This window comes from Leptosomus discolor, chromosome 2 (genome assembly GCF_034619465.1).
Source record: "Leptosomus discolor isolate bLepDis1 chromosome 2, bLepDis1.hap2, whole genome shotgun sequence".
Classification (NCBI taxonomy): domain Eukaryota; kingdom Metazoa; phylum Chordata; class Aves; order Leptosomiformes; family Leptosomidae; genus Leptosomus; species Leptosomus discolor.
Window position 1 is genome coordinate 127,418,445 of NC_141392.1, and position 140,777 is coordinate 127,559,221.

At 54.8% G+C, this 140,777-nt stretch overlaps 1 protein-coding gene across 5 annotated transcripts; it reads right to left on the minus strand.

The window, feature by feature from the left end:
- Nucleotides 1-9,624: 9,624 nt before the first annotated feature.
- On the minus strand, nucleotides 9,625-119,039 carry OTOF (otoferlin). 5 transcript variants are annotated; one of them, XM_086461761.1, is made up of 51 exons: nucleotides 118,961-119,039; nucleotides 112,060-112,118; nucleotides 101,419-101,507; nucleotides 82,686-82,785; nucleotides 77,627-77,838; nucleotides 67,595-67,630; nucleotides 65,191-65,226; nucleotides 64,242-64,262; nucleotides 63,274-63,320; nucleotides 60,995-61,031; nucleotides 55,854-55,927; nucleotides 53,235-53,361; nucleotides 52,715-52,769; nucleotides 50,469-50,600; nucleotides 49,943-50,005; nucleotides 48,991-49,075; nucleotides 47,699-47,858; nucleotides 46,763-46,949; nucleotides 46,278-46,464; nucleotides 45,464-45,687; nucleotides 44,337-44,445; nucleotides 43,663-43,846; nucleotides 41,040-41,160; nucleotides 40,283-40,383; nucleotides 39,737-39,827; nucleotides 38,775-38,891; nucleotides 37,418-37,570; nucleotides 34,836-35,025; nucleotides 34,325-34,449; nucleotides 33,907-34,041; nucleotides 33,268-33,429; nucleotides 29,513-29,632; nucleotides 28,449-28,610; nucleotides 27,991-28,153; nucleotides 26,971-27,101; nucleotides 25,443-25,472; nucleotides 24,648-24,782; nucleotides 24,201-24,267; nucleotides 22,133-22,257; nucleotides 21,315-21,449; nucleotides 20,202-20,339; nucleotides 18,086-18,213; nucleotides 17,370-17,540; nucleotides 16,668-16,828; nucleotides 15,822-15,964; nucleotides 15,204-15,292; nucleotides 13,244-13,342; nucleotides 11,106-11,347; nucleotides 10,605-10,783; nucleotides 10,323-10,423; nucleotides 9,625-9,805 (listed from the first exon to the last, which is right to left on the minus strand). In XM_086461761.1, the coding sequence occupies exons 1-51, from the start codon at nucleotides 119,037-119,039 to the stop codon at nucleotides 9,625-9,627; spliced, it is 6,198 nt and encodes a 2,065-aa protein (XP_086317887.1). The 5 variants fall into 5 exon arrangements, with proteins under 5 accessions (XP_086317887.1, XP_086317888.1, XP_086317889.1 ...); XM_086461762.1 differs by lacking the exons at nucleotides 63,274-63,320; nucleotides 64,242-64,262; nucleotides 65,191-65,226; nucleotides 67,595-67,630 and having other exon boundaries at nucleotides 22,133-22,262; nucleotides 24,164-24,267; nucleotides 60,995-61,024; XM_086461763.1 differs by lacking the exons at nucleotides 60,995-61,031; nucleotides 63,274-63,320; nucleotides 64,242-64,262; nucleotides 65,191-65,226; nucleotides 67,595-67,630.
- Between the last annotated feature and the right edge of the window lie 21,738 nt (nucleotides 119,040-140,777).

Genomic DNA, 140,777 nt, shown 5'->3' on the forward strand with positions numbered 1-140,777 from the left:
TCACCACACCGGCCCCTCGCCTTCGCCTCCCGCTGCTGTGGCACAGGGCTTGCGGCAGGAGCGAGGGATGGCCGGGAGTGAGGGACGATGCCCAGGACCGGGGACGATGTCCAGGACGGGGGGACGATGTCCAGGATGGGGGGACGATGCCCAGGCCCGGGGACGATGTCCAGGACGGGGGGACGATGTCCAGGACGGGGGGATGATGCCCAGGACCGGGGGTGTCCGTCGGTGCCAGCCCCGGCAGCAGCAGCCGCCGAAGGGTTACGAAGCCGGGGGAGGAAGAGGAAGGACGGCGCCAAGCGCGGGCCGAGGTGGCTCCGGAGATGTCCCCTCCTCTGCCGCGGAGATGTCCCCTCGTCCGGGCGCGGGGGGCTGCGGGAGCAGAGCGGGGGGTGAGCCCTGGGCAAGGGGCGGCGGGGCTGGTGAGATGGGGCCGGGGCCGAGGCCGAGGGGAGAGACCCCCCGGGGAGGGCTGGGGGGAGCGCGGACCCCCCGGACCCCCGCTCCCCCCGGACCCCCCGCTCCCCCCGGCCCCGCGAGCACACGCCCCCCGTGTCCGCCATACAGTCGGGGGGAGTTTGCACCCCCCACCCTGCCCCCCCCCCGCCGCCCCCCCGCCCCCGTACCTTCTCCCGTCCCGATCGGCGCCGGGGCCGGGCTGGGGGCGCTCCGGGGCGGGGGGCGCCGCTCCGGCGGGGCCGTGGGCTGCCCCCTCCTCCCGGCCGGTCCCGCCCCCCGCTGGGCGCCGACCAGTTCCTCCAGTGCACGAGGCCGCGGTTTCGCACTGGGCCGCCCCCGGCAGCCGGGAAGTTGTTTATCGCCCCGGGGGGAGGGGCGGGGGGGCCGTGGCCGGGAGCGGGGGAGCCGTGCCTCAGTTTCCCCCGTGGGCGCGGGGGGTGTTGCAGCTGGGGGGGGGAGATGGGGGGGGTCCCATGCAGCCCCCGCTGGGGTCGCGGCCGCGGGTGGGAAGGGGATGCCCCGCTCGGACCGGCCCCCCCGCGGCCGCAGTGTTATAATCAGGTCTGAATTTTGAATAGATAATTACTTTTCATTGATAACTAATTGCTTTTAATGAACAACTTCATTGCTTTAATGAATAACTAACGTTTTGTATTAATTTCCTGATTCGATCAGTTTACATGAGGGTAAGAAATACCCAAACCCTCCCTGATGCTCAGAGGCAGCAGGTGCCTTAGGAAAATGGCCAAAGCCAGAGCTGCTGCGGGTGTGAAATTGTGCAGAACAGAACAGGGAGGCAGGAGGCAGGGACAGGGGGTGAAAGTGCGCGTTCTTGTTGTGTCTTCTTATCTTATGGGATGAAACCAGAGAAACTAAGGAATGTTGCTGTGGAGACCCTCACATCCTCCCCATCCTGATTTGTCTATCAGGGATTTCGATCAGTAAAATAACCCATGATTATATTAGTATAGGAATATTAATGAAGTTAGTTAATAGGGTGGAGCAATCAGTGTCAATGTCAACATTAATACTGGGCATAACATGCACGCTTATGTTAAAATATGTTAAAGACCATGACTTTGCAGAAAAAGGATATAAAAAATATTAACTTTTAATATAACTTTGAAGCCCGTCAGGAGGAGCCAAGCCCTGTGCTTCCCTGCCCTGCCGTACAGAAATGTCGGTGTCTGCTGAGGTGGAGATAAGTTTGTCGTGAGTGCAACCCTCTGCCAACAGCAGCATGCCATCCCCGGGGCGGGGGGTGGGATCAGGACCCCCGGGGAAGTGGGTGTTGGGGGGTGATAGAAATATGGAGGTGTATGACTGGATTATGAGAGTGTCTTTATAAAAACATAGCACCATTTACCGAGGCTGGTACAAGATCCCACAGACCTAAACAGGGACGAGACAAGGAGCAGAGGGTTTTTGCAAGTCCAGGGCACTGTTTATCCAGAGAAGCCGTGTGTTTAGTCAGTGATAAAACTAAGACAAGGGGATCTTCTCAGATATACACCAGGCCTTGTAAAAAGTGCTGTACATCTCAGTAACTAGAGGATCCCAACAGGAACCAAAGACAAGACCAAACCTCTGAACTTCTGGGGTGAGCCCGCATGCTTAATGAGCTGATGAATATTAACCAATCGATAGAAAATATAAATGTATGTGTCTGTGCAAATAAAGCCCACTATAATATAGATGTGTACGGCCTTGCTAGGAAGACATGTAACCAGACAGAGAGAATCAGGAGAACTCGCCAGACTACAAAGCTCTGTTAGATAAGATAAGATAACCCAAAGGAAATGATCAGGAGAACTGGCTAAACCACAAAAGCTCTGTTAGGGAAAGATAACCTGAAAATCATGAAAATTCCCTCAAAAAAGCCAAGGGGGAGTCTGAACTTTTCAACTTTAGGAATGAACGCACAGGCTTCATAGGCTTATTTACATTAACCTCTCCCCCCAGGAGGTGCATAATGACATGATAATGAAACACATGATGCATGATGCGAAGGAGGGTGCGTGTTAAGGGGTAAACATGTAGTACCTGTAGTAGGCGGGTCGGGAAGTCTGTGCCTTCCTGGTAGCTCAGCCCATGGGTGTAAGAATTAGGACCACTGAAATTTATGTTTGTCTCAAACTTTGTACCTTGTGGTTTTGGAGAGGAAGTAGAGACTTAAGTCGCTGTAACGACAGCGCGCTGTCTGAAGGCCCGAAGCGACTTCTTAGCAGAACACCTGTTTTGTACGGATGCGGTTAGGAGTTTCGGCCAGACGACATGGCTTCTTGGAAATATTTGCTTGTCGCTTCGTGGTAACAGCTAAAGGCGTGGATTTGTTCGGTTCGTGCCTGCAGCTTGCAAGCTGTGTGATGGAGGTTGCACGGACTGCCAGCTCGTGATCGGCGCGTGGAAGCCACGTGGCACGGCTGGGTTGGATCTTGCCGCCTAGACCGCAACACATCGCCATCGGATTGGCCTGGGACTGTGGTACAAAAAGGACCCTTGGCAGCCCCTCGGCGAAGAAGAAAAAAGCAGGAAGAAGAAAAAAGCGGGGGAGAAGCAAGAGGGGAGCAAGAAGACGGACCAAAGGGAGCGGAGCAGAGCTGAGAACCTGCCTGGACTGGACCGCCGCTGGACGGGAAAAACCACCAGATGCTACAGATCCCCCGTGGTGACTATTGCGGCGTGCTCTTCTTCTTCTCTTCCTCCCTTCCTCCCTTTCGTTCTCCCTTTCTCTCTCTCTCTCTAAATAAATAAAACTTTGTAGTGGTGTTGACAATATATAGCGTTGTTTGAGCCTTAATCTCTTGACGGGTATTTGAATCAGCAGCCCTGGTAAGAGTTCACCTCTTCAGGACTGTAACATTTCTAAGTGGTGTCAGAAGTGGGATGTCCATTCAGACTGTAACAATGGGGAATGGGAGAGGGTCCTCTGCAGCCGGGACATGAGGATAAAAAGGGGGCTGCGACCCTCCAGCAACTCTGAGAGACCCCACGGGATCTGCCCAGTGGACCCTCCCTTTATCCGAATAAAGTTTGTTTTTACATGACTCCTCTGTCTCCTTTGAGAACACTGACCGCTGGAGCCAGGATTTTCCGCACATACACGTCTTTACAAATAAATTTTGTTGTAACACGGGCGTGTGTTCGAGGAGATCAGTCGCTGGGCACGGCTGTGGGGGTCTCCAGGTTTGCTTTACTCACAGCTCAGGGCTGGGCCAACCCCCCAAGCGCGTGGCAACTGAATTCCAAGTCCTTGCAGGTTTTATACCTTTTCTTTATCAATACACAGAGCCCAAAGTCGTTGTAAATTTTCACTCAACCTTTTTCTTTATATTCACCACACAAGTCCACTCACAATCCCCTTATTCAGCTGGGTTCTTCTTTTCTGGTTCCAATACTTGTTTTCAGTTTTGAGTCATCGTCTACACAATTATCTTTTCTACCAGTCCTATACGGTTACAATTCTGAGAACTTCTTACATCAAGTGCTTACAAGGCACGAAGTTATTTAAGACTTAAGCAATAAGCAGAACTCAAACAATCCCAATTCTAACCTTATTTCCCCGTGCTCAGCACACCTGTTGCTAATCAATCACCGTTGTTTTCTTTTATTTTCCTACATGATCTGCACGACTGGTTTTTAAACCAGTCCTGGGAGGGTCTACACAACGGACAAGGCTGAGAACATTTTCTGGGCCTTTAGAGAAGGTTATTCAACTGTAAAAATTTGCTACAGCGTGTACAACTTTACCTCCTCAGAAAACTTTAGTCATGCCTTAATCTGCAATTTATCCTCGAACAGAAGAACATCTGTCACCAGATGTTATTGGGTCTTCACCTAGGAATCCTCACCCAGCCTCACCGAGCCTCCCACCTCGATGAGGGGTGTTAGAAGCAAGGGGGTTTGGAAACTCTGAATTTTGTATCAACCTTTACACACACACACCCACACCCACACCCACCCACCCCTGGTTTTGGGAGGGCAATGCCCATCCCTTGGTGTTGGGATGGGGGGCCAGCATGGGATGGGACAGGGTGCCAGCAGCCCCTGCAGCTTGGTGACCTCCTGGCCCAGCCGTCCCTGTCTGTGACGGACACACTCACCCCCCCCCTTAACCAAACCCGCACCATTTCGGTGCAGATTCTGCAGGAGGCGAAGGGCTGAGCTGCAGCTGAGCCAGGGGCCCCTCCAGGAGACCCCCGAAGGAGCAGAGCAAGCACAGATGCCTGCAGGTCCAAGGCGTCTTGTGCACCCTCTCCCGTCGCACGTGACGTGGCCACCAGCCACCCGCTTTGTCCCGCCAAGTCTGTGCGGCAGCCCAAGCGGGCCACCCTCGGGCACGTGGTGGCCATCTCCGGCCATGAGGTCTTTCGCCAGCGGCAGATCGGGGGGTGAGCCCAGTTTGAGCTCTCCTTGGTGGGCAACAGGACTGTGCGCCGGGCAACTCTCCCCTTGAGCAGGGGCGCCTCTCAGTGTGAAGGGGTATTGGTCATTTACCTTAAATAACCAAGTTTTAAACAGAACGGCTCGCTCCGAGTTATAATCCCGTGTGATTTAGTCAGCTGGGCTGACTCAGCAGGAGCAACTTTGCTGAAGCCTCGGGCCTCAAGCTGTAAATCTCCATGGAGGTTTACCGAACCTGAACCTGTTCAGTGAAAACAGGGCCCCCAGAGCCTGCGTAACTTAGAAGATAAGGAGGCTCCAAGGCTACAGCAGCTGCCACTAGACCAGATAACGCCCGGCTGGAGTCAGGGAAGGAATCCAACAAGGAGTCAGAAGATGTTGGGCCAGAAGCATTTTTCAGACCCAATGAGGAACAAGGAGACCCAAATATTACTGTTGGACCGAACTGCCACATGAGGGGTGGGTGAACGGTCTGTGAGGGTTTAATTGCCCAGGGATTTCTTTGTTCGCTTGGCTCCTCCTTCCTTTTTTTGAGATCCCTTTCCTGGGACCCCTTGCCAGAGGTGACCCTGCTGCTGTATCACTCTATTAAATTATTTAGTTTTATAAAATCCAGTGCCTGAGAGTCTGCTTCAGGGAAATTAGGATTCAGACTTCAGAGTGAACTACCACCGATCGCCTGGGCGGAATTGGGAATAACCATGATGAAACTTTGAAATCTTGGCTAAACGATAGAAAGGATTGAGTGAGCACATATAGTCCCTTCGCCCTGACCACATATAATCCTTTAGACATAAACCATTGACCAGGTGTGGGAGTCTGATGTCGGAAAATTCTGTCTCCACATCCTCCTCTCGGGGCATTTTGGATCTGTGTCTCAACATCATCCTTTCATGGAAGTTCTTCATTGTGAAGTCAAGCTCAAACCTCCAGTCGAAATCCCACGGCAACAGACTGCGGTTGGGCGGGATGAAAGTTGAATTGCCACAGCAGATAAGGGCTGTCCCCGGAGCTCCCCACCACGAATGAAGAAGATGGACACAGCGAGACGTCGCTGGAACTACGATGGTGACTATTCTCTGCTTAAACCAAATCTTTGCTTTCCTATTTTTCCTTTGTAAGGATCATGCAATAAAGTACAGATATCTCCTTGACTGATATCTGACCTCGGTTGTGTCCTAGTTCTGCCTCTAGTGATCCATAAAAGAACCCCAGAATTCCAGCTGGACCAGATTCTAACATTAATTGGCGTCACGGACAGGATCACTTGGGTTCGGGAGTATCGGTAAAGGAAACTGCATCTTTGGGAAAACAATTTGGTACCTCCCAGGAGATGTAGGGGTGGAAAAGTTAAAGTAGGTGCCTCTTGGGAAGCTCAGCCCTGTTGAGGTGTTAGCTAGGAGCTGAGTATCTCCTTTGAATTAAGGAAGATGAATGAGACCAGACCTACTGGTCCTGAAGCTCTTACTGCCCTTTTGGGAAAATGAAAAACGAAACCATCCCCACCCAGGCCCATCCAGTTTTGGCGGCTCTAGATGTGAGGGATGTGTTCCTCATGGTTCCCTTGCAGGAGCAGGATTGGGATTGTTTTGCTTTCACTTGGCAAGGGCAGCAATTCACGTTTACCCGCGTACCTCAAGGGTACGAACGGCCTCCCGCTCTAGCCCATCATGCCCAAGCACAAGAACTTGAACAGGTCCCTGTGCCCACAGGGGTCAAAGTTTACCAGCACGTTGATGATATTTTGATAGGAGGACATGAGGCCTCAATAGTCAAGGAGGTCATGGATCAAATCATAAGCCATCTAGAAAAATGTGGATTGCGAATTCCTGAAGGGAAACGACAGGGCCCCAGCCTCGAAGTAAAGTTTCTGGGTATCTGGTGGAAGGGAGGAACGGTATGTATTCCCCCTGACACCCTGAGCAACCCAGACCAAATTAAAACCCCAGATAATCGAAAGGAATTACAGCATGCTTTGGGTTTGCTAGTCTTTTGGAGGAAACACACGCCAGATAGCCATGGTAGCCATGATAGCCATGATAGCCATGATAGCCATGATAGCCATGATAGCCAGACTCCTGCATGACTTACTGGGGAAAGGGGCAAGATGGGATTGCACCTCCCCGCATGACGAAGCCCTACAATTACTCCCCTACGAGGCTGCTACCCATGAGGCCCTAGGTCCTATTCACCCCACTGATCTGGTACAGATAGAACGGGGGTTTGCTCACTCTGGGATGTCAATACACGTGTGGCAAAAAGGACCTGATGGTCCTGTCCACCCTTTGGGATTTTATTCCTGCAATTTTAAGGATGACAAAAATGATACTCGGCGTGGGAAGAGGGGCTGTTTGTACGAGTACTGCCCTAAGGGAAGCTGGAAGGACTATCCATAATCAACCAATTATGTTGTGAGGACCCTTAAAGGTTATTAAATCAGTTCTCTCGGGGACCCCACCATCTGATGGGGTGGCCCAACAAGCTACGGTGCCCAGATAGAACATTACAGCACGATCTTCTCGGTTATGGAGGGGGCTCAGAAGACCCTTCCGGTTCATGAAGGGGCACTGAGTCCTGCCAAGGATGGTGGCCCTCTGCCCCCAATTATCCAGGTCGCTCCTGTTTTTACTGAACAGCTAAAGAACATCTGGTTCACAGATGCATCAGCTGAACGTGGAAAAACAACGTGGAAATACCACGCTGTAGCCCTACATGTGGAAACAGGGAAGAGATGATCGCTGAGGGTGAAGGGAGCGCTCAGGTTGGGGAACTGGTAGCTGTATGGAGTGTTTTCAGCCACGTTAACCCCGATGACTCTCCAGTACCTATCTACACTGACTCTTAACCGTGTTCGAAGGATGTACCGGGTGGCTTCCTTTTGGGAGCAGAATCAGTGGGAGGTAAATCAAGTGCTCGTCTAGTAGCAGGAAAGGTGGCAAGCCGTCTTGGAAAAGGAGAAGGAAGGTGTTTTCTTTGGGGGGCAGGTGGCCTCCCACCAGTTAGGCAATGCCCCCTCAGCCAACTGGAACCATCAAGCTCTGTTAAGTCTCACTTTTACAAATGCTTTAAGTGATCTAAAACACTCATCCACGACACTGGGCAAGTGTGTGAAAACCACATCAGGGACGGGAGGAAAAGCAAACAAGCAGTTAGGAGTGGGGTGCTTCAGCATCACCCCAACCTCTCCTCCCCTCAGGGGATCTCGACAGGTTTCTTGCCCTCCCCAGTTGGCCCCTTTGCACACCCCCTCACCGTGCAGAACCCCTGGAGGACGTGCTGGTGCACCCTGTGCGAGATGGAGGAGTAGAAGCTGATGGTGCTTCTCTACATCCCAAGCCTGAGCATTTGAGCCCTCTGCATGCTCGTGCTCCTCTCCATCCCCAATTTGTTGGACATACTGGGTCTGGGCACCTTCATGGGCAGGGGGAGGAGCCCCTGGTCTGGGCTGTCTTGTGCAGCCATTGAAGCCATGTTGGTTCAGGAGGTGTTTCTGTGGGAGGAGACAGTGTGGTCTGAGAGTGTTGGGTTGACAGAGAGATGTGATGGCCTCCCGTTGTTTTTTGGTTTTGACACAGGGGGAACTGGGGAGAGGCAGTGGGAAAAGAGGTGGTGACTGGGAAGCAGCTGGGCAGATGAAGGGAAGGAGGAAAAGCAGCCAGCGACGAGCAGTCTCCCCACTGATATGAAACCGCGGTGGAGATCCCAGAAGTGAAAGCTGGTTTTTATTGACTGATTAAAACAGTAGAATCCTAAAAACATCCCCGAGATCTCCCCCATTGTTCAGTGAGAGTCTTGCACACTCGAAGCTGAGAAAGGTGGCTTTTCAACTGCTGAATATTGCAGCGAGCTGAGAAAAAAGCCCTTCCCTAACACACACGGCAAGAAAGACTCCAGCCGCAATACATATCAATCCAAACAAAATAAACCAAGAATGGAGAAGGCCACAGGGAGCTCACACTGTGCTGGAGAACCTGGCTCCCTGCGAGCCCCCGGGGATGTCCAACCACCACCACCTCTGGGTTGGTAACCTTTGGAAGATGTTTGAGCTGCAGGACACTTCCCTGCCTCCACCAGAGCTGGGGGAGGGAAGGGCAGGGCTTGCCCCTAGCATAGCCCCAGGGCTCTCTGCAGGGCCATGGTGGCTGCTGGGGTGTGATGCCTGGTGTCCCCCGTGGTGGGATGGGCCCCTGCACCGAGGGACAGTGACCCCCAGAGCTATGAGTGGAGCAGGGACGGTGCTGGCAGCAGGGACAGGCGTTGGGGCGGCTCGGTGCTGTCCCCACACCGGTGGGGCTGGCGTGTCCCTAGCTGTCCCAGATCCCTCCTTCATCCTTGTTCCGAGTGTCCCTCCAACGAGCCTTTTGGTAGTGCTCCCACGGCTCCAGCGACGCAGCCCCTGCTCTCCCTCCCCTTCCCCTGGGGCTGGGGGCTGAGCTCCCCGGGAGGGCACCAGCCATGGCCCCAGCGGGCTAAAGGGCTCTGAGATTCCCAGCCTGGGTTCCCTGCGGTAGCCAGCTGGGCACCTCTACCAGCCCCAGTGAGGGATGCACAGCCTCGGGATCAACGCCATCCTCCAGCCCCATTTCTCCAGGACTAAAGCCGCGAAAGGGACCCACAGAGGAGGGATGCAGAAGAAGAGGCCCAGCAGCAGGGAGGAGATGTCCCCCGAGGCTGCTGAGGGGCTGCGGGGGGGAGAAGGGCACGGAGCTGGGGAAGGCTGCGGCGCGGGGCGGGGGACGTGGGGGAGGCTCCCACGCTTCACGCTCCCAGCAGTTTCTTGACCATGTAGCCTGGCATGCTGTAGAGGAAGAGTGCGATCATGATGAGGAGCAACAGGGCCAGCACGATTTTGATGATGAGCCACTTGTAGCGCGTGCAGATGAGGTATTTGATGGACTTGAGCGGGTTCAGGAACCAGATGAAGGACGTGTCCGGGCGGCTGCGGGGGAAGCAAATACCCATCGTTAACGCCACGGCCACGGAGAATGGATGCCCGGCAGGCAGTGCAACAATGGATGTGATGGGCAAAGGGAGGTGCAGGATCCTCTTCTCTGGGTGAGCCTGCGCAGGGTGAGAAACCCAAGCAGGAGGATCAGGAGGGCGGACAAGGGGATGTGTGCCACATGGAGTAATGCACATTCATGAGAGAGCGTGAGGATTCCAGTCAAAGCTGGAATCTGGTGGTGAGGACCAGAGGGGAGCAGGAGGTGGTGGGAGGCCAAGGAAAGGGGATGGAGCCAAGGAGAGAGGCAGAGGAGGAACAGAGTAAGGAAAAGCAGCGGGGCAGGGAATAGCAGGCAATGAGGGGAACCGGTAGAGATGGTTCTGCCCACGACCCTCATTCCTGCATCCCCCAGTGCGACCCCTCCTCGCCTCTCCATGCCTGGCTTCCTCCCTGGGGACCACCCCACAGCATCTCCCAGGGTGCCTTCTGGGCAGTGGGTTTTCCTACTCACTTGGGTTTCTCCAGCGGATCAGGCTCGTTGCGAGCCAGCCCAGCGGGGGATTTCTCTGCCTCCTCTGCCGTCAGAAGGTGCAGTTCAGCCTCGACTTTCCCCTGCAGGGAGCAGAGAATTGTGCTGGAGACCTGGGCAATGCTCCCCACCTCAGCCCCCCAAGCCATGCTGACAGAGGGGACCTGAGGGATCAGAAGCAAGTGCAGGGGAGGGTGGAGGGGTAGAGGGTGTCTGCAAAGACTGTAGTCCCCAGGATGCAAAATCCCTTTCTCCCATCCTTACCGTGACCTCCAGCTCATCATTCTCGTCTCTGGCCACGAACGGCCACCAGCCCTTCACCCGCTTCTGCTTGAAGATGGAGACCATGGGCAGCTCTGCCTCGTTCGTCACCATCTCCAGGCTGCACTGTTTCGATGTCTTGGCTCCCCGGGGGAAGCGGTTCAGGTCCAGCTCAATGGCCCCTGGCAGGAGAAAGATGTTGGCACTCCCCAAAATGCTGAGTCCGTGGCCGGAGGTGGGTTGGGTCAACACCTCTTGCCCTGGAAGGCAACTTTGAACTAGCTCTGGGAACTAAAAAGCTGACATCTTTGCTGTGGGAGCAGCCTCTGAACAGCAGCATCTAAAGGGGTTTTGTAGGATGTTGTGGACTTGAGGAGTAGAGCTGCCCTTCCACGTTCTGTTCCTATATAGGCTTTGCCTCATCCCATACTGCTCCCTACTTGTCCAGCCATGGGCTCCCTCCTGGCTGCCCCGTTGCCCCAGCTCAGTGGACCCTCCACCTACCGAGGAAATCATCAGCTGAGAAGTGGTCAGCATCCCAGACCTGCAGGGTGAGGCGAGCTGGGATCTTGTACTCGGTCTCATCCCAGGAGAACATGGACTCCTTCTTGGAGATGACGATCTTCTCCTCCGCCATCAGGTAGTCAAAGGGGAAGATGTAGCGCCAGTTGAAGTTGCCTTCACCAGTAAGCGAGTGGTAATGGACATCCGTGTCTTGCTTGTCCTCCTGCTGACCCTTCAGCCACCTGCAGGGCCCAGAGGGGTGATAGGGATGGCACATGTTAAGGAGAGGGCACAGGACCATCCTGTCCGTGCAGCCAGGATGTCTCTAGGACAGACTGGAAGGACCTAAAAAGCACAAGCAATGGCCTGGGGCCACTCAATTCACTGCAGCAGCATCTCCAAGGGGTGGCATGGGCATGGATGGGGACAGGAGGGCCCTAGAAGGAACAGGGCGGGTTTGAGAGCAAGAAATGCAGGGGGGGTTTGTCCAAGGTCTTTCCCTGGGCAGGGAGATGTTAAAGAGGTAGACAGGAGCAAGGAGCGTTGTTGGGGAGCCTGGAGCAGAGCATGCTGGAAGGATATCCCCACTGGTGGAGTGGACAGGCCCAGGGGAGGCTGTAGAGACCTTTTGTATGTAGTTATGGCAGCCGTCTGTGCAGAGGCAGCTCGGTCACCGTGGGCTGCCTGTGTCAGGGCACCTCTTTCCGAGCCCATCAGAGGTATCCAGGGCCTGCTGCGGGCTCTGCTGGAGGGTGGGGTTGTCTCTGCTGACCCAGTCTCCAGCGAAGGGACCTCAAGTCCCCAGCTCAGATGGGCACCATATTGCTGGAGACAGTGGGGTCCCAGTCCTGCTGCCCTGGGAGATGGGGTCACCATGACGGCCCTGCCATTGCATGTGCTTGTGCCCCTAATATTCTGCCTCCAGTGAGCAGGATTCCCAGAGCAAAAGGGACATGGGTGATGGTCCACATCAGCAAGTCTGGGTCCAAGAAGAGCACAGCTTTGTCTTGAAGACTGTGAGTACCCCCAGCCCCTTTCTCTGACGAGCCAAGGCATCTCCATTCCCCAGTGTGCTCTCGGGCTTTTGTGCGTTTGTTTGCCCTGAGAGGCTGCAGCCATCGGGGACACGACTCCACGCCTGGGCATCCAGAGCAGGGTTGTTCTCTCAGGCTCTGAGCGTGCCGATGCCCTGCTCTGCCCCACAAAACACAAGGGCCAAGGCCAGGTTGGATGGGGCTTTGAGCAACCTGGTCTAGTGGAAGGTGTCCCTGCCCATGGAACCAAATAGTCTTTAAGGTCCCTTCCAACCCAAACCATTCTGTGATTCTACAATCCCCCCAGCACGCAGATGGGGAAGGGCTGGAGCATCTCGGATTCAGAGCCATTGAAGAAAAGCCACCGGGCTGATGGGACCCGAGATGCCAAAGCAGACCCAGTTTTCTGACAGCGGCATGAGGTGCAAGCAGAGGAGACCTATCCTGAGCTGGTGAGGCTGCAGGGGAAGCACCGAGCAGCTTAACAGCCTGGTGGGCAATCACCACATTGCATTGATTTGAGGTCTTGTAAAAAATTTGGCTGTGGGGGTGTGGGTCCCCTTGTGTCTGTACGGGTGAGTTTTGGAAGGGGCTTTCCCCTACTGCTGGGTGGGAGCGAAGCAGAGATGAGGACTAGCCACAAATCGGCTCCATACGCTGGAACTGGAGGTTGCGGGGCTGAAAAGCCAAGTGGGAGCATCAAGACAAGCTCAAAAAGGGGAAGAGGGGCGGATGGGACCAAGCAGCGAGGCCTCAGCCATTACCCCCTGACATAGATGTCAGACATCTTCTCTCCTGCCAGGAAAGCATCGTCTTCCAAAACCACCTCATCGGTGTTCCAGATAATAACCCGCAGCTCAAAGCTGGGCAGCCAGGCCAGGCACATGCGGCGGGTGGTGCAGCCAAGAGAGAGAGAGATGGAGAGGCAAGAAACACAGCACAGAAGATAACGGCAGCGTTGGCGCTCTCTGACCCTGCACCACAGTCCATGTCGTACCCCACCTCCCCACTCCAAAGCCACCCCAGGGACCCCAGCGAGCACTAGCGCACCCCCCACCGGGGAGAAGCAGAGGAGGTGGCACTGGCTTGCCACGCTGTACCTACCCCCTGACAAAAATGTCACTGGATTTCTCGCCAGTGAAGTAGTCATCGTCCTCCAGGATGACCTCGTCTGTGTTCCACACTATCACTCTAAGCTCATATCTGGCAGGAGGAAGGGAGACAAGGAGGTGAGGCACGGGGGTAGGGGAAGGAGCATGAGGGAATGGGGTGATGCTGCCAGGAACCAGGGTCAGACACAGAGATGCCAGGGAACTGCTCGCAGGGATCTTGTCTGAGGGATCACAAGGGCAAGAACAGGAGGGGGATCTCCACATGAGCTCAGGTCAGCCCAGGCAGGGTGAGCAGAGCAGCAAGGGGAGCTTTACCTCCCTCTGCTCTGAACCTCTGCAAAGCCCATGCCAGGGGCTCGATGGGACAGCCCAGGGCTGGTCTTTGGTAGATCTGTGGCTAAAATGGGATCTGCCAAACAGTCTTGAGTCCAGCTCTCCTTCTGGTTTCCCCGCCTTACTCAGCAGGGCTGTCCCCCCTTAGAAATGGGCATCACAGTCCTTCTTAGGACTCCAGCTGGTTCAGAGACTGTGAGATATTCCCAGCATCGCCTTTTGTGTGCACCAACCCGGGGTTTCCCAGTTGCATGTGGGCTGGTTGGGAATTGTGGTGACAGAGAAAGCAGCTCCGGTGGGAGCAGGCGGAGGAAGAGCAGGAGCCAGATTCCTCACGGGGTGCAGCTGCAACGTGGAAAGGCTGGAGGAAGGCTGGGGGACGGTGGCAGAGAAAGGCAGCCATGCTCCAACCAGCACAACACGTCGCTAGAAGTACCAGAGAGTCCCACAGATGAGGGGAAGGGGACTTACAGCTTCCTTAACCCACCTCCTCTGGTATCTCCCTCTGGCAGTGCCCTGGCTGAGCCCAGCTAGGGGAGTCCTGCCATCCATCTCCTCCAGCCCCAGCCCCTCCTGTCTGCACCCATGGGTGGGAGCTTGTCTCATGCTGTGCCTCTCCAGCACCTCGCACTTACAAAAGTAGGTGCTCCCAGCTAAGACAGAGGAGATGGATTAGCCCCCTGGGATGATAACCAGGCAGAACCTTGCTTGAAACAGGCTGTCTGCCTGCAAACCCTCTCTTCAGCCCATCAATAGGAGCGTCTCAGCTCCGGCTCATGGGGTCACTGCTGAGCACTGCTGTCCTGGGCTGCACTGTGGACAACCCTCTGCTTTTCCAGTCCACGCTGGTGTCTGGACCTTGTCCTTGGCCTCAGCTTTCCTGCAGCTGCCTGCCCTGCTGTTCAGAGCCCATCTGCAGCCCACTGGGATCAAGGGGTGGTCTCTCCATCCAAGGCATCGTCCGCTGGGCATGGGAGTGCAAGAGACTCCCACCAGGATGGCCAGTGCCGTCCCTGCATCCTGGCCCTGGGGGTGGGAAAAGGGACCCAACGACACAGTCTAGCAGGGTAAGGCAGGGTTAGAGGGATGTCGAGGGAAAGAAATGTCTGTCTTCTCTCTGAACGAGTTGGGAGAGCGTGGGGTGGGAAGAACTCTGTGGCACTGCCTGTTGCCTGCTCTGTCCTGCTTGGATTGACCAGCTCTTCCCAGCCCTGGGCTTTAGCCATCACCTCCTGGAAAGGGCCCGTCCAAACTGCCTGGGGATGCCTTGCCCTGAGCTAACCCTGCCCCTGAGGGGGTCAGGGCTGGGCACACCAGTCTGCCCCAGCCCTGTGCTGGGGACTGGGTAACAAATTAATTTCCTGGTCCACACAGATGAGAGAGATCGGGAGCTGCAGGGGGTGGAACAGGCGGGACACCACCCTTCAGGAGCAGCTCTGTAAGGGGAAGGCATCTCTTGATGCCTCCAGTCTTGGGATCTCTGGAAATGCCAGCATGGTCGAGGTACCCAGGCAGAGGGCTGGGCTGGGCCATGGAGCAGCAGCAGGAGAGGGGAGAAGCAGGGCTCCGTCCCCAGCCTTGAGTTTTCCGTGGGGCTGGTTGGCTGGGAGGTTCCTTACTTCTTTGGTTTCCTGGGGGAAATATCAGTGGCGGGGCCGGGCGCTGGCATGTCCATGGGGAACATGTCCACCCACATCTCCAGGCGACCCTGCAAGGTTGGAGAAGTACAGTCAGCTCCCCTTGTCCCTCCCTGCCCCCCCCCCTCCACCCAGCAGTGTCTGTCCCCCCTCCAGCTCCTCTTGCCCTTCAACATCACTCTGGCCATGCCAGATGTGGGGCAGGGCCTTGCAGGGCTGAACCCTGCCAGATGTGGAGCAGGGCAGTGTTCCCCTCTGCCACGAGTCCTTCTCCACCCCCTGCAGAGGCGTCTCATGGCATGACGTGTGCCGAGGCTCACGGACACGGGGAGTCAGGGGACTGAGGGACTTGGGGGTACGACATGGATGCAGGCTGGAGGAGAGGCACTGAAGATTTCGTCTGCTAGGGTCAACAGCTGACTGTTACGGGCTGTTGATGCCCAAGTGCCGCTCTCCGCAGGATGCCTCCCCCACCTCTGCTGCCCACGACAAGGCAGGTCATGGCTGGTCTGCCCAGCTGACAGCGCTGCTCCCTGCTTGGAGGCTCTGCAGGCCCTGCAGCGTGGGCTGCCTCCACTTCTGCTCGGGGACTTTGAGGACCTGCTCGATGCCCGGCTTGTCAGGGTTCAGCAGCGGCCGCGTCTCCACGTGCTCGGGGACCAGCTTGCAGCCTGCCCGCGGGATGTCCTCCCAGTGGCGCAGCACAGCCAGGGCTAGGTGTTCATCCGTCTGCTTCTTCTGACCTGTGTGGGCAAAAGGAGGGCTGAGCTCGGAGAACTGGGCAGAGAGACGCCAGGGACAGCAAACAACCCTGTTCCTCTATTCCCACTCCAAGGGAGCAGAACTTCCTACTAGCTACTCCTCTCCGTTTCCTTGTGTGCGCTTTGTCCTTCAGCCAACACTTCCTAACTCCTCCCTTTCTCCTCTCTCTAACCCTCGCCTTTCACAGAAGGTCCAGATCCCCTGCCAGTCTGCATTTTCTCAGGCTGAACAAGCTCTGTATCCATTGACCATGTTCGCCTCCTCTTCTGCACCCCTCCTGGCCTGCCTTCATCTTTCTTGAGCACACCTGATTGCTCTGGGACACCACCACTGTTTGGGGGTGCAGTTATACAGAGGATGGCTTCCTAAACACTGAAAAGGCCAGGTCTTCATTCCTCCTTGGGCATACACTGCCAGGAGGAGGTTTTCAAAGGCAGCTTTGGTGATGCTGTGCCATGGACACCCATGAGTGATTCTGTGAGCAACCCGCTGGCCTGGGTGGTCTATAAGACTCTGTCTATGTGGTCACATATTGGAAGGTCCATTTCAGGTGCTGGATGGAGAGTGATTGCAGTGCTGCTTTGGGGTGACAGGGCTACTACGTCTGTCCTCAAACCTGGATGACAAGTGGACACCCCAGACCCCCCACTCCCCTTGACAACCTTCACCCCGCAGGATAGGTACCATTTTCATCCTCAATCTCCGTGGGGCCGGTGAAGACCCTGTTGGCAACTTTCACTCTTCCTCCTGGCCCAAAGTGCGGCCCGTCCACCTTGCCCTCTTTGCACAGCTTGGACAGGATTTGGGAGGGCTTCATGGGGTCACGCCAGGTGTTATAACCATGTCTGTGAATAAGAGGGCAAGGTCAGTGAAGTAGTAGTAAGATTTGGAGGAAAAAGTGTTTTTGTTCCCCTCTGCCAGCAAAACAAATGCTGCTGCCATGAAGGACCCAGGATTCAAAGGGAAAGGACCTGAGGCAGCAGACGTGGAACTTCAGAGCAGGCCAGGTCCCTCTGTGCCCCCTCTCTAACACTCTTCCACCCCAGCCACTCTGTGCTGGCTCAGACCTGAAGCTCCTAGGACATCCCACTTGACTCCTGATGCTTCTTTGGCCGTGCTGCCACTCTAGCTCTGGCCTCACCCTTCTACCCAGTCCAACCAGTGCCCCTCAGTCCCTTCCTCCCTGCCCTGGTCTCCTTACAACCCGCTCCACTGATGCCCTGCTGTGCTGGTCACAAAACCTGGCTTAAGAGTGAGGGCACAGCACAGACTCCTCCACTAGCAGGCAACAAAGGAGGGAGATTCCTGCAGGAGTTCTAGGCTTGTGGAAGATGAGACAGGCATGGGTCCAGGCAGAAGGCTGGGCAGGGAAAGCTTTGCTCATACATGGAGTAAGTCTGTGACACCCCACAAGTAGCTCGGTGCTTGCTGTAGTAGCGGTTCTCCAGATCAATCTTGGTCTCTCCAATGAGGTCGTCAGTCCCCACCAAGTCCCAGTCGTACACCGCCACTGTCAGCATGGACTCCATGGGGAAAGTGGCCTCGATGTCAAAGGATCTAGGGCAGGGGAGAGAGAAAAGCTGTTGAAGGGTTTGGCTGCTGCTCCAGACAGACACATGGGCGAGGTGGGTCTGCTCCAGTCTGTGGATAGTGTTTAATTTGCATCTACCACTGCAGGACATTCGAGGCAGGGGTTTTAACTAAACCTCTGCAGGGGCTGCTTCAGATCCAGCAGCCCTAGACAGGAGGTGGCACAGGGTGATTGCTTGACCTGGGTGCCTCAATAGCCCTGAAAGTAAGTTTGTGTGTCACTGGAGAGCCAGGCCACTTTCACTTGAGTTCAGGCCTAATGATCCCTAAAGTAGGTTCTTAATCTTGACCAGATTTGGACATCTCTTAAACAGACATTACTGTACTGACCATACAGCTGGCAAAGAAGGACAGATGGCTGAAATGAGGATGCCTACACCACTTGCAAGGGAAGTTTTGTGTGCTAAGTCACATCTTTCGAGCTCAAGCATTGGATGAGGGAAGGCTAGGGTGCAGGTCCAAGGGCTGGCAAGCTTGGCTCAGGCTTAGCTCACCACTTCCAGGCAACTCACTTCCCGAAGACAGGGTTCAGCTGCTTGGAGATGTAGTTCTCCTTGTCTTTGATGTCCGTCTTCCCCAGCTTGATGGCAATATAGGGGTCGGCTTTCCCATTGATGTCAGCTGGGTGAAGGTCTGTGGCCTGTAGAGGACAGACGAGGTACATCAGTGCCATCCACAGTAGCACAGAATTCAGGGATGGCCCTGTTCCCCGTCCCTGAGATCGCCTGGCCTTGGCTGGCCATAGGCATGTGGCTAAGCTCTTTTGTCCTAAATGGAGTGGCTTGGTTTAAGCTGGAGATAAGTCCTGCCTTGAGTTAATCCCTGTCCTGGTTTGGGGAGGGGTTGGGGCTGGCTGTGTCCCCTCAGGGAGACATAATCACGGTCTCCTTTGGCATCTCTCTCATCATGGAGACAACTGGCTCCTCTAAAGAAAGACCCAGAGCAACAACCTGACCAAGATGTCACGAAGACTTCCCCCTTCCCCTCTTGTTCTCTTCACTCACTACATTAGGACCAAGGGCTTCAGGCTTCTCCCCATAAAGGGGTTGAGTATCCCCAAACCCTGCAGACCCAACCTCCACCATGGCACACAACAGAAGATGCCCATGCTAGGAGACATTCAGACAGTCCTGGATGTTGTTGGGGCTGACCAGGCTGGTGTCTACTAGCGTCAGTCCATTGGTGATGGCTGAAAGACTTGTCATCCCATTGGGTGAGGGGGTGCAGCACTGGATGGACAATCAGGCTAGCAGGAAATGTAGCCAAAAATAGGTTGCATTTGTGCACTGGGACAAGGCGGTGACAAAGAGCAGCCCAGGTGCTTCTAGCAGGATTGAGATCTCTCTCCAGTGTCTGGCTACAGCAGCTCTCTCATATGCTTGGGGGCACAAGGACGACCAGTTTAGGGGTCAGGAAAATACTTTTTCCAGAGCACACTCCACATATAAAGAAACGTTCATTAGCTGGATCAGATCAATAATCACTCAGCGCATGTTCAAGGAGGCACCATGCCCTCCAACCAGCCCCTACCAGCTCCCGTTCTCTTCTGCATGTGCTTTGCTGAGATGTTGTGGAGCTGGAAACTAAAGTAACCTTAAACCCAAATCTTTGGATCACGTGCTTTGGTCAGCACAGGTAGCTGACGTGCTTAGCATGAGTGGCCACATCGCTGGAGCCTTAGGCTGCAAGCTGTGACCTGGAGGTGGGTGGGCTTGGGCTGGACTCTTCCTTCGACACAAGAATGGCCAGAAGTAGTTTTGCACGACTGGTGCATTGTAGCTGAGCTAATGCAGTGAGATTGTACAAGTCACGTTAACAAAGACGGCCTGCTTAGCAACAGAAATGAGAGTGACCGTTATGACCAAAGGCAAGTTTACAAATTCAAGGAAATGAAGAGAGAGACTATTTTACCTGGGATCAGCAGGAGACAGAGGAGTTCCAGGGGCAGGTGGAACAAAAAGGTTGTGAAACCGCGTAAGGAGGTAAAGTTGCCCGCACCAAAACTCCAGTTATCGAGGAGGACAAGCAGCCACCAAACAATTTGACTGGACAAAAGACACACGCCTGTCTCCTGAACAGGCAGGTGAGCAGCTCATGTAATGGATTGTGAGGCTTTAAAAAGCACAGGGAAATAACCGAGGGGGGCCCTCTTCAGAGGCACCCGGCTCGAGCTGACCCTGAGGCTGTATCGTTGCATTCAATGATTTATTTTTATGAGATTTGATGCCTGAGACTCTGCTTTGGGAAACGGAGGGTTCAGACTAACAGCAGACACCTGGACCAGTCTGTGTTTGTTTAACGCGTGGCGATGTGAAGAACCAGTGCCCCATAGTCCGGGCTGATCCAGACCATTCACTTGAGTTCAGCTGATCTGTCCTACACACCAGGAGAAAGGTCTCGGGATCTGGCAGGAGCCTGCATCTGGCTGCCAGTGCTCGAGCGCACAGCTACAGAGGCACCATTCAAGCCCCCATCAATGAGCTGCTTCAGTTCTCGTGCTGTGTCCTGGGCTCTGGTGCACTGAGAGCCAAGCCCCAACGTCCCCACGGCTTTGGGGGCAGCTCCCGGGTGTGTGCCATGGAAGGGAGCGCAGGATGATGCCTTACCACACCACATGGTTGTACTCACCCGCACAATATAGACTCGGACCAGTACATTGATGGGGTCGTTGCTGGGGATCCCCTGGAACATGCCGAAATTGGGGTCGTATCCCGCCTCCTTGGTGATATCATCAGGGAGCGGCACTTTGTAGACACAGATGGAGCCCTAGTGCAAGGGAGGGCACAGCCCAATGAGAGTCCTGCTGCCCGGGGACTCAGGGTAAGCAGACCCCTCCCAAACCACCCTTCCTGAGGGCCCAGGCAATATCCTTGTTTCCAGCCACATGCTGCAGGAGACAGGACAGTTCTGGAAAATTCCTCCACTGCACAAACACATCACCAAGGGCTGCAACCATGAGCGGAGAAATTGGACAAAAGGCAGAAGCCCTGCAGAGAAATCAGGCTAACAAGGTGCTCGTGGACAGGGGCTTCCAGGAGTAAAACTGACAGGAGGACAATGGCAACAGGAATAAAAGGGTTGACACGGGATGAGCTGGAAAATCTGGCAACTACCATGTGGAACGCTGCTGATTTCTATGCTCCCTAAGCGTCTGATCCCAGGTAAGGTGGGGAACTGCCTGCTCATCTCTTCTGATAAGCAAATGAAGGCCAAAATTGGAATCAACAGGCTTCATCTGGCCAGGATCACACCCTCAAAAAGGTTCTTGTTCAAGAAACTTATAGTTGACAGATGGGCTCCTACAGTCATGTTGCACCATCGCCTCGGGACTGGCGATGGTGCAACATGGCCGTCAGCCCAGGTGACCTTGTATCGGTGAAAAACGGTTCACAGAGATAACCCAGGGCACAACTTAGTTCCGCAGGATAACCCAGGGCACAACTTATTTCCACAGAGGGCAAGAAAGAGGATCTGCTTTCCCCTTGGCCTTCTGTAAGAATCATCAAGGATCTGTTTGCCTGCAGACCACCACTTCTGTGGATGCACTCTTTGAAGCTATCTGACTTCTGGGGCTATCCTTGGAGGCTTTCCCTCCCTGCAAGGTGCCTGCAGCCGGGTCAATGCAAATGGGGTTCTGTTGCATCCAACCCCTTCCTCCTAAACCAGCTTCAGCAGAGAAACATGTTGGCAAGAGCTCCCCAAGCTGCCCCTGCCCTGGCCCAGCTCAGCAAGCAAGCTCACTTTGAACCTCCCCACGATCCGCTCCTCCTCTGTTGCATTGTCGTCGTTGTCCCCAATCTTCCCACGGAGCAGGTTGAAGGTGTGTAGCCAGTCCTCAAAGTTATCAAACTCTGTTTCCAGCTCTTTGTTGAAGACCTGAGATGAGAGAAAGTTAAAGGAGGGGAATTAGGTTTAAAAAAAAAAAAAAAGTGAGGAAAAGATATGGTGCCCACCCGAGTCAACTCAAAGGGAACATGGACACCTCGGCTCCCAGAACCCAATTCTCTAGGAAGGGAAAGGGTCATTGGGTTGCACCTTGCTTGCTACAAGCACCTCCCCAAACCGATAACGTGCAAGAGGGACACTTGGCTGAATGGGCGAGGTGGCTGTCCCCCCGCTCTGTGCAAGACCCAGATTCAAACCCCTGCTGCACCCCGGAATCACAGACTGAGTTAATCCTAACAAACACTATGGGCCACAGTACATGGAACCAGAACCCATCCCTGCCCCGAGTCCCGGCTGGGCCAGCCATGGCCAGGCTGGAACAATCTCCCCACCAGCCAGGGCGCATCCAAGCTGCCCCAAGGGTAACGACATCCCAGGGCAACCCCTTTTCTGTAAAGCTTGTTACCTCCGACTCCTTCAAACTATGGAGAGGAGCTGGCAGTCCCAAGGCACATCTCACCTAGGGTTAGGTACCCCTTGGAGAAGCAAGGTGCCTCAGGGCAGGGTTGATCTGTCCTGCCCTGATCTGCAGGTGTCTGGGACTGCCATCCCGCCAGACTTGTAGCCTGCCACTGAGCAGGCAGGGTCTCCTCCTCCCCTGCTGGCACACGCACCTTCAGTTCATCAATTTTCTGCTTGTTCTTCTTCTCGGGAAGCTCAGGGGCTGACTGTTGCTTCTTTTTCTTATCATCTTTGGGTGCCTTGGACTTCTCCTTGTTCTTCGCCTGACCCTTGGAGCCTTTCATGGGAGAGTCATCAAGTTTGATTTCTGAGTCCGAGGGGAAGCGGCAGAGAGGGAGGAGGTGGAAGCAAGGGTGAGGAGGGGTGGAGGAGACGGGGAGGGGGGGACTTGATCAAAGCCCTTCAAACAGGAGGAGCATGAAAGCTGACAGCTGCTACTGCTTGCAACTTCCATCCCTGCAACTCCCACCCCAGCCCTCTCCTGTCTTTCCTTGACTCTGGTCACTGCTGCCCAGGTCACAGCATCTCCAGGAGCCCAGAGGTCTCCCTGCAGGGAGCTTCCAGAGGTGACCTGTACAGGAGTCATCTGGAGGACTACAAAACATGGCCTGAGAGCGCTGGACTGTGGCTAGCTTCAATTGCAGCAAAAAGACCTGACCTTGCCCACAGCATCTCCTTTCCTTCCTTCTACTGGAGACTTTTCCTGCCGTATTGCAGCCTGGAGAACAAAACCCCGGCCCAGGTATCACAGAGGGGACAGTGCTTGATGCTCAGCACCAGAGCACAGGCCCTTAAAGAGGTGCTGCCCCTGGCCAGCTGCAACAACAGTTTGTTGGGGTCTCTATTCAGAGCAACCACCAGCCAGGAACATCAGCTACGCTGGGAACAGGCTGCCTGGGAAGGCCTGTTCAAAGAGCACTTCTCCTGCCCCGCTGCAGTCCCCAACCCTCACTGCCTCTGCCAGCTTTCATGACTGCTGGGACATGCGGATGGGGACAGACAGATGACAACAGCCAAAGACTTAACGTGGAAGAGGGAAGGAGGAAGGAATGGGAGCATCAAGGGGAAATGGATCCTTCTCAGAAGACAGAATGTGGGACATAAGCCACCCCCCAGCAGCCCTGCCATGACAGCGAGCCCAGGAACAAGCTGCTCAGAGTTGTCTCCAAGCTCAGCAAGACCCAGCCTCGTCTTCCTTGTGATATGAAGACTGGTCTTCTAAAAGAAACCAGGCTCTGTATTCTTCTCAGCTAATGGATTTTGCATTGCCTGAGCTCAACAGCAACCCGCTGTCATGGGGACAAGGAACGTATGGAGAATGTGGGTGAAAGTCCTCAGGGAAACCCCTCCAAGCCCCATTAGTGGGACTGGCAAGGAGCCTCCAGGCTGCAAATGAACAAAGTCACCCTCAACCCACTCACCGATATTCTTGGCCCACGTCACTTGTACAAAATCTGTCTCACCCAGCTTTAGCCATCTGCAATGGCCCATCTGAGCTACAGACCCCTGACCTCCTTCAGAGAGAAATTTCGGGCACATTTCATCGGGTCGTAACACAGTATTGAAAATAGGTCAGAGAACTTCACCTAAAAGTGTGTATTTTTCTTCACTGCCTGTGCTAGAACAGCAGACAAGGAGGCCTCTACAGGCAGGTAAAAGCAGTCAGATCAGATGAATCACCGACCTTTTGTCTGGTTGAATCTTCCCTTGCAAAACTGGAGCAAAATAAATAAAAATTTTCAAGCTTCCCACAAAACAAGGATGGAAAACCCCGTGAAGGTGATCTCAAAGTATCTGTAACTTGGTGTGCTCAACAGCCTTCAAGCACACAGCCCTATAGCTGACACATCCGCACAGCCAAAGCCACAGGACTGTCGATGACGTACTGACTTGTCGTTGGACAAAGATGTCCTCAGACAATAACACGGACCCTGGTCGCTACTCTGCGTCACGTGCACGTGGCCATCCTCCCAGCACGGATGGGTTGGAGGCTGCCACAGTACCACGGTCTGACTTGGATTCCTTTGGCTTTAGCATCTTAACCCCACACAGCCCGCACCAGGGCGGCGTTCACAAAAACTGATCCTGCACAGGGATGTATGACACGCTGTGAGAGTCTGGTTTGGCAGAAGACCAGCAGCAGGCTCCGAGAGGGATGCCCGACTGCCAGAAGGAGTCCTGGTCCTGCCATGCCCCTTCTCTCGTTTACAACCTGCTTACCCTCTGCAATCTCCATTTCTTCCTTCTCCTCCGCTTCTGCTGCGGCTGCTTCCTGCTGTCGGAGTTGCTGGGGGAGAAATGAAGCGAACAGGGAGTGGGTGCTTGTGCCGAGGTCTCTGTGCTTGCTGGAAATGCCTGACTCAGGGTCACAGCTCCCTCTTCCCATCTGAGCTGCGAGTGAGGTTCTGGCAGTGCTGGAGAAATCAAAGTGGCTCAGTGCAGGCTTCAGCACTGCTGCTGTTAAATGCCGTGCACTCGTGGAGAAGGAGTCCTACCTCTGCCAGGTAAAAAAACAAGAAGCCTTGCCCCCAGTCAGGCAAGGTTACCGAGGAAAGCAGCACAGCCCCAAGCCTTCGGAAGTAGCTGGAAACAAATGACGCCTCACAGGCAGGAAACAACATCTTCCTCTTCCCCCTGACCTACACCCCTCCTCTGCTCTGCACCCACCTCCTTCATCGTCTCGATTGAAGCAAAGTACTTGGACCACCAGTCCAGCATGCTCTCGTCCGGCTCCTCCTCTTCTATTTCCTCGCCTCCTCCTCCTTTCTTCTTCTTTTTCTTTTTCTCCTTCTCCTCCTCAGACTGCAGGGACAAGAGGAGCAAAGGGAGAAGAAGAGGGATCAGGTGAAAGTGAAATGTCTCTTGAAGCCCAGCGGTGGTGGGTGAAAGACCTGAGAAAGCAGAACCCTCCAGGCTGAGTGGCCTCATTAGCACTTTCCCCGAGTGAGCGCCGCAGACACTGAGGCACAGAGCAGCAAAGAAAGATGCCCAAGACTCCAGAGAGACACAGAGTCCCGAGACATCTCCTCCTTTCCGTCTTCGCTTTCATCCACGCGTTTTCCAGGCTACAGCACCTCAGTCTTATCTGGCAGCAGTCCTCCTTCTGCCCAGCAGAGCACCCTGCCTACTTTTAGTGGTGCCATAAAGCCTTTTGCAACTGGTATCTGGTTGTGGTGGGAATAACCAGCATCTCTCCCACAGGGTGCTGTCTGCCCTGCTCCTCCTGGGACAGCTGGGATGAGAAGTGCTGGCCCAGAAGAGCTTCCAGATCTGCAAGGACAAGGCCACTGCCATATCTATTGATGAGGCAGTGCTGCTCTGCCTCTGCCTTGGGACAAAAGGGTGCTGGTCCCCGCCTGTCTTGGGGTTGGGAGGATGCACAGTCCCTTGGAAGCGACACAGAAGGGTAGGATGGGGTGTGGAGGGTTGGGAGCAGGGATGAAGAGCAGATCCACCACTTACCACGTCCACCTTCACCACTGCGTCGGAGTTCTGCCGCCCGGGGTGGAAGGGAACAGGGAGAGGAAGAGCAGGTTAGCAGCGCAGCCTCAGCCCGGTACGAATACACACTGGCACACGCACGCGTGGGAAGCCACAGACAGCTCCCCGAGGATGATGGAACTGAACGCCTTGAATGAAGAGCCCTGGCTGGGAAAGCTCTGCAGATGGGGGAAGATGTCTGCTGTGACACACCAAACCCTCCTCCGCCTGGGAGACGTCTCTCTTGCAGAGAAGCACAGCCCTGGACAGTGAGTGACTGGGTCTGGGAAGACGCCTTGGCCGTCAGCATGGATAACACCTCTCTGCAAGCTACTGCGGTAGATTTCAGGATGGGTGCTGGGGTGCTCCAGCACATACCCTGTAGCTCCTGCTGCACGGAGCTGTGTGAGCAGACACACGCCGTACAGCTTCTTGTGCAGATCCAAGGGATTCTCCGTATAGGTGCACGTGTGAATGCACCAGGGACCTTGTGGGGGGTGTCTACATGTGTGTATCTGTACACGTGTGCCCACGAGGCCCTGTGCCGTAGCCTGTCTGTAAATGCACACATGTGAGGGGCCATGCGCGCTTGGAGCCCACAGCATGCCTGTAGGCACATGTGAGCACGTGTGCTGCTGGTCTCGGGGGGCTGCATGTGCATGTTGCTGCAAAGGGCCTCCTGCAAAAAGAAATCTGTTCCTTTTTGTGGAGGAAGCTCTGGAGCAGAAAGGCATGAGAAGGGGTTGGGATTCCTGCTCTGGGCAAGAAAATGGGCACAGGCACATTTCGTGTGTGAACGAAGCCTGATGCCTCCAGGACACATTGCCTGCCCAATGCATACAGCACCAAATTTTCAGGGCAAGCACAATAGTTCTAAAGAGCTTCGGGTGCCTCAGACTGACTCTGCGTGCCCGGATCAGCTCTACGCCCCGTAGAGCCCCAGGCTGTGCCACCGTGCTGACCGCCCACCCAGACTGCTGAATGGGCGGTTCCACGAGCTGATGCAGCCACCTGAACGTCTCAAAACTATTGTAAAAACCGAAAAAGCACCAGGGAAATCTGCGTGACCCTGGCTGCTGGCAGCGGCTGCGCGGTGTGCGGTGCTTTGGAAGGGCAGGATCGCCGCAGCCCTGCGGACGGGGAATTTCTGACAGGTCACTTGTGTCTGCGTTGGTCGCAGATAGGGACAGGGCTGTGCTTGTGGGTGCTTATTCCCATCCAACTGTTTTTGAAGGAAAACACGAAGCTGTCTAATTTTAATTAGACATTAATTCAGATTCATTAACCCAGGACAGCCCTCTTCTGAGAAGCAAGCAACAGCTAATTTCGGTGAGGACAGAAAAAGGGCAATTTGTAGGACTGGAGATGACCCAAAGCCCTTCATTCCAGGCATCAGCCCAACTCCATGTTCAGCAGGACAAGGCTGCCTCTGTTTGGGTGGAATCCCTCAGAGACTGGCAAGTCAGGGAGGAAAGAGGTGCTGAAGAGGTGCTGACATACGGATACTCACAGCTTCCAGCTTCACCATCGTCTCCATCTTCTTGATGGGAACCTCAGGTTCCATATTGACAACGATCTCCCCTGTGGGGCGAGAGCGATGGGCCCTGTTGGCCATTGCCAGATAGCCGTTGAGGTGTTTAGCTGGACAAGAGGGCAGAGAAAGAACAAGGGAGAAGGATAGTGTAGAGGAGAAACTGAGCTCAGGTGAGATCCTACAGGATTCATGCAGGGGTGATGTGTAACCTCCTTGTTCAGAGAAGAGCAGCAGAGGAAATGAGCACAGACCCTTACTGCATGGGAACCCCCTCCCCTTTCCATAGCAAAGGGAAGTAGATGATGAGAAAGGATTAGTTTTTTCACCTGCACCAGTGTCCAGAGGAGAAGAAGCAGAGAAGATGATTGCCCTGAAAGTGCAATCTGGCATGGACACAACCACGGATCCAGACTTCTGGCTGAAACCAGGGATGGCTCTTGGCAACCCTCCCTCCTGTCCCTGCCCAGCCAAGAGTGCCTCCACTTCCACCAAGGACTGGGAGGAGATGAGCAATTCCTGTGGCCCACCAGGCCCTCAGCTGATTTGCTGGGTGCAGGGAAGGTGGGTTTATGATGGCTTTTGCTGTGGGTAGTGGCTGCAATTGAGGGGGTGGCCTCAATCTCTAGCTTTCTAGTCTTTACTCAAATAACAGCAGCAGCAGGCACTGAGCAAGTTCACCTCCCAATCTTGAGGAACATTTGGGGAGTCTAGAAGTCATGAAGCTGCAGAGGTGTTAGAGGTGAACCGGCCTTTCTCAGCGAGAGCATGCCGTTGTCACAGTGAGACCCACAGATCAACAAATCAAAGGGGAATCATGGCCTCGCACCCTGTGGCTTCCCACCCTCTTGACCCAAGCCCAGAAGCACTGCTTCCTTGACCAACAAGCAGGCAATATTCCATAGTCCCTACAACCCTCTACCCATCTCCCTCTTCTCTGCATGCAATGCCTCACCGATGACCCATACCAGCCAGGTCCCCACGGCCCAAGCCTGGTACCTGTCATATTCCAGTGCTGGGCTTTCTTATCTGGTGGGCGGTAGATGAACTTTCGGAGGGAGCTGACGGCGTGGGACCCCACCAGGGTGTAACGCCCAAAAGCCCGGCAGTCCACTACCCGGATGTTGAGGGGTGGATGGAGCAGCTCATTCTCCGGGAGGTCCTGGGAAGCAAAGTTGTGCTGGTTACCAAGAGCTGGGGGTGGGCTGTGGGATGTCTGCTTTGGTAGCTGGAAAGGTCAGCAGGGACTAAAGCAAGGATTGCGTTGGAGGAAGAGGTCTAGAGCAGCTCCAGCAAAGCATGGCTTGGGAGCCGTAGAGAAAGGCCATCGCCAACTGGGATGAGCTCACGTCCTTCATTGCTGTGGGGAAACTGAAGCAAGGGCCTAGGAGCCATGGTTTGGGCTCCCGAAATTCCGGGTTCCAGTTCAGGGCTCAGGGGGAAGGGGGAACACTCACCACTTCGAACCACTTGACCAAAGTGCTGAAGTTGGGGTTTTTCTTGTAGTTCTGGATGAGGGCTGACTGGACCCCCTTCCCGGCACACTCAATGTCCACACGGGGCCGGTCCACCTGGGCCAGGTTCACTCTCTTCAGATCCCTGAGCCCCCAAAACAAGACCTAGGGCAGGAGGAGGAGAAGGAAGAACATGAATATGAGAAGGACTGCCCCTGGCTGGAGCCAGGCTGGAGTCAAAGGAGTTGGTTCTGAATGTCCCCCAGGAGCAGGGAGCCTCCTGCAAATGTCATTGCCTGGGCAGTGATATCAGGATCACTGGGGTAACTTGCTTCTCCCTTCTTAGGGTAACAGACCGCCACCGTGACCAAAAGCTTCCCTAAACTGAGATTTTTCCACGTCCTGATTCCCCATGGCTCTGTTCACTCTGCACATCACAGGAATACAATTTGTTTAACCAGATGCAAATGTCTGGAAGACCAGGAGCTAGGATCCCTCAGCTGAGCAGAGATACCTACAGCCATGGGTGAACTGTGCAATCCATGTCAGTGCTGTATTGCCTGGATCAGCACCAAGACAACCAAGGGAGAGGGACCCTGACTGGGTGCATCATCCTCTAGATTTCATAGAGTCATAAAATGGTTTGGGTTGGAAGAGACCTTTACAGGTCTTCTAGTCCAACCCACAAATATCCAAGAACATCCTGCCCTTGATGCCGGAGATTGGTGGGATGAGGCTCACCTGACCTATGGGACCGCTTCTGGCGGAGGTGCGTGACGTGTGTATCTCTGACGCGCCCTACATTGCATCTCAGCCCCCTGGAGGCCTCTAGACTGGCTATGGTGCCCACATGTAAGACAGCCAGGAGTCATCCAGATCCCTGTCCTTTTAGGGCTGCTGCAGCCTCTCTCCCTGTGCAGCCAGTACAGGCAGATCCTTGCAGGGCAGACATCTGGTCTTGGTCATCCAAGACTCAAAGACCCCTCCTGGCCTTCAACCACCCATGGACAGGCTCTCTTGCCCCACACAATGCCGAACATTAAAACTTGATGTTCCAAGGCAATTACCTCCACTCTGTATTTACTCAGCACCGGCCGGATCCCCAGTGGCACTGGCAGGATGGGGCCCCGGTCCATGTCTGTGGGGCCGTCAATTGGGGGCAGGTCTGACTTGCCCCCAGGGCCAATCTGGAAGAGATGCAGTGTAGATTAGAAACTGTTCCTCCGCACGCTCAGCTGATGGGAGGCAGTGTTTTTGTCAGTCTCAGCTTGTGGAGTAGTTGCTGGGGGGACTTGTTGAGACACCTTCCCCTGCACAGCAACGAGGGGGTTTCCAGGATGGAATGCAGGTGATGTGCAAAAAAATCTGCTCCCTGGGCGACTCAACCTGCGGCCACAGATGTTGGCCACACCAGGGGAGCTTGGTGTGTTGGCTCTGAGAGAAGTGACACGGAGGATGGAGCAGAGCGGAGACACCGCAGCCAGGCTCTGCAATACCATTGCTCAGACGGGAACTGGACGGTACGATGGAACTGGTAAGCTGCGTAGTGGCTCCCCCGGCCAGCAGTCTGTTGTCTTTTTTGACAAACTCGTCTCCTGAAGTGAACTCAGCTTGTTATAACCTCATTGTAATACCAAAACACACCTCCATCCCAAAAGCTACCTGCCTCCCCTCACTGAGTCTGTGCTCTGTATTTTCTCTAATCTATACCTTTAAAAGCAAAGCGAGGTGATTTTACCCCAAGGATAACAAAGGTATGTATGACCAGAGTCGCTCAAGCTCCCCCTGAAAATTAAAAAATAGTATAAAATAGCTTGAGAGAGTAGGATGTTAGGGAAGACACCATTGACGACGAGTCATGGACTATCTTGGACTTTTGGGGTCAGTCGGGGGGCTGAGCCTCTCTTCCCCCCATAGGGACACCTTTGGGTAAGACTCGAACACTTGGTTACACCACGTGCCCCCGGGAAACTTAGAAATCTCCTGAGAGCTGCTCTTACAACTCGGTGAGCCTTATAGCCAGGCTGTGTCATTCTTACCCAAACCTGCTCGTGCCCTGCAGCCCGGGAATTTATCAACCCAAAGGCCTCGTGTCCCTGTCGCTGCGCCAATAAGCCGCACTAGGATCAATCCAGCCGTGTGAGCTCTGTGAACGCGACCAACACACGTACGTACGGCCGTGCTGGTCTCGTTGAGCACCGCTGGGCTGATACTGGACGTCACCAGACTCCTAGAGCCAAACTGGGCATCACTCAGAACCCAAGCCCAGCTGTCCCCAGCCCCTCTGGTATCCAAGGAGAAGCTGGAACGTGAGGGGGGTATTTTCTGCCGAATTCCTTTGCCCTCTAACGCTACACAGCTGTCACTGGCACAGCCTGGTCTATTTTATCTCAGAGGGTGCAGGAGCCACAATGTCTGCTGAGCATCCAGCTGACTGCGCCGTGTGGGTACTTTGGGAAAAGGCATACACATGAGCAGAAGGTGCTGGGCAGTGCTGTGCTTCCACAGGACAGACCCAGCGGCGAAGCAAACTCCTCAGCCCACCAATGTACCCCAGCCCCAGTGCCTTTCCTTTTCCGCCTGCAAGGAGTTGCATCAGCTTGGGCCGAGTGCGGAGAGATACAGAAATGGTCTGAGAGCTCAGCCCAGGAGCAGGTTTCAGGTCCCATTTCCAATCCAGGCCATGAGGGAGATCAAATACCCTATGCGAGCTATTCCCCAGAGAAACCATCCCACTGCAAAGGAAGTTGAGGGGAAAGAAGGGCTTGGATGAGCACCTGCCCTGGGAGACAAGGAAACGGGAAAAGCACCTTGGGGAGCACAACACCAGGCTCAGCAGGAGCCCTCGAGGCTGCCCCAATCTCACCATCGTCGTCGAGCATCTGAGGACATCGCAGGTAGATGGGCATGTAAAGGAAAGCCTCCTCTGAGATAAAGGGGAGCCACAGAGGTGGAAGGATCATGTAGTCCCCAGGAGTCCACCATGAACTGCCCACTCCCGGCACGCACAGATGCGAGGCTGGCCACAGGACCACTGGCCATGGGACCACCGCCCCTGGCTGGTGCTCAGCTGCGCTGGAGGTGCCTGCAGCAGGTGGGTCCTTCCACATCCAAACCCACCAGCACTGCGCTGAGTTTGCTGGGGCCTCTCCCTTTTCAGCTGGGACATCTCATGCTCCCCAGGAGACTGCTGAGACACGTCCACACAAACACGGTGTGTATGGGAGAGGAGGCAGGAGAACGGGAGGGTTTAACTCTGCAATCCCCACAGACTATGAGGCTAAAATGTCACCTTATTCTTGGGATGCTGTCAGGAATTCACACCCCTTTGTCCTGAGACCTTCACATCAGCATCTTCAAGAACACCAGGACTCCCCTGGGCTCCTGTGGTATCCCAGTGATGACGCAGAGTTTGGGCTAACGTAACCATTTAGTGGGGTGTCCTGTTCAGCAGGGTGCCTGGGACTCACTGCACATCATCTTGACCAGCATAACTGGGCAGGAGCTGCCCTCTCACTGGGTGAGCAGCTGTGCTCAACCCTTCTAGCTTTTCTGGGGTGTAGGACCTGCCTGCTCTCTGCAGCACCTAAGATGTACGTAATGGGTTTGCGTGGTGAGGTTGTGGTAGCAGGGGGGGTTACAGGGGTGGCTTCTGTGAGAAGCTGCTAGAAGTTTCCCTATGTCAGATACAGCCAATGCCAGCCGGCTTTAAGAGGGCCCTGCCGCTGGCCAAGGCCGAGCCCACCAGCGACGGTGGTTGTTCCTCTGTGATAACGTGTTTAAGAGAGGAAAAAAAAGTGATTGCGCAGCAGGAATTGCAGTGAGAGAGAGGAGTGAGAACAGGGGAGAGAAACATCCTGCAGACACCCAGGGCAGTGAAGGAGGAGCAGGAGATGCTGCAGGCGCCGGAGCAGTGATTCCCCTGCGGCCTGTGGTGAAGACCCCGGTGAGGCAGGCTGTCCCCCTGCAGCCCATGGGCGGTGGAGCAGATGACTGCCTGCACCCCGTGGAGGACCCCACGCCGGAGGAGGTGGATGCCTGAAGGAAGCTGTGACCCCGTGGGAAGCCTGCACCAGAGCAGGCTCCTGGCAGGACCTGTGGCCCATGGAGAGAGAGCAGCCCAAGCTGGAGCAGGTTTGCTGCCAGAGACCCCGTGAGGGGGCTCACACTGGAGCAGTCGGTTCCTGAAGGACGGCACCCCATGGAGGAGACCCGCGCTGGAGCAGTTCATGGAGAACTGCAGCCCCTGGGAAGGACTCACACTGGAGAAGTCATGGAGTACTGTCTGTCATGAGAGGGGACCCCACACTGGAGCAGGGGAAGCTTGTGAGGAGCCCTCTCCCTAAGGAGGAAGGAGCAGCAGGAACAACAGTGTGATGAACTGACCCCAGTCCCCATTCCCTGTGCCCCTGCACCGCTTGGGGGGAGGAGGGAGAGAAATTGGGAACAAAGTTAAGCCTGGGAAGAAGGGAGAGGTGGGGGGAAGGTGTTTTAAAATTTGCTTTTATTTCTCATTGCTCCTCTCTGAGTTAATTGGTAACAAATAACATTTTTCCCAAGTTGAGTCTGTTTTGCCCATGACGGTAAATGCTGAGTGATCTCCCTGTCCTTATCTCAACCCCACAAGCCTGTTGTTATATTCTTTTTCTCCTCTGTCCAGCTGAGGTGGGGGAGAGTGATAGAGCAGCTTTGGTGGTCACCTGGCATTTGGCCAGGGACAAACCAGCACGATACCTAAGCATGGGTTAAGCCCTGGTCCCCTGCCACCCTCCATCCCATCCTTTCCCTCACTTGGTCTGGGGTGGCTTTGGCCAGCTGGTACCTGGAGCAGCTCGAAGGCAGCCAGCAGGTCACCTGCGGTGGAGTTGCCCCGGTAGATCTGGTAGTACTCCAGCTGCGGGGGGAAGCGCGGGGGGCAGTAGTGCTCATCTGACATCTTCACCACCGGCTTGGCAAAGGTGCGTCCCATGAAGTCAGCTTTGCCCTGGAGAGGCGAAGAGGGCACTTGGGTTTGCTGACCCAACGTGAGGTCTCCCAAGTTAGCCCCACAGCTCTCCCCATCGTGGCCAGAACAGGACCAGCTCACTCGGCCTGGGACACCAAAGCCCAGCAACAGCTTTCGCTTGTGGCTTCTTCAAAGAAGGCGAAGGAGGTGGCCTAGGGCTGGGACAGCAAGGAGGCCAGGGCTGAGCAGCTTTTCTAAAGGTAAGGTCTCCTTGCCTCCAGCCTTGCAAAAGCGCTTGCTTCACCCTCCAAAAATCAGATATCATTAAGTCGAGCCTGAGAGCTAATGAGCAGCAGAGGCTGCTCACGCCATGGGAGATGTGACGGGGGACCATCTTCCAAGGGTCAGGAGGAGAGCTGCTTCTCACATCCTCTGCACCACCTGCCTTGCCTCTGACTCAGGAGAGATTGCAGCATCTAAATCATAAGCACTTTCCTTTGCTGGGACTCATCTTACCACTGTGTCCTGGTCGTAGATCTCAATGACAATTATGGGAGGGTCATCCCGCATCTCGTGGGCTTCTCCGTACAGCTCCACATTGTCGAAGACCAGCAGCTGGTCCCAAGTTGGGCAAAGAGTCTCGTTGAGAACCTGGAAGAATGGGAGAGAGGCTTACTGCTCCAGAGAGGGGCTAAGGCCCTGTGCAAGGGCAGCAGACCAGGTGTTGGTCTCAGCTGGCTGATGCACATCGCTTTGGACCAGTGAGCTGTGGGGTATCTCCCAAGGAGTCTTCTGAGAAAAAAAAACAACTAACAGCATGCAAGCACACACAAATTATTCCCAGTGTCCACCAGGCTTGCTAAAGCTTGTCAGTCCTCAGCCTGGGAAGAGCAGACTCAGGAAATACTCCTCCAGGTCAGGAGATTGTGGTTACCTCAGTGCACTGGCTCTGGGAGATGAAGAACACTCGTGCAAAGGGGTCCGAAAGGCCACTGCTGTCGGCTGCAAATAAACTCCTGGCTTGGTACATGTGGGCTCGTAGCTGGAAAACCTGCTTCTCTGCAAGAGAGAGGGGAAGTGAGACAGCTTGATTCGCAACCCTGGAGCCCAGCCGTGGGGCTCAGCCTGCAGAGCGAGGTCTCAGGGGCCCCCTTTTGCTCAGGACCAGCACTGGTGAAGGATATAGGCTCAAAGCATGAGTCCCAAATGGATACAAGCTTCCTCAGCGTCCTTGATGACAGCTATGAATGGGGGCAGGGAGGACGACACGTAGTTCCCACACCCCAGCTCCTCATGGGAGCAGCGTGGGACCTCAGGCTGGGACAACTGGAATTATTTCCCCCTCTAGCTCCTGGAAGCCTTTGGTCCAAGTGGTGTCCAGCCAGGCTCCCTCCTTCCCTCTCCATATCCTGTCCCCAGACCCACTGCAGGCGGGAAGTCCTTACTGGTGTAAAGGAGGCTGATGGGTGGGAAGGATGGCAAGTTCTGGCCTCTGGCAGTCTTCTTCTCCTCAAAGCCACAGGGCAGACCACTCAAGAAATCTTTGCGCTGTTTGTTGAGGCCCAGCCACAAGTACATCTCCATCTTGGCCTGAACTGTCCAGCCAGCAGGTCCAAAGCCCCTCTTTCCAGGTAGCTGGGCACACGGGACAGAAGAGTTTACATGGTAAGGCCTTAGAGATGCACAGACCACCTCTTGCACCATTCAGCTCCTTCTGGTGCATCTCTTGTACCGCCGCCACTTAAAACCAGGGACCCAGCCCTCACCATTTTGGATCATGACATTACTCTGCCTCATCCATTATCTTCCCACCATGTTGGCTTCCTCTTGTCTAAGCCAGCATTCTCTTCTGTGGCCAGCTGGATCAAACATCTCGCTCCTTCCAAACATTTCTCACCTACTGGACTAGTTAAGATCAGCAGTTTGCACTTCCAGTGGACATACCTCCGCATGGGTTGGGGGGAACATAGAAATATTGTCAGAGTGTGCAGAGATGCAACGAGGAATGCTAAGGCCCGTTTGGAATTAAGTCTGGCTAGGGATGTCAAAGACAGTAAGAAGGGATTCTTCAAATACACCAGCAGCAAAAGGAAGACCAAAGAAAGTGTGGGCCTCCTGCTGAACGAGGCAGGTGCCCTGGTGACAGAGGATCTGGAGAAGGCAGAGATACTGAATGACTTCTCCACCTCAGTCTTTACTGCTAAGGTTGGTCCTCAGGAATCCCAGACCCTGGAGGTAGGGGACGACGTCTGGAGGAAGGAAGACTGCCCCTTGACCAAAGAGGATTGGGTTAAGGATCTCTTAGCCAGACTGGACACTCTCAAATCCGTGGGCCCTGATGGGATGCACCTGTGAGTGCTGAGGGAGCTGGCAGGCGTTATTGCTAAGCCACTCTCCATCATCTTTGACAGGTCAAGGAGGACAGGAGAGGTGACTGAGGACTGGAGGAAAGCCCATGTCACTCCAGTCTTCAAAAAGGGCAAGAAGGAGGATCCAGGGAACTACAGACCAGTCATCCTCACCTTCATCCCTGGAAAGGTGATGAAACAGCTCATTCTGGCTGTTATCTCTAAACAGGTGGAGGAAAAGAGGATTATCAGCAGTAGTCAGCATGGATTGACCAAGGGGAAATCATGCCTGACCAGACTGATGGCCTTCTATGATGGTATGACTGGCTGGATGGACGAGGGGAAAAGCAGTGGATGTTGTCTACCTTGACTTCAGCAAGGCTTTTGACACTGTCTCCCACCACATCCTCATAGGGAAGCTTAGAAAGTGTGGGATAGACGAGTGGACAGTGAGGTGGGTTGAGAACTGGCTGAAGGACAGAGCTCAGAGGGTTGTGGTCAGTGGCGCTGAGTCTAGTTGGAGGCCTGTGACTAGCGGTGTTCCCCAGGGGTCAGTGCTGGGTCTGGTCTTATTCAACATATTCATCAGCGACCTGGATGAGGGGACAGAGTGCACCCTCAGCCAGTTTGCTGATGATACTAAACTGGGAGGAGTGGCTGACACACCAGCAGGCTGTGCTGCCATTCAGTGAGAGCTGGACAGGCTGGAGAGCCGGGCAGGGAGAAATGTAATGAAATACAAGTGCAAGCGTAGGGTCCTGCCCCTGGGGAGGAACAACCCCCTGCACCAGCACAGGCTGGGGGTCGACCTGCTGCAGAGCAGCTCTGCAGAGAAGGAGCTGGGAGTGGTGGTGGGCAGAAAATTACCCATGAGCCAGCAATGTGCCCCTGTGGCCAAGAAGGCCAATGGTATCCTGGGGTGCATGAAGAAGAGTGTGGCCAGCAGGATGAGGGAGGTTCTCCTTCCCCTCTACTCTGCCCTGGTGAGGCCACATCTGGAGCGCTGTGTCCAGTTCTGGGCCCCCCAGTTCAAGAGGGACAGGGAACTACTGGAGAGAGGCCAGCAAGGGCTATGGAGATGATGAGGGGACTGGAGCATCTCTCCTATAAGGAAAGGCTGAGAGACCTGGGGCTCTTCAGCCTGGAGAAGAGAAGGCTGAGAGGGGGCCTTATCAATGCTTCTGAATATCTAAAGGGCGGGTGTCAAGAGGATGGGGCCAGGCTCTTCTCAGTGGTGCCCAGCGATAGGACAAGGGGTAACGGGCACAAACTGGGGCACATGCAGTTCCGCCTGAACATGAGGAGGAACTTCTTTACTCTGAGGGTGGCAGAGCCCTGGCACAGGCTGCCCAGGGAGGTTGTGGAGTCTCCTTCTCTGGAGACATTCAAAACCCGCCTGGATGCAGTCCTGTGTGACCTGCTCTGGGTGAACCTGCGCTGGCAGGGGGTTGGACCAGATGATCTCCAGAGGTGCCTTCCCACCCCGACCAGTCTGTGATTCTGTGATTCCTAGCAGCAGACTTCCACCCCTATCAGTGGAGTATGGGTCTGGTTTGCCTAGTATTCAAGCCCCAGCAGAACTGGATACACAGCTCTCATCATCTCCCATCCTCCCAGTCTGTCCTTCCTCCATCTCCCTCCTCTTCGCTGCAGTTCCCCCAGGAAAGACAGATTGTCACCTTGAGGAAGATGGTCTTCACTTTGGCGCAGTCCTTGCCCATCTCCTCATCCACAATGGAGTAGAGGATATCCTTGGAAGGGACACGGGCGTAGGCAATGCGCTTGTTGTTGCTCATCATCCAGATGAAGATGTCAGGAATAGTGTGCTGGGGCTGTGAACACCAACAAAGAGCCCTGTCAGTGTCTCAGCTCTTTCTGACCGCTGAGGCACCAGCGGGGTTGGAGACCTTCTGAAGGCAAATTCAACAGATGCCACTGAAGACGGATGTACCTATTGTCACATTAGGGCCATGGAAATGGTTTTGAGCCCCTCACTGCAGAAGCCTGTCTACTTAAGAAAAGCTGTTCAGAGTTAAGCTCAGGAGGGTGAAGAAACTGGGATTTACTTTTGTTCTAGTTTAAAAAAATAATTTTCAGTTAGAAGACTAAAGATTTTCTTTCCCTCTTTATTCAGTGGCCATGGGGACTGTAGGGCAGGGGCAGTACCTCCATTCCTCACTATGGAAGAGGTTCCCTGCCCAGACAGGTCCCTTCACAGATTGCAGTCCGGTTTATGTTCTGCTGTGGTGAGTCAAAGCCGAGGAAGGCCTTGCTGTGACCGAGGACATGCAGTCAAGGCTGGGAGCCTGCCATGGGCAATGGGAACAGGAGGTGCCACAACTACAGCTCCCGTGAGGGCAAATAACCCCCGAGGGCTGACCCAGTCCCAAACTGTAAAAATATCAGAGGAATGGTGTATTTTTCTGAAGAAAGTAAAAAAAATACTTTCCAGATACAGCACCCCTTTGGAAGTGCTGCGAGCAACTCTAAGGTATCGGGCTGTTTTCTCTTACCCGTGAGCTGGAGCGAAGCAAGAATATGCTGCAGCAAGAAAAATCAGGTGGTTGGAGTTCTGTGAGAGGACGGGGCTTTATCCCACAGCCCCTTGAAGAGCCACTTACTTTAGCAGCTCCCTACCTAGCCAGGATCAGAAACAGCTCCCTGCTGCTGCCTTGAACGCTGCGTGGACACATGCCACCTTCCGACGACTGTCCTCCTGGGGAACCTCACGGCCTGGCCATGGCTGAGGCTGGCAGAAATGCCCTCAGCTCAGCTGCAAGGGGATTCAGCTCTGTACCCGGCTGGGAAGGGCTCCAAAATTTGTGTTAGCACCGGCTCATTCCAGCTTAGCACTTCACAGGCAAGCCTGGGATGTGTGGGGCAGTGCATAGCCTTGGAATGGCCCCTTGCACAAGACCTGTGCTGCTGGGGACCTCTCCTGCCTACAGGGTCTGCAGAGAGGGCTCCATCCTTCCCAGGCTGCTGTGCCCACGCGCTGACCCAGCTAACACTGTCTCTGCGTGCGGAGGGACTCACCTCGTCCGCCAAGAACCGGAGTTTCTGCAGGAAGTTTTGCACCAGCTTCAGCTTGTCTTTCATGGTGTTTTTCTTCACCTGCGACCGCAGGGTCGCGGCTTGCTGCCCCATGTTCTCCTGTGGTTAAAGGAGAGCCCAGGACATCACTTGAGCAAGAGCAGAATGGAGCACAGAGAAGGGAGCAGCACCAGGCAGGTCACTGGTGTTTGGGAAGGGGCTGTGAGGAGGCAGATGCCCTTAATCCCACCACGTGCACCCTGGTGATGGTACTTCTGACACCCGTTCATCAGCCTTGGCAGGAGGCAGGGAGAGCCCCTGACAGTGCAGGGACCTCTGTCCCAGTGGAAGGTGTGCAGGACAGAGAGGTGTCAGCCGTACTTAGGGCAATTTGGGGTGGCTTCTAGCCTAGTGTAACAGGTAGCCTCTCCCCTTCTGCTGACCCTGCTGTAATTCAGGACCTGAGCGTTCAGAAAAGGGGACGTGGAGGCTTTCACGTGTTAAATCCATCGCTCTCTTGTATGCAGCTGGCTACTGAAGCCGGTGTCCTTGGCTGTGCCAGCTGGATAAGCCAGCTGCTCTTTGTACAGCTCTTTTGCACATCCAACTCCTTTGCAAGGAGCTGGGCTGCCAGCCCCACGCATCCAGGCCATATCTGTCCCTGGAGCAGCTGTGCTCTGCAGGATTCCCCTAAAATACTCCTTCCCAGTTTCCTCAGCAATGCAGCTCGATCCCTGTACTCCCGGATTTCTTTCGGAGGCAAAGCAGAGTGTGGCAGAGGGGAGGCAGCAGCATGGACCCAAGTTCCACCTGGGGCCCCTGCAAGACCCAAGTGCTCCTCTACTCAGAAATAAACCCCAAACCCTAGAAATCAGCATGCCTAAGGACCGAAGTTCCTTATTGCGTTGACAAGGTCCAGCCCTGGTTCATGAACCCCACTCCCTGCCTGGCTTAATCCCACTTACCAGCTCCCGCATGCAGGACTTGAGTCTCTCCCGGTCCAGCCTCGTGCGGGAAGAGTGGTGCTGGTCCTTGTCTGCCAACGTCACGAAGCGCCTGGTGGAAAAGGTCAGCAGCATGAATCCTGCGGGAGCCTGCGGGCTCTCCCCGAGGAGCCACGGCCAGACAAATCTCTGGCAGCAGGAAAGCACCTCGCTGGAGAAAGATGCCCTTGTTCCCCCCAGGCTGCAATGCAATCGTGGCTCGGTGGCCTGTCTGCGCCCAACACAGAGTGTCACGCACGGGGAATGGACACCGATCAGGTACAGCCTGTGGAGGCCAAAGACTGAGGCTTTGACCACTGTTTTGGGGTCTTTGGGGTGCAGATGTAAGCACCACCTCACCTTCGCTCCAAGCCAGAAGGCATCTGATACGGCATTGTGCCAATGCAGCTAAGTGCTGGTCCATCATCCAGAGGACAAAGCAAGGTCAGCTCGTGCTCATGACCTTGCCCATAGCCCCCCAGAGAGCAGGGGTCTGCAATGTGCCACCTTTGCCCGTCTTTTACTCACAAACACCCGCTGCTCAGCTCCTCCAGGACCCCTCGGAGCCGCCGCTCCGGGTGTGGCTTCTCCGTCTTGATCATTTCTTGCACGTCGTTGAGCCCTTCCTCCTGCAGCATCGAACGGGGGAAGCGGTGAGGAGGTGCTGGGGCACAGCCCTGCGGTGGGGCAAGGTCCCCCCCCGAGGTCCAACCCTGCATAGAGCAGCTAGTGGGAAACATCTGCTGCTTTTCCAGACCTGCCGGCCTCGGGGCTGAGGTCTGGCACACATTTGGCTGAGGGGACCTGGCTCTGGGTGACAGGAATGGCTCCACCGCCCTCCGTGAGACTAGTTGGCCAAGATCCACACTGTCTTGGCTGGACCTGCCAGGCTCTCCCTTTGCAGATCCTGCCGTGACCCCGCCAAGAGCTGTCACAAAGGCTCCTTGGGAATTAGCTGAGACTACTAACGAAGCTCTGCCACACAAGCGGTTCTCCCCTGCAGTCCAGCAGGACAAACACTCCCTGCTCCTGCTCCCTTCGGTGGAGACCCCTGGGTCTGACCCACAGAAAGTTGAACGAGCTCTGAGGATTTGGATGTTCAAATTGTGGAGCATTCAGGGCTGAGAAACTTCTCCCTTTCTGGCACAGATTTGCTAGTGGGTCCTTGCACTGTTTGTCCCCACTTTGTGACAAGCTGTAGCGATGCGTGGGGAGCCTGGATATGCCTCATGCCAGCCCCTTGCCCCATGCTGTCTCCTTCCCTCCCTTCCCAGCACGTACTGACCAGCTTGTCTGCAATCTTGTCCATGATGTTGGCGTTGTACAATCTGCGGCGCTGGTCCTGCCACCAGCTCTTGATGTAGATGCAGGGCTTCTTCTCAAAGTACGGCAGGTGGAAGTAGTTCCTGCAAGATGAGGCAGGAGAGATGCTCCATGGTGGTAACTCCCCTGGCCAGGAGCTGCCCCTGTCCCACACCTCTCCTGGGGAGGCAACGCTGCGGCGGGGTGGGTGGGTGTACAGGTCAGGAGTGGGAGAGAGGCAGCTGAGGTGAATTGCACCCTGAAGGACACAGGCTCCAGCTCTCCTAGCACCCTTCCCAACGCCAGACCTGGGGCGGATGGCTGCAGTGCCCAGGGATTGCAAATTTGCCATCTCAGACCTGGTGGCCCAGAGAGAAACCGGGGAAGCTCCCACTGCCACGGCCTCACCCACAGCCCAGCAGAGAGCAAACTTCTCCAGTGTGGCAGCAGCGTGAGCAGGGGCACGAGGGAAGCCGAAGCCTCAACACCTTTTTCTGAATGCTGGTGAGCATCTCCTACAGTCTCCTGGCCTTCACAGCAGGCAGAGACCTCTGCATTTTGCAGAGGTGCCAGGTCTCCACTTGATGGGATGGAGCGGTAACAGTCACGGTACAGTTAAAGGAAGGATGAGGCTGAAGCACAGGTTCGTGCTTCTTGGCTGCCTGAGCACTGGCCATGAGCTGGGATCCACCCAGGGTAAAGCCACTGCAGCCCTGCTGCACCTGGGATCACCCTTAGTTCAAAACCAGCTTCATCCTTCCAAAGCCATCGGGGTATTTCCAGCCAGAAGATGTCAGCAGAGCCGCATGGCTGAGCATGAGGTTCCCAGCACCCAGGGGCTGGAGATATCTGGGTAAACAGCCTGAGAGTCAGAGCCCAGAGGACAGGCTCAAAAAACACGGGTGCTTCTCATACCCTTTTGGCATTTACCTTGACAAGGAGCTGTTGAACAAGAGAGGAAACCCCAGGTAGGTACTTTTATCTGAAGTGCAAGTACCATAGATATTGATATGTTCTATGATACCCTCGGTGCAGTGTGGTTTGTTCCTCTTCCCAAATGAATTAAGTCAGCCGGTTAATTGTATTAACATCTATCTACTGGCATAACATGGTTAAAATCCACTTTAAGCATATCTCATCAGGTTAAATCCAATTAGCTCTCCTTAGTACTACTCCTTTGTATTCAAATCCAGGCTGTGGCTGAAGCCCAGCCCAGCCATCCCAAGACATGTGCGCTGATCCCATTCAGTTTGGGGCTTTCTGATCCAGCTGCTTGGGGTGGAAAGCACCCATGAGAATCAGACTTGTAACTGTCTGGATCTCGCCTGTATTTCAGGGTGGCTGCTACCTGCACATCACAAAGCAATTCGTAAAGCAGACAAAAAAAAAACAGACATAGTTTTGTAGCTGGAGAAACTGAGGCAGAGAAAACAGAAGTGGTTTGTCCACTGACAACCAGCTGTGCCTCTCTCCTCCCCAAGCAGGGACACCTCTTTGGTAAGACTCACACCTCCAACTCTGTCGGAAGTTACTTGGTAAAAAAACCCGCTGTATTACTAACTCAAGCTTGATTTTTGCAGCGAGTGCGTTTATCAATGGCAATTCCGACCTTGTTCTATCTGTGCGTAAATTACCCATCTTTGCAACTTCGTGCATCTGTCTCACTGAAAGTCCCAGGCAGGGCTGTGAAACAGGCAAATGTTGACCCTAATAAGTGGCTACGCACATACAACCCTTAGTCATAAACTGTTGACCAAGTCTGGGACGGAGGGTGGATCTAGCTGCACCTAGGGCTCTCTCTGAGGAGGAGCTTAGAGAGCAAGGGGCTCCACTCTGAACCTCGTGACTCTGCCGAAAGGTCTCCCCATTCTTTGTATGCTTAGACAGAAACGGCTGACCAGCTCAACAGGAGGGCCTCCCTCAGCCACGTACCAAACTCGTTACCCTTTTACGTGACCATCACAGATGTAAAGACCAGACCTCTCCTCCCTGATGTGCAGTGCTGGGTTGTGCTGCCAAAGGTGGCAGCGATCCTAAGGAAGGACCTGCCTATAGGCTGGTTTCCTAAATGAAAAGTAATAAACTTGTATGTACGGGAGTGAAGCTGGTTTTGATAATGCCCAGCAATGATTTTTTGAATCCACTGGTTAACTTCATCCCTAGTTGCCATAGAGGGAGAGCGCTAAACACGTCAGGTAGCCTGGAGTTTTGGGTGCACATCTGGCCAGGTGGATGAAGGATGTCCTTTGTAGGGTAGCCTGGGAGGTGAATTCAGCCTTTGCTGGACATCAGAGAATCCACAGGAATGTGCAGAACCGCAGGGAATGGGGTGGGGGTTCAGCTGGCAGACGGTAGTATCTAAGACAAGGTATCTACACGGGGTGTCTGATCTCCCTGAACAGGGCATGGAGATCTGGTTCCTGCTGCTGCTCCCAGATCCGTTTGGCCGAATGACTCCAGGCCCCATGACGGCACTGACTCCAGCTCTGCAGACGGCGCTGGGAGCTCGGACACCCAGTGCCTGTGGAAACACCTACAGACCATGCCTGGATTGAGAGCCACCTCTCTGCCCAGAGGCACTTCAGTGGCCAGGCGGGCATGCTTACCTGTCTGTGACCAGGGGCTTCATGGGCTGAGATGAAGAAACAGAGACCAGCTCTCCATCCTCATCACCTTCATCCTCACTTGAGTTCTGGAGCAGCTCAGACTCCTCCTCATCCCCATCCCCTCCCTCTTTCTTCCGCCGTGGGATGGGTTTGGTCATGCCATCGATCTGATTCCCATAGTTACCTCAAGAAAAAAAAAGTGAAATAAAGTCATTGGATTGTAACTCCAATCGGGCTCAATCTCTTGGATTTAGTTCAGATTGGGAAGAAGTTTTCTCTGCAGGAACAGTAGGGGATAGTGGAGTCCAACTCTCTGAAACCATGCCCAGCAACCATAAATTAGTGATGGTTGTATGACTCCGGCTCATGTCCTCTCTCAAGCCAGTAGGAACACATACCCTCCCTTTGGTGGTCAGCCCCAGGAGGCACAAAGCCTGGGTGAGAGAGGGAGCAGCTCCACTGGGCACGGCGCAGCGTGCAGACAATAGATGTTTTGGGGCCCCACATGGCTTGTGCCAATAAAGTAGCCACCAAGTTCTCCCTCAACTGAGAGCCCTGCATGCTCTAGCATGGGTTGGTATGGAAAATGGGGAAGAAACTCTATGCTCAGCCTTGGCTCCTGCATTCCCCACTAGGCACACTTCAAAACCACCCTCCCCGAACAAGCAGCCAACCTATTGTGACTTCAAAGTTGATGGGTTTGTCACCAATCTTCCTGTCGATCATGGTAGCTTCCAGGAAGGCTCCAAAGAGAAAGAACTCCTCCATCTTCCCAGTGCAGCTCTGCAGGAGAAATCATGCGGATCCAGGTTGAGGTCAGCCAGAGGGACACCGAAGAGGGCAGGTGCCCTTGGGTAGAGGGGTGCATCACCTGGCACCTCTAAGCACCCTCATGGGCTTTTTGAAGATCAGATGTCACTGCTCAGGCTTTCAAGGGGACCACGAGGGCTTTCTCTCCCCAAGCCAGAGCTGCCTCTAGGCTCATTGCAGAGATTTAGCCCAACTTTTAAACGTGTTGAGATCAGTCACCCCTTGCACGTGAGGGACTGTCTAAGGGACATTCAGGAGCATGACTCCGCATTTGCTCACATGCTGAATGACTTAAACCATCCCAAACCATCTGCCTGGATGCTCTTTCAGAACTGGAATGGCTTTATTTCCAGGTCGCTTCATTTCCCCTGGAGGTGAATTAAGGGCATTTTACTTCTGAAGGAGAGCTTTTCACACAGAGGGTGCACTGTCACCAGGCTTCTCCATTTCTACTTCACACTCTTGGCTCTTATGGATTGACATATGTAGGCATCCCCAGGTTCATGCAGAGCTCAGGCAGGAGCCTTGTGGGCTCTACATGTCAGGACTGAAGCTGGGGGGCTTCTCTTGTCAGGAAACAGCCGTTCTATTTCTCTGACCAGTTTCACTCTGCCAGAATTGGCTGGGAAATACGATTAGATTCTTGGCTTCTGTCTGAAACCCATCTTCAGGGTAGGAGCGAGACAGCTGGCATTAGGAGACGTCTCTCTTTATCCTTGTCTAACTCCCAACTGGAGAAACATCTCAAAAATTAGGATTCTCCCTCACTCAGGTGTTCCTTCTTTCCAGCACTCCTAAGAGAGGTGGGCGTTTGAATGATCATAAACACAAAATCCTTGCAAGACTTGCATTCATTCTGGATACCCCAGGATCCAGAACATTTAGGGCAACACTAAATGAAATCCTTGGTTTGTGAGACCAAAGACAACTAACCAAGAGGCCTGAGACCCAAGACTCACCACTGGCAGCTGTAGGGTTAGGGGTGACTTACGTCAGCAATTGATGTGGCTTGCTCGACTTGCACCTCGGTGGAGCTGTTGATCTCTGGGTTGCTGGTGTCCAAGATCTCCACAGCGAGACTCATCAAAAGCCTGGCCCGGAAGGAGACGCCTTCACCCAGACCCTCATTCAGCTCTTGGTGCTCATCCATCAGGGTGTAGTTCCGAGTGGAGCCGTACATGTTCACCCACGCGGGGCCAAAGGTGGGCAGGAAGCCTGCAGCAGATCAGACACGTGCGTAAGGAAGGGGGCGGGCAAGGAGAAGGGCATGCCTTTGCTTCAGGGTACAGATTCACTCATGGATTGGCATGACTTTCTTGGTCTGTGTATGGCAAAGCAGGCTTGAACGTGCACGTGTGTGGGCATGGAAATGCACAATTGCCACCATACACTGGGCAAGCTACCCAATGTGAGAGTCAAGAGAAAAGAAACACCCCTCTATTAGTCCCCTTCCTAGAGCCGCCTTTGGTTTCACATTGGTCCTGCCTACGTATGCTGGTGTGTTCATGTGGGAGTAAATGGGGGAGCCTGTCAGATACTCATCCATTCATGGCAATGCATTTTTTGTTCTTGGGTGTCTTTGCTTTCAAGTGGTACACTGGAGGCTTGTGACAGGGCTTGGTGGCAAAAAGCCCAGTGACCTCAGAAGAGCACTGCAGTGGATCAAGGTCTCTCCGGCTGGGCACCAAGAAGCAGCTGTCTCCAGGGGTGGGGAAGGAGCCTAGGCTATTTTGCTGACTCTCTGCCAAAGGATTATCTCTGTACCGTGAAGAAGGTAGCTCAGTCGGCCCCCACCTCTGCTTTACCTTTGTCTCCTTCATTAGAGATCTTCCGCAAATCAATGAAATGGGTACCAATGGCCACGTCATTGACTTTGTCCGAGTCTCGGATCTGGATCTTAATCCGCTTGCACAATGGGGGGAACATTTCTGTGAAGACTATTTGCTCGTTCCAGAGAGGCTCGTAGCTGCTTTTTTGTATGGATGTCTTACCCTGCCGAGTGGGAGGAGACAGATGTTAGACAAGGGTTTGAGGTCCCAGGCCATCCCTCACAGTCTGAGCTGCCCCCCTGCCAACGACCACTGAAATGTGCATTCTGCCTCACTCCCAAGTGACAAGATGAGGAGTGCTGCAAACCCATCATAGTCTGCACAAGAGAGGGAAAACGTAGCAGCCATCTCAGCACCTACATGCCAGGACAACTGAGGTCACCTCTGGCCACCTGTACAATGGCTGGTCCTGCTCACGTTACCTCCCAGGGTCACCCTGGTACCGCAAGCCATTTGCTCACCTTCTGCCCTGCAAAGACCACCTGCACGTAGGGGTCCACCAAGTCCTTGTTCTCCCCAATGAGGGCCTTTTTCACGTTGGCCATGATGCTGGTGTTCATACGGGGCAGTCCCTCCGCTCGATAGATCTTGATGTAGAAACGAGCCCACTGCCTCTCCGGAGGGACCCCATCCGGGAGGAGGAGGTTCCTGCAGCACCAACAGACAGGGTTGGAAACAGCCCCTGGGGCTGGCAGGTTTGTCAGGAGAGGCTGAATGCAGAGGGAGAAGCTGCCCCACTTTCTGAGCAGAGGCTCTGTGGAGGTGGGAAGATGACCATTTCTGCAGCCATACATCTTATCACTGTTCTGTTTCTGCCTCATCCTCCTGTTTTGGGGTGGGGAGTGGTGGTTTTGTAAGCAAAGTCTTAGAGGAGCCCCTTAAGGTGACCCTGGGACAAAGTGCATTCTGGTAAAGGGATAGAACTATTATTGTCAGTAGAGTTTAGGGGACAATTAAGCTCAGCCTAATTTAGACATCTAAAGCAGGCCAGACAAATGGGATGTTAGTAGAGCTTTTTTTCTTTATCAGGGTACAAGGGGAGCTCCACCAAATTTGTCTTCTTCTGCAGGAAGAAATGAGAGCCATGGGGGATGCTGTGGACAAAAGAATTTCTAGAGGGATTGCTGGTGCTGCTGAAAAAGTGGGATAGTATTACCATGACAGCATGGAACACTGGCCCAGCATAGTTCAGGTAGTGCCTTGAGCCCACTGGTTCTCAGCAAGTCAAGAAAGCTGCACTAGTATTTTGCTGCTAGGCTGGGTTCCTGACTCTGCAGCGAGAGGCTGAGAGGTAGACTTGAAAGCCTGTGGTTGCACTTGCAGATACCGGTGTCATTTCTACAACAAAAAGTCATTCCCAAGCAAGACTACGTGAAGCTGTCTCTGAAGACCCTTACCCTTCAATGTCATCCTCGTCCGTCTCATTGGCTTTGTGTGGTGTCTTGATGTTGTCTCCTTTCCCTACCACTGCGATGTCACACTTCAGGTAACCTTTCAGCCCGGCGGTGAGATCCTCAGGGTCAGAAAGGATGGCCCATTTGTGGTAGAACTGGTGCTCTGGAAGCCAAGGGACAAGACAGTCATTTATTAGAATGAGACACGGCAATTGCCACAAGGACTGGAAATGTCCTTCCGCTTGAGTGGGGGGACCTGCACGTATGTGTAAGAGACATCTTCAGGTGTGAGCAATTCAGTCACAAGCCCCTGAAAAATCCATTAGGAAGGTGTGTCTCATGCTGGAGACAGAGAAGCAGTGGGATAAACTGTCTGAAGGGGGGTGGAGTCTCCATCACTACAAGTCACCATCCCTGGGGATATTTAAAAGACACGTAGACAAGACGCTCAGGGACATGGTTTAAAGGTGGACTCAGTAGCGTTAAGTTAACGGTTGGACTCAGTGATCTTAAGCATCTTTTCCAACCTAAACGATTCTAAGTCTTTAAGGCCTCACATGCCTTTTGGATGGTGACAGAAAGACCTCATCATTCTGTGGAGCAGGGAACCAGACCAGACGCTCCCTTAAGGTCCCCCTCATCATCTGCTGACCAGCCCTGAAGTGCAGACTCTGGAGGCTTCATTTACATCTTAGCTCTCAGGATTACGTATAGAGGCAGAACGCTGCGCGACATAGGAGCAAGGTAAAAAAAACCCGCAGTGGTTTTGGAGGTATCTTCTCTGAAGGGGTGGTGTGTGTTCAGCTCTGGTACGCTGCGGGCGCCAGGCCCTCAAGTGGGCATCGCTGTTCTCTTTATTGTCAGCGAGTGACACAACAGCAGCTCTAATCAAGCTCGGTTTCCCACTGCACACCAGGCACCTTCCTATCTTGGTTTAAATGCCAGCCACAGAGGGCAAGATCCAGCCCGTGACCTTCAGCTATCTGGAAGGTTGATATCTCGCCCAAGCAGATCGCCTTGGGCTTCCTTGCTCAGCAGGTCGGTGGATAGAGACCAGCACAGCCAGAGGGCACCTCAGCCTCTGGCTGCAACATCGTATTTCAGGATGGGACACACAACCTTCTCCGTGCTCTTTCCTGACTGCAGAGCGTAGCCCAGGTGACTTGCTTACAGCTAGGATACTAAAATTAAGTTAGATGAGCATCACCCAAGGAAACTGTCACCTGCCCAGCTACCCTGCAGGGACATTTATACCATGGTGCACATAGGACTGGCTGCAAACAGCGTTTCCATACCAGGTTGGGTATAAACGGTTCCAACGTCCATCTTGAAGGAGCCTACCAAAGTCCCACTGCGCAAGAGGTTTTTTGAGTGGATCACCTGGAAATCAAGAGGGGAAAACGAGTCAGACTTTTTTTCCCTGCCCTGGGAGCCATCAGGCTCTTCCCAGAGGAGTTCGGCGTCAGACAGGAAAGGAGCTGATGCATTTTGCTTGGTCTGTGCAGGACCTTGGTCTGCATAAGGACACTAAGAGGCACGGCGGGGTTGGCAGCTCCTGCCTAGCAGTGTGGCAAGCAAGCATATACTTGGATTGAATAGAAAAAAACCACAAAGAAATTAATCTTTGGAACAAGGTTAAGCCACTAGGGCAACAAACACTGGGACATTTACCTGAAGGAAGGATCCTTAGCTCGAAATCTATGCTCTAATTCCCTTTGTGGGAGAAACCGTACAGCCGGTCCGTGCGTGGGATGGATATGGATACTGCTAATGAGCGTGCTTGGGTCAGTGAATCTGCACATCTTGTCATCGTCCTCCTCTGTGGCTGTGGGGAGGGCTGCAGTCTCTGCTTTGCTCTCAGCATCTGCAGTCCTCAGTTACCACAACAGCTCTGCCAGTCCCACGCCTCAGGAAATCCTCTGGCAGGCTCGGGAAGGTTTTTCTTCTCCCCGAGACTAAACACATCCCAAGACAGGTTTAGGTCTGCCTGGCTCTAAAATACCAGAGGTCAGCCACGGAGGGAGACAGCGAATGCAGGAGCGGAGCTGTGTGGCCCCAGCAATGAATGTCAGTGACAGAAAGAGGGAGCAGGGGTCTGCAGAAGAGGTGAGGCTCGTAGGACCGAACACCTCAGCTCCTGTTGGGGGTCTCACATCAAGGACTTCAATCCATCCCCGGCGCATGCACAAAACGGGCCAATTGCTTCCAAAGCCCCATGAAATAATAAAACCAACCATGCTCACTTACCGACAGCTTGATGATCTTGTCGAACATGACATCTGGGGGGACGTGGAAATCGAAGACAAAGTACTGAAAGGGAAAGAGCAGTCGTGAAGGCAGGAGAGCCGGGGTGGGCTCCTTCTGGGCTGAAAGGCAGTGCTACGGTGCACGATCCAGCTGGAGAAGCTGTGGCTGCCTGAAGGAGCATCCTGGAGCACACGTCACGGATCCGTGTGAGCCCCAGCACTGACAGCCTCTGCAGTCCGAGGAACTAGAAGGAAGCACTAACTTCTTGGGAAAAAAATGAGAATAGTTTAGCACCTATCAAGCAAGTGGGCTTTTTACCATTTTGCAAAATACCAGAGGGCAAAGGCTTCATTTCCCCTTCTCTGTGGTTTGAGATTTCATCTTATTCTGACAAGTGGTGACAGAAGAAAAAAAATTTAAAAACCCCAAGTGGCAAGAAATTACATTTAATTGACTAACAGCAATGTAGCCGTGAGCATCACCAGAGGAGCGGGCAGCCGTGAGCATCGCCGGAGCACAGACCCACCTCGTTGTAGTACGGGCAATTGGTCGATTCCTTCATGGACGTGTATTTCTTTTCCTCTCCAACCTCCACGCAGACCACGGGGTCCATGTTGAGCCCAACAAGCTGCCGGGCCTCGATGATGGTGATGCTGACCTGGGGAGAGGGATTTGTGGGCCTTCACCTCCTGAGAGCAGCATCAGATGCCACTCGCTGCCTCAACCCTTAAAGGGACGGTCATTGTAGGTCCCTTCCAACAGAACTGTTCTATTCTGCTCCATACTGCTCTACTCTTCACTATTTCTGGAGTATGCCCTACCATTTCGTGGTTCAGCCCTCCCATATGCATGCATACACACCTGCTGTTTTATTTCAATTAAGTACTTCTGTATGTAGCATATGAAAAATAAACTGCTTTCAATAGAATATGAGCAAATCATCCAGATGAAACGCATGTATTTATGATACAGAAGTTTGTTACTCACAATTCAACCCACCTTGTGACATTAAGTTACTATTAGGTATTGGGGTCGTATGTAAAATCCTTCCTTGCAGTGTTAAATTCACATTAGGAAATCCTGATTAGATTATACCCAAATTTCTTAACTTGAATAGGAACTATAAGGTGTAATTCCATGTAGGTAACAAATCTTTTCAATTTCCAGCAGCCATTTTTCTACAGTCATCTTTAAAATCCATCACAAGTTGCTGGTAGGGCAGGTAACTTCCAGGTTTCAAATCACAGTGAATTTGGGGGTCCTTTAAAAATATTATTTTAAATTAAGATAAACTCTCAGTCCTGGCTCCCTTGAAGCCCAACAGATGAGTTCATTTACACGTGCCTTCTCTAGCCATCATTAATTGTTTTTGTAACTTGAGCTCAGCTTTATCTTAAATCATATAACAATGGAAAATAGAAATCTATTAAAATTAATCTATTATCTTTATGGGTAAATTTGGGGAAATTTCATTTCTGTAACCTATTAAGAGGCTTGGGCTTCAATGAGATTTCTTTAAAAGAGGCTCAGGTTCCAGTCAAAAAAAAAAAAGAATGAAAACAAAAAAGAAAAGAAAAAACCACCAGGAGTTGCTGGGGTGCTGTGATAATTTAAGCTGAAATACTCTATTCTGAAGTGCTCCTAAAAGGCAGCTGCTAAAGGACAGCAGAGCCCCCTGATCCACATCAGCTCCTGGAGGTGACTCTGGTGGGCACGATCCTTCGTTAACGCTGTCCCAGCTTCCCATCCCCTCTGCTGCCACAGACCAAGGGGTTGTCCTGGGCTTTCCCGGGGATGGGGTCTGGAAGATCAAGTCCTTCCCTCTCAGCTCCCAGCTGTTCCACGGAAGCCAAAGCAAAGCAGACACACGGAGGTCGTCTGGGCACGCACCTCCTTCACCAACCAGCCTAGCGCTGCCAATCCCATTATCCTCCAGGAGTGAGCCGTTCCCCGTTAACGCCAACCAAACCTCCTGTTTGCAGAGGCCAAATAACCAGACCTGCTGTTCCTTCTGCCTCTTGGTTATAATTTGTTCTGCACCTTCCTCCTCCTCTTTATGTTCCCCCCTCCTGAACCAAGCGCACTCAATCCCTGTAAGCCTCACAATCTGGTCTGCAGCGGATGCTGCGAGTGTTCTGCAACAAATCTCTAACAAAAATAATTATTTGCATTGCTCCAATGGATGCTGCGGTGCTCAGAGGTGAGGACATCCAGCTAAACCGCTGCTGAATCAGCACGACCTGGCAGAAATGGGAAGAGGAGCCTATTTATGAATCACTCTGGCACCAGCTAGTAAAAGAAAAGGGAGCAGCATGGATTATCTGAGCCTTGGGCAATGAAACCTGTGGTTCTTCTAATTCTAGATAAAGTGGCAGGACCAGAGCATCACTGAACAGGAGCACAGCAGCCATGTACCAGCCTGCCCGAGGAAATCCAGTGAGCAATTTGCCGCCAGCCAGCGCTCACCAATCCTGAATACCAAACAGCATACTGAAAGCTCTGGGGGAGTAGGAGAAATGTTGGAGATAGCCCGTTTCAATCACAGATCAACTCGGGCTTTTCGGGCCTTCACACGATGGAGAGCAAAACCAATTAATTACTTAATCTCAAGCTTATCGCTTGACAATTTAAACGCCAGCTCTTGGGAAGCCATGCTTTGTGAGTGCAGCGTGTAGAAACCCAGCATGAACTTGTTCCCTGCAAAACAGTCCCTCCACCCCCTGGGCTGTGACCTCCGTGAGCTGAGGTTGGGGGCACAAACCTGTCACCTACCTGGTAATCCATTGGCCTCCCAGCACTCGGCTCCATTTTGATGTCAGGCTTGGACCTTTGGAGGGGCAGGAGAAACCCTCGGTCAAACCACAGGTGGACTTGCTGCAAGCTGTGACAGAGTATTCGCAGGGCCACCCCCCAAAGCTCCTGCCCTCTTTGAATCTGAGGAGTGTCAGAGCAGCCGTGGCTGCCCCCTCCCTGGCAGTGCTCCAGGCCATGCTGGATGGGGCTGGGAGCAACCTGGTCTGGCGGGAGGTGTCCCTGCCCATGGCACGGGGGTGGAACTGGATGGTCCTTAAGGTCCCTTCCCACTCAAACTACTCATTGAATATAATCCCAGGGAGCTGTGGAACACCACTGAACATTGATGCTTTTTGTAGCAGGTCAGGTATTTCCAAAAATCCACTGGCTGCATGGGGCAGTGTGATTTCCAGCACACCCCATCTCAGGGGACATAGGTGGGGCATCTGCCAGCGTGCCCTCACCTCCTGCCTTGCATAAGCTCACATCTGGACCTCACCTCTTATTTGAGACATTGGTGGTGACAGCTGTGACAGAGGCCAAGGAGATGGTGTCCGGCTCCAGTCCGCCTCCCTGCCTCATGGCTTTTCGGTCCAGGTCTTCTGCCTCCAAAACAGCGGGTTCATCTGCATAAAGGAGACAAAAGAATGGCTCTTGTGTTTTCCACTTGGTGAATAATTAAAGGCAAAGAGAAAGGTAACCAATACGTCCTATCAGCCTCCCCTGATAATCAAAAGAACAATGGAGGCCAGCTCAGGTCACAGACGACCTGGTCTAAAAAGGCATTAGAGCAGAGGTTTGCCTCCTGCGACACGTTATTCTGCCTGGGCAGCATGCCTGGATACAGTTTTGTGAAGACAAAAAGAAGACAGAAAACAACAAACACCCAGATTTCAAGGGGTGAAAGAGCATTTGACCAAGTGTTGCAGCTCTAACTATCAGAAGAGCAGTTGTAAAGACAGTCAACCACCTAGCTTTGGGGTAGAGAGGATTGAAAAAAACAGGAGAAAGGGGTCTTTGCCCAAGAAGCAAAATTGCTGCAGGGAGAGCCAAGACCCCGGATCCCACCAGCACCGAGACACAGCTGTGTTGTCCACCGGTTTGCATTCCTACTGGGAGAAGTTGCTGAGATACTCCTTTCTTGTGCACAACCGTGTGCATGTCACGCCTGCCCCTCCTGCCTTTGCTCTGGCCAAGAAATGACAACAAAGCAGCAACGATTTTTTTTCTTCTGTTGGGCCAAAAGCACAGTATAGCTGTTGGGTCACTGGTTTGCTTTGTTGGCACAGCTGTATGAGATCACCCTTACGGCACAGACACTGCTCCTGGGAAACTGGTTCCCTGTCTCTTTACTGACCTAGGCAAGCTCACAGCTTGCTCCAGGAGACTGGCATGGTCCAGGAGACCAGAAATCAGGTTTTTCACCACAGTCCAGCCTGGTTTTGTGAGATAATATGGGCTTCAGCTGAAGCAAGAGAGATCTAGGCTGGGCGTTGGGAAAAGTTCTCCATCAGGGAGCCACACTGCTGCAGGTTGGGTGGGGAAAGGGTGTCCTCAACTCAACTGAGAGTTTTTGAGATTAAGTCAGTGCCATACCAGCCGGGAAGGACCTAAGCAGGTTCGATCCTGCCATGTGCAGGTGGGTGGACAGACTTGCACCCTCCCAGCTTGGTTTTTGGTGATTCAGAGGGTCTGTTTGACCTGAGCAAGACCAACAGTCTGTTTGGGAGGAAAGCAGACCACGGCGCAAGAGGGATGCAGACGTGGCCAACAGTGCAACACATCCACTGTGTCCCATCACCAGCTGGCCAGACCAAGGGTAGGAATCACACTCGAGGCAGCACTGAGGCTGAGAGAGGAGGATGGCATCAAGTGAGCAGAGCCCTGATGAGGTGTGTGAAAGCCAGAGGTACCTGGGGAAGGTGGAAGAAGGAGCCCCATGGCTCCACCAACCACACTGTGCAGTACTGCAGCCAGGTAAATCCCCGTCTGTGAAGGCACTCTACTATCTGCCAGCACACCCCGCTCCTGCCTTCGTATCCTTTCCCCACGGTCTTGCGTGAAGCTTTAACCATGAGATGAACGCCCAGGCACGGGGGAGAGAGGGAGGCTGCCCAGGTTTCCGTGCTGGGCCTTCCCACAGGCTGCAAATGCCTCTCACCTGTGCTGGTGTCCCAGGCCAAATTCCCCATTTCCTATCCTCAAACCTGGCTGAAAAAAACAGTGGAGATTTACCCAGAAACACTCCCTAAAGTGTAAAACTCTTTGTCCTTGCCCACCCATTTCTTTCCTGCTGAAACACAATTCCTTGGTCCGAATGGAAACAACAAGGCATTCCCTATCACTGACCTTCTTGCACATTTCTAGAAAGGCACCTGACTTCGGCGGTGCCGAAATGGGGGACAGGCAGCCCCGCAGCAGCTGAGTCCTTCCTCTCATGGTGCTGCCACGCCATGCACCCAGCAAGGGACAAGGGTGAAACCCCACTTTGCGTTGTCACTTTTGCAAATCGTCCCTTCAATACAAGTCAGAAGCTGCCTGAGTGATGCCCACGTGGGATATCACAAGGTGGGTGATATCTGGCCAAGCCTTCAGCTGGAGACTCTCTCCATCAGTTCCCACTTCCCATTTCCCTGTGGAGCCCCTCTCTCCAGCTCTCCTCCCGAGCACCCAGTGCTCCCCACCTAATCCCTGATTTTCCAACTGGCTGTGCCCAACGTGAGCCACTTCGGGGGCAGACTATTTAGCAGGGCCTGTTGCGATAGGACAAGGGGTGATGGAGTTAACCTAAAAGCAGGGATATTCAGACTGGATACCAGGACAACATTTTTTCCCACAAGGGTGGTGAGGCACTGGCACAGGCTGCCCAGAGAGGTGGTAGATGCCCCATCCCTGAGAACATTCCAGGTCAGGCTGGACGGGGCTCTGAGCAACCTGATCTCCTTGAAGATGTCCCTGGCCATGGCAGGCGCTTGGACTAAGTGGCCTTCAGAGGTCCCTTCCCAATCCAAACCGTTCCGTGATTCTATGGGGTCTCTCAGATGCTTCCCTGGGATGTGGAGGATAGCCAAAAAATGGCACTGGAGCAGGGAACAGCCTCCTCCCAGGAACAACGTACCTTGTTTCCGATGGTCGTCCTTTGATGGACGCGTCTTGCCAAGCTTCATGGCTGAAAAAACTCCTTTCCCAGCTCTGGAAGAAGAGAGGGAGGGAAAAAAAACCCCAAACAACCCATCAGTTACTGTATTTTTAGTGCTGTTTCCTGTGACAGGGTTGGGAACAGGAGAAGCCTTTCACAGCTCAAAAGCAAGAGAGGGAATATCAGCTGAAAGACTGAGCAGGGGCTGCTGCAAACACACCACAGGGCGGAGTCAAGATCGCAGCTAAACGCACTGCCTTTGGGTCTTGGGGTTTTTTGCCTCAGGGAATGCCCCAACTTGGGATAAAACACAAGGCTAGCGCACAGCGTTAGGAGCAAACTGTTCCCTGCCTCCCGTGCCCCCCAGCTCTGCTGCTGGCCCTGGCTGCACACAGACTTCTCACCTCTCCTGACCCATTTGTGCAATTGCTCCCCAGTTACCCGAAACCGCCTACTAAACATTAGAACATCCGACCACCGCCTTGCTGTGAATAAATCGATCACCTCTTTGGCTAGGTCAGCAGCAACCCTCTGCAGACCCTAAGGTTTTTCAGCAGCCCATTGCAGCAACATGATTTTTCCCCTTCCAGCGTGGCAAACACCAGTACCAGGTCAGCCTTAGCTCCTCACCTGCAATCTAGCCTGGGGTCAAATTCACTCAGGGCAGTTTGGGCTGGGTTGGCTAAGACAACTGTTGGCCAATTGCTTGCCAGTTGCTTTCTAAAGGTATCCACCATTTCAAGGAAGGTTTAAGAAGTTGACTTCTAGCTCCAAGTGCTTCAGTGGGGCTCAGACCCGGACTCCAACTCAAAATCAGCCCATGCAACCACAAGCACATTGACAGTCTGGGCTCCTACGTTACCCCACACATGCAGCAAATCTGCACAAACACAGCGTTCAGTAAGTGACAGGATTTCTGCACTGCAACCTGGGCTGCTCTCAATGCAGATCTGGCAAACAGGCAGAGGTCGTTAAAGACAAGAGGAGCCTTGCAGATACTTTCAGGAGACTGTCTCCTCCTATTTGGAGGTTAAGTCCAAGCTGCTGTTGCAAAGAGGTGGGAGGTCCCAAGTTACCCTGGTGAAAGCGATGCAGTCTGGATGCAGGGTGGATTTTTAGCCTGAAGATTCAACTGAAAACCTCAGTAGGAAAAGACCTCCATAGTAAAACTGAAACCAGCAAGAAGCACAAGTCAGACCATGCGATAACCCTGTTCTAATATTAAAGAGCAAACAGCTGGTGAGAAACTCGAAGGCAATGGCCTGTGACTGTCCCAAAAGCAGAAGGTGGTAAAGCCAAAGGGGATTTTTTTTTTTAATTGGAAAATTCCCGTTACCTGGAAGTGTTGATCTGCAGAAAACTTGCAGGTTTGATGGACATATTCTTGGGCCAACTTGGAAGCAAGGGGGAACCTCGCCTCCAGCCTGGACCTCGCCTCCAAGCTGGCTGCCAGGGCAGGGGAGCCAGGGCTCAGCACCAGCCCTGGATGCAGCAGGATTGGGATGTGCTGCCCACGAGCCAGGTGACGGCACCGACACTGTGGGATCCCCACGTTCAGCTTTGATCACATCTGGCTGGGGCCAAAGGATGAAGTTGCTCCCTTTTTCCCTTTTTTTTTCCCCCCAAAAAACCAATGGAGTCCTGGCATTGCAGCCAGCCCGATGCATTTGTTGTCTTGATGACAACTGGAAGTTTGCAGGCTGCTGACAGAACCAAAGCAAATGAGAATTAAGGAAAATAGGAGGATAATATATTCGCCAAGAGAGGGGGAATTCAATCAGGGCAGAAGGCCAGCAGAAGTGACAGGAACGATTTATAGCCAAGGTTTAATTGGGACTAAAGCAACGCTCGGGCCTCAGGGCAGGCTCTGGTAGCTGTGATTAATTCATGGGCTCCTCAGTGAAAGGGCAGTTTCTCAATGGATAGCAGGAGGAAAGATGAGGGCTCGGTTCCCGTATCTGTAATCCTGCCAGGGAACATCTGCCTTGAGGTGCTATGAGGATAGTAACACTTTTAAGCTATTTGCAGGATATCCAGCCAACAGACAGCCCTTCAACAACTTCACACACCTCCAGGGTCAGTTCTTTCCAAATTATTTCTTAAAAATGGAGGGAAAAAAAAAATCCCACCAGCCCCAGAGCTGGCATGCAGGCAGTTTGCTTGCAGGTGGTTGTGACAAAATCGCTGTGTCTGTCCCAGGAATTTCTGAGGTTCCTAGGGAAGTAAAACGAAGCAGAAGAGCAACTGGTGATGGAGCCAGTAGGACTCTGCAGGGAAGACACTTGGCAGTGCTGGTCCTCTACCAGGACCAAAAGAACAATGTCCTTGCACGGGCACTGAGGATGCAGGGGGTCCTGGTTGGCACAGTGTCTGGCACCACTACCAGTAAAACGATGAAGCTGGGTTTGGGCCATGTGGAACCAGACTGGGATTAAGCCCCTGGTCCAAGGAGCGTGCACTGAGACCCATCCCAGCAGCACCAGCCCAACCCAGCCCCTTCCAGAGGGATGCACGTGGGAGCTGATGTCACCCCCATCCCCTCCCAGCACGATGGCCTCTCGCTGCCAGCTGAGCCTCAGTAAGTGTGCTGGGGACATCGGCTACAGGAGCCTCCCGTGTGTCCCCAAAGGCAGTTTTACTGCAGCAGAGGCCCCAGAAATGGGAATTAGCCTCCAGCACGTCCACAAGACGAGACTCAGCTCCGGCTGGTTCAGAGAGCAGAGCCCAGAGGGCACAAGGTCCCTTGGTGGCATAAAATTTCGGGTGCCATCCCCATGCCCACATCCCAGCCGCATCTCCCTGCTGCTCTTCGCAGCCCCCGTTACAACATCTGGCGCTGCCTCCTTCCTTCACCACTGCCCTTACTGGTATTGTTGCAGTGGACTGGAGTCCCAGGGAGGCAAATATCTAGGAAACAATGGAGTTTGGAGGTTCACCGAGGGGAAAAAAAAAAAAAAAAGAGAGAAAGGAAAAAAAAAGGCAGGAAAAACAGTGGATTTTTTAACATACTTGGTACATGCTAATGAGAAGGGAAGAAGCAAGCGAAGGATGAGGAAGGAACCATCACCCTCATCCCCAAGTCCCTTCCATCTGTCACCTTTTCCAAGCCAGGCGAGCACGGACCCATCCCATACCCCCCTCCTTCCCACCCCTTGGGGGTACTACCTTCACCCACCAGCCGTCCAGGACTTGGCTTCCCCCAGGAGGAGATGCTGGAAGAGCTCAGCCACGACAGGAGCACGGCCAGCGGCACGCCTAGGGTGGAGCAGCCATCCCGGTACGGAGCTGTGCCCCACGTGCAGGTTGGGACTGAGCAGGGATGGGGACCCCAGCCCAGCCTCCTCTCCGGACACAGCAGGGTCTTTGCAGTGCCAAACAAAGGTCGTGCCAACCCCTCCGCTGCTCCTGCCAGGCACCCGACGGCGCGGGTGGGAAGCCGGTGCTGGCAGAGAGCTGACACCGTCCCCAACATGAATATTACATGAGGACCCAAGAACCTGAGACGCCGACACAGGCGGCGTGGTGGCACCGAGAGCCCCCCTCTGCCAAAGCCTGGTTTAGCCTTTTTTCCTTAAGAACCGAGACGCCAGAGAGGAGAGGCTGCTGCCTCCCTGCCGGCTCCCCTCCAAAACAGTGCAAGCTGCTGGCCCTTTGCAAACCCATTTGGCAAGACCGGGGTTCTGCATGTTTGAGGGTGTAGGACTGAACACCTCAATTCTATTCCCAAGCAGGGACAAACCTCCAAACAGGCTTAAACCTGTATTAGACACCAGGGTCTCCACCCCGCCTGCTGCAGCACTCTCCCCTTGGATTTTCTAGTGTCTAATATGGGACTGAGCAGATCAATTATCCTGATGGCGAGGCACACGTCCTCCGTTTAGTTTGCTGCTCCCAGAAACTCTTGGCTTTGTCCTTCAGAGTTTCACCCGTGTGGCTCTCCAGGAGGGGAGCATGGAGGGACAGGCAGATTTTGAGGCATGGGCAGGGAGGTGGAAGCAGTCTCGCTCACAGCCAGTTTCTAGTTAAATATATGGTTGCAGGTTCCTGGTTAATTATTCATGGCTAAAAATGACATTTTAATCATTGCTTTTTACTGGGGAGCCAGAAGCAGGGAACAGGGTTTCCACGGCTCATACCTTTGCAGGAATTTTGCCTGTCAGGTAGGTGCTGCCTCCATCGCCCCCGTGCGTCCCTCAGACCCACTCTGTCTCTCCCCCACCCCTGCACAGCCAAACTGGGGAGGGGAGCCAGCAAGGACCAGGCTGCTTGGGGCAGGGAGATCTCTTCCCATTTGCCCTCTCCTTGATGACTGCTGGAAGACATTTCTCTCCTTTCCCCACCTCATCTCTGCCTCCTCACTTTGCACAATTATTTAGGAGGATCCCTCAGTAAGATGCTGACACAAGCTGGTCCTTAAGCTGCAGTGCAATAAATATGAGCCAGGAGAGACCTCACTGATTGGGAAGTGCCCGGGGTGGCTGCAGGGATCATCCCCTGGACAGCAGGATATTAGCTTGTGCTTGCAGGAGACTCGAGCTTAAGTTTCAGCAGATCTGCTAAGCCAGAGGATGCTGCTATTGGGAGAGAGCTCAGACACAGCCTGGTCTGGTATCAACACCACCAGCTGGGGATAAAAGAAAGGCAGGGGCTGAAGATACTTGTCTCCATGGCTGGTGTGGCAGCCTGAGCTGTGGGCACTGGAGCTGTAAAGCTGGTGCTAAGTTCCCTTTGCCCATCCCTGTGCTGATGACCCGTGCCCAGACCCTCTCCTGCCCCGAGCCCTGGCTGGGCACTCCATACCCAAGCTGGGAAACTCTCCTCGGAGCCTGGACACGTCCAAACCTGGAGGGAGGCAGCTTCTCTCAAGACCTCACAATTCCCTTCCAGTGCTACCAGGGACCTCTCCAAGCCTGTCTTTTACATGGGGTTTTGCAGTAGATAAATATTCTCTGCAGGCTCCAAGGCCTTGGGCCACACACCCGAGGGACCCCAGCTCCTCCAGGGCTGACAGGCTCAGCTTCAGAGAAAGGGAGAGTTCACCACGTAGGGGTTCGGCCACAACATGAGCTAAGAAAGCTGGAAGCAAGAAGGAGGAGAAAGAGCAAGGAGAGCAAACCTACTTGTGCTCCTTCGTCTTCTCTTTGCCTTTGCTGGAGCCGGCAGCCACACGTCAAGGGAACAAAAGGCAAACAAGCTTCAGTGCCTTCGAGTGCCTCAGACCAGCCCATAGCATCAGAAGAGGCTGCTCTTCCCTGCTCCTCACGAGGGCTCCAAGTGCCCCAGGCTGCCATTGTGGGCAACCTTCCCCAGCAGGGCTGGCCCCAACGCCCCCCCCCCCCCCCCATCCTGCCCACATCTGTAATTTGGGTGGATAACACCTCTGCGTTACCCTCTGCTAGGCTAGAGGGGCTGGGGAGGGCCACGACTCCCTGTGTTAGGAGCTGGGGGTGACGGGCGTTCACTGGATGCACGTGTGGGGCCAGTAAAGCAGGTACAGCTGTGCAGGCACGCACCTGAGTGGGTATGGGCACAGATTTGGGATGCTGCCGGGGCAGGAGACAAGGCTTATCCTCCTTTTTTAGTAGAGGGCAGCAGTCTTCCTTATCCTCCCACAAAGGTGTATTCATACCCCCCCTCCAGAGAGGGCTCAGCTGGAGGAGACGGGCCGGATCTGGGGGTCCTTGTCCCTGCCCAGGGACACTGCGTCCTCCTGCCCTGACACCATGCAGGAGATGCCAGCTCCTCATCTCCCTGCATTGCTCTGCAGAACCCTGCTCTATCTCTGCTTTCCAGCCTTTCAAACCCCTTTTCCTTCTCTCATGGCTCCCACATTTCTCTCTTTGGGTCCTGCCTCCCTGTTTTCCTCCCCAGTCACTCTTCCCTGGCTAATCTCCCCCACTGTGTATCAGCAAAGAGGGGAGGAGAAAGCAATTAACCAGCTTTAGAAAGTAATTAGGAGGGCTGTGTTTTAATTACAGCTTGTTACTCCACTTTGCCCCGTGGCCATGGCTGTGCTGGGTACACAGGGCAGGAGAGTGGCTTCAGAGCATAAAGCTCCAGCTCCCTGTGCACTGAGCTGCTGGAAAACCACCCAGAAAAAAAAAAAAAAAAAAAACCCAACAGCAACCAACACTTTTTGTTTGGTGTGTTGCTGGATGGGTTTTTAGGGCGGTGAAGTCCAGAAGACCAGCTGCAGCACAGGAGAGGGGGCAGGACCCAGTGCTGGGTGGGAGTCTGGGAAGAGCAGGGCCCTCCTGTTCAGCCCAGCATGGGCAAGGATCAGCTTGGAGCCTGGGTCAGAAAACAGCCAAGGAAACCCATCCAGAAGCTGCCTCTGAAACAAGCAGTCCTGCTCTCTCTGTGCACTGACACTCGCTGTGGGAGCAAACCAGCAGAAATCATTCCCTTGCCAGCTGAGCTTGTCATGGGAGCAAGCAAAAACCAGTGTCAGCAGCTCAGCTGGTTCATCTGCATTGTAAAAATCTGCCCTAGTACCCCTGCCCAGTGCAGGGAGAGGGTTTAAATCACTCCATACTTTCTCCTGCAGCTTCTGGAGGTGGTCTGAACTCCCTGCAAAGCCGTGGCTTGTCACCATCTCACCCTGAGCGTGGCTGGTTTGGCTGGGTCTGAACACACGAGCCCTTTGCATCACTGTAGGGATGAGCATCTGCATCTCCCTTGGTGACACTGGTGCAAGACCCTTCCCTGCCACAGCCCGGCTGGGAAAGTCTCCCTCCCCACCAGTGTCCATCCAAACTGCCCTGGGGGTGCCGGACTGTCTGGTGTGTCCCCCCCATGTCAGGATGGAGAGCAACATCCTTGGGGGGGTGGGACAGGGCAGCGCCTGAGCCTGCATCCTTCCCCTGCTGATTCCACTGGTGTGAACATGGCCAGGATGAGGGGTGCAAGCGCTCAGCTGTGGCTGCCCTCTTGTTCTAAGCATCTCCCTCTGCTCTCCTGGCTCCCACATGCAGCAACGCTGGTCCTGGGCACTCGGATCATAAGTGTCTGGGTGAACAAGCCGATTACACTATGTGAGAGGTCCAGAGATCCTTTTCTGAGGGCCCGGCGGAGCAGCTAACACCAGATTACTCTTTCTCCCTCCCCTCCTTGCCTCTTCCACTCCAACCCTCACTGTAAAAGGTGCCTCTCGGGCTCCAGACAGCCAGGGTTTGGGCTTCGGGCGCCTGAAAAAGGCACAGATTTCCCATCAGTGGCACCACCAGAGAATTCTCATGCCTTCAAGCAACTTGGTCTGAAGCACTGTCACTAGCACAGGTGAACTTGTGCTGCCCTGCAGCTGCGTCTGGGGGATGCAACAAAGCTGCTGCGAAGGGCGAGAGATTGGAGCTGGAAAGTGAGCCCAGGCACAAGCAGGGACGGGGAGAGTCGGGGTACCTGAACGGTAACGTGAGGTGTCTTTTCTCTTTCCCCTTAGCCTTCGCTCTGCAATCACAAAGAGCGATCCATTCAGGTGCGGTTCATCCTGCTGCGATGACGAAGACCCTTGCCCGCCTTCTCCCCTCAAAGCCCCCATCAGCAACATGCACCAAGCAATCCACTCAACCCAACTCGTGAGCATGCCGGGGGGGAGATCTTGCAGCAACAGAGGACTTCCTAACCCACTGGCATCCAGGGAATTGGGTACAGCGATAGTGACAGTACTGGTGGTGCTGGAATGCCGAGGGAGGAGAGAGATAGATCAATGGACAGAAAAAGAGCGTGGATGGATAAACCATATGGCACTGGGCTGGCTGGTGTTAAACATAGAGGGATGGACAGATAGTACCAGACAGTAGGATGGATGCACCGAGTGGCACTGGCATGAATGGACAGATAGAAAGACCTGTACTGGGATGGATGGATGGATGGATGGATGGATGGATGGACGGACGAATGGATGGATGGATGGATGGTGAGGATTGCAGTGATGGATGGAAAGAAATGCAATGAGGCAGATGAATGCATAGGATGGTATTGAGATGGACTGAAGGACAGATCAGTGGATGGTGGTAACTGCACTGGGATGAATGGATGGATGGGTGGATGGATGGGTGGATAACTAGGCAGACAGACAAATATTATCCTCAAAGCTCCTTTGGAAGGCCCCTGAGTAGAAGGAAATGTGTCCTTGCTGGGCACAGGGGAGAACAGACTGAATACAGAGAAGCCCTACTCTTTGCAGAGGAAGGGATGGGATGAATACAAGAAAGCCCTGCCCCCCATTAAGAAGAGGGCAGGAAGCAATCAGGACCTTTCCCTGGGTCCAAACACCATGCAGGGACTGGTACTCCAACACGCACGTCACATACATGCACACACCACGCCCAAAGGGCCTGAGCGAAGCAGGGTTACCGTGGCCAGTACCTGGGATCTTCAGGGTCTTCACTGTTTGGAAGAGACAGAGCCACGAGGATGAACGCGAGGAAGAACAAACCCACCCAAACAGACGTACCCTCCCACAGCCCATGGGAGCCGGCCGGGACAGGGGCGCCACCACTCCCTGGGAGGATCCTCCCGGGCTGATACTGAGAAGGTTCCTTCAGGGCAACGCACACCGGAGGGCAAGGTGGCAAGGTAGCGAGGAGACACTGTCCCACAGCCCTTTGCAGCCACCCAGGTCCTGCCTGCCAGAGGCAGGACAGCACTCTTCTGCAGGTTTGTTCTGCATCTTCTCCACCTCCCCCCAAACACTGGGCCACAGCAATGAAGAACAGACATACAGGGGTGGGTGGGGGCTGGGCTCATTGTCCTGGACTCAGCCAAGCCAGATAAATTTACTTGTACCGATGTGTTCTTACTGCTGGCGCCTTTGGGAGTCCACTAGCCCTACAGACGGGGTGATCATCATCATATTACGTGGGACACGGCTGTAGAGGGACCACAGGACCTGCCTCTCCTTTGCCACGTGACATGGAGGAGGTTTGCAGGTACATCTGGGTCGCACAGAAAAGCTCCTGGAGCACAGGACTCCTGTGCTACCGTACAGCTCTTCTCCCTTGCAGGCTTGAGCTCTAGCTTCAGAACACTCATGTGCTGTCCCGCACTTGCAGAGAAGCTGTGATGCTGATGCATGAAGCATTGGCTTCACCCAGGTCTGGACCACACACCCTGCTCTCCTGGCTTAAGGTTTGGGAATTCATTTGAAATGTGGAAGATTTGGAGCTTAAACTAGATCGACCTGTATTCCAGATCCTTGGCGTATTTCTGCCTGGACAGCCAGATATTTGTGGGACGTGGAGTGACTGGGATGGGCTGGGATAAGAGCAACCCCCCCAAAAAAGCCAAGATCCCAGCAGTCATGACATTTTGGTACCTTGCTACTGACTCGTATCCGTCGTTAAACTTAATCCTGAGTGAGGCACCAAAAAGAAAGAGAGAAAAACAAAACCATGTCAGGGGCTCCTTGAAGCAGCCCAGCATCAGCAAGGGAAGCATCAACCTGGTGAGCGCAGGGGCATCCCTTCCAGGGAGGGGGGGTGGTGTGTCCAAGCCACAGTTCCCTGCCACAGGGTGCTCCAAAACAGCGACACGAGCTGCACTTCTGGCACAGGGCACAAGAGCCGTCACCACCTTTGCACAGCCAGCATCACCCATTGCTCCTGATAGATCTGGAAGATCTCCTGCGCTGGAACAGTTTGGGGTCAATTTAGATCTCAGGTGCTAAACAGCTTCCAGGAAATATCTCAAGCTGCTGGAGGCTCAGCCTTGGGACTCACAGCAGCACCCAGTCCTTTGCTTGGAACACTCATGCTTCCCCAGCCCTTTTCCTGCTTTTCAGCATCCTCAGGACGCCTTTTTTCCTAGCAATTTAATGGTACATCAGAGGGGTTGCACAAAGGGTGGGGGAAAACTTGACAGGGACTGATAGTCTTTGGGAGATCATTTCACTTTTTTTTGCTGGATGAAAAGGACCCCAGACTTGCCTGGTTATGCTGGTGGAGGCACTGGTCCGGTGTGTGACACCCCTAAGATGTGTGCCTAAGTGCCTCGCTTGAGCGCACACAATTTCAGACCCTCCATATAGGGTTCCACAGGGTGACGAAGCTGGTGAGGGGTCTGGAAAACAGGTCTTATGAGGAGCTCCTGAGGGAACTGGGATTGTTTAGCCTAGTGAAGAGGAGGCTGAGAGGAGACCTTATCGCTCTCTACAGCTACCTAAAAGGGAGCTGTAGTGAGGTCAGTGTTGGTCTCTTCTCCCAAGTAACTAATGACAAGACAAGAGGAAATGGCCTCAAGCTGCACCAGGGGAGATTTAGATTGGATATTAGGAAGAATTTCTTTACCGAAAGAGTGGTTAGGCATTGGAACAGGCTGCCCAGGGAGGTGGTGGAGTCACCATCCCTGGAGGTGTTCAAAAGACGTATAGATGTGATGCTTAGGGATGGGTTTTAGTGGTGGGCTTGGTCATGTTAGGTTAATGATTGGACCTGATGATCTTAAAGATCTTTTCCAACCCAAATGATTCTGTGATTCTATGATATCTCCTTCGGCATGCAGGCTATGAACTGTCCACACCAGTCTTCCACAACACTCAAGGATGGAGACACACACATCCAAAGGCTGAGTCAGACCCTATGTGGGTAAACATCCCTTGGGAGACTCCTCTTTCCTTTGACTGTAGGGGCAACCTGGGAAGACTGGGATCATAGCAAGAACCTTGCTGAGCTTCCTAGGGCTGTGCAGGTTGGGATGCACTTCACAGCACTATCCAATTTCTACCTCTCTATAGCCCCAGCAGCTCTGGAAAGCCACCGTGAGGACCCAGAAAATGCGTTTGCACCATTGACCAGCACAGGCTGACCAGCAAGGTGCCCAGGCCTGACAGAAGAGGGGAGCCTTGCCTCTCCCAGACTCCTCTCATGGGTGTTTTCATCACTGAGTTCAACTCTAGTGCTTGGCAACGACCCCAGCTTTGGAGCAAGTGACCCGCGGGGATAACTCGTGGCCCGTGGAGGGCTGAACCCAGTCAGACATATCTTGGATCCACTGGCTACACACAAGAAAAGACACCATCAATAATTCACCATGACCAGATTGCCTTCGGCTGCAGAGCTCTGTCCCGCCCATGAATATTTCAAGGTCAACAGCTATCAGGTGATGCGTCCTGGGGTCTCAGTTTCAAGGTGGTCAGGAGCCATGACGTGCACAGCCCTGTCCCGTCCAAATTTTGGCAGTCCAGCGGGGTGTCCGCTCTCCCTGAACCACCTCTAGAAGTGCCCATCTCTCTTTACAGGCCACAGAGGGAATCTAAGGGTATGTCTATATTGGGACATAGATGGACCAGGGCTCATTTTCTGACCATGACACAGCTTGTGTGAAATCCCTTCCCTCCACAAAGTGTCTCCAGGCTGCCTGTTGGGGGTGGTCCTGGTCTACGGTATCGTAGTCCCTGCACTATCATAAACCATCCCAGACATATCCTGAGTCAAAGCCGTGCCAGGGACCACGCTAACGACCTGAGAGATGGGAAGGTGCTGCCCCCTGCGCCCTGGCTTGCTTCATCAAATGGGTGCTGTGCAAGGTGAGCGGGCTCCTGACCCGTGAGCCCCCGTGAAACACCTAAGTCTGGACCTAACAGATCTGGGCCTCTGGGTTTTGGCATTTAAGCCTGGATTTAAGGAAGCATTCTCTGGAGAGCAAGACTTTGAACGTGTCTCAGCCCTGCAGAGGCAGGATTTCAGGGCCACCGCCTGAGCAGGGCTATTGTGGGTATTTACCTAGTGTGCTGCTCTTCTTCTGCATCCTCTCCAAGGCTAGGGCGTTTACAGAGAGAGAGGAAAAAACACCACTGTGATATGAAGACAGAGGGCTCTTCTATGGTGGCAGAGTTTTAAAAATCAGGACAATTTGCTTCAGAATTGCTACAGGAAGAATTTCAGAACACACCAGCACAGCAAACCACTCCATGCACGTCTGAAAACCCACAACCACCCTGCGTTGGACTGGTCCTCCCTCTGCCATCCACACCACCGCCATCTGTGCCTGCAGGGTCCCTGCATGACCCGGACCAGTTTCCTGAGAGTATTTGGCTGGCCGAGCTCCACGCTAGGGTGGAAGCGAACTGGTCCCCTCCACCCTGACCTCCTACCTCCCCTCCTCCCTTCTGCTTGAGGTGGATTTGCTCAAAGAGAAAAACTCCCTACGCTGGAAAAAGCGATGTTGGGTTGGTGCTGCGTCCTCTGCCAGGCTGCCCGGATGGGGGTAAGATGGATTACCAGCTGCCTTGGAGAGTCCTGCCCTCACCCCGTGCTGGCTGACCGTACCCCTGCGGATGAGCAGTGGGCATCAAGGTAGGTTTTGGCACATCAGCTCCCTCCCCAGCAGAAACATGAGGCCAATATAAAACAAACAATTATCACAGCTTGCAAACTCAGGCCTCATCCTGCAGACACCTGCGCAGCACCCTCGGGGGGGTCCAGCACCACTCTAAGGGGTGTGAGAATGAAGCTCTGATGGCTTTAGCAGCGCTGGTCCAAGGCATTTCTGCTCCCAGCTCTGCCGGAGCTGCCTCCCCGCCCAGAGCAGCCCCTGAAGGTGTTGGGAAATGGGGCAGGGCTCCTGCACATCATGATGTGTGCTTGGCAAACTGCAGGACTGCTCTCAGGTGGCTGCTTCAAGTGAAGCACAGGGGTCTGGTTTATATCAATGACTAAAGCCCTGTGCTTAGCGTCCAGCAGAGATGCCTGGGTCTGCAGGACTGCAGACACGTGAGGGTAAAACACACACAGACACCCTGCAAAGCATGGAGAGATGAGGATGCCTTGTGTGACCAGAGCAAGGGATCATCCAGGACCCAGCACTGGCCAAGGAGCACGTCTTAAACGTGTAAGAAATTAAAAATCAAAGGAAAAACAAGTCCTTTTGTCCCAAGTCCTTGTGTTCCCAGCACATCACCTGCCTTCCTGCGTGCTCAGCTGCATTGGCAGAGACCAGATTGCTGCTGAGTGGTAGGAGCCAGAGCCCAGCGCAGGGTGTCTGCAGTTAAGGCTGTTTCTCCCCAAACCATGTCGCTTTAACGCACTTTGGTGTGTGAGACCATCTCGCTGGGCCTTTTCAGCTGGGGTGCTAACAGCTTTCTTCCTCCTCACTTGTACCAGCCTGGTTTGTGTCCAGACGGCTGCCAGCTTCCCCGGCCACCCAAAATCCCTCAGCAAAACGCAGAGGCAGCACAGGTGGGAAAAGATGAGCCGTCAGAACCGTTCAGCAGAGAATTACTGCTGGGTTTCAGCTTCGGTAGGACTTTGGTCTGCTGGTAGCACCAAAGCCCAGTCACCTGTGTGGTGGGAACCTGGTGAAGAGACCTCCAAGTGGCTCTGCAGGAGCTGGATGGAATGCAGCTTGCGGACCCTTTGCTGATGCAGATGGGTCTCTTTCCCCTGGTACCGGCAGCCCAAGGTGAAGCCCCAGAGCACAATCCCCAGAACCCTTGATGAAGATGTTCAGGCCAGGGCACTGCTCTGCTCCACAGGAAGGTCACAGGACCTCCCCGGACCATTCTGGGGCCAGAGAGGACTGTACCTCTGCTAGCAGACCTGCCAAAGCCATTTGATCTCTGGGCCGAACCATCTCGGTGATGTCCACGTCCGAGTCCCAGTGGTCCGACCGGGAGGAAAAGGAGAGCACGGGGTCTCAAAGCTGGGAGTGGGGTGAAAGAAAGGCAGAGCCGGCAAGGAAGATGGCTGTGATCGTAGGAAAGGTTGTTTGCAACGATGGGAATTTAACCTGGTCCTCGTGTCTGGGGACAGACTTTTAGCAGGGCCTGTTGTGGTAGGACAAGGGGTGGTAGTTTTAAACTAAAAGAGGGCAGATTCAGACTAGATATCAGGAAGAACTTGTTTACACTGAGGGTGGTGAGACACTGGCTGCCAGTGAGGTGGTAGAAGCCCCATCAGTGGGAACATTCCAGGCCAGGTTGCCCTGAGCAACCTGATCCAGCTAAAGATGTCCCCGCTCACGGCAGGGGGGTTGGATTAGGTGGCCTTCAAAGGCCCCTTCCCACCCAAACCGTTCCATGATTCTGTGATTCTGTGTCTCCAGGGCTGCAGACTGGCTTGGACCACGATCCCTTAGGCTGTGACATCCAGAGGACAGAAAGGGCCATGCCTTGTGAACCCCTCTTCTCTTTCCTTTCCCTCCCTGCTCCTCTGCCTGCTCCTGAGCCCGGATCCAGCTGTCTGCACCCTGGTCCAGCTGCCCTGGTGCAAACTGTCCATCTCCTGTGCAGGAGGGATGGTCCAGGGCATTCCTCAGGCTGGAGGAAAGGCATCCCGGGGCACGCTGGGGTCTGTGATGCTCTCAGCACAGCCACAGGGAAGGGGACGGGGGGATGACAATGAGGATGGCCGGGAAAGGATCTAGTGGGAGCTCTCCCCAGCCACACTGAAACCTGTTTTTCGAAATGCAGATCTGGCAGCACCAAAATTTTATCTTCCTTTTTATTCTTTTGGTGCCATTTTGTCTTAGGTCTGGGACCCATAGCTGATGGAAAGGAAGGACCTTCCGAAGGAGCCAGGACATTGTTGTTCATACGAACAAAAACATTTTAAACAAAATGAGTCCTTTTCTTTGCTTCAAAAGGACGGTTCACACCAAAGTGCCCTTTGATCCTTGTCAAAAGCCTGAATGCCAAATGTATTTGCTTTCAGTGTTTTCCTCCCTGTTTGACTCACAGCGAACTCCAGCACAGGTCTGCTACTGCCTGAGCCAGGCTCAGCTTCGCACGATGCCCCAGATGTTCCTCAGAGTGTGTCCTCCTGTGCAAAATCCTCCTGGCACCGGGGGGGCTCAGTGAAGCTTTAATGCCAATAACGATGCTGACCCTGCGCGAAAGCACCGCGCGTGCGACCAGGGGATGAGCCCAGGCTCCCAAGGGGTGCGTCAGCAGGCAAGGGTCAAGCCGTGAGGAAGCACGGCTGTGTCTTCAGAAGAATATTTCCAGTGAGGCAGCAGCCTCCAGCAAACTGCTTCCTGCAGGCCTATTGACCGCAGCCTCGTTTCTCCGTGTGCTCTTTGTCTCTGCCTGAATCATTAATGGGGAGCCGGGGAGGTGCTCCAGGCCCTTGGGTACTTTCCTTGTTGTGGAGGAAAAACAGCAAAAAGAGCTTTTGCATCTGCGTTTCCTTGCCAGGAATCCTGCTGCGGCTTCACGGGGAGCAAATGTCCGTTACTTTGGGATTTGCTCCTCCTGCTGAGGGCAGGGTGAGCCCTGCGCAGCAGGCGTCGGGGCACGGCTTTCAGGTCTTGCTTTGCTAAGGGAGATAAGAGGTTGGAGTGCCTCTTCTGTGAGGACAGGCTGAGAGAGCTGGGGCTGTTCGTTCTGGGGAAGAGAAGGCTCCGGGGAGACCTTAGAGTGTTCTTTCCACTATGAGGAATATATAAATACAATAATAAATATAAAGATGTCCCTGCCCATGGCAGGGGGGTTGGACTAGATGGCCTTTAAAGGTCCTTTCCCACCCAAACCATTCCATGGTTCTGTGATTCTATGGTAAAGCACAGACTGGTGGCAAATCTGGCATCCCTTGCTCACTGCTGCGTAACAGCGCCTTCACATCCCAAACATCCCCACCAGCCTTCCCCAGAGCACTGGGTACCTCTTTGGGCAGCCCGGGCAGCCCCGGGATGTAAGGACCTCCCCACCTCTAAGCCACAGGAGGGAGGTGACCCTGGCTAGTAACCCAGCCAGACCTCCGCATCTGCCTGCACGCAGGTCTGAGCTTCTGGGCATGGGTCAACAGCAAAAGCGGTGCAGGGTTTGGAGCCAGCTCCTTTGGCGGCCAGCAAGTGGTCCCACTGTGAACTGGGAGGGACCCAGTTTTGAAAAACAAATAAAGAAAAGCCCAGGGTGGTTATTTATTTAATGCTTGACTCTTTTTTGCCAGGTGGATCCATGCCGTGTCCTGGCCGTTGGCTTGGCCGGGCAAACGGAGGTGTTGGCTGAAGAGGGGCAGTGGGAGCGATGAGGGATGCTGGCGGCGGTGGGACCTCGCTTGACCTCTCTGCCCCGCAGCATCCAGCCACAGCGATGCTCAGGGGCCTCTCCTCCACCCCTGCCAGCAGGGACCGGGGTCTGGGCTCCTCTTTGACTGAAACAGCGAATCATGACTGCGCTTAGTTTTTTCTGCCTTTTACTGTCTCAGAGCCCAGCCTTCACCTGTGATCCCTTTGGACCACTTACTCACCCCGTACAAACTTGTGTCTCCCCCGCCTCATTCCTTCACCCTGGAATTTGTCCAGAAAACAAGCAAATTCACCTTGTGCAAACATCTTCTGTGAACTGAAGCCATTGCTCTGGGCACAGAGGAGTAACAAGAGCAAACGCAGTATTTCTCTCCAAGGCCTGTGTCTCCTCCTGACAGCACAGGGACTGAGCCTGGCTCTAAATAACCCTGACATAATCCCCACGGCCAGCACAGGTTTCCACCACGCGTCTCGCCAGCATCGCTGGCACCTCCGTTAGCCTGCAAGCGAACGGCTGAGCAGTGCTTGGCAAGCCCAGCGCTGTTTATGTATTCCTCGTTGTTGCTGCTGCTTTTCCTATTTCAAGGTCTGTTTGTTTCCCCCCTTTCTGCACACCCCCCGCCCCCGGAAAGGGAATCAGCTGGATAACAAAATAACTTCCCTAATGAGGCAGGGGAGGAGGTAAACAGCTTTGTGATGGAGGCTGCAGTGACAGAAAGCCTGTGGAAATCCAGGGAGATCTTTCCACTGCCTTCATTTGGATTCAAAGTCCCCCCAGGGGGGACACAGACAAAGGAAACAGACTGTGAAGACACACAGAATTACAGGCAAAGAGGCTGTCAAGAAGATTTCATGTCCAGCTTCTTCCCCAAGGGGGATCAGCTCAGCCCAAGCCATTCCTCAGATGCGTATCCAGCTTGTACTTAAGCATCTCAAGGGACGGGAGCTGGACGGTGTTTCTCTCCCCTTATCCCTACAAAACATCTCACTGCCACCTTGCAGAAATTTGATTTTTGGCTGTCCTGTGACAGAATGATGAGCATCTCACCCCGAACCCAACCCAATCCTTGAAGGCAAGGCAAGAGCCGGACCTGGCTTTGACCTCAGCTTCCCTGGTTTGGCCAGGTCTGAAGGTTGGTGTGGCACAGCGGGGCTGCCCATCTCCGTCCCCGCACCGTGCGGTGGTACCCACGGGAAGCTGAAGGCATTGCACAGCCATGCCCCATCCAACGCACGGATCCTTGGCCCAAGTGGCGTTTGAGCTTTTGGGGGACTCCCGGGCATCCCGCACCCTTTGTCAGAGCACTTCGACTGTCTCTCCATCTCCAGGCACCCAGATGTCCCAGATGCATCTACAGCCTGTGGCACATGCAGGAACAGACGTGCTTCTGGCGTGTCCTGCTCGCTGGGCACATGCCACAGCCACGTACCTCTACGCCACGACATTAGAAGCTCCAGGGCACACTCCTGGTCTTTGCAGGCAACCTGCCTGGCACTCATCGCACCCGTGCTAGTGCTTCCCATCCGAAGAAAGGGTTTGGCTGGGCAGTTCCTAATCTGCCCTTTGGGACTGGCCCATGGCTGTTGTACCTCCTGACCCTCCCTGGGGACTGTTTGGGTCAGTGCCAGCTAGCCGAAACCTTCTCAGAGATGGTCCTAATAATGTACTAAGGTTATGGGCACTTCAGATGCTTGGCCCGGCACCGTCTAATTAATGAGACTTGACAGAGGTGTTTACCAGTAGAGATGTGGCCATAAATTCCCATGACAGAGCGTCAATATCTTCGTGCTAGTGAAGCTTGAGGCACTCGGCGGCAGGCTGCGTGGGGAGCTGCTATGAGAAATGAGCTCCCCATAAGAGCTGTGTTCAGGAAGAACCACCCTCATGTGCTTTCTGCCACCACTGGGCGCACACGAGTTAAGGATTCACCCCCAAAATGCTCCTTCCTTTGGCGAGCTGCTCCCAGAGGCATTGGGTTGGCCCCTGGATTTCTCCTGAACTTCTCTTTGCTGCAGCTCCTCCCCAAACTCTTTCTGGCACGCAGTGGGGAATAACCCACAGCACCGCACGGCAAGAAAAGCCACTGCAAACAGGAATCAGATCTTCATGCACATCACAACAAGCATCTCCCCACACAGTGGACACGGCTGCTCTCGGGTTCTGGGGACAGCTGTGCCTCATGTGTGGTGGGACCTGGAGAAGGAAGGAGGCCTCAAAGGCGAGGCCGTACCCCACCCTGGGATCTCCAGCCTGGATCCCAGCACCCCTCCTGAGCAAGGATGCTTTTCTAGCTGCTCCATCGCTTCTCCCCAGCAGCTCTCTTGCAGCCAAGAAAGGGGAATCCAGGGGCAATGCTTGTGGGACATCCGGAGGGACAAGGCAGGAGCAACACAGCACTGCAAACCCCACTGCCGCCAGCACGAGTGGGTGCTGACCGGCTCCCTACCTCGTGTTGAGGGATCCCTGGCTAAGGGTATCCCCCTCTCCCAGAAGCTCATCTTCACTGTGGTAATACATCTCGTCCTCTTCCATCCTGTGTGGGTGGTGACACAGAAAACATCAGCCCTCATGTTTGTAACAGCAGTGGTGGCCCTTGGGGCTGGCAGAGGTGAGTGCAGGGCAGGAGGGCACAGCCAAGCCTGGCAGCCCCCTGCGCTCAGAATGACCCCTGCCGTGGCACAAGACTCCAAACCGGAGGACATGGGGAAGCTCCTTGGGACAAAAGCAGCAGGAGAAGCCAGTTTTAGCGCAGTTGTCCACACACAAAGTGATGTGGGACAGTGGGACCAGCGCGCTGTGGCTTTTGGCAAGTCTGCTGAGGGGTTCTCCTCCCTCTCCTCCTTTAAAACGGTTTGTCTGTGAGCTGTGCCTGATGGCACAGCCTGCTCCTGTGAGCCAGGGCTGTGAAGAGACGGGCAGGGCCTACCACGGCTCCCTTGGCAGCAGCGCTGGGGCCGGCAGGCCACCTGCAGCACTCGGCCTCGCCCGGCCTGAGCCCCGTGTACAAAGGTGGTTTTTTCTCCAAAGAATCACGGATCTGGAGGAGAAACTGAAGCCAAATATCAAGGGATTTTCACCAGACTGTGGCCACTGGGAGCCACTCTCCCACCAGCCAAGAGACGCTGAGCTGTGGGGGAAACGCAGGACAAGGATCATCACTGCAGCACCATTTGCAGGTGCCACAGCAGCATGTAGCCTGCATAGGTCCTGCTGCCTGTTCAGAAACTTGCCTTTATTTCAGCTCTCCCACAGAAAGGATTTTTCACCAACCACGCACAGACCAGCCCCAAGCAAAGTCCTTCTGCTCCGCACCGCCTGCGTGCAGCCAGCACCGCTCAGCAGCCTTCAGCCCCGACGCAGCTCAGCAAACCACGTGCCCCCAGGTGGGATCTGTCGGGCTAAACGTGGCTGTCCTCACCCTCCAGCTGAGCTGGGCATCTGAGACTGAAGTCCCTGGAGACCTCATCCAGAGCCTCTACGCGCAGCTCATCTGGCTGCCTGCTGCGGGCCATGCGCCTGCCACGCAGCGGTCCTGACCTCTCCGGTGAGAGTAAAGTCACGTCCACATCACGCTGCGCCTCCGAAGCCCACGTGGCGCAGGCAGGATGCTCGTTTCTCAACACAGGGGGCTGACAGACAGACTGAAACCCACCCTGCAAGCCAGGCTATGCCTCGCACGCCGCCCTGCCATACCCCTTCTAAATCCTTCAGCTTCTTCCCTGCTCATCAACATCACGGTCCGCTGAGCTGGGAAACGAAACTGCACTTTCAATTTGCTTGAAAATTCACAGGTTTCAGCCCAATTCACACGGTTAATTAGCTGCCTGGGAGTGATGAGAGCAACTGCAGATATCTTCCCTCAGCCTCACACTGTGGGGAGAAAGAAATTTTGCTCTTATATGGCCACAATAAAGTGCTAAACCCAGAGAGAAAGCGAACGCTACTGAAGCACACAGTGGCATGAACCCAGCGTGGGGGATGCAGGGCTGCAGCAGCATCTGAGGTGTAAATGCCATTAAACAGGCAGCCGATCCCTAGGGGTCTGGTTGGATTGACACCTCCAGGCTGGGCTCCCATGGAAACACAAGGTCTGTCCTTTGATCCACCAGCACTTTGCAGCCCTCGGAGAAGGGCTGTGCTCACCCCAGGAGGGCGGTGGGTGACCTGAGGATCCAGCTCTGCCTGGGCTGCTTGCACTCTCTGCCTGTCCCATAGAGTCTCCAGTTCATCTCTTTCCACAAGACTTTTAGCGACTTCAGGACTCTTCCAACTGAAAGAAGCCAATGGGTTCAAGAGCTACAGGAGTAGAGACCAACAGACCAAGTCACTGCCATGGACAACTACATAAACTGTGTAAAGCTGCCTGAAAAGCCAGCTTAGCAGCCCATGAACCCAAAATATTTATACACAAGTGGGTTCACACTTGCAAAATTCTATTTTCTGATGAGCTGGGTAAGGATTTGAGCACAAAGTTCAGAGCGCCCATGGTGGGGTGTCCTGAATCTGGCCCAGCATCACCGGGGCCTCAGTGTCCCTCCATGCCTTGGCCTCATGGGTGCGTATGAGGTGGTACAGGGGCTGTTCCTCCCAGCCAGGACTAAGCCCTGAGCACCCGTAAGCCCCAGCTCATGGCAGATCTGGTCCCACCTCGCATTCCGTCCCAATGGACAGCCAACTTCAGCGTCCCCAGTCCGGAGCCCTCTCCTCCCGTCCCAGTCACTCAGCTGGGTTTGTAGCTGGTTACAGCAGCTCTGTGTCAAGGATGGAACGATACAGTCCCTGGGCTTGTTTTCATCCAGTGCCAGGTCCCATGAGCTTAGAAAGACAACGGGGTGATGCTAAGGACTCTTAAACAAATAGAAAGCAGCTTATAGCATCCCTTAGAAGAACTGGGGGGGGTCCTCACCAGCCATCACAGGGTGAAGTGTCCCTCGGACAGTTCAAACAGGGCTCCCTTGCCCAGGCAGTGCCTTCAGTATGGGATTTCATTCAGGCCTGGCGAGGTACCGAGGTCCTGACAGTCTGCCACGGAGGGAGCTTTGACAAGGTCTCTGAGAAGTTACGTGCTTGTCTGTTGGGGGGTTAGTGCTGCCAGGGAGGTGCCAGGGCTCACTGCCTCTGCCCGTGCCACTTCATCCCTACCTTTTCCTCCAGCCTCTGCTGTGCCAACTGCCTTGCCATGGGATGTGCGTGCTCATGACGCCCCCCAGCACAGGGACACGGGTCAGAGGCACTGTCTCTGTCACCTTCCACCCCAGAAGCAACCACCCTGGTGTGGTTTTGCGGCTGACATGCCCTTCTCCCCCTGCCCCTGGCTGCAGCTGCATTCACCCCTCAGCACACCTCCACCTCCTGCCCCAAAGGCAGCTCAGTCCTGGGGGCACCAAGAGCTCCATCAAGACACAAGACCCCACACGTGACCCTACACCCCATGCATGGCTCTAATCCCACCCAATATGAGGTCTGATCAACAGCCAGACCCTTAACCCTCTCTGGATCTGTACTTTTGCACTCCGGCATGTGCCGTGTGCTACAAACCTCAGTGCCTGCTGGAAGACTCAGCTTTGTGCTGGGCAAGTGTGGAGGAGGAGCAGGGACCTGCTGGCACTGGTGGGGGGGCACTTACAGCCCATCTTCACCTTGAGCTGTGATAATGGGTCTTCCAGTGGCCAGGAGATGCGATGCGCCTTAAAGGAGCACTGGGGCAAAGCTATTCCTTCATGATAAGCCAGACCCTCCCCACCCCTGCTGCCATCACACATCTCCAAGTGCTTGAGCTTCACGTTACCTTCTGAAGCTCCTCTCTGCGGACTGCTGGTTGGATTTGCCCGGAGAGATGTCCGAGCTCTGCCGGTGTCCGGAGAGAAGACTGTCAGTCTCTAAGGGGCACCTGCCATCCCCCTCTGAGTGGACGCTGGGTGTCTCCAGGAACTCCTTGTCATTCCACGCACCCACTGTCCCATCCAGAGCCTGGTACCTGATCTCTATGGAGATGCTGGTCTGCAACACACAAGGAAGACACCATCAGCCCCCAAGGGCAGCACAGGGAGGAAGGAAAGTCCTGCAAAATCTGAAAGGCAGGAGCCCAAAGCCTCTTCTTTCCTAATGCGTGACACACTTGGAGAGCAGGTCTTTGGCTTCAGGAGGTGGCCCAACCCAGCTCCAGTGTGGCGCTGCAGCCTCCTTCCCATGTAGGGACCTGATCCACTTGGATTTGCTGGCGCATCCCAGACCAGCTACATCAGATATGAGAGACACCAAAGGCCCTGAACAGCCCACAAACCCTTCGAGCAGCTGAAGGCACCATGAGCAGCTGAAGCCATGCCATGTTGGTGGGTTATTCTCTGTGGTGCATCACCTTGCTAAGAATTTGTGAAGGGCTGGGCCACCAAGCCCCATGGATGCGTGGTGCCTTGCTCCTGCCTGGCCCCATCCCATCGTGAGGCAGGGCAGGGTTTGACAAGGAACAGGCATCCCTGGGGAGGTTTGGATAGATCCTGGTTTGGGGAGGGGGTCTCCCAGCCTGGCCATGACCAGCCTGGTGGGGGCTTGGGGGTGTGAAAGGACTTGGCACTGGGTCTGTCCAAGCTTGATCTAAGCTTGCTCTGGATGAACCAAGCAAGAGTAAGGTCCTCTTCCTCTTCTACGTGGTCACTCCCCACTTACCCACCCAAGATTGCACCTTGCTGCTGCAGCAAATTCAGGGTTGAAGCTCCCAAACATTTTCCCCCCAAAAAAATCATTCTCTGGATTTAAAAGCCAATCAAGTATGTGAGAGTTCATCTTGCTGCAAAGAGCCTCTGGCACTGCCTTTGCCCTGATGCCCAAAGATATCCAAACCCACTGCTTTGGATAAAGCAGACAAAAAAATATTTCTCCTGAAAACATTTATTTTGAAAAGTAAACAGCTCCTGCAAAGATCAAAGCAAAAGCAAAAACCGTTCTCCACCTCCACACAGCTTCCATGGGGAAACGATAAGTTATATTTGAGGCAAAAGCAATTGATTTTAGACACAAGGACAAAATGGAAAGGCTAACAAACCGGGAGCAGGAAAATTTGCTACAAAATCTTCCTTTTTTCCTCTACATGTTTAAGAGGAGGTACAGCACCCTGACCTGCTCCGGCCGCAGCTTGTCAAAGGGATGATGAAAGACTGGAAAATGCAAGATACGGCCTGGAAGGATTCTGTGCATTTAGCAAGTGACAGCTACAGGGTGACTCAAACCCAGCTGGAAACAGAGCTTTGCGGAAGGTTTTGACTGATTTTATTCTTCCTATGGCAAAACACAAATTTGAGTCAATCAAAATGATTTGCCACACTGTGCTGACCTCACCAAGCTCTTTCAGATTGTTTTAAGAAGCAAATGCAGAGAAGAGACAAAGATCCATGTTGAAACATTAATTTTTCACATTTTCCAAACCACCTCAACGCTTTTGTGAAATGTTTGATTTTGAAATCTCATTTTTAAACTGTATTTAAAAATTTTAAAAAACCTTTTAAAGAAGTGAAAGATGATGGGTGTAATAAACTGGTTTGGGCTGAATAAAATCGTCACTTGTTTGAAGGGAAATTAGTAGGTGTAACCTAAAACCAAGAGAAATTCACACCAGAAAAAAACCCCTCTCAATTTAACGATAAAGAAAATTAGCGAGCAGAACAATTCACTGAAGGGCTGCTGGATTGCTCTGTCACTGGACATTTTAAAATCTTTTCTTTTTTCTCACCACTTGAGATAATAAAAAGTTGTGAGATGTCTCAGAGCCTCTCTCGCAGGAGGCCAGGCAACACGATCGTGATGACTTCACAACTCTTGGCTCTTTTAATCCCTTCGCTAAGGCAAGTCAATAACATTGCTAGGGCCGGCTGGAAGCTGACGTTCTGCAGCCAGCCCAGAAAAAGAAAAAGCATTTTCAACCCTTCCTTTGCACATGGTTGCAGCACGACGAAGGCACGCCCGGGCACTGCTTTCCAAGAAACGACGGCAGTGAAGACGCACCTCTCCCTCCACCCAGGGCTGGGGGGGCCGATGTCCAGAGCTGGACATGCTTCACACCGACGTGCCCGCAGCGTGGCCACCCCCGGGTGGGTTTGGAGGTGGGACGGTTTCACTGGGGTAGGACTTTGGTGAGCACAGTCTGCGGGAGGGGTCCCTGGTGCCGGCTCGGCGTCTTGCAGAAACGGAGCTGGGCTGCACCCCGGCACCTCGAGCCCCTGCGCCGGGCTGGCCAGCCGCCCACCCGGAGACAGCGCGATGCCAGACCTTGCTCAGGTGCCTTCGCAGAGGAAACAGGCCTTTAAAACCACAGGGTTTAAGGAGCTGAGGGAGGCGAGGTTTGCAGAGAGGGGAGAGGTGGAGATTGCCTTCTTTCCTGGTTCTGCAGGTTCTTGCAAGCCTTGAGCACGATACGTCCTCGAGTTTGCTCAGTGCAAGGAACACGTTGCTTCCAAGCACAACCTTTTTCTTTGCATCTCCAGGCACGAGGGTTGCAGACGGCCAGTTATTCCATCTCAGCTGATGGGCAGTGGCTTTCCATACCTGCCCACAGCCTCCTCGATATGTCTGATCATTTTTCAGTCCCTCTCTCCTCCTGCAACAACCGTGATCTGCTCCAATGCCTACTGAAAAAAATCAGCCTCAAGTCCGGGAGAAAGTGGGTCACCTCTCCAGGAGGGTGGACTTCGCTGCCCATCAGGAGCTATTCCAGATTTATATTTCCACTAACATCTCTCCATGCAAAACATCCCAGGCGTTGCACTCTGGTTTCTCTCTTCTCAAGGCTCCCTCAGTGCGAATTCATCCTCATGCTGAAGCAAAGGCCAGGAGCGGGTGGTTTGGAGAGGGAATTTATGAAGCTGAGTTGTCTCTGCACCCCTGAATTTGTAACGGATCCTGCGTGGGAGAAGGGATCCGAAATCCCGCTGAGAGCCCAACATGCAAACACACACCCTCACCTCCCCGCTCCAAGGGTGACCTGGGGCTAAGACGGTGCCACAGGAATGCAGGACAAATGGAGGGACGTGGCATTTCTGCTCACAGCAGGCACTAGAAACGCGGGGTTTGTGCGTGTGCATGCATACGGTTTGGGGGCGTGCAGAACACGGGGGGATTTATTGTCTTCCCCAAGGGAGCTCTGTGCTCCCGTGAAGCCTGCCTTGCCCAGGTGGCCCCGATTTTGTGGCGAGAGACAACAGTCAGTATTTTTGTTTCCCAGAGCACTCTGCAGGTACCAACGGGAACAACTCCAGCAGAGCTGCCACGACACAGAGGAGGAGTAGGCGTGAGGTCCTCAGAGGGGAGGTGATGAGCACAGGTTATCCAGCACAGCAAGCACGGGCTGGGGAAGGTCGTTTCTCCTCCAGGTGCCTCCAGACAGAAGCACCCGGCTTATAAAGAGGCGAAGGGCGGCAGCCCATCTGCTTTAAACTACGACACAGCTATGCCAAGCTCCTGCACAGGCTGCAAGGCACCAGGCAATGCAGGTGCCTCCTCAGTCCTAGGTCAGTTCACTCTAAAAATGTCGTCATTTTTTGACATCAAGAAGTCGCACGTATTTAATTTTCATCCGTTGATTTTCCTGTCTCCCCCTGTGATAATGAAGGGTCTTAAAAACATAGGGTTTTTTTCCTTTGGAGGGTCCCATGGACTTTAATCAGGCAATTTCTCAGTCTGACAAACCAAGAGAACAGCCTGAGCTATTTTTTCCAACCCTGGTATTACTGTTGCACCCTGAGTCTACACCCCCTCCATTTTTAATCCCTCCTCAGGACTGTATCCCTTGTACTTTTATCGGTTTCATTCCCCCTACCCGCACAGGAGAAGTCACCTCCTGTCCTCCCAGTGAAACCACGCGTCTTTCCATCGCCAGCCGCTTGTTCCAGCACTTTGCCTTTATGCTGAGTGTAGCAAGCAGCTTATAAAGGAATAAGAAAAGGGGGGAGAGGGGAGGCTGAGTTTTTATTTTTTAATCAAAACACCAGGGTTCTGATACCCAAGAAGATCAGAAGTAGCTGTTTTTCCGAGCGCGTTATCAAACTCAGTCTCCATGGGAAACAGCTCCCATGAGATGCGTTAACCAGATTGAAATGCACCGAGTTACACAGCAGCTGCTCTGTAGACAGGGAGCCTTTCCCTTGGCATCAGGGGCTCTGGGTGAGGGGTGCAGACCCAGACTGGGTGGTATTTCTTACCCTGATTTTCCCCAGAGGGATGTAAAGAATAGGACTTCAGGGGAGCTGCTGCCCGAGGTGTTTCTCACGCGCTACGGGGGTCAGACGAAAGCAGTGCTGAGGTCAGAGACCAAGGCTGTAAATGTGGAGCGTGGCAAACAACCGCTGCCACTGGCGTGCGCTAAAGCTGCTGTACTAACAGTGGGGGCAGAGCCAGCGCGGGGTCGCCCGGGCGCAGCAGGGCGCGGGGAGCAGAGCTCAGCCTGCCGCTGTGGCCAAAGCAGCTGCTCAGCATCTCTGCGGGGATCTGGGGACCACGGCGTTCCCTGAGCTGCCGCGGGTCTCCAGCGGCAGGACACTCGCGGGATATTTCTGAGCTGTGGTGCATCAGCAACTGCACCGTGTCTGCCCGCAGACTAAACCTGGTCCGACCCTGCGTTGTCCCCATCCTACACGTCTCGCGGCATGCAGAGTAGCCAGCCTTTGCTGCGCGCCCTCAGGACAGCCCTGGCTGCCTTAGTCCTTCAGACCAAGAGCAATGGGATGAAGGAAGGGGGGAGGAATCAGGGATTCAGGTGCTTAACACAGACTTCTCTGTTCCCACGGAGTCAGCAGAAATACGGACAGACAGACCAATGACCGAACGGCAGCGGTGGCTGCTTGTTCCTTGTGACCCACCTGAATGGCTGAATTATTGTCGTCTATGAGCGTGTCCGTCACCTCCACCTGCCCTTCCTCCACCACCTTTTGCAGGACCATCCGGAAAGTGCCAATGAGCCTATGGAGCAAAGAAGAGAAAAGTCAGGCGAGCTGTGACAGGCACCCGCCAGCATCCATTTGTAATGAGAAAGGGCTTTGCTGGCCGAGCCGCCCAAGCGCACGTGGCTGGTTTTGCTTCGTCTGCCTTAAGAGCAGGTAGACGTGAGATGCGGGATCGGAGCATGGCCAAGGACTCTGGCAGCTGCAGCCACTGACCCTAGATCAGTGGAGATGGTGGGGAAAGGAGAAGCCAGGAGAGAAGCCATTTCAAGGTAACACTGTTGGAATAGGAAGAGGATGAGACTTTGGGAACGTCAGTATTTAATTACTGGGGTGCATCTAAGGGAACCCAAAATGGCCTTTTCCATCCTGAATGTCTGCAGTTATGTCTGCACTGGTAAACTGAACAAGGCAAGAACCAGGGCACTGTCCCTCACCCGTATGCACCAGGACGTCATCAGCACAGAACATCACATGGGAGGTCCCAGGTCAACATGCCCAACCCCAATCCGCCCCCGCCCCGGGAGGGTGGGTATCCTGGGGTAGGGCATCCCTGGATGTGCCTGGATGTGTGTGGGATGAGTCGAACAGCCCAGCCCGGCTGGGTTGGAGAACAGGGCTCACGTTGGTCAGTTTACTTGGATGGACACAGCCTGAAGGTGCTGCCTGTGCATCTGAAAGCTGCTCAGAGGAGAAGACTGAGTCCCTTGTTCTAAGGGAGGTCTAATCATATCTGATGCCTGAAGGCTCGTGTCCTTGCCCCAGCCCCCTCCTAGCCTGCTAGGTATCTTCAAGAGACACAGCAGGGACCCAGGGAGGTTAGGCTGTCTGCGTCCAGGGGGCTTTCATAGACTCATTTATGTTGGAAAGGACCTTTAAGATCATCGAGTCCAACTGTTAATTTCAAGACCCAACTGGAAAAAGCCAAGAGCCACGTGGTGCGAGGTCAGGCTGACCCAGCTTTGAGCACGAGGCTGGACTAGAGACCTCCTGAAACACCTTCCAGTCTGAATTACCCTGTGATCCTCTGATGTGACCCTATGACCCTTAATCCCATGATTATTGCTGTGATCTGCAGCATGTGGGGCAAGAAACTTCAGTCCCAGTGCATCTGTCACACCTCACGGAGCTGGTGACAGGACCACGCGTCCCAGAGCCACAAGGGCTTGATGTGGCCGAAGGGAAGCGTTTCCAATAGGCATGGAGCCACGGTTTAACGCATTATTTCTTCCTCCCCAGGTTGTCCTCATGTTTGCTCTTCTGTGGGATGCTACTGGTCTGCCAGCAGAGCACTCCCCTCTTTCCTTCCCAGCTGGTGTCCCCAACCCCACGGCTGCACCAAGCAGCCCGCCTGATTCTGCACAGGAGCAGGCGAGGAGGACTCACCTCTCCCACCCGACCTGCACGTGCTGACTCCCACGGCGGGCTGAGGCGAATGCTGAGGGGAGGGTATAGAACGCCTTCCAACCACAGTGGCCGTGTCTCCCCCGAGCATCTGATCACCACCTAAACCCCCCCAAGATGAACAGGGTGACGGCATCCCATTGCTCATCGTGGCCCTTGCCTGGGCTCGCCGCAGCCTGCTGCTCTCACGGCCGGGCAGGGCAGCACTGTGTGCGCTAAGAGCAGCCACGTCTGTTAAATTACAGGTCCAAACAGGCACTGCAGAGAGTGGAGAAGCCTGGCGGCTCTCTAATAGAAGTAATTACTTATTTGCCAGCTCATGGCTTGTCAAGGAGCTGTGGCTTTATGTTCTTCATGTTCTGCTGCAGCACCGGAGGGACCTTCCCAGCCTGAGAAGAGCCAGCTATGAATCCACATGTGGCTCCCAACACGGAAAAAGCCCTGAGACAGCAAATGCGGCGCTGCCTTCCCCCGTCCGCCTTGTGTGTCATCTCCAGCGCTGCGATCCCAGCTGACAGTGAAGATATTACACGGCACACCAGGAAGATGCCCGCGGTGCTCTGCCGGCTGGAGCCAGTGAGAAAGCTGCTGCTGATTAAACGACTTCCTCGCAAACCTTAAGGCATCGCTGACTGCGATGCTGATTTATCGAGACGTGACTTCAGAGAGGGAGGCAATAACTCCCTGTGCCGCACGGTGGGATATTGAGGGCTCCTCTCCTGCCCCTGTGTAACCCAAGCACCCGAGGCTCTGCCTGCACCGGCAGCCTGGAGACCCAAGGTAAAACCAGGGTTAGCAGATTTGCCCCGGGTCAGTCTGTGGCAGAGCTGAGGACGGGGTTTGTCTTTCCCAGCTCTCAAACCACCCCTTTGAAGCCCCCTCTGAAAGGCAGCACAGCGCTGGATGGAAGAGCAGGGTCTGCTCAGCCCTGCTCAGCTCCCTGGGGTCTTCACTGGCTTTGGGGCTTGATCTGCCCAGGTCCTGCTTCTGCCAACCCTCTTTTTTCCCTTCCCCCCCCCCAAATGGCCTTTCCCTGCACAGGTCCCTGCGTCGCCTTGCCCACACAAGTGGGGATCAGACAGGATTGCCGTAGGCATTTCTCTGACCAAAGAAATCAAACTGTGCTGTGTAGTTATCCCACTGCACACCACTCATTTATAATAATAAGCTACCTGATCAAATTAATAAACTACCTGAGGAAAACAGAAAAATGACCTTACTCATCCTCTTATCTAGCTCTGTCTGGCTCACAGCAGCAGGGAGGTCCTGCTTCCTAGCAAAACACTGATGGGTCCTGCTGTAGCTTGCTGGTGGTGCTTGGTGCTCCGGGGGCAAAGGAGAGCGGTGGCAGACCTGCCCCGGTGGGCTGTGCAGGATGGGGCCCTTCCCTGCAGGACCTTCACCTCCCTCCTCAGCTCCCACATGCTCCACATGGCTGGATCCCATCACTGAGCTCCTTTAGCTCTGTCTCCAAGGTGCCACGCAGGGTGTTGAACATGGGTTCACCTGCTCTTGGTGTGCTTCATGTCACTTCATGCACGACGAATACTGCATTGTCGCCTCCCCTGGAGACCTGCTTCTTCTCAGAGATGGGCTTATCAGGGGAGGAGGCTGCTGTGTCAGCCTGGATTTCTGGGGTGGTGAAATAACGTTGTTTGCTGTTTGCGGGAGCAGCAGCTCTCTTGTTCTGGAAAGGCTTCCGTGAGAGAAGCCTGCGCTTTATTTCTCAGGCTTTGAGCACAGACTCTGTCACGGGGCTCTGGAGAGTTGTCCTCTGCTCTTGGCTGGGCTCAATTTCAGCAGGTCACTTTGGAGGGATGCTCTTGTGGCTTGAGCTCTAAAATCAAGTTGTTTAGTGCAGTTGCTTATGAGTTAGATTTGTCTGTGAAGGTCGGCAGGCTCAGCCAGTAACGCACTATGCAGTTCTCGCTCTTACGCGTGTTTGTAGGTGTTGGTGTTATTTAACCTGTTTGCTGACGGCACATCACAAAAATGCAGCCCCTTGGAAGTGCCACACAGCCGAGGGTTCATTTATGGTGGTGGTTTCAGCTGATGGCTGGTGGTGCTGACCCCACCGAGGGAGTCTTAAAGGAGTCATGATAAGACTTGGCGATGAATTGGTGCCTCCAGGGAACTCCATTCCATGGGAAATACCTACAGATATCCCAGAGGATATGCTGGGGGAGTGAGGAGCTCTTCTGGTTCCTCTGGACCCCCTTGCTGGTGGTGGTGGGGCAGGGCACAGGGGAGGCTGGTCTGAAAGAGCGTGGCTCTGCTTGGTAGCAGAAGCAATGCACGTGCATTTCCCCGGTGCTTAACGAAGTTAAGGAAGTGCCCCCAAGGCTGGCAGCTCCAGCCACCATTCAGTCACGTCTTAACACTGAGGCCACCTTAGAAACAGGAGTAACTGGGGGGTTTCTCCCACGTGGCTTTGCCAGGAGGGGTGTGAGAGCTGTGGCAGTTCGTGTGCTCAAGGCTTTATGGCGTGGCAGCAGCCACACGCCTGCATGGTGGTTCTGCCTGAGAGCGTCTGGCTCTGTCCCTGGCAAAGCAAATAGCAAAAAGAGGGGGAAAAAAAAAACAGGAGCCAAAGAGGTGCAAAATGTCCAAAAGGCATTTTGTGCACAAGCCCTCCCGTGCTTGCTCAGGAGCCTGGTTGTGGGGTGGGAGGAGCTGAGGCTGATGGGGGAGACCCCAGGGTCGGGCAACATCTCAGCACGAGAACAGGACAGCGGGGACGTCCCAGGCAGAGGGGCCAGGGGCCCCTCCTGACCCCCCCCAAACTGTCTTCACAGACACCTCCTGCTTCTGTGACCCGCTGTGGTGCAGCCTCTGGCTGGGAGAAGGTCACCTCAGAGCAGCCCAGAGGCTGCAGCAGCATCACGTCCACCTCCAGCATGTCGATGCTCTCCCCAGCTGAGCTGCAATCGAACGCTCACGCTGCCCGTGCGTGCTCGGAATGGCTGCTGCTGCTGCAGGAGCAGATGGAAGCAGGTATGCCGGCGCCAGTCCTAGCCCCGCGGCAGCTTCTCCCCTGCCACTACATCTGGAAGGTGGCAACAGGCAAAGAGCAGACGATCCCATCTCCTGAGAAGATGATGAGACCCCAGGGCCCTTTCACCACCCTCTCAGCATGTCTTTGCAACCCTTTCAGCTCAACTTAGGTGTTTCTGCAGCCCCCAGCTCACTTGCAGACCTCAGGCCAGCGCGTCTGCGGGCGTGTGAGTTGTTGGGAAGATGCATCTGTGCTTGCTGGGCTCGGGACAACACGCTCCTTCCTCGGACCCCTCCCAGACTGCTTCCCCTGGCAGGCAAGAGCCAAGCAAGAGGGAATGAAATATTCAGCACTTGTCTACGTGGCCTTTCATTTCCAAGTGTTTCATAATTCATCGAGTGCCCTGCTCTCTTCCCTGGCATTTCTGCTGATGGAAAAAGAGGGAGTTTTTCTGGGTCACTCGTAATTTTATCAGACTGTAGGAACATCTCTCGCTTCAAACCCAGACTGGCTGCTTCGGTGCTTAGAGCTTGCGCGAAGCCTTGGATCTGGGACTGTTGCACGCCCCACGACGCGCCACGTCTGTGTGCTTGGTGCAGTTCAGGAGAGGCAGTGGCCGGGGGGGACAGAGAACCCCACCAGGCAGTGCCAGCACTGAACTGCCTGTTCTGGCTGAGCAAGCGCTCTGAGACCAAGAGGCGCATCTTGGTCTGGCTTTGCTAAGAGCACCCTCCAGCCCGTGAAGTCCTGTCCCCTCTTCTCTGCTTGTGTCCCTTGGATGCTGTTTGCTCCCGGGGCTGCTGCAGCCAGGGAGGGCCTCTGGTGGAGGAGCGGGGGGGTAGCATCTCCATCCATCCATCCATCATGAGCGCCTGGGAAGTGACAAAAGGCAAATCGTGGCATCTCTGGTTGGTCCCTACCTCCAGGCACCCTTTGCAAGGTAGAGTGGGAAAGCAGGGAGGGATGGTACTGGTTTTAACCCAGGCCTGAAAGAGCCCCAGAGATTGAAATGAAGGCTTGGCTGCTCAAGGGAGGATCCAACTCGCAATTACAGTGATGAACCTCAAGGATAGCCGGTCTCCTGCTCCTGAACTGCTTGGAGTTGTTGGCTCCATCTCAATTAGGGAATTCAGTGCTGCCTGGGCACAGTCCCTCACCCATCCACACTAGGATGCTGCCTGCCAGGGATGGCCAGGCCGATGCAGCACCCCTGACCCATCGCAGGGATGCAAGGGCAAGGGTTAGCCCAGGGCTGGGGAGAGGAGAGGAGAGGAGAGGAGAGGAGAGGAGAGGAGAGGAGAGGAGAGGAGAGGAGAGGAGAGGAGAGGAGAGGAGAGGAGAGGAGAGGAGAGGAGAGGAGAGGAGAGGAGAGGAGAGGAGAGGAGAGGAGAGGAGAGGAGAGGAGAGGAGAGGAGAGGAGAGGAGAGGAGAGGAGAGGAGAGGAGAGGAGAGGAGAGGAGAGGAGAGGAGAGGAGAGGAGAGGAGAGGAGAGGAGAGGAGAGGAGAGCTTCCCCGCCTGGCCCTGGCCAACCTAGCTGGGGGCTTGGGACAGAAGAGGACCCTGGTGATGTCTGCACTAGGGTGGACGGAGAAACTGGGTCAGACCCCTGCCAGGACGCCTTCCCGTCCCCTGGCACTGCAGCCTGTGACCACCACAGGATTTGGTTACACCCCCCAACCCAAAGCTGCATCTCTGAACCCCTGCACCCCGGCTACAACACGGATCACACACCGAGCGCTGCCTTCCCCAACCTGCAAAGAGGGCTGAGGGGGTCTGAGGGGGGGTTCCTGGTCCTTGGGGACAGCCGGGGGACACAGCCTCCAACCTGGAGGCGTGGCGGGGAGGGAGAGCTTCTCCCAAATGCCTGCCTGGTGCACAGTCTGCCCTGAATTAATGAGCCTCTGCAAGGCAAAGCAGGCAGCATGGGGACATCACCAATGCCTGGGCGACTCAGAGAAGTGACCGCAGGAGACGCTAACTTTTTGGACCATCAGTGGGGCTGAGAGGACCACGCAGCTCAGCCCTGCTCAGCTAAAATCTGCTGAGGTGCTGAGCCCCTGTGGATTTGTCAGCTCCCAGAGTGATGGCCACCAAATTCCCACTTCTTGCTCCCTGCTCAGGCCACCTCTTCCTCTCCTTAGCAGTAAGCCAAACAGATAGAGCTGCTGACGACTTCAGGGTAGGCAGGTCTGCTGAGGTTTGAAGGACTCTGGCTGCTCCACTCTAACCAACCCCACCTTTCCAGCACCTTTCTGAAGTGCTGGGCTCTGAAACTAGCCTTTTTCTTTTTTTTTTCCCCAGACCTCACTGAAGCACATAACGCTGTTATTCCCGGGCTGCCGAGCAAACGCAGCAGCTCCCTCCCAGCTTCCCTAGACATGGTGTCCCCACACTCAGCATCCCTGCCCGTGCTGCCAGCCCCAACCGCTCCCTGCACACAGGGAAACGCAAACTGCTGCCCGACAAGGTCTGGTCCCCGCAGGGCTCCGCCGGCTGCCAGCATCCTCGGTGACAAACCCCTGCCTGCAGTCGCTCCCGAGCGCGGCTCGCGTGCGTGACACCTTCAGCGCCCGCCGCGTCAAATTTTCGCAGAATTTTTCATTTCTTAATCAAAATATTGCGTGACACCGAGTCAAACACCGTGCGAAAGTCTAAGTATACCCAAATTACCACTTCAGCAACCAGATCTGTAATCTCATCCCGAATTAGTTGCCTGACAGGATATATTTCAGTACAACGAGGCTGACTGGCACTCATTATGCTATTCCGCTTGTCTTCCAGGGTGAAAAGAGAATCCATTTATATTTAATGAGAATTTTTGCAAGAGTTTGCTGAAAAAAAAAGTTAATTCACCGAAGCAACTTTTAGTATCTGGAGGCTGCTGAGCTGGAACAGCTTTGTGCCCTACATTTCACCAGGTTACCCAAGCGATGACAAAACAATAATAATTACGTGCACTGGCAAGTGTAAGCTCTGACTTGCCTATCGCACAGGCTGGGTGCAAAGCGGGTAATTAGGAGGGAAGCAATTTAGGAAGCTTTAACTGAAGGAGTCAGATGATTACAGACAAAGCTGCAATTTGGCTAGACAGCGAGAAAGGCTCTTCATTTCGGCTCAAGCTCCAGGGCACTCATCGCATGAGCCGCGAGAGGAAACAGTTTGCACTTATCAGTAGTGCACAAACCCTGGTTCGTACACAAATGCAACCACCGCAGCTTCCAAACCTACCGCCAGCCCCCCCGGCGTCCCACAGCAACCCCCTTTCAGCTCAGTTCCTTTCTGCCTTTCCAGCCTGAGTTCCCAGAGAGCCACTGCCTCTCCCCCCAGGCACCCCAATATGCTTCACAGGCCCACCCAGCTGCTCATCAGAGCAGCTCCCTAGTTTCTCATCACCCATTTTTGGACCTGTCCCACCCCTCCAGTCTCCCAGACAGTCCTGCCTGGTGGCAAGGCATCACAGAGCCGAAGGACAGTCGCGGCTGCGGGTTCCTGGTGCAAAGTAAGAGGGTCTCACAGCAAAGAAACGTTTCCTGGAGGCAAGCCACCCACAGCTTAGCCTGTGGAGCATGTCCCAGCACATGCATCCTCACGTGCTGGGAGACAGAGACATTATAATGCTGGAAAATGCTACAACAGCTAGAAGAAAGATCACTGTTTTCAACTTGTCAGCCCAGTTTTGGCAAAGGAGGGCTTGGGTTTTCGGTTGCACGAATCTAGAGTCTGTACAGAAATGCCTGTAACCCACGGAGGGTCATTGTACCAACCCGGGTCTGAAGAAGCAGGGAAGGCTTTGAGGCAAAACGCTGGGCACACGTGAGCTCTGCAAGGGGAGAGGGATGGGACATGCCAGGGCAAAGAGGAGAAGCGCAGCCGACCTCCACGTGACCAGCTGAGCTGTTTGACACGCTGCTGTTGGGCTGCGACCAGGGCTGGGGCAGGATAAGCCCAGGGCTCTGCTGCACAAGCCTTCTCCATGCCCATCTCCTGCCTGGCAGGGCTTTGCTCCGCCCTGGAGGCAGCTATCTCTGAATGTCTCGGGCTGCCTCCAGGGAGGACTTTGGGCTCAAAACCCCACCCAGGGCTCATTTTAAAGCTACCCTAGGTGTTATAAAAAAAAATAAACCATGTCAGGTCAGGTGTATTTGTGTCTTTGCGCAAAGAATAGCAGAATCACTCCCTTCTTTTCCTTTTTTCCCTCTTCCAGGCACCCAGGTTGCCCAGAGGTATCAGACCTGGCCTTTGCAGAGGTTTGTGGGAAGCCCACCTATGCCCTGTGTGCTTTTAAAACTTAAATATGAGGCTGAGGAATCTTCCAAGACTCCCTTTCTCCAAAATGGACTTTCCTCAATGACCAAAAATCCTGTTAAACTAAAACAAACAAAATCCCCAAAGGCGAAAAGCCCTGATGCAGCTCAAAATCATTTAAAATGCTCTGATAGTCGCTCGTTTTCCTCTCTCCCTGGGGAAGGGCCCACCCCAGCTACTTGTAGCTGTCCTGCAGTTCACCACTAGCCCCCGAGCTCCCCGTGCTCAAATGGAGGGACTGTCCCAGCTCAAGGGAAATCAGCGATAGATGCCTCAGATGTACCTGAGCTTGGAAGAAAACGCTTGTGGGAGGTTCTGTTCTTTCTCTGCTGATCTATTGGACCTAAACCCCATGTGTGGGTTACAGGCAGGCAAAGCTGGGTGGTGGGAATCGTCCTGTTGCTGCAGGACATCTCCATGAAGTGTGCTTTCCTGGTGATGCAAAATGAGTTTGGTGGGGACCAGTCCAGAGAAGGAAGGTCTCCTCCCGAAAGCACCCAAGCACAAACCCCTCCAGGCAGGGGATCTGAATTTCTAGCGTTACAAAAAGCAAGCGGTTTGAAAGCCAGCAAAGTACAATTTCCCTTGGGAGCCAAACATCCAGCCTGCCTCAGGAGGTAGCAAACAACGAAAGGAAGGGCTCAGCCCGCTTCCTCTGCACAGCCTGCGCTACCCAAGCCCCATCATCACTTGCTGGCCATGCCCAGCTCGAGCTGAGCCAGCCATCCCAGCTGCCTTCTGCCCGGCTCGCTTTCCTGGGGCTCTTGGTGAGCCAAGAGGATTTGCAGCTCCTCCTGGGAGGAAGGCTGGGCTCTGTTCATCTCTGCTCGTCTCTGCTCGTCTCTGCTCGTCTCTGTCTCTGCGGCTTCCCTCCTCCACGGGGCTCAGCGTTTCAGCTCCCTTCTCACGTGCCAGCCTTGCCTGCAACACTGGACAAGTTGTATGACACGCTATCGCTCGCAGAAAGGCTGAGCTGATACCTCAGCCGACGAGCTTCCACCCCTGACACGCTGTGGAAACTTCTGCCTTTCCAGGTCCCTGCCCCTGGTGACATCAGTCCTCTCAGGTCATAACCACGCACGCCCTGCCCATCTACCTTCTGCCACCCGTGAAAGCTGACGTGACAAAGTCCTAATGAGACTTCAGACCAACTCGCTGCAGCCACACCACTGCGAGGGGCTTTGTGTGGGAGAAAGGGTTCAGGCAGATGACGCTGGTGGTGTGCCACAGACACCGGCCCTAAGGGCTGGGAAGCTCAGCTGGGCGTTATGGGCCTCAGGCTCGGGAGCACTTGCCGCCCACCCTGCTTTGTGAGAGGAGACCCCGCTCGCTGGGCTGATCCCCACCATGCCTGTTTTGCATCAGCTGGAGAAGTTGGACTGGGACCTTCTTCTGAGGTGAGTAATGCCACAGCTCAAGAAGTGTAATGGAAAACAGAGAAGAAAAAAAAAAGTGTTGATTTAAGAAAAAACATGAAAAGAAAGAGGGCAGCCGATGGATCAGGAGGATGGGGGAGCTCTCAGGAGGACAAATCCTTTTGTCATGATAACCCAGACACATCAGGAAGGATCACAGCTCATCAAACCTTGTCATTCAGAGTAGAGTCTTCTGGCCTACGTGAGATGTCCCCCTTAGGACTCCTGGGGCCAGAGGGGATGTCTTTGTGTTCAACAAACCCACGCAGATTTGTCTTCTGTGAAGACGTCAGATTCGGCTGTGAACATGTGAACTTCCAGTATCCACCAGATCTCGTGGCGGGGCCCTCCACAGCCCACCCAGCATCATCTGAAGACTCATTTCATCCTGAGCCTGCTCCCGCTATCTTCATTTTCGTGTCTTCTAAGGTTTTCTACAGAAACGGATGATGAATAACTGCTTCCTCCCCAGCTTCACCTTGCAGCTATTCATTATGTCCTCTTTTGAATTGAATTGGACTAATTTAATTTATAGTTCCTTATATAAAATCTGTTCCAGAGATTTTTTTCTGTTCCTTTGGATCCTTTTTGCTCCTGCACAGTTAATAACACAAAACCAAAGGACTCCTAAAACCAACCGTTTGTTGCAAAGACAGCCTCTAACAGCATTGGAGGGCAACTTTCTGTGTTCCCACTGCTGAAAGCATTAGCGGGAAAAGTTGTTTCAGTGATGTTTGGATAATCAAGGTTACTGGGTTGTTCCCAACTACTAAGACAGGCGTGAGATTCCTTCCAAGGGACCTGCCTGGTCTGGACTTCACGTAATAAATTTTAGGGATCCAAATCACATACAAAACTGACAAACATAAACCCTAAGTTGTGCAGGCGGCCCTCAAGTCCCCTAAGATCTTCCTATTTTTTTTTTTTTTTTCTGTTTTACTGGTGAAATTAGGAAAGAACTCTAAAAAAGTTGTTTTGGACGGAGACAAGGGCGAACCAAGCACACGGCCGGCGTGCCACGATCTTGCGTAAACATTTTGTCTGGGTTACAAACACGCTCAGCTTCATTCTTGGAGATGTAGTCAGTTATTTTCTGCCTTTTAGCAGTTCCCTAGACAAAAAAAGACACCTTGACGTATGCACCGGAGGCATCGCTTGTCCCGTCCTCTGGTGGGTCAGACACAGACCCCTGGGTGCGACCTCAGGGGTGTCTCTGGGACCTTCCGCACCGCGGAAGAAGAAACTGGGGAGAACTCAGTCTCCTGCACCCCTGGTGATGCTCCAAGGGCTGCGGCTCAGCCCTCTGCAGCCTTGAAGCAAGACGGGCAGCAGCAAGGCTTGCCCAGCTGCGGTCTAAGCACTGCCTCAAGGAAGCCGTGGCACCTTCGGGCCTGCACAACGCAGCTCCTGCAGTGTCCCACCTGCCCAAAGTCCGTTCTCCAAGCACTGCTCTGCACAGGGAGGGCAGTCAGACGAGAGGGGAAACCTACCGCACCAGAGTTAATGGGTTTTTTTCCTTTATACTCTTTCTAGAGTGATTCTGCAGCGGATTATTTTCCACAGATGAGACGGTGAGCACGCTGGTTTCTGCAAGTTGCAGGCAGTTTCGTACAAAAGACTTGAATTCTGCAAAGATCTTAATCACCGGAGTACAAAGGACAAAACAAAGCTCTATTTTTATCCCGGAGAGCACAGCGCTGTATTAAAAGCCTTTGGTATTAATGTCCCTGTCTCTCTGTCAGGTAAGGAGAGTCAGCTCCCACCTCTTCCCCGGGGGTATCAGTTTTCTGCAGGGGGGCGTTATCTGTGCCCCGACCCCTGCACCGCCCGTCAGGCGGGTTTGTAACGTGGCTTTCAGCCTTCGGCCAGATCCAGTTACTGCTTCTCGCCCCGGAGAGGAAAACAATGACACAGAGGAAAACAACCCCCCTCTGCAGCAAAAGCTCTTAGTTTTTATGCAGCCTTCCTCATCCCAAAGGGACGTGGTCTTTGACTGCTGCTGCCCTTGTTTTACACACCAGGAAAACACGTGGCCCAGAAGAGGCTTGTCCAGGCTGTCCCAGCAGGTCAGGAATGGGAGCAGCAGCAGGGACCAGACCTCCCGCCTTCGGGATGATGCTCTGTGGCCACTGGACCAAACAGCCGTCCTCTCTGATGTCTCACCAGCACAGCACGCTGCCCTGGCTGCTGCCTCCACTTGGTTCTTGCCCCTCTGCCCTCTCCTGTGCATATGGTCCTCCACCCCACGTCAGCCGTATGTGTCCCACAGTGTCTTGGCTTGCTCAGACACACTCAAATCCACACCCAGGACCTCACATCGTGCACCTCTCTCCTGCTCATGCCTTCTCCCAGGGCCTTTCACTGTGGGACCACGTGCTACGAATTTTCACCCGTCTTGAAGGTATTTCATAGGTCTCTCCAGGGGACCAGAAGAGAAAGGACAGAGATGAACAAGTTCCAGCAGGAACTCGGTATTCCCACCCAGGCCATCCCACCGTGCAGCAGTTATTTGGCTTCACAATTCGGGATATGTGGCATCAGACGAAGCATCTCATGTCTGCAGGGCGGGTGGGTGGGACCCATCATTACTGAACCTTCTCTCACATGGAGCATTTTCAGTCTGCACCTACACTGGTCAGTTAGCCACGGGCAGGATGCGGCACTGCCCCTCCTCCACCCACACTGGGACAGGACGTCCCTGGCAAGATTTGGATGGGTCTTGGCTGGAGGGGAGAGTTTCCCAGCCTGGGGATGCCCTGCTGGGCCACGGGCTGGAGGCAGGTTTCTGGGCTGGTGGCACTGCTGGTCTGGCCCCTTTGACCTGCCCTCATGAACTCTCTCCCCACCTCCACGCTCTTCCCCTTTCTTTGGCACTCAGGCATGCAGCGCCCTGGGGAACGTCTCCCAGGGACAGCCACCATCCCAGAGCCAAGACCCACCGGAGCCCACAGCCCCTCCGAGGAGCCAGCAGGCAATCTGCTGCTGTAAGGAGGAGGCTGAGGCACGGGGACAGGGCCAGGGAAGGATTATCTTACCAGCTAATTAGCTGCATGCTGATGGCCACCGAGGAAGGAAACAACAGCAACTCAATGAGCCACATAGCCACGTCTCAGCACCGGCCCCCTCCATTATTCAGGGTGGACCTGCGTCAGGTGTCGTGCCTTTATCTGGGGCTTTGATAAACAGCGCTGATCAGCTGCCTGTGAATTATTCACAGAGACGGCGGCTCACCTTTCCAAACCCTAGCGCCAGGGCTCTGCTTCTCCCCACTCCTCTCCCCCCTCTCCAAGATTTGCCTCTGTCTGTCCTCCTCCTGCAACTCGTTTCTGTGCAAGAAGGACGGGCTGCAGTTACAGCACTGGCTCGTGACCCTGGGCTTTAATGGGTTTTTTGTACCACACATTCCCTGCATTCACTTGAGGGAGGTGCTCAGCACCAGGCGGGATGGGGCCAGGTTCATCGGCTGTGCCTTGGCACTAATATCCTGGCGTAGACGTTTCTTGGCCAGCGGGAGAAAGACTGTGAGTCTGAACAGAAGTCCCTGGATAATCTCCTTATATCTATGACCTGCAGTGGTCTGTTCTGCAGTTTGATTCCTGCCACCGATGCTCGGATCTGAAACTCAGTCCTTCCTCCACCACAAGGAAGCTTACAGGGTTGCAATAAGGCTCTCCTGTTGTTGCCTCCTTTGGGCTCCTGCTTGTCTTCTGCTTCAGGGAACTTCAGCCTTTTCAGCCCATCCTTCAGCCACAGCCAGTTCTCAGCTCCTTGTGCCCAAAGCCCGTCACCCTCGGGCAGGCCATGCCCTGCTGCTCCTGGCTTTCCCAGACCCTTCTCCAGACGCTGGTGGTTCATCTCCATCACCTAAACATGAGTACCTGCTGCCAGGCAGATGTCCTGAGATCCCCGAATCACAGAATCACAGGTTGGAAGGGACCTCGAGGATCACCTGATCCAACCTTTCTTGGAGAAAGCACGGTCTACACCGGACGGCCCAGCACCCCGTCCAGCTGAACCTTACAAGTGTCCAGTGTTAGGGGATCCACCACTTCCCTGGGGAGATTATTCCAACGGCTGATTGTTCTTGTTGTGAAAAAAATTCCTCTTGGTTTCTTGCAGCTGGTCTTTGGAAAGGGGCTCAGATCCGAATTCTGCTGCAGATCCCCTGAATTTGGCTAAATTGTTAAAGACAGAATGAGGATGGTCTCAGTTTGGGGCTTAAAAATCAGGGTTGGAATTCCTCCACCCTGACTGAGATGCTTAGAGGTTACCTACCTACACCAACACCCCTCCTCTGGTCTCTCCTTCACTGGGGAAACTCCAGCATATCCTGGGTACAAACCAAGCCATGGCTCACCTTTGGGGGGGGGCATTCAATACTTAATGAGGGCTTATAAGAAAGATGAGGACAGACTTTTTAGCAGGGCCTGTAGTGACATGAGAAGGGGCAACGGCTTTAAACTAAAAGAGGTGAGATTCAGAGGAAATATAAGGAAGAATTTTTTTATGCTGAGGGTTCTGAGGCCCTGGCACAGGCTGCCCAGAAAGGGGGTAGATGCCCCATCCCTGGGAACTTTCCAGGTCAGGTTGGAGGGAGCAACCTGGTCCAGCTAAGGATGTCCCTGCACATCACAGGGGGTTGGACTAGATGAGCTTTAAATGTCCCTTCCAGCCCAAACTGTTCTGTGATTTGGCAATTCCAGGATTTCAGGGCAAATGCACAGCAGAAACAGGAGCAGCAGCTCCTGTTCCAGCCCATAGCGATGCAAAGCAAGCAAACGTGCTGGATAAACATTTCTGTTGGTGGTTGCAGGCCAGGGGTAGTTTGTGGGTAATCATCACAGGAGAACCAGCAGCCTCTGATCCACCGATATCAATTTTTAATGAAGTTGGAATTATTAGAGAAATCCCAGCACAGCAGAGAGTTCATACAGGGTGAACGAAGAGAGCCAGGCTAACCTGGCAGCCATCTCGGGAAAGAACAGGAAAGCTTGTACAGGATTCAATTAATGAGCAATTAAATAGTGGAGTGTGATCAATGACATTCAGGGTAGGTTTATGACAAGACAGAGCCTGTCAAAACAAGCTTGGTTTGCTGCTTTGGGGTCGGTTTGTTTGGTAACTGCAAGAAAGCAGCAGGTTCTTACAAAACGTTTGGCCGAGCGCTGCCTGCTACCAGTGCTACACACTGACAAGAGCAAATTAATGGAGAAACTCTAAAAATAGGACATCAGCTGAGAATCATCTTTGAATGACAGTGCTACGGTGCAATTTTGCTACTAAGCCCATGACTACTACATCAGCGGCTGGGATGTAAAAATAACAGTCAAATTTTCAAATAACGTGAAGACTGACAGAGCAGTCACCCAGGAGAGAGTGGAGGCAGCCACGCCGAGCAGCGGGGACCTCAGGATGTGCCCGAGCCAAACAGAAAGGACGTGCACATGCCAAAAGCACCGTGAAGCAGCAGCCTCTGCACCTCATGCTGGCAGAAAATGGACCCGACTTCCTTGAAGGCAGCAGCTCCGGAGAGTGCCGTGCACCAGCAGCGCAGCACGGTGAATAAACAATCGATTAATCCATAACCGCACAAGCAGAGGAGGCATGGGGGAGAAGAGAGAGGTGTTTCATCCTCAGTCTGCAGAGCCGGGGAGAGGCAGCGGCTGCACCCAGCCTGTGCCTGTACTTCAGGGGGAGGAAGTTGGAAGTTGAACATTTGCGGGATAAAGAGCTGCAAAGATGGTCTGAGATGGTAAAAACCTCTGTGCAACAAGAGGGGCCAAGGACAGCCTTCCCAAAACCAAGACTGAGACTACAGATGTGCAAGAGCTTCCGAGGGCAGGAAACAGCCGGTGAGCAACGGGCAGAGACGCTCCCGGTTTCATGTGCTCTAGACACCACGATGGGGGAGCCCCGGCTGCCTCAGCTCAGGCCCCTGGGTCCCTGGGACAAGAAATAGAGCACGTGGGCGTCGCTTTGCACCGAGGGTGGACTAAATTGATGGAAGAAGCCAATTCTCACAGGGCGTTGGAACCAGATTCCTGCTCGGCGCAGATCTGGCCATCCCGTAACGGTGAGGAATGGAGGGAATGGCGCTGCTCAGTTCGTGTCAAAGGCGGAGCTGCAGCATGCAAGCACCACTTGAGCTAGCTGAGATCACGGCGGAAGAGAAAGAGATGCAGGCTTTGTCCTGAGCCCTGCGAGCCCAGCCCAGGGCACTGGGGCACGGCCGCAGCCTGCTCCCCTGCGGCATCAGCAATGGCTGCTCAAAGGTAAGGCTGCTCCTCTGCAGCAGCCCAGGCGCTCACGAGTCAAAGATGAACTGAGGGAAACGTCCAGGCTGATGAAAGCAGAAGGTCATCGTGGAAGCAGAAGTGGCTCCCGGCTGGCTGATGCAGCCAACCCCTTTGCGTGTGCAGCTCATCAGTGGAAAAAAAAAAAAGACACTTTTAAGCAATCTGGCTGAACTAGCTGGATATTGCTTTTGCGTTGGGTATTTGGAAATTTCTAAGAGACTTTGGTCACCTTGGAAGTGCAAGAAATTACCTGAGTGACCACTTCCTCAGCCTCTAATCAGTGCAACCCACCGGCATGCCCTGGCCTTTCCAGTTTCCAGTTCCCAGTTCCGTGGAGGAACAGTGACTGTTCTTCATTTCCGGACACAGAAACACCACTTTCTGCCTTTTATTGCATCTTTCAAGTGGTTTGGGTTTTTTTTACCCAGCTTTTAGGACAGAGAGAGAAGAGATTGCTTCTTTGTGTGCAGAGCACGCAGGATTGCTGTCCAGGAGGTAAATTGGGTACATCCTGACTTGCGGTTTGTTAGAAAAGCACCAGATTCAGTTGGCCTGTTCTCATTCCCTTCTGCTAGGTAACGAAGACATGAAGCTCCCTCATCATGGAGGGAGGGATGCTCCCATCGTCCGGCTGCCGGCTGCGCTAAGCCTGTGCAAACGCATGGCGGTATCCAGGCTGCTTGCTCGCAGCTGGGGAGCAGAAGGTGAAGAAAGGCGATGAAGGAGCATCCAGGCAGAGAAAAACCCACTGCTCTCATGGGTGCAACGCGAAGCGCAGGATCCAGAGGCTGGAGCTGATGCTGGCTGGGGAAGGCAGTGGATCTCCGGGTCTGCATCTGCCCACCTCGGGCTCCCATCGCCCGTCTACTGCCCAGAGCCCCTGAGGAGTCCCTTCTCACACGGACCCTGGGGCAGCTCGGGGCTGCAGAAGTGATTCAGCTTTCCTACGCCACGAACTCAGTGGCTACCACAACGGCACCATCTCAGTGCGGGTGCCCGTAGGAGGTGAACTAAACACGGCTCAAAGCGGCTTGCACGACGTCTGGCTCCCGTGGCAGAGCTGAGATCTTCCCACGAGCCCTGGGCCACTCTTCTGCTTGTATCTGCCCTCCGTTCCCCACCCAGCTCACCCACCTGGGCTGGGACCCTCTGGGGGCTCCTCGCCTTGCTCCTCCCAGAGAGCATCTGAATAAAACAAGTTTCTTCAACTCCCCTTCTGCTACTCAGGCTCCTACTTAAAAGCAAGACAAAGGCAGGTAATTTTTTTTCTCCGTTTGTTGTTTGGGTTTGGGGGGGGGGGGGGGGGGGTGTTGGTGTTTTTGTGGGTTTTTTTGGTGTTTTTGTGGTTTTTTTAAATCATGTATATTCAGCATGCCTGCCCTGCATGCCATCTGTCTGTCTCCTCGGTTCTTTGGCTCTGAAGCAAGCTTTTGCATGAGCATGTGCCTGGGAGATGTTCAGGAGCTGAGCTCCAGCTGGGGAAGACACTGGATTTCAGGGCAGAAATGCCAGAGCAACACCCAAGCGCAAGCAAGAGCCCTTCCTCAGCTCTTTTTTCCCTTTCCTCTCTTTAGTGCCAGTGTAAATGTTCTCTTGGATAGTTCACATACGCCACTCATGTTTTTGTGGAAAGCTCCCATATTTTTGCAATGACAGCATGGACAAACATTGGAAATGCACTAAGGCCGACAGAAGGGGCAGACAAACTTTCCTTCTCTCATTTTCATTATTAACACGGGGGCAAAAGTTACACTTAAGAAACCTTAAAAAATGTTCATAACCTTGCACACAACACATAAGGCAGGACAACCACCATGGTATCGATGTGAGAAAAAATGAGAAGAATAAGATAAATAAACAGGTGCAGAACTAGTAAAAACTGGGGAACTACATTTAGGTATCAGCTTCTGCCTTGATTGACCAAAAGATTCCGGTTTCTCTTAAACACACTCAAATCATATCAAACCAAATGGCACCACCTTGGGAAAATCATGTCATGGACATGGCACTGACCCACCACCTAGTTGCTGGCGGTTAGCCACCTCACTCGCTGAGCTGTGCCCGTTGCATCTGAGCTTCCCTGCCCTTCCCAGGAGACATCCATCGCCAACGTCTTCCTCACCCTTGACTCTCCACGCCAAACAGGGATGTGGCTCCAGCTCAAGCAGGAGCTCCCTCTTCCCACCGGAGCGTACCCTGGGGGTCGGTGGGAGGGAAGGACAGACCACGCTCTTACCTGTTGGTGAAGACTTTGCTGTAGTTGAACACCTGGATCTCCAGGATCTCATTCCCGTCGATGTTGCTTGCCACCGGCCAGCGGAAAGTCTGCGGAGAAAGGACAAGAGGGAGATGTCAGGCGTGTTTCATGGAGCTGCTGCAGAGGAGATGAGGGTGGAGCAGAGATGACCACGGAAAAAGCCTAACTAGCCTAACTAGCCAGATGGTGATGGGTGGGGCTGGGAGCAACCTGGTCTGGTGGGAGGTGTCCCTGCCATGGCCCTGGCACGTAGTTGGAACTAGACAGTCTTCAAAGGTCCCTTCCAAGCCAAACCATTCTATTCTATGATTCTATGACCACAAAAAAAGGCTAACTAGCCTTACTTTCCCAGCAAACAGGGCTGTTTTGCAGGGGTCTCACAAAGAATGTGCCCCAGTGCCAAATATTTTATATGTATAGTAGGAATATTAATACACATTATATAAATGTGTATATATGTACACGTTTTATGTTTTTACATCTATACATATACAAATACACATATACATATATGTGTATATATATAAAAATCACTTTTATTTGTGGGGTTTTTACTTCCCACAGCAAGAAGCCAGTCTGCCAGGCTAATCCACCTGAGCCGCCTTCAGTTTCCCAAGCCACAGGTCTCTTGTGGCCTCCCAAAGCCAAGCCCACCCCCTCGCCGGGCTGCTCTCGGTGCACTGTGGGATGGGAACGTGACGCCCCAGCTGCGGAGGCGGCGGGGTTGAGCCCTGCGCCGCTCACGGGAGTGGCAGGACCACATTCAGAGCCTTGAAAGGAAAGTGCTTCTCAAGCAGCTTCACAGGAAGGAATTAGTGACTCTTCAGAAATGTGCCAACACTCATTTTTAAGCTATTTTTTCCCCCCTTAAAGATTTCTGCAATGAGTCAAGGAAGCAAATGAAAAAAATCCTGAAATATAAGAGAAAACTAGAAATGGCCCCATGGCAGTGATATCATTTTGCTGATGGTCCAGCCTCACTCCTCATTCTGCAGCTGGATTTACCCTGGGCTCTCGCAGCGTATGCACTGCTCTCTGCTTGCTCCTTCCCGCTGCTTTTGTGCTCCATTAGCCGGTCCTGACGAGGCTGATGAGGGCAACCAGCAACCACAAGATTAATTACGAGCTGCCTGTTCCCTCCTGCCGTCACCATGCCTCTCTGGCCTGAGAAGTTGTCCTGCCCCAACTGCTCAGGGCTCTTCAACACATGCAGGTGGAGATTCATCAGCCTGGTGCTCCTGCCCCCAGGTTCTCCTCTCCATCATGGCCGGTGAAGGGAAAAGAGGCCACCGTGTCACGAGCACAGGAGCAGCCCATCAACCTCCCACAATGTTCTGGATGTTAAACTCATCCCATCTATTATCCGCGGTTTCAGGAGGGATAAGCTGCTCTTCCAGGATGAGGACTTCTGGTTGCTTCTCAGATGGAGACAGAAAGCCCCAGCATGAGGGACATGATTTCTGCCTGGGTACTCCTGGTCCCTCCTGATACCTGGTGTCTATGCATCCTTTCCACCTCAACAGAGCCTCAGCTTTGATCCCTTTGTCCAGAGCCTCGGACAGTACAAGACAAGTCCAAACCCATCTGCTGTCTCCGTAGAAGACTAAACCATGGTCCAGGAACAGGCTCTGTTCTGCTCACACACACCTGACTTGGAGCAGGAGTTCAGAGAAGACTGGAAGCGTCTCCTGAAGGCCCAGCAGAGCTCTGTTCCTGGACACAGACAGGTCCTGGGGTTTTTCTTCCTTCCTTAGAAATACCATTCTCTGTTTTTCCACAGACCAGATTTTGGGGAGGAACTGGAATGAGCAGACTACAAACACACATGGGCGGATAGGTCTCTGTTCCCCATCCTTGGGCTGCAGGGCGGAGGATAGAGGCTGTCTCCTGCTCTCCGGGTACGCAGAGCACCGAGCACCCAGCTCTGCATCTAGGTCCCCTCCGATGAGCAGATCCCCGAGCTCAGGTGTGGCTACCTAGGAAGAACCACATGTAGGCAATTCTCCCCTCGGTTAGGGGTTGTCAGGAAGCAAAACAACGAACACAGCCCTGTGGGAGCACGGTGGCCTAGAAAGGCTCGCAGGATCCCTGCAGGACAGCCCTGCTGGCAGCTTTCCGCACCAAGAGGCTCGTCCGGGGATGTTCACGGCGCAGCCCATCCGCTGCTGCTGCAGCAAACCCCGGGGGGTCAGCGAGCGATGCACGGGGCGGAGGAGCACGCTCCCATCTGCTGGGCTCTGCGACACGCCGTACCATCCCAGGAGCCCGTCTCGCACACATGCCTGCACACGTGCTTGCACGCTTCCAGTCCCAGAAGGACCCACCTGTCTAGTGCCACTAACGCAATTTAACCTGGAGCTTTGCCTAAAATCCAGGGGAATGCGACCCAGGGTACTGTCTTCTGCCATCAGAAATCATCCCTCCATGGTGTAGTCCCTGGTTTCACAGAATCCCAGAATCACAGAATCACAGGTTGGAAGGGACCTCGAGGATCCCCTGATCCAACTCTTCTTGGCGAAAGCACGGTCTACACCGGACGGCCCAGCACCCCGTCCAGCTGAACCTTACAAGTGTCCAGTGTTGGGGGATCCACCACTTCCCTGGGGAGATTATTCTAACAGCTGATTGTTCTTGTTGTGAAAAAAATTCCTCTTGGTTTCTTGCAGCTGGGCTTTGGAAAGGGGCTCAGATCCAAATTCTGCTGCAGATCCCCTGAATCTGGCTAAATTGTTAAAGACAGAATGCAGATGGTCTCAGTTTGGGGCTTAAAAATCAGGGTTGGGATTCCTCCACTCTGACTGAGATGCTTAGAGGTTACCTACCTACACCAACACCCCTCGTCTGGGCTCTCCTTCACTGGGGAAACTCCAGCACATCCTGGGTACAAACCAAGCCATGGCTCACCTTTGGGGGGATCACACTCTTTCTGGACAGACTATCCAGCCATGACTACATGCCTCAGATTAAAGGAGGCCACCCTGTTCTGGACACTGTCCAAAATGCCCCCCCAAACCACATACAGGACAAGGAATGGGCACCCAGACCACGAAAAACTTCTGCACGGTGCTTCCCAACCCATGACCCAAGCTCTGCCGCTCTGCCCAGTCACCCTCAGCCTCCTCTTGATTTTATCCCACTGCACAGAAGTCCACTCAAATCGACCTGTGGCACCCAACCACGAGTTTTGCAAACTTATTTTTCCCCCCTCTTCATTTTACAAACGTGCTGTCCCGTGCGCTAGTGAATCCCTGGGCATTGCTCCCCCCAAGGCTGCTGTCAGCTTCTCCAACCGCTGTCCGGTTGTGAGTGTTTTGCAGAGGTGGGTGGCAGATCTGGAGCACCCAGACCACGTCCAGCACCTTGTGGGTGGAGGTCTGACAGTGCTAAGTCAGCCCAGCTGCAAAACGAAAAGGCAAGCCTCTGTGCCTTATCTCTCTGAGTTACAGTCACTTCACCCTCGGCAGAAAAAACATAGCTCAAAGGAACTGGGTGATACGCTTTCCCTCCTAAGATAGGTATTTTTTATTATTATTATCTTTTAAGCCTGGGAAGGTTTATCACAGTCGCTCAGCCTGACCTCTTAAACGACCCAGACCACAGCTCGCCGGGTTTCACTCAAAGGCTCCCGTACCAAACGCAGATACACCTGGCAGCTCAGTCAGAACGTATTTTTAACAGGGAGAAAGGAGAACAAGACACCCCGGAATCCAAGCAACAACATTTAGTTACAGTTTCAGAGAAGTGGTTCCCGCAGCCGATCACCTTCAGCGATCCACATTGGCACCATATTTCTGCTTTGAACTGGATTTATGGGCGGCAGCTCCCCAGCCTTTGCCCTGCGTCCTCCCACCAAGCTGAGGGGCTGCCTAAACTCTTCCATTTGGCTTTTTAGATTTCATTCCTCGCTGCCTGCGGGAGAGGCACCAAGGGAATTGCCCTTGGCTTTGCGACACGGAGAAGCAAAGCAATGCCACCAGCCCAGACTACCCACCTCCAGGAGGGAGATGGGAGACAGGCACCCTGCTAAAAGCACCCAGCGCAGCCTCTGCCAGGACAGGCGGCACCTCACTGCAAATCCTGCACATTCCTGACGCTGTCACTGGCACCGAGGCAGCTGCAGGTCACCCAGGAGCAGGCTTTTTCTTTGCAGGCAGGTTTTCGTTCCCTCGACACCCTCGCAGGGTGCTGCCCTTCATGTAAGCGGTGAAAGAGGGCGAATGCTTTAGAGCTGAAGTTTTTCTGGTTAATTTATAACAGACCCTGAGGGATTACTTGCTCTCATCAATTCAGAGCGTCTGGGCTGAAGGGAAATACCGTGGGGCAGGTAATGCGGGCTGGGAAGCGAACAGAAACCACGCCACAGAGTAATTCAGCAGCAGGGGCTGTGGTTCCTGCCGCGAGTCCCACGCCTGCCTTCCCAAGCTGCTTCCCACCCAGCCCCTAACACCCAGCAGCACCAGGGCCTGGGGTGACTCCCAACCCTAAAGTGCTCCCCAGACGTGGCGTGCGCGGAGGTGACCCGTGTGCCCCCTCAGACCCAGCCCGTCCTGGGAGACTCCAGCCTTTGCAAGTGGCTGCGCTCAATGGCTGCTCCTCGCTGTGGTTACCCGTGGCCGGGGCTCCTGAGGCAGGAGGTGGTGCGGGGGCTGCTGCTGAAACGTGGCTTGTGTCAACAGAAAAGCTTGCGACGGCCACGCTGCTCCAGCAGGAGTCAGCTAGCAGGGTGAGCCACAGGCTTGACACTTATCCGAGGCAGTTAGGCTGTCTGATGGCCCACGGTGTCAAAGAAGCCCAGGGAATGAGGCTGGAAGGTCCCTGAGAGCACATCCATCTGTCCCTCCTCCCCCGGCAGCGGCGGCAGCTCCACTCAACCTTTCATCCCGTTTTTACAGAGGGAGGAACTTCCAAGCGTTTTGCAAAGCACCCCTGCGATGCCACGGTGGGTGCCAGCTAAGAAACGAAGCAAACTCATGGCAAACCCTAACTTCGCGTCTAACCAAGGGATGCATTTGAGGACATGCTTCATGCTGCCGGGTGGGGACAGTGGGTTATCCCAAATCTGCCACCTGTGAGGTTTTTCCATCTCCTTTCAAGTCAGATGGTTGCTCATGTGTCACCGGGGTGGGCATTTGACCCCCATGGTTTCCCCACCTTCCTGGCTCTCCACAGCTGACCTCCTGGGACTGGTGATCTCATACCCATCAGGAATCCCTCCAGCCACGGCACAGTCTAAGTACTACATCACAGCTAATGTAATGGTGTGATCCACAAACCCATTTTATCAAAGACCTGCCTGGAAATTGGGGAACAGATTTCTTAATAGGGCCTGTTGCAATAGGACAAGGGGAGATGGTTTTAAACTAAAGGAGGGGACATTCAGACTAGGTATCAGGAAGAAATTGTTTATGCTGAGGGTGCTGAGGCACTGGCACAGGCTGCCCAGAGAGGTGGTCGATGCCCCATCCCTGGGAACATCCCAGGTCAGGTTGGACGGGGCTCTGAGCACCCTGGTCCAGCTAAAGAGGTCCCTGCTCCCTGCAGGGGGCTGCACTAGCTGGCCTGTGAAGGTCCCCTCCAGTCCAAACCATTCTGTGATTCTGTGGTTCTAGGAAATTGCTCTTACTTCACAATTTCTGTAGGGAAAGGTACGTGGCCGTGGGAGGAAAGCCAAGTGTGATGCACCAAATAAAGAGGTGAGGGGCGGCAACCAGGCGGCGTTTAAGGCTCAAGTGAAGTACAGAAAGGGAAGAACAAATCCTGAGCTACTAGACACTGTTGTGAGGGGGGGGGTGTTACAGTGGGATGGCTGGAGCAGCCCCTGCTGCCCCCTCCATGCTCCAGGACACGTCAGGAGAAAACCACCCCTGGAGGACGGCTGTGCCAGCAGCACCCACCAGGGCTGGCCCAGCTCTGCGCCAGATGTGGGAGAGGGTGGGAGGGAGGGAGGGGAGGGCACACAGCTGGAGCAGCATCCCACGGTGCCTGCGCCGCTGCCCACAGCCAAGTTGACAGCAAGCAGCTCTCAGCATGGGCTCAGCACCGTCCTGAACGCCTGTGGGCTACTCCCCTACTCCCTCCCCGCCAGTCCCGTTAGGAACCGCCAGCAGCACTGGCCCAGGAGCTCCCCTGCCTTCATTACCCTCCCTCCTTCCCTGGTCAGCTGCCTGTTTATTCTCCTTACTGTTTTTATTGTTAAAGGCCTTTTAAAAAGCCCTGTGCAAAGCAAAATAAACCATATCTGCTGGGTAAATTTTATCTGGTTTTATTAACAAAAAGAAAGAAAGAAAGATAAAAAAAGATGCAGAGAAATGCTTGGCAGAATGCAGAACCCCGACACCTCCAGTGAGCCTGCTTTAAGGGAGCTGGGAAAGGGCACCTTTGCAAGCCATGTCACCCCTCTTTAAGCCGTGTCACCCTTTTTCCCGCAGCACCCAGGGGCCTGCACTTGGATGCTCACCCTGCCTGGCATCTCCAAGCCTGATCCATCAGGGGCATTTCCAGATGTTCAGGTTGAGGCTGCAGCTCTGGGTCTTGGCATTCTTGGCAGCAGCACTTAAGCCTGTCCTGGTCCCTTTAGGAGAGACTGAATACAGGCAAGGAAGACCACGCAGGACCCGTCTGCCTCTCTTGGTGCCCGGCACCATCCGTCCCTCCTGCGCTGGGTGGCTGCAGGAGAGCTGCAGGACAAGTCCCTCCAAGAAGAAACCCTTTCGGGTGCAGGCAGGGCATAATGCAGCCGTTCCTGATGAAGTAAAATACAGCCGTAGGGCCGTGCATACCCTCTGGAGCAGCCAGCAGCTCATCTCCCGCAGGCTCTGGAGAAGCGCAGGCTTTGCATAATTCGTTCAGCAATGAATAAAAATAATTGAAAAAGAAATACAGTGAAACCAACCAAACAGAAACCACTGGGGCAGCCCAAATGCAGCCTGGCAGGGGGTCCTGGTGAGTGTCAAGCAGTGGCAGGGAACGCCGATGTCCTCGTTAGCACTGTCAAAAAATCCTTTGGCTTTACATGAACCTCGTGAATTTTCTGCTTGTGCCCAGCTCTGAGGTGAGGCAGGGTGCATCCTTTTCACCCTCATCCCGTTTCGTCTCCTCTCACAGAGGTGAGAGATCAGCCAGCTCAGCTTCAAAGGCCTTCCCCACGTGGGGGGTGAGACATACCCCCATCCAAATCACCCCCCCCCCAGACACAAGGTCACCATTTTACCCCATCTCGAGGGGAAAGCGGGAGGAAATGGGGTCATTTCTGAAGCTTCTGGTTCATAAAACATCAGTGCAAGGAGCCACTGGAGCACTAGGAGGGCACACGGGTAACTGGAGAGTCATGTGAAATAACCCCACCTCTCACTCCACTGGTACTAAATTCACTGCAAAATTCAAAGAGAACTAGGAAGCCGATGAGGGAATAAAACGACTCCTGCAGAGGGACTGCTGGAGAGCAGGCAGACCCTCCTGCTCGTCTCCAGCTGCCCCAAACCCGCAGTGCCCCCAGGCAGACCCCTCGGTGCTGCTCCAGCCACCACCGCTCCGTTTGGGGCGCCACAAGCTGTACAGCCCCCGTGCACCCGTCACCTCCCTGCAAAAGCTCCCTGTGCAGGGGCATAGCTGAGGAACAGTTGAGCGCTGCCGTGGTGGAATAATAAAGTTGTGTTCGATAAAATTCATCAGCTGGGCTTGTCATCGACGGCCTGATGGCTCGCCCTGTGTGTACACTCAAAGGGCAATACCGGCTTTCCTGGGCAGTCTCATCAGACAACTACTCCAGGCAGCCCACGGCCCGTTCCCGAGCTCACGGCAGGTTTCTGGTCTGTGGCGGTTGCGTCAGGGCGTCCCCCAGCAGCGTGAGACAACGGGAGATTTATCAGGGGAGGAGGAAACAGGACTGCCCCTCTGCCACCTCTTGCTGTGCCTTGTGCTCTGCCCTATGTGACGCGGAGGCTGCAGCAACGCAAGCGTCCAGTTCCTCCTGACGGCAGCCACCTCCAGCCCCTGCGACCAGCTGCGCACCAGCAGGGACCGGCATCCAGCCTCCCAGTATGCAGCAGGGCTACGGCACCAGTATCACCGCTCTTGGAGAGCTCTCAGCCACTTAGAGAGCAGGGCGAGCAGCAGCCTCCCCGCCTCCTCCCGCACCGGAGGCACGGCCGCTCGGGCTCATCTCGCAGATGCGGCGGAATTCCCAGCAAGGCCCCAGCGGCGCTGGGAAGGGGAGCCCAGGAAGGCAGCCTTGCCTTCCCCTCCCGGCCACAGTGAGGCCGATCTCACCAGCAGCCCTCGCGTTGCTTCCTGTGTGGGTTTTTGGCAACATTCACTACGTGCCACCAAAAGGCACCCAACTACTGTGTTTTGGGCCAGTTGAGGTAGTATCGGGTCCCAGGGGCTAGAGCAGGAGCTGTGTCTGTCCTGGCATTAGCACACGTTGAGGTAACCAAACGCCTCATGGAGCTGCTATGCACATCTCAGCTCCTCTGGTAGATGCTGCCCAGACCTCGCACGGCCCAGAGGGTAAAAGCCTGACTGATGCGGTGGTCGTTCTGTGCACGAGCACTCTCCCACCAGCGCAGGAAAGGCTTAGGACTGTGCTTAACTTAAAAACCACTGGGATTACTCCTGTTTGGCAGGTCCCAAGCCCTGGAGCAACCCGCAGTTACACATACGTCGTCTCTGCCAGGGCTCCATGCTGCCCTTGGTCCCCTGTGCAAAGTAACCTCTGGTTCACACTGGACTTTCCTCCATCTGGAGTCAAGGACTGGAAGGGGAAAATCAGGGTATTTGCAGCGTGGGGGAGCAGGGAGCAGGGTACAGCCCAGCTGCCGCTGACACGTCGCCCAGCGCCCAGCGCACGGAGAGGCAAAGAGCCCGAAGCTTGGCCCAGGCATGAAAGGTTGCTCCAAATCAACTTGCCTCGCTCTGCTGCAATTCCCTGGGTCCGTACAACCAGGCTGATTTTAACCAGGCTCTCGCAGCAGGAACTGCATTAAACGTGATCTAAACAGAGAGATGGGGACAGCCGGAGGCTCGTCCCCCAGGTGTGGGAAGAGGCACTAGAAGGAAACACGATGCACACTGGTGCACACCTGTGGCTGAAGGCTCTCTTTTGAGCCCTGTGGTCCTTGTCCTGACATGCACCAGTGACCATCCTCTCCTGCATGCTGCCTGGGGCTGCAGGGGGCTCAGGGCTCGGCTGGGAGGCTCCGAGCTCGGCTGGGTTGCTCCAAGATCACTGTGCAGCACCAAGCACTCGGAGCAGCCGGTGCCTGGCATCCCATCAAACCTGAGACAGCGAGCAGCGCCTCCAGCCCTTCAGCCCTGGCCGGGAAGGATCTCCTCATTCAAATCACAAAGGGTTTTGAGACGCAGGCAGCTCCACCAGTGCACACCTCCGTGGTTGTTATTCAAATCAGTTATTATACTAACAAATTGCTGCGAGCAGATCTATAGTAATCTGCATCCCGATAACATCAGCAGCTTCCCCTGGCTGCCTCGGCTTCGTAGGAACGGGGTTGGAGCCACATCTCCAGCCACCTTCTCGCTGTGCCTTGCCAGTCCCGTGCAAGCCCGGAGCTACGAGGGGCAGATCCCACCCTGCCCGCCCCATGGGCCTCCCCTGCCCCTTCATCCTCCCTGGCCGTTTAGGAGACCCTAAGATTAGGCTCTTCCCCTAAAACCTGGAGCAAGGTCGAACCTGTACCAGAGCGGCAGCGGGGCAGGGAGGAGCCCAGTGTGAAAGCTGGGAACACCATGGGCAAAACCACCCCACGAACACATCCCATGCCTGGAACCAGGGTGAAACCTTATTTTCTAAAGGTGGGAAAAGCTTTAGAAAGAGATAAACAGTTTAAAGATCTTAACATTCCTCTCGCATTTTCCAGCCCCTGGGAACAGGTTATCTTCTACAAGAAACACAAAGCAATCAGAGGAAACATCCATTCCCTTTTGAAAGCACATTTCCATTTTGAATGTGACTTCTTAGCAGCACCTCTATTCCCTGCTTGTGTGGGTGACCTTACTTCAGTCAGAGTGTTTTCTTGGTAACTGCTTAAGAAAAGGCCATATTTTGGAACCACACAGAACGTGGGTTTCCATTCCTTCCCTCTCCCTTTCCAAGCCCAAAGCCGAGCACCGAAGGCTGGTCCAGCACCCAGTCGTCACCCAAAGCAGATCCATCGGCTTGTTACCTGGCGTGAGGATGCAGACAGCCGGGGGAGGCCGGCAGGCTGAGCACCAGCGACTGAGGCGCCGGAGATTTGAAACAAGGGGGCGTTTTTCCCCCTGAGGCAAGGAAAAGGAGAGCCAAGAGCCCACAGGATTTGCCCAGTGGAGACAAGCAATTTTCCCTGAAACTTCAGCACAAACTACACGAACTATTACTTTTTTTTTTAATTCATTGCCCCATGGGGAAATGCTGTAGGGCTGTTCCCACGTCACGGCACACCCCGTGTCCTCAGCCCCAGCCAGACCACGGCCAGACTACCTGCCAGGAGAAAACCTGGAGCAGACAGTGAAGATGCCAACACATGTGAACTGGGTAACGGGGATGTTCATCCGGAAAGGGAGTCACGGCAAAGCAAACCAGACGAGCAAGACAGACCAGGAGGCGAACGCGTCTCCCCTTACCTCATCAAACCTGGCCTCGTCCTCGCAGTTTTCAAGCACCGGCGTGTAGAAGGAGAGCCCTGCAGAGAGGAAAGGAAAAAGGGGCCGGTTGCAGCGAGGCGAGGGGCAGCCGGGGTGGCGGACGCGGGTGGGGGCTGCGCGGCGCCAGCGGCAGCCAGAGCCCAGGCTCGGGGGCCGCAGGGGCGGCCTCGATGGCGCAGAGCCTGCGGGCATCGCCCGGGACGGGGAGAAGGTGCCCGCGGAGGCGCGAGGGCACCGCGGGCACGTCGCCTGCGTGAGAAGGGGGTGCAGGGGAGGGGGGCAGCCCGTGCCAGAGGGGCAATCCAGCTTCAGCTGCCCCGCGCCGGCACTGCACACCGCGTTAACCTGCCTTAAGAGATAATTAGGGAGGTTTTTTGGGGTGCGCTGTGTCGGTGCGTTCACCTCTGGTCCCTCGCTATTGCAGAGCAGACAAAACGGAGCGTGGGGTTGGGGGTGGCGGCAGTTTCTGGAGCGGCTTCTACACTGGTTGAACAGGGGCTCCTCAAGCCTTGGGGTGTCGGGATGCAGGGCTACAGGTCCCAGAAGCGTGCTCAAACCCCAGGCATGAGATTTAGGACTGGCTACCCCAAGAAAACCAGCCCAGCTCCTGCACAGAGACCAGGATCTGCACGGTGGAGTCCAACCACATGGATGCAGCCGTGCGTGCCCACCCCCACGGCAGCACCCCTCCACCTCCTCCTTCTGCCCGGCACTGCCCCGGGGCAGGGATTTGGGGAGGATGAGGAGCTCAGGCTGCTCTGCCTGTGCAGGCAGGGGAGCCTCAAAAGCCCCCGGTCCACTGGGAACAGGGACAGGTCGAGAGAAAGAGCTGCTGCGGAGGGGAAGCCCAGGGAGAGCAGCCAGGCATGTGCATTAGTTATTGAAATAATCAGTTTTTCCGAGGACCCCCAGCTCACAGCTTGCCCTGTGCTTTCAGCTGCTCTCAGTAAGATAATCTTACCCACCCACAGCCCCCTGAATCAATATTTCTAGTTAATATTCACTTCATAATGCTGCAGGAAGAAAACTTATAAAAATGCTAATATTTAGTCACTGAATCACATTGAGGCTTTCCCTTCCAGATAAGAAAACTGTCTCCTGGGTAATTAAAAACATCTCTGTGCCTGAATCTGGTCTGGGCCCCGTATTGCACAGACAGCCTTGGCCAGGGTAAGTGGATGCCAGGGTACCCCTCGCTGCTGCAGGGTCAACTTTTACTTTGTTTTACCAAAGACGGAGATATCCTGATGACACGGCTCTTGGGCCATCCCTTTCTGATTTAACTATTACACAAGGAAAGCCAGAAAATCACTTTGTCAGCCTTCCTGCTGTCTGCAGCATCCGACCTGGGCAAAGCAACCCCAGAAGGTGTGTCCTGTATCCCAAACCACCCTCCCAGTTCCCTGCCATGGATTGCTTCACCCTCAGACACACAAGTATCTGGGGGATACAGGCAGAGCGCTGTATTTATCTCACGCCAGGCATCTCCGGGTGAGGATGGAGGAGACGCACGAGCCTCATGGGCTGTGGGGTGGCTGCCCACCCTCGCCCCGTGCACGCTGGCCACCTCCCACTGCAAGGGGACCCAATTCCCTCCTTGCTTTCCGTGGGCTGGGCTGGGAGCCGCAGCAGGATGCAGCCCAGCCCCTCCTCACCCAGGGCAGGGGAACCCAGACAGGGAGCGGGACCAGTCCTCCACTGGGATGGAGCCACCAGGAGTAGGGCCACGGAGATGCCCAGGGGGCTGGAGTAGCCCCCCTGTGAGGACAAGCTGAGAGCTGGGGTTGTTCATCCTGGAGAAGAGGAGGCTCCGGGGAGACCTGATTGCAGCTGTTCCGTGCTGAAAGGGGGCTTGTAAGAAGGATGGGGACAGACATTCCAGCAGGGCCTGTAGCGATAGTACAAGAAGTAATGGCTTTAAACTAAGAGAGGGGAGATTCAGGATTCCTAAATATAAAGAAGACATTTTTTACAAGGGTGCTGAGGCACTGGCACAGGCTGCCCAGAGAGGTGGTCGATTCCCCATCCCTGGGAACGTTCCAGGTCAGGTTGGACGGGGCTCTGAGCAGCCTGATCTAGTGGAAGGTGTCCCTGCTCACTGCAGGGGCCTTTGAAGGTCCCTTCCAGCCCAAACCATTCTGCGACTCGATGATTCCAGGACCCCACAGCCTCCTAGGGGATGGGACAGGCACCACATGCCAGAGGCACAGCCAGCATCTCAGCCTCAGGGTGGGCTCGAGGGGATGCTGCAGAGCACCCTCGCGTAGATACAGGGCCAAACTCACGAGGAGACGTGCACGGGCCAGGGGGGTGAACCAGCTGCAAGCGAAGATACGTAGGAAGCGGTATCTTGGGGAAGACACTCCAAGGGTGACAATCTACCCCCTTCCCCTCGAGATATTTCTCCTAAGAGCGTGACTTCAGACAAGCCAATGGCGGGATCCCCCTGCCCTGTCCTCTCCCAGTCCAGCCAGCATCACAGCGATGTTTCATCACAGCAGTCTCATTACCCACCGGTGCCCGGTGGTGCTGCAGGAGGTACCCGTGAATGATCTCCCTCATTTACACACACTAATCCAGAGAGGAAGCCTCGCCAAGAAGCTCTTTCTAACTCCATCTGTGATCAATTAGCTGACAAGCGCCCTAATTGCACCGGGGCACAGGTCCCCTCCTTCACAAATGCAATTACGCTGGCCTAAGAGTGAAAACTCTGCTACGGGCAAGTGACCCTTCACGAGCTCAGACTCTGCTGGGGAACAGCAGCAGGCACCCCCAAAATGGGCAGGCTGAAGAAAATTCACCATTTTTTCTATTCTTCCCCTGCAGCCAGCCTGAAGAGCAAGGATTTGCAGAAAAATCTCGAGTTCACCCCTAGCTGAGTTTCGCCTGCTGAGCAAGGAGCTGGACACCTGCAGCGGCAGCAGATTGTGGGCTTTGGAGCCCTTTTCAGCCAGACTGGAGCACGCACAGGGCGGCTGCTGTGGCCTGATGGGTGCCTCATGAGTCACCGAAGTTCAGAACTAACCCCAAATCTCCTGTGAACAACTTGGGGGTGTCATAAAGGCAAGAGATCTCGTTGGTTAGCACCCCCCAACCTCCCAGGGCGCGAGCATCTCCTTGGAGCTTGGTGAGTCAAACCCAACGCCATGGTGGGAGACAAGTCCCCGATGCCGAGGGGCGGGAGTGGATTTTGGCCACCTTGCTGGGGCAGAGCCCACCCTCTCCCCTCCGCTTCCAGACTGGGAGCCGGATAACCCGGCACCTCTCCCTGGCTGCTCCCATGGGTCCAGAACTGGGAGCTCCCTGTTCGTGCCTCAGTTTCCCCTATTTGCAAAACGCAGAAAGCGCAGCTGTGGCTCACAGAGGGTGCTGGGAGTGCGGGGATCCCTGGGAGAAGAGGAGCAGCGTTATTCCATAGCCATCCCACACAGCTGTCAGTCTCAGCCCTTTCTCAGGAACGCTTTTATCGAGGTGGTGATTTATTCATCTCCCACCTGAGCTGAAGTCAAGCAGCGCTTCAGAGCACTGCCCACCTGCAGAAACGCGCACGGCAGCCTGTCACGCCAGAGACAAACTCTTTCTTTCGCTTCTTTTCGTGCAGGAATAGATGCTTTCAGCTGGATGAGCAAACACCCACTCGGGGAGCTCTGCCCGAACCCCCAGGCTGCTCTGCTGGCAGGTGAAGAGAGGGAGAAGGCTGGATGGCAGCTTGACTAGCGAAGAGCATCCCTCTCCACTGTGCTCCCTAACTCCAGGAGAAGCAGGGTACCGAGGAGTATCAGCACAGCACTCAACCTACGAGTGGCTGTGAGGAGCACTGAGGGATGTCAGGCTGGTGGAGGTCACCTCACTCCACACTAAAGGGGTCCAAATCTCCCTCCAGAGTCACTGGAGAAAGGCAGGAGACTCTTCCTTCTAGACACCTTGGCACCAAACCCCAACCTCCCGCACTGAGATGTTCCCCTGGGTCTGGCACTGAGGATCTGGGCCAACGTGCCTGGCTCCATCCCATCCCATCCCACCCCATCTCATCCCATTCCCTTCCCAGGGCAGAGGGTAGCCCAGGTTGGAGGGAAGAGCCATGGCCAGCCTGGGTGGGGATCAGGGCAGCGACGGCGCAGCATCATTTTAATCAAACAGCAAAAACAGAGCCAGGGGTTTAACGAGCTGTCGGAGAGGATGAGGCAGCCAACAGGACGAATCACGCAGCTTCACAGCAGCGTTGAACTTGCCGTGACGTGGCTCTGCCGCCCATCATTCCCAAATTCTCATGGGGCAAAGGGACAGCAAAGCATTGCCTGAGCCTCAGCGACACTGAGCACCGCAGGAGCTCTGCACCAGCCGTGCGCAGAGCGCTGGGATGCTTCACGGCCACCTCCAGCCTGGGACGTGGTGGGGAGCAGACCCTGTTCCCAGCTGCTGGGTGTGCTGATGCACCCACCAGTGCAACAGCACCGTGGCCGTTCCCGAAACACCCCGGAGCCTTCTCGCAGAAGGCAATACAGCAGTGCTGTGCCTCCGGGTGCCACCTGCTGAACCCCAGTGCTGACACCCACCGGCGCAGGTCGGGGTCCAGCCCAGGCACCAGCGGGACCCAGCCCTGCCTCGTTCACAGCCATCCAGCGTGAACCAACCCTCACAAGTACCGCCAAGCACATCAAGAGAAGACTGAGAGCACGTGAGGGCTCCTATCTTAGCATTACTACAGCTGTTGGCATGTCAGAAAGGTCACCCTTCTGTAAGGACCCTACTGCTTACCTGTCCTCATGGTGTGACAACTCCGGCCCCCTCACCCAGGATAAGGTCCTGCCCCAGATTCGCGCCTCATGTTAGCTCAGGGCTCTCCCACAAGTCAGAGCGATGCTGCTACCTGTCAAACAGGTACCGGGGGATCTGCCCCTGGACTTCCCTGTCTGCAGGGCAGACATGGAGCTGCTGCCACTTGTTCCCGTTTTGGGACAAGGGGTTTGGGTAAGACGTAGGTAGGCTTTGGAGCTGAATGTTACCGTAAGACGTTAAACTGCTGCCTTCACCGACCCAGCCACTCACGAGGTTGCTTCCTAACCCACCTCTACCACCCTTTTAGCAGCAGGGTCTTGCTGGCCATCACCTCAGCAGCCAGCCCTGCTGGGGGCCTCTCTTCTAGGACCGAGCTTGCAGGAGACAGCAGCATCGGGTGTCCTGGTCACGAGCTCTGCGGCTGCCCAGGGCGAGCAGGGGAAGAGGCATCCCCCCCGGCCGGTATCGGGGATATCTGCTACGTTCACAGCGGGAGAAGAAACCCCCTCTTTGCACAGAAATCAACTGCAACAAACTACCAGGAAAAACATTGCCGAACCCTGACCCAGCTGTCCTCGAAGATGACACCGAATTTCTTCCTTGGGGAAGAAATGTCCACAAGAAGCCCAGCTCAGCACCGGGGAAGGAAACACAGCTGTGAAGATTGGTGTCGTCCTCCCTGGACGGCGTGACGGCGATGGCAATCCTGCACCACGCAGGAACCTACTCATGCCTGGGAGGACGACAGAGGTGGGATCACGGGGGGCCCTGGAGAAATGCCCTGGTGCCCCATAAGGGCTCTACAAGGGAACTGGCAGGAGCACGAGAGGGTGGGTGCAGCGGGAGCACAGTGGGCTCAGCACCCATCTCAGAGCATCCCCAAGCAGGTGTCGTTCCCATTGCCCTTTGGCTGGACTGCGGGGTCTCACCGTGGCTCTCACGAAAAGACGTCGAGGCAGGGATGGATCCTGCCCATCCAACAGCGATTCTGTGCTGGGCTCGGGGCCGGGAATGCTCAGGACTGGAAACGTGGGTCCTCCTGGGGCTGACCAGGAAAACCCACAGTGGCCTTCGATCCTCTGGCAGATCCCCCTCCCCACTGCCAGGGGAGGTGGTGGGGTTCACCCAGGGTGGCTTCGGGCTGCGACCGCTCCAGGCTTCAAGTACAACCTGTTCCCAGAGATGTTATTTAACTGCCCCCACACTGATGCTGGGAGGCAGGGACAGGGAAATAAGGGGGTAATGAACCTTTTTAATGACACTGCGGCCCTTAGAGCAGCACGGGGAAGGCCGTTTGAGGTGGTGCTGGCTGGCCTGGCTTGGAGGTGATGGAAATACCCGCTCCCCTGCATTCACCAAGAGAAGGGATGGCTGCTCCTGGCACCTGGCGCTGGCAAACCATCCCACGCCCACCTCTGCCTACCAGCGGGCTCCCGCTCGCTGGAGGACGGACCCAGCACCACACTGTGAGCTCACGCCGAGCCTTCCCTGAGACCCAGGGGGGCTCGGAGAAGGTTTGGCTGCTGCTGAGGGTACGAAACCCCCCCAGGAGAGTTTTTGCTCCTTTCGCAGCTTCCCATGGAAAGCTTCAGAGCTGGCGCGGATCCGAGCAGGAAAGCCAAAGCTGCAGCATCCTGAGAAGAAACCCGGGCGCACACCGGGTCCTGGCAGAAGGCAAGTTCTCCTCCTGGCCCTCCCAGGGACCCTTCCTGGGTGGCACAGCTTCCCGACCCTGCGGCAGGAGCCCAGCTCCCGGGGCACAGTCCGTCTCCTTGAGGGGGGGGTTCATCACCCTGGGACTTCACCCACTTCCCGCCGGATGAATCCCGCTCCCCAAGAGGAGGAAACGTGGGGGCTGCAGTGCCCCAGGCCGGGTGCAGGTGGGCAGGGGGACCCCAGGAGAGCAGCTTGGGGGGGGGGGGAGGGTGGTTCGGGGGACTCACGCGCCAGATGGGGAGGGGTGGGGGCCCTTCAAGCTGTCAGGCTCGCACCCCCCCCCCTTCCTTCCCAACCCAAGCACAGGGAAACTGAGGCAGGGCGGCAGCGGCGGCGAGGAACGCGCCATCCCGGGACCACCCGCCCCCCCCCCCCCGCCCCGTACCTCGGAAAGCCGCTTTGGCGATGCGGTCGGCTTTGCCGCGGAGGCCGGAGACGGTGCGGAGCTGCAGCAGCAGAGCCATGGTGCGGAGCGCGGTGCGGAGCGGGGCGGCGCGGAGCGGGGCGCGGTGCGGTGCGGTGCGGTGCGGTGCGGTGCGGAGCGGGGCGCGGTGCGGAGCAGTGCGGTGAGCGGGGAGATGCGCGGGGAGGTGCGCGGGGCGCGGTGCCGCGCTCCCAGCTGCGCTCCGAAGCGCGGTGCGGTGCGCGGTGCGCGGAGCCGCGGTGCGGTGCCCCCCCCCCCGCCCTACAACACTGAATTATTCAGCAGCGGCGCTGCCCGCCCTCCCCTCTCCTCCCCTCCCCTCCTCTCCCTCCTCCCCTCCCCTTCCCTGGGAAGGGAAGCTGCGGGGGGCTTCCCCCTCCCTTTGCAGGGGGCTGTGAGCGGGGAAACTGAGGCAGGGCTTCCCCCCCCCCCCCCCCCCCCCCCGCAAGCCGGAGCCCCTCTGGGACAGGATCGTGCACACCCCACCCCAAACCATATCACAAGGGAAGGGAGACACGGGGGGTGCCCAGGAAGACCTGAGCTCCCCCCACCCACCGCCACCGCCTGGGACCACCAAGGGCTGCCCAGCATGGGGATCCTGCGCTGTTTCAGCATCTCCTGGGGCCGGGGGCAAGAGGTGGGTGAGCTCTTATCCGTGTCTCCCCCTCCCATGCTGGCCAGCAGGGGTGGGAGACAGAGCTGAGACCACCACGGCTGTGGCAGCGGGGCCGCTGGATCACTTTGAAGGTCCCTTCCAACCCCAACTGTTCTATGATTCCTCGATTCCTTGATCCCTTGATTCTATGACCACGGCCCTTCAGCTGGACCACGAGCAAGTTTGGACCAGAGGGTGGGACGTGTTTGTTTCAAGGAAGACAATGAACGGCTGCATTTGGGCAGGGGAAGAGCATAGACATAGGGTCTGCGAGCCTCACACGTCTGCCTTGGGCACTCTGCAGGAAAAATCCATCGTAGTGACACGTGAACCCCGGAGAGCTTCATCATCACCAGAGAGAGAAGAGAGGGTGAAACCGTCACAAATGGATGATAAAACACTGGAAATAAGACATCTGTTCCCATCTACCATGTCAGGTGCTGTTAGAGAGGCTGGATTGCCGTCCTCCTGCCAGCGGGGAAGCTCATTACGCTCATTCATGAGCCCATGGGAGCGAAGAAACTCGTGGGGGTTAACAGCGTGTGGGGTTTCTCAGTGGGTTCGTAATCACCTCCTGGCAGCACGGGTGCTGTGGCTTGGAGGGAGGGGGTGGCGATGAAGGCAGCAGCCGACTGCCACTGAGGGCTCAGTAAAGGGCAGGTTTGGGATCGTATCGGGAGGGGAAGGCGCAGCCCTGCCCAAGCTGGTCCACATCGTGAGAACAAGCGTTTGTGCCCATGTAAGAGCTCAGGAGGCAAGACCACGTGTGGGCCAGAGATGGGTCCAGTATGTCTGTTGCTGCTAAACCAGCAGCATTTTTCGGTCTCCAGTTGGTCTTTCTCAGCTGAGCCATCCAGGCTGGTGCTGCTTTTGTAGCCCCTTTCCCCCTTCTGCCTTCAGCCTTGCTAAGAGTTTAGAGGCCACAAGGGTTCCTCTGGGGTTTATCCTGATCGCTCAGAGGAGCTCTCATGGGGTTTGCAATGTATTTTAGCTTACCTTGGCCTCTTTCAGGCCTTGGCTCTCCCCTGCTGTGTAGTCAACGTGCAGCTGCATGAATGGCAACCCAAGCGCTTATCTTTGAGCAGCTCTGGTGGGATGTAAGACCCATGAGAAGCCCCTGAGGCAAATACTGCTCATCATCCCTGGTGATCCAGCAGAAGATGTCCTCACCTTCATCTCCCCCAGCTCCGCTTCTCGAATTCACCCAATTGAAGAGGAGGCAAATTACACCAGTGTTTCCAGGAGGCACCTTCAGAGCAACCCACATTGTCTTAAAAGCACAAGTGCTGCAAACAACACCTTCTGCATCATGTGGTTAATTTTCAACCTCTTAATACCAGAAAGTATATAACTAAGTAAAAAAACCCAGCGTAAGGAGTGAAGATTTTCATGGTAAGAGGCAGCAGGATGGATCGCTTAGAGCTGCAAGGTGCGGCTGGGTGAGTGACACTGGATGGCCGCCATGAAAACACCAGCCTGAAGGACCGGGTGAGGATTACACCTTCTTTTGTCCCAATTTTATTTCATATCGAATCCCAGACATGATTTAACTGCTCTTGCTGTAAAAGCACAGGGGGAGGGCTCTTGGGGAGTGGCAACCCCCAGACTTAAGTAAAGAGACACAGCAAAGCAAGGAAGAAGTTCAGGCAGAAGATGATGCACACACGGGGTTTTCATACACGTGCATTACATGTGACTGTGATCTGGTGACTGTGGTCGCTGGAAGCAGCGCAAGAAACTGCTGCCCTTCGGCTGCTGGATGTAAGCAACCTCTTCAGATGCCACAAGGTCTGCTCCAACCTAATGATTCCGTGATTCTGTGAAGTTTGTCTACTCGTAGCTGAGAGACCTCTAGAGCTCAATGCCCCTCTGGGTGATGGAGGATCTACACTTGCCCCCTCCGGTGATTTATCCACCTGTTACACCCGTAAATCGGGTCATGAAGATGCGTAGGAGCCACACAGGAACCCAACCGCAATGAAGTCAACAAAACACGAGGACTGTCGAAGTGTGGTGGGTTAAAAATGTTCTCGCCAGCCTGAGAGCGAGAGGCCTGCCCGTGATTAACAGCGCAGGATGAGAAAAATGCCCTTAATAAACGTTATTTTCAGTTTTTCACAATGTCTCTGCAATTTTCGCATCGCTACATGTGAATAAGATTACACACCCACCTCTGAATCACGGATGGTGGCTCTTATTTACTATGGGTTTACACCAAAGGCAGGGAGGAGAGGACGGCTTGCCATGGCAGGATCAGGCCCTAACTGCTCCCTCCACATACACCTCCTACAGCACCAGTATCCCATTAAAATAAATCCAATTGCACATGCTGAAGCAATAGTCTTATGATGGTGCTACAGAACATTAAGTCCAAAATTAATGAAATTTTCTCTTCTTAACACTTTTTCTCTTTTTTTTTTTTCCCCAGCTCTTCTCTTCCCACGCTTGGAAAAATCATATCAGCCTCCCCATTTTGTCAAACCACTAAAATCCTTTATATTAGTTGCAGAAAGTTGCTGTGTTTTTTCTTTTCCCATTTTTTTTGTGTCGCCTGAGAGTCGGACAAAGGCATCGCACTTGGGGCCCGGTTTGGGCCCGTTTCATGGGCAGGAACCTCTGGGACAGGCTCCAAGCGATGTTGAAAGGCTGACGGGGATGCTAACGTACAGTGTGAGTGCGGGTGGGCGTACACAGAGCTGAGTATTTTCCTGTGTTGTTTCCCTTCTCATGCCATCCTGGCTGCTGCCCAAAATCCCCAGGAGCTCGACATCCCGAGCGGATCCCGGCTGCGGCTGCACAGCCTGAAGGAGGCAGTTCTCCTTCCGAGTACCACACCCACGATAAAGGTGCCAAATTATCTGCCCCAATTTGGTTTCCAATTGCTAGAGAGCCTTAACGGCTGCCCGAACCGTCCCCTGCCGCTGTACCTGCAGGCCGGCGCGGTGATGCTCCTTGGGTCCCTCCGAGCGGGAATTTGGGGTGTTAATGAAATCGGCAACAACCGGGGGGTTTCCTCCCACCAGAGGTGGACAGGGAGGTGGGTCTCTGCTGGAGGTGCAGCTACGGGGGTCCCAGCAGAACGCATTGCCCCCACCAACCGCTCTCACAGGAGGATGGGGGCAGCGTGGGGCAGAGCCCTTCGGAGGGGCAAACAGAGCCCCCAGGAGGGTCCTGGTGTCCCGCCGGCTGCAGGCAGCGTGCCTTGGGGACAGCGTGCCTTGGGGACAGTGTGCTCTGGGGACAACGAGCTTTGGGGACAATGAGCTCTGGGGACAGCCTGCTTTGGGGACAGCCTGCTCTGGGTACAATGAGCTTTGGGGACAGCGTGCTTTGCAGAGAGCGGGCTTTGGGGACAATGAGCTTTGGGGACAATGAGCTCTGGGGACAGCCTGCTCTGGGGACAATGAGCTTTGGGGACAGCCTGCTTTGGGGACAGCCTGCTCTGGGGACAATGAGCTTTGGGGACAGCGTGCTTTGCAGAGAGCAGGCTTTGGGGACAATGAGCTTTGGGGACAATGGCTTTGGGGCCGGCGTGCTTGGGGACAGTGTGTTGGTAGGGCGGCAGTGCTGGCAGGGCAGCGCAGCAGCGGGTGGAGCGGGGAAGCAGAGGACAATTATGTGGCCGTGGCTGATGGGCCCCTTTCGGACGTAGGAAGTGTCCTCAACAGGGAGTTCCGGAGCCAGGACACGCAGCAGCTCTGGGCGAGGACAATTCGTTTTCCAGTGGGTGATGCTGCTGAGAGAACTCTCACCTGCCCTTTCCCCCAAGCACCTTTATTCACTTTTCAAAGCCTGCAGCGCTCAGCTCTGCCGATTCCCATGCTGGTCCGCTGTCTGCCGAGGTCACTAGTGGCTACGCTGGTCCTCTTCCCATCAGCAGCTGAAGTCCCGAATCCTGCAGAACAGGAGCAGCAACAGAAACAGCTTTTCTGTCAGCATCAGCCTGGAAGGCAGCCCTGGCCGGGCAGCAAAGGGGCTGTTGCTGGAGTCATGACAAAAAGGAGCAGAAAAGACCTTTCTCCTGCAATGCAGATGTTCCTCAGATCAAGTCAGGGCCCACGGTCGCAGGCAGAAGGTGCCAGAGCCTCCTTGCCCTGAGGGACAGTGACGTGCATTTCTTCATTTCCCTTTGGGCTCCCTTTTTCTTGGCTCCGCTCTTCCTCATGCAGCCCCTTTGCCCTGACAGCAAGAACTGAGCTAGACCCTTGGAGGGCCAGTAAGAAGGAGACCCTCATGGAGGGCAAACATCCAAACCAAAGCACCTTTCTGGAGCTTCTCCAGCTGTTTTCCTGGGGAGATGTCAAGTGCTTCACAAGTGCCACTTACACCACAGCTCCCTGGAGAGCAGTCACACTGATTTAGCCCCACGCAGCGGGAAGCGAAGCCCCCATTGATGAGCAGCCCCATGGAGCAGTGACTGTGTGCTGTAGGCGCACGGAGAGCATCCGAGTTACTCATGGCTGCTGTAATCGGGACCAAGGAATGATCAGAAAAAGGGCTGGGAGCAACCCTTGTCCCCTGCCACCTTTTGTCACTCCGCTTACAGTCTCCATCTTTCAGATCCCAGCTCTTCCCGACCTTGTCTCTGCCACTGCAAGTCTCTCTCCTTCTGCTGTCATCCCCTCTACAGTCAAGTCTCTTTTGTTTTAAAGAACTGCCGTGATGCCACTGCCATGAGTGAGGCTTTGTGGGACAAAGCTGCCTCGTAGCGTCGGCTGTACGTTTGAGTGCTGCAGTGGGCGGCTCTGCATGTGCGTGTTGGTCTCTGGAAAAAGGGGGGAAAACGCTGTGGAGGCAGTTTTTGTACGTGAACAGAAGTGTGAGCAAGTAGAAGGGCTTGCTAAGGCAGGGGGAATGCCAAATCTGAGGCAAACCAATAAACGCCCTTGTGTAAATCAGTGTCCTCATGAGATCTTCTGGACCCAGTGTGGTGCAGCCGTGCAGGGAACAGGCATGAGCTCTGCACCCTTGGTAACAGCAGGTCCTTCTGTCATAGAATCAGAATATTTTAGGTTGCAAAAGACCCTTAAGATCATCGAGTCCAGCCATTGACCCAGCACTGCCAAGCCCACCACTAAACCATGTCCCTAAGCACCACCTCTACACGTCTTTTTGATACCTCCAGGGATGGTGACTCCACTGCTTCCCTGGGCAGCCTGTTCTAGTGCTCGACAGCCCTTTCAGTAAAGAAATTCTTCCTTATGTCCAACCTAAACCTCCCGTGGTGCAACTTGAGCCTGTTTCCTGGAGTGATGTCTTTCCCCTGGAGTGATGACAAGACCCTCACTCATCTCCAGAGCAGCTGAAACTCCTGCCTGGGGTTTCCTGGCAGGGCTGAGCTGGTCTGTGCATGCGTGGAGGGTCCCAGGCTCTGTTATGGTCCTCAGGTCTGCAGAGGAGACACACCTGGACTAGGGCTCCCCAGCAGCCCACCCAAAAGCATCATTTCCAGGCAGGTAAAGAAGACCTTGGGGAACCCAAACCTTTGGTAGCTCTGAGACAGCAGCCCCAAGCACCCTAGCATGATGCTCCTCCCAAAAGCAAGCTTCATTAAAAGCCTGGGAGGTTTCTGCCCCTGTGACCGCTGCTGGAAAGCCATTGCTGACCCACACGGGTCTCATGGCCAGAGGCCTTCTGCTAGTTTGCAGCCTCGCCCTGGTCATGGTTATCTTCTTGCTCCTTCTGTCTTCCCCTGTTTCCCTCCGGATGAATTTAAGTGCAGTCCTCTCCCCTCAGCCTCTCTTTTGCTTGGCTAAATGAGCCCAGCTCTTCTCATCCCCTCCGGACAGACAGGGCCTCTCTTCCCTATGCACCCAGCACCCTTCATGGGTCCTGCACCCTGCCCCAAAAATCCTGCACCCCTCATGGGTCCTGCACCCTGCCCCATGCATCCTTCCCCCTTCGTGGGTCCCGTGTTTCGCACAGGCTGTAGGAGCAGGGCACCACAGAGGCTCCATGTCCCGACTGCTCTGCCCTTGCAACCCCAAGTCTTCATGTTTCGTGGGGCTGTTTCGCAGGGGTCAGGGGTTGGCTTTTTATCGGTGGCTGTAGAGGGACAGAGCGGTGGATTTTTCTCCCCTCCTCATGCATATCGCAGGAGGGCAGTGAATAATGCATGCAGCCTTGGAGAGAGGCGGGCTTCTCGAGTGCACCCTGCTAGAACACCCGCCTGGTCCTGGAAGGACTTTGGGGGGGTTTCCTCTCCCCAATAGACCCCACATGTCTCTTGCCTAGGTGAGCCATGATGAGTTTCAGCTTGTCCTCCCCCTGCCCTCTCATGTGAGGCAGCTTCCCCAGCCCCTTCCCATCATCACGTATTTTCTCCCCCCTCCTCTTCTTTTCTTCCGTGTCTCCTTTTGTTTCATGTAAGCAAAGACTCGTGCTGCAGCCAGAGCCGGCCCAAACTGCCAGGGGATGCCCTTGCCCCGGGCAGCCCTTGCCCTGGGTGGGCAATGCCTGTCTCTGGCAGTTTTCCCCTGCTATAAAGCCAGCCCGGGTGCCAAGGCTGCGTGTCCCGTGCACCCAGGAGGTGCACCCACACCCATGGGCTCCTGACTGGCATCCATCCCTCTCTCTGCTGCTCTCCGAGCTGCCAGAGTCCATTTCTCCCTTCCAGGCAGAGCTATATTTGTAGGACATATATTTTTTTATTATTTTTTATATATATATATACATAAAAATTTTTTCCCCTGGTCTTTTGAGAGCACTGTTTTCAGCCATCCAGTGGTCTGGTTGACAGCCCGCTGCCAGTTCACATCTGACCGCTTTAACCCCCGAGCGGGTTGCCAAATCTCTCGCCTTTCCTCCTCTGCAGCCACTCTGGCCAACAACAAGCTGCACCCACGCTGCAGAGAGGAACGCCCCGAGGCGCAGCGCCCAGTGCAGGGGCGCTGGGCTCTGCTCCGGGCTGCGGGCTGGGGTTCTCGCACTCTTAAATTGCATCTCGCGGTTTTCAGCGCCCGTACCTGTTCACACAGGAATTCCCAGCGCTGAGGGGGGTACGCACGTATGAAACATCTTTATTTACTGCTTTGCTTTGGATTTGGTGGCCCTTTGGTACCAGTAAAGTTGAAGGTGTTGCAGGGCAATGTCACATCATCCCCTTTGTGTCCCAAGAGGCTCAGACATCAGAAATGCCTGTTGTTTGGCTGTTAGACTAGAGGTGAGAGGAGGGAACAGGCCGGCACAGTTCCCTTGTCCTGTACATTGGTGAGCGAGAGTGCCTTCAAAAGCAGAGGATTAAATGTGCTGAGGACGAGGTGCAGCGAGCTGTGGCCTCTTGGAGCTGTCTGGACGTGGCCACCGATGTCCTGGTGTCCTTCTCGCACCAGTGGCCATGGCAAGCAGAACCCGTTTAACAGAGAGCTCCAGGTTAACGACCTTCTCTTGTGAAAAATCATCCGGGTCCTTGAACGCTAAACCCAATCTGGCTCAAATATGAGCCAAGTCTGCAGGGTGCCAATCGCCATTCGTGGTTCAGGCTACGCCATGGGAACTGGGCAGGGTCAGGCAGGAACAACTCACATATAATGGACCTCCCTGGCAAAGCTGGGTTTTGTTGTGCTGTGTTTGCCCCAGAAGGCTAACGGGGATCTTGCTGTCCAGCAGACAAATGACCTCGTGCTCATACCTGGGGTTTCTGCCAGGCGTTAGTGCTGTCCCTACAGCAGGACTGGGCAGGCATGGGCTCAGCCCGAGGGACTGCTGGGGCCAGCAAGCCCAGTCCCCATTGGGGCAGGCAGCAGAACACTGGTTTCATCCACATGCTCAAAAAACCCCCACTGCAGCATCCCTAGGGAGGGGGCACGAGGCACAGGACTCAGCAAGCCCCAGGGTCTCGTTGACCAGGGGATGCGCTGAGCAGTTTGTCATCGATTTTAGCCTTCAGTTATGTCCTTTCTTGGGCAGCTCTGTTTTCTCTGCCCTGGCAGCAAGGGGAAAGGGCTGTGTTTCCTTCTTTTTCCCTTAGATATTAGTTTTCTCCTCCTGGCTTTTGCAGAATGATACAGCCCTGCACTCAGAGCCAAGGGCTCCTGCACCAGCTGAAACACTGCTTTCAGGTTGTAGGCAGAGCTCAGACTGCAGCAAAATTAACCCAAATGTGCCTTGGGTGAACTTGCTTGGCAAAAAGAAGCAGTTTCCACCGACTCCTGTGAAACACGGCAGCGTCTCAGCACATCAGGCTTTGCAGGAAAACCGGTTGCTCACGGCCATTGCAAGAAGCTGGGGAGAGGATAGCGACGTATTTCCACACTCTGGGAACACACTGGGGATCCTACGAGCTCTTTGGGGTGGCTGGTGGGTCTTTTGCCAATCATTATTAGTGAAAAGTGGGGTTTCGGCTCTGAGCATCAGAAGAGCTAAGGGAACATCCAAACAACGTCTTCGTGGAGCAGATGGAGTGGTAGAAAGGAGTCTGTGAAGCCCTCCCCTGATCTCAGGGCCAGCCAGCACTGTGTCCTGATGAATTCCCTGCCCCAGCCCAGGAGCTTGTTGGGGAACTGTTCCCAGTTCGCTGAACTAGCAGTGGGACTGTTCCCTGATCGGGAGAGGCTCCTGGTTGCATTACGGGAGGCAGCATCATGGGGCCTCTGGGACCAACCCAGCAGAAGACTGGTCCCTCGAGATGCTCTGCAGCATCTCCCCATCTCCCCATGCAGCCCCGAGCCCCCTGCAAGCTGCCTGGTAGGAAGGAGTTGAGTTTGGCGGCACGTCCTCAGCCTGAAACCCTGCGGTTGATGGGAGCTGAGATCACCAGGAGGCAGTGGGCCAAATGCATGCTGACTGTCCCTGGATGCTGGGGGTCTGGGTGCTTGGAATAGAGGGGTCCTATTCATTCTCCTTCTTCCTGCTGGTTTCCTGCCAGGAGAGGGACCAGCTGCTCCCCTTTCCCACCGCTCGGGTGCGTGGCCAGCCGGGGATGTGGAGCACTCCGCTCTGCCGGTGGCAGCTCCCTGCCTGGGGCACCCCTCCAGTGCAAGGAAGGGTGCCTAAAAGAGAAAACAAAAGCTGAACATCTCCTGGGTCATGTAGGCACCATTGCCTCCATCACCAAGATCCCTTTAGCAGCGGTTTATCCTCCGACACGATGATGTACGGGTGGTTTTTCACTAGAGTGGGATTTTTTAAACCCAGAGAGGTGGGTGCCAGCTCCCGCGGGCATTTTGCAGAGGGGAAGGGAGCTCCCCGCTTCCGGAAAGCCCCAGCACGGCCCTTGCTGACCACATTTCCGATGCAGGTGTTGAAGGCACATCCCCAAACCCAGCATTTTCTTTCCGAAACACCCATGGGAAGGACACCATGAGACACCCCCAGGGTCCCCAGGCGGTGACGGCGTGCCAAGCAGACAGCCAGGACCCGTGCCCACCCACCCCACTGCACACCCGCTTCAGCCTGGGCGGTGGCCGATGCCAGGAGCTGGGCAGGTTTCGCCAGGAGAGGACGCAGGGGACCACGGAGGGGAGCCAGGGTGGCCGCGGGCTCTGCTGCCTGCACGCGGTGAGACTCGCGGCTCAGAGCCCGCGCACGGGCAGGGACCATTTCTTGCTCACGCCTCACGCTGCACCACGAAGAACACAAGCCGAGCTGCCAAATTAACGAGGCGAGCACAGACGCTGTTTATTGATTAGCCTGTTAGTGAAGCAGCCCGGGTGTCTGAGGCGGAGCAGCCTGGCAGCACGGCCGTGACCGGCGTTTCTGCGCCGTCAGAGAGCAGAGGCGATGGATTGCCGTGGGCTTTGCGATAGCAACCCCTGCAAAACCCTGGTGCAAACGAGACTCGGAGCACTGCACTCAGCCGAAATGCCTGGATGTTTGCCTTTATCTGCAGCCGACCCAGCAGCACCGTGAAGTGTACCGGGACAGGAGCAGGATGCTGTACCTCCTTCCCTACTCCGTGCTGCCCTCAAAGGGAAAGGAGAGATAGCCTCATCCACTTGGCCTGTCAGTACCGATGCCCCTAGGACACGATGGCACCCAATTCCCAGGGCTTGGGCTAGTGGGACAAAACCAGAGAGGTCTGGGGGAGAGCCAGCCCCACACCTGATCCTCCTCCTCTTCTTCACCCAAACCTTCTGTCCTCAGAAAAATGAGCGCAGAAGAAACCAGATTAACCTGAAAGGAAAGAAGAGGTGGGCAGCGTGACAGGCTTTGAGGCTTTTTTTCCAAATTAGAAACTCCAGGTGCACTATTTTTAAAAAACAAGCATCCTCCTGGCTGTGTGTTTGAAATCCCAGGTGCTTATTTATTCCAAAGCCCTCACAAAAACTGGAGCAGCATCCTGGGGGCTCCTTGTCCCATCTCCTCATTGCTGCGGGACACCCCACAGGGTCTGCTGCTTCCTGGGACCTTTCCCACCACCAGCATAGCAGAGGAGAGCTGAGGGCTGCAACATTTTTACTTGGCTTTTATACCAAAGTGGCTGCTGAAAAAAGCATGACTTTAGCAACCAAACATGTGAGCTGGCCACAGGTCCAGCTGCCACCTCCAGGTTGCCCACCGGCCACCCAAGCCATCAGGTGAGATCTCCAAGTCACCATGGCCATGAACTGATGGGGGAAGGCCAACCCCATCCCACAGCCACCTCCTGCCTCCCCAGAGCCAGGCTGAGCTGGGCGTGGGCAGCGCTGGGGCTCCCCTCCTGTGAGCTGGTGGATCCAGCCCTCTGCTGACCAGGCACCCCCGCAATCGGGGCTTCTGGAGGAAGTCACAAAAACTGAAACTGAAAGGCAAAAATTGCCCTTTTGTTATTGCTCAAAGAGTCGTTCATGAAAAAAAAGACATCAGTGAGTGAAGCTCCTGAGCATTCCTCATCCCTCCTGGATGTGTTGCTCTGGCTGGTGGAGCAGAGGGTCAGAAAGGTGGAGCAGCGATCCTGGGGGCAGCACGTAGGCGTTGTTCTTCACCCAGCATCAGTGTTCCTCACCCTCGGTGCAACCCGCGGGTGGGTGTCGTTTGCAGTACCCCTCGCTGTGCTCGGCATGCCTGATGGCACAGCGTCACTGTTTCTACACTAACAACCACGTTAGGGTCACTGAGACCTGGCAGACGTGGTCCCTAAACCACTGATGTCAGAACAGCTTGGACTCACCCACGCAGATCCCACCAAAACATCTCTTCACACCCAAAATTAAACATGTTTGTCGCCGCATCTGAGGGTGTCCAGCCCAGCACCCCCACTAGCAGACCCCCGGCAGAACCACAAACCCGGACAGACGTGCACCGTCGTTATTTTAGCTACAAACCATCGGCCTCTGCTTCTCCTGCGCCGGTCCTCGCTGCGGGCCCACCCGTGGCGGAGTCCTGCGGCCAGGGGAGTACGTGCCCTCCAACACGGCCGAGCGCCGCGCCTGCAGCCCGGGGTGCAGATGCTGAGGTGCTGCGTGAAGGATCCGTTTCGGCTCCTTGCCGAAAGGCTGCGGCAGCTGAGCCCCCAGAGACGCCCAGGCATGCAGGGGGGCTGTGCAGACCCAAAAAACCTTGCAGGTGGAGTCGCAGGGGAGCTTCTCCTCCTGGGAGTGTCTGGGCAGACGCTGCAGAAGTTGGACCGTGTGAGGGAGCTTGTCAGCACCGCTGGGGCACAGAGGTGGACAGAAGTAGACACAGCTCTGCTGGATCGCGGATTAGGTGGGTGGATACTTCTCTCCAGCACTGACAGTACAGTGTGTACGTTGGAGATGATAGAAAGAAATAGTCATAAATAATTTTTAGCAAGAATAAAGGGAAAGCAAAACTTGGTGGGGACGTGGGGTAGCACAGACCACAGCGCAGATTCAGGGAACAGTGAGGCTGAACTCTCCCCAGAGAGACTTTGCATCATCCCACTGTGCAACCTCACCTGAGACCGTCTAACTTCACAGCCGCGGGCACAGCCAGGCACGGTGTCCCACCGCCCTTCTGGATGGACACCCAAGGCACTGACAGCCCCCACTGCCCAGCTCAGCCCTCCAAGGGCCGGAGGAGCTGTCAGAGGAGTGTCTTGCTCTCAACCAAAGCGGATTGCAGCCGGCATCCAAAATTCCGTCTTGCCTTGAGCTCTGAGCAAAGCACTGGCCTCCTGGGGCGGTTACACCGCTCCTGAAAGGAGCTGAAAATGCAGCCGAGCTGGGAGCTGAGCGGCGGGGGGAGGCGGCCGGAGCCAGCCGCCAGCAGAGATACGTGGGTGCCCTCTAGTGCCGTATTCCTGCGGCTCGACAGGAGTGGAAAACCCAGGGAAAAAACCCTCCAGTCATCTTCAGAGGGCTTCAGATAAAATATCTTCATATATTTTCCTTCTATCTGGCTGGATCTGCCTGTGTGGTAACTTGTGCCCGTCGCTGCTCCTATCACCGCGCACCTTGAAATTCAGGATCCGACATCTCCGTATCCTCCAGATCGTCTCTTCTCTGCTACCTGCCCTTACACAGCGGCAGACAGTAATGACGTTCCCCTTCTCAAGGCTCAATAACCCCGCTCTCTGCCTCTCCTTGCACACAGAATCACGGAACGGTTTGGGTGGGAAGGAACCTTTGAAGGCCACTTAGTCCAACCCCGCTGACATGGCCAGGGACGTCTTCAAGGAGATCAGGGTGCTCAGAGCCCCGTCCAGCCTGACCTGGGATGTTCCCAGGGATGGGGCATCTACCACCTCTCTGGGCAGCCTGTGCTAGTGCCTCAGCACCCTCGTGGGAAAAAAATATCCTCCTGGTATCCAGTCTGAATATCCCTGCTTTTAGGTTTAAACCATTCCCTGCATTGTCCTATCACTCCCCTCTCTGATCCAGAGTCCCTCCCCACCTCCCCTGCAGCCCCTTTCAGCCCTGCCAGGCTGCTCTAAGGTCTCCCCGGAGCCTTCTCCTCTCCAGGCTGAACACCCCCACCTCTCCCAGCCTGTCCTCACAGGGAGCTGCTCCAGCCCCCTCAGCATCTTCGTGGCCTCCTCCGGACCCGCTCTAACAGGACCCCAGAGCTGGATACAGTGCCGCAGGGGGGGCCCACATCGTGTGCTCCAGCCCGTCTCGCTGGCCCTTGCTGCAGTGTGTCCATGTCTTCCTCGCACAACGGAGCCCCAGTTCAGCCGCAGCACTGCAGACCCTCACCACGGGGGGCTGGACACCTCACCGGCCGCTCTCCTGCTTGCGCAGACGGCTGGACCCTCCTTGCTGCCGTGTGGGAAATCATGGTGGTGCCGCGAGCACAGCAGCGAGGTTGGCCGTGGCCAGCCCTGGAAACCTGTGAACCTGCAAAATTTTGTGTGTGGAGCTGGGAGAAGCTGCTTAAAGGAGAGGTTCATTGACGGGCATGAAGGGCTCCATCCTGGCCACATGCTGTGGCCATCCAGGCTGGCTAATGCCTTCTTACCAACGCTTCACTGCCCCTCTGACCCAAACAGGAGTGGGGGAGGCTGTCCTTCACCCAGGCCGAGTCTCACGGCGAGGCAGAGGAATGTGTGGGACGAGGAGGATAGATGGAAGGGGATGGAGTAAAGCAGATGCTGCTGGGGCCATGAGCACATCCCCCTCCCGGGAGTTTAGCTGGCAGAGGCCAAGGTCAGCCCCAGTGCTGATAAGAGCTGTTGTGAGCAAAGCTGGAGGTGGCGGCCGGCACCTCCTTTCCTTTGGAATCTGCTTTTCAGCCGCAGATTTAGCACCGGCCCCTGCCCTTGCAGCCGTGCCACAGCTGCCTCTGCTGCGCTTGCACCTCCTCCACTCCAACCTGGACCCAGATCTGAGCTTGACCTCAGACCTGCCCCACGGCTGGGTGGCCCTTGGGCTGTGTCTGACCCTGACCACCATCTCCAGACCCAGTCCTGACCCTGACTTACTGTTACACATCCCTTGCTCCTTGTCGTTCCTCCCTGACCCGCGCCCACAGAAACGATTCGACTTTGACCCGTTCGTGAAGGGACAGGCAACATGTCCCCAAAGAGGCACAAGTGGTGGTGGCCTTGAAAATTACCTGTGTTTTCCCTCCAACCCATCAAACACTTCCCATCCCCAGGGCCCTTCCTAGTGCAGATGTGTGACTGAACCCACCCAGTTAGTGCCAACACGCAGAGCTGCTTCTGCATTAATACTCGTGTCCCGGGCATCACGGTTGTCCGCTGCCTCGTCCCACAGAAGAGCTGAACAGGACCACGGGAGGTTATACCACACGTCAGGTTCAAAGCAAATCCAACAGGGTGATTCTTCTCAGCCATGGGAGTGCCCTTCCCAGGGTGCCGCACACAGCAAAATTGGACATGGTTTCAAAAAGCTGCCTGAAAAATTGGTGGAAGAAAACTACTGCCAGGAGGACTGACTACAAGGATGATGAGGCTGGGGAGGGTGTGCGTTGCTGGGATAAAGGGGAGCTTGGTTCCTTCATCCTCTGGGAGGGCTCGTGCTCCCTGGAGAGCACGTTAGGATGGGTTAAGCCGTGCCAGGGCTGGTAGGACAGTGTCCCAGTGTGGGCGCACCGCCTCAGCCCCGCTGAATTTATTTAAGACATATTTTCTCCTCTGATTTTGGAAGTGGGTGACATGGCAGGGCACAGACTGTCTGTCCCTGGTGGTGACACCTGGGGCTCTGCCCCTGCGTGCCACCCATCCACGAGGGGTCTGGCACCTTTGGGCCACCAGTGAGCACCCTTGTAAGCTGTGCCCATGTTTGAGAGACACCTGCCTACCTCTGGAGAGCGTTTCCCTGGGTGTCAGCCTGTGCTATTTGCCCCCAGGGCTGGAGAAGAGGGCCTGACCCCTCTGCTGCACCATTGCAGGCAGAGCTCCGTCTCCTACCCTGGCTCAGAGGGAGGGTAGAGATAGGAGGTCCAGCTCAGCCCTGGCACCGCTGCCTTGCCGGGGACAGGAGCATCCTCGTGTCCTCGCCCCTTTCCCACCCCAGCTGCGTCCTGGGCTCTTTCCTGATCAGCTGGTTCATAACCAGCCTCCTGTCTGATTCCCACGCCAGCAGCACCCTGGCAACCAGGGGCTCGTTGCAGCAGCTATTTTGGAAATCCAGAGACTGGGGGTTTTAGCAGCTTTTTATTGACTTTTTTCCCCCACTCGCTGACATCTGAAGTGAAATAACCCTTTTAAACTTATCTCCTCATTGCTCCCCAGCCAGCGCATTTCATCCAGCTAGAGCAAGCTGGTAGGGACTAACTACTGCAGCACTTCAAAAGCTTGGGTTTAGGACACCAAAGAAAGGCCTCGTGTGTTTTAGTGCATGACTAAAATCACTTTCAACTCCTGTCAGGTCATCATTCGTGGCGAGACAGAGTCGTGCATGCTTTTTAGAGCTTGTTCCTTGGCCAAGATCCACCAGGCAGCTTTGCCGGGGGGGGGGGGGGGGGGGCGGGGAGGATGTGTGCAGCAGCCACGAGGAAGAAAATCACTTTGAGCCAAACAGCAGGAGACGTCTATTTATTTGAGCTATTAGACAAAACTCATTAATGGCATCATTTCCACCAAATTTCATTTGCCTCCCTGGAAGGGCTTTGCATGTTGACCCTGACGTGGGTGCTGAGGCGTCCCAGAGAGGTTCTAGCCTGGTGCTGTGCCGTACGGTGGATCCCTGAACTGAACAAGAGGTTTGAGATCTCAGCAGCTCACAGGGGCCACCCCTTGCAGGTCCAGGATCTGATCCTGAAACTGCTTCCAGGCAGCATCCCAAGGGACGCTGCAGGAGTGGGAACAGCATCTGCCCACCTGCCCGTGCAAGAGAGGGGGGCTGTGGGTATCTCACCCCCCAACCCCCTCCCAGCAGCTCTCTGGTGGTCTTGTGGGGGCTGCTGGGGTTCGTGGAGCACCGCTGCCTGCAACACCCAGCTCACAGCTTCCACACGGGGTGGATGAGCCCAAATGCTCCTTTGCTGACAGCTCTGGACCGCAGCCAACTCGGATTTTAGACACCAAGTGAGGACTTTTTTGCCTTTTTATTGCCTTTTCACACTCCTGTGAACCCCCTCTGCAACTCCTCACCGTCAGCCTGAGCCCCTCACCACCAGCTCCCTCCCTGCAGATGCTGGACGAGCTCCATAACCCTGTCCTTGAAGCTCCCTGGAGCTCTCCCGCACACAAAGCCGGTGCTGCAAATAAATCTCTCTTATTTTCTTTGCTGTGGCCAAGACTTCCAAGAAGAACTCATCTTTCCAGCCACTCCAGCACGTAGAAAAAACCCTGATCTTTAATTCGTGCATGGCACAGTCCAAGCACCAAACCCCACGAGGTGGTTCCCCGTCACTGGAAAACCTCTCCCTCTTCTCCCCGGTCCATGAAACGTGGTGGCAGCAAACAGGGAGCCCAGGGGTTACCAAACCACATCCCCAGCAGATGACTCGTCCGTCGCCGCGTCCCCCGGAAGGGCTGGCCTGGCAGGGAGCTGGCAGGGGAGGTCATCTTACCGCAAATACCCAACGCGGGGTCTATTTTTAGCCTGGGACATGCTTTGTCACCGCCCAGCACGTCCTCAAGCGCAGAACGGCGGCGTGCGGAGGGCACGGTGCAGCTTCAGTGCCTGGCAGGACTGACCTGCAGGCAGGGGAAAGAGGGCTGCCTGAACACGCCTGGCGGGGTTCAAGCACAAGAAAGCACATGAAAACAGCTGCAAAAAATCCCACGGCGAAGAAACCTTCCTGAGAACATCAGGGTGGGTTTCCAAGCTTTAAACCATGCTGGCAAATTATTGCACCCAGTGTAACGGAGGTGAGCGCCATTTCAGTCTCTTTCCCGGCTCCTTGACCTCCTCAGCACCCTCGTGAAGACACCACGAACACCTTGGCCTTTCCAGGAGATGTTTTAAACCGGTAACCCTGTTTCAGTGGCCCTTTAATGCAAAGAGAAATGGAGATATTTTCAGTGTAAGAGCACCCAAACCCTCCCAATGGTGCATGCGATCCTCACCACATTTCTGAACATCTTCAGTAGGAGATGCTGGCGGTAGGGGAAGGTGAAAGCCCTTCTGTAGCACCACCTCGCACAGCCTTCGCCACTGCAGCCCCGGAGCATCAGGGTTTAGGCTGTGCCCCTGCTCTGGAGCTCTCGGACCCATGGTATCTGCTCTCTGACAGTCCGGGAGGGTGGGTGCATCTCCCCGCCCTCTTCCCAAGCAGCACAGACCCAGCAAACAGCCCCGTTTTCTGGTGTTTCCCCCATCACACCGGGGTGTGGGGCTGCTGCAGCAGGTGATGTGCCAGGGTGGCAACCTTGGCGGGCTGAGGAATAACACGATCCTGACGGAACACCTTTTTTTTTGGCCATTTGGGGCTGTACAACTCTCCCTAGGACAAGAAGCAGGTTAAAACCACCTCAAGTTTATACCCTCAAAGCTTCTCTCGGGGTTTCTGCCGCTTGCTTGTGCTCGTCAGGGCTTTGACCACCAGGTCCCTTCGCTCTGCAGCCCTGGTATCTGGCAGGCAGGGTCACGGCAGAAGCAAAACCAGGCTGCTGGGGTGGTGCAGGAGTCCCTCCTTCTTCCCAAAGCAGAAGACAACTGCCTTGCAGCTGGGTGTCTGCCCTGCTGCGGCTGGGGCAGTGCCCGCTGGGGCGTTTGCGCCTTCGCTTCTCCCTTTAGAGGGCACCAGCAGCTCGCAAACTGGGCTCTGTGGGCCCCGGCAGCGCGGGCAGGCAGGAGGTGGGGTATGGGGACCCCCCCACACACACACGGTCCTTTGGGCTGGTTTCCGAGCTGACACCAAATGCACCGACACCAAATTTCCCTCCCTGCGTCTCCGCTCGTGCTTCATCCCGCGCTCCGTGCAGGGACGTGCGACGGGTGCGGGCAAGGCAAGGGACAGCGTCATCCCCTGCCTCAGTTTCCCATACGGCCTCCCTCACTGATTCAGACCGTGCAACTGGGGACTTCCCTGGGCTTGGGGGGAGCCTGGGGCACCTGGACCCTGTGGGGACCGTTCTGGATCGTATGGGACCTGCACCCTGGCGTGTCCCCCGCTCCCGAAACGGGGCCAGGGTGAGTTACAGGGGAAGGGTGAGGCAGCAATAAGAGGGTGCCTCCTGCTCGGGCAGCAGAGCTGGGGCAAGGACAGGCTCCCTCCTGGCAGGGGGAAGGGCTGAGGTTTGCAAAACCCAGCTGCATTTTCCGGCTGCTTCGGCTCCCAGCCCTCCGAGAGGGCGTCGCTTGTCCCGCAGGGCCCTCTCCAGGACCTCGGTGCCTGGGGCGGAGGGAGCCCTACAACGTCCCCCGGGGGACAGGGAGCCCCATGAGGCTGCCACCATCTGGGGCCTGCAGACTGGGACGGTCTGGAGTTAAAACCCAGCACCCAAGCAAGGCTGTTGCATGTCCCTGGCACGTTGGGGTGGGATTTTCCTCTGCAGTGCAGACCGATCCTGCTTGTCAGGCTCTGCTGCTCCTGTGGGGCTGGAAGAGGCTGGAATAGGGAACCCCAACTGCGATGGGGTGATGGGGAGGAACAGGAGGGCAAGAGCAGCAGCCAGGTTAGAAATAAAGGGTTGGAGCACCCCCTCTGCAGCAAAAGCCAAGGGCAGGATTCCAAGATGGCCTTGAAATAGTCTGAGACGGCTGGAGTTTGTGGGGGAAAACGTGTTCAAAAACACCCCTTCATCAGCCCTTAGGAGCGAGACCTCCCCATACTGACCCCCCCCTGGAAATCCAACCGGGCTGACCCCAGGCAGCTCCCTCAGGAGCTGAGGGGGGGGCTTACCTGCAGACCCCATTAGACACATGAGAAACCTTCTGGGGGGTGTCCCACGAGGAGGAGCTGGTCGTCTTGGGGACCCTGAGCAGTGACCCAGCACCCTGCTTTGCAAGCAACACTGGAGCCAAGCTGGGTATCTTGGAGGTAGAGGTGCTGGGAGCAGGTCCCCCTTCCTGGGATGCTCCGCAGAGCCCCAGGGACCCGGCCTGGGCACCAGTGAGGGTTCACTGAACCTGAGATACTGAAAAAACAAACCAAAACATGTGGCACTCCAGGGACCAGCATTTTTGAAAATAATTTTACTTTGCTGGAAGAGCTCCAGCCATCAAAAGGATGATGTAGGGATAAAATCCAAAGTGTCAGGGAGGACTATATAAGGCGGTGCGTAGAGGGTACTATGTCATCCATCATTAAAACAAGCTAGAGCACTCTGAGGTGCTCTGCCTCAGCAGAAATTGGATGGCCGTCGCCTCAAAGGCTACGCTGGTGTTACCAGGAGCACCCTGGGATTTCCAGGTCCAGGAGGTGCACCATTAGATGGTAGGAACCACCACTGGGTTCAGGAGGAAGACCATGGTCATGGTCACAGCGCTGATGGGAAGAGGCACCCACCGAGGGGGACAGTGCCGGTGTCATCGACACATCGACCTGGTGTCCAAAGAGACTGAAATCCTCATTAAACCTACGGGACGTGCCAGGCACTCTCTTGCAGCTCTAAGGAAGGGGAACCAACTCCTCCACTCTGCAGGCAAAGGGGAAGGTACCCTTCTACCCTGAGCGAGGTTGCTTGGCAAAGGGGTCTGCAGGGTACAGCACGGGACTGGGTGCATCCTTGCGGCCACAGTTTGGGGACCATGGTGTGCATGCCACTGTCCCGGGATGCTGCTCCTGCAGGGAGTGTTGGCCACGTTGGAGGGGTGGCTGCTCTTGAGCAGGGCGAGGTGAGGAGCTGCTCAGCTCGGCTCATCCCATCCATCTCAGGCTGCCAGCACGGGGCCAAGGCACTGGGCTCTGTGTGCCCCTGAGCATCTCTCTGGTTCCTCTCATGCTCATTTTGGTGTGTCTGTAACCCCTGGGGGCTGGACAAGCAACATGCCTGGATGTGCCCAGACAGCTTCTCACAAGTGTCTTTTCTGCTCCTAAAAGTGGCCCTAGACAGTGAGGATCGGCTTTGTGTGAGCCAGAGGGTGGGATTTCCCCTGCAGGGTCAGGCCTAGACTCTAGGACGGGTCTAGCCCACAGCGAGGGCTGTTTCCAATTTCTCTTCTTCAGGTGGCCCTTAGCCTGCAGACCTCACACCCTCCTGAGCTGCCCTTTTTCTCTGTGGAAGAGCCCTGCTCTGTCCTTCCTCTCCTCCCAGGGCAGCCGAGCCGCTCCACTGGCCACCCCACGCCATCTAAGCCACCCTTCCTTGGGACGGGTTTCCCAGAGCTGCACGACACTCTCAAGCGCACAGTTGTAAGCAACGTCCTCCTTCAACACTCCCAAACACACTGTGGGAAATGGTGCCCTCCTTCAACAGCCCCAAACTCATGGTTGGAAGTGATGTCCTCCTTTGACACCCCCAAACTCACGGTTGGCAGTGATGTCCTCCTTCCCTCACTCTTGCCTTCCTGGGAACCCCTAACGTGAAGTTTTCCCTAGAGTCCAGGCGCCTCCCCGAGCAGTCACAGTGTGTTTAAAGCCCATCGTGGCGCTCTCTTTCCCTTGTGCGTTACTTTCCACTCGTCGATGCTGAATTCCATGAGATCTCCTCCCGCACCTTGCCTCCCTGCAGGCTGGGTTTGAGTGTCCCAGCCCGCTTGGTGCCACTTTTCCGTGTCACCTGTGAGCGCTGCTGGGCACAGAGCTGCGGAGAGCCCCACCAGCAGCAATTCTGCGCTGGGAAAAGGACCCATGCCCACCCCTGCTCACTTTATCTGCTGGCCTCCAAGCAGCTCTGAAGCCACAGGAGGACACCCCAGCTCATCCACATGGCTTTCGCAGCCTCTGCTGTGGGTCTTGGTCAAACCTGCCTGGAAAATCTGAGTATACCCTGAATACTAGCAGAGATTCCTGCCTTTCACACCGGCGTGGGGAGAAAGCAACGGGAGAAAGGGAAGGAAAACCTATCCTTGCCCATCTTATTCCCTTCATCCCTTCAATCACAGGTTGCTCAGAGAGGCTGTAGATGCCCCATACCTGGGAACATTCAGGGTCAGGTTGGATGAGGCTCTGAGCAGCCTGCTCTAGTGGAAGATGTCCCTGCTCTATGATCCACCCCAGCAGGGATGTCAGGATAAATGACACGGTTGTTTGCTGCTCTCTTCCCACCCTCCAGCATGTCCCATTAATTAAGTCAGGCTCAGTGTTTTGCAAATACATGTTGATTTTGTCCAGACCCAGGTTAGCTCTGAGCAAGCCCTCTCCTCCACTTCTGCCCCTGGAAAATCTCCTCTCCCTCCTAATACTGCCGCCCCTTCCCCACCTTGTCTGCTCCCGGACCCCATCTCA

Coding starts and splice junctions, on each gene's coding strand:
- OTOF (XM_086461761.1), bottom strand. CDS start 119,039: ATGGCTCTGCTGCTGCAGCTCCGCACCGTCTCCGGCCTCCGCGGCAAA. Junction 63,321..64,241: donor GAAGACCCTGAAGATCCCAG/GTACTGGCCACG, acceptor TTGTGATTGCAG/AGCGAAGGCTAAGGGGAAAG. Junction 38,892..39,736: donor AGTCCTGCATGCGGGAGCTG/GTAAGTGGGATT, acceptor CTTTAACCACAG/GAGAACATGGGGCAGCAAGC.